The sequence below is a fragment of the Pseudophryne corroboree genome, chromosome 2, assembly GCF_028390025.1.
Source record: "Pseudophryne corroboree isolate aPseCor3 chromosome 2, aPseCor3.hap2, whole genome shotgun sequence".
Lineage (NCBI taxonomy): Eukaryota > Metazoa > Chordata > Amphibia > Anura > Myobatrachidae > Pseudophryne > Pseudophryne corroboree.
This window is the reverse complement of record NC_086445.1, coordinates 544,105,915-544,250,093: the sequence shown is the minus strand read 5'-3', so window position 1 is coordinate 544,250,093 and position 144,179 is coordinate 544,105,915. Positions and strand designations below refer to the sequence as shown.

Sequence of the window (144,179 nt, the reverse complement as noted above, 5' to 3'; positions counted from 1 at the left end):
AATACTGGTGTTATCGTGCTGTTGAGATATACTGGGTTTGGGCACAACTCTGAAGGACCAATTAGGCATATAGTGTTTGAACTGTAATCGGGTCCATGTATTGTACCACCCTGTGTGAACGCAAAAGATGAAGAGGAAACTGTAGAGAAACAGAAAAGAGGTTGGTGACAGATGAGTTTGTAGAGGTAGAGAAGATTTTATAAAAATTTGACAACTGGATTGGGCACTACGGGGAAGTGATTCTCTACTTGGTCTATACCCCTTAAAAAAAATTCTGTGTTTATCGTATCGCTATTGGGACTATCCCAGCCATCAATCCAGTGTCCTGTCCATCCTAAGTTCATAGGGAACCCGGTATCTGTGAGATAATTTCCTCTACCTGTGATGGACATGCATCTAGAACAGTGATATGTAACATTAGTCTCTGAGGGGTGTCTAACATACTTTGTACTTCCTGAGCGGGAGCACAGTATATGTATATCATATCTAACAAAATTAAGTTAATCAGGGGCCATTTCTGCTAGGAAAAAGAAGCAAAAGTTTAGAGGCCCCATCTAAACCCCAGCAAGTTTTGTCAAAGCGTAATGTTGCATTTATTTTATTCTTCCCATTAGCCGAATCTGTGTTTTCTATATGGCTTATGATTCCTTACTATATGTCCGTTGGACCCATCTGTGTGTTTAATAATGTGGCTTATGTTTTCTGTCTAGGGGGTCTTTATTGACTATGTGTTCTACTACTCCTACAATCTCAGGCAAAATGCCCTTCCTTCCTACAAGTGTAACATATTATTGATCATTAGGGATCTGGGGTTTGGACTGATGGGTCTTTCCTGTATGTGCCAGTATACTTACCGTCCTCAACCTCTCCACCTGTTGTTCTCTGCGCCTAGCACTATTCTTGTGATGTTCAATAGCACACTCTCTAAGATTAGCTACTGTGACTCCTATCCAATTTGGCAAAGAATTCTGCACCCTGACCCTCAATGCCTTATTGAGCCCATCCATTAGCACAGAGACAGCCACTTCCCATTTGCCGAATTAGTTTTTACCAGTGATCTTATCCAGATGGAGAGTTTTCTGTTACTGCAAAAGACAAAAAAAAAGTTTAGTTTAACAAGCTTCTAGGTCATGCAAAGTATTAATTCAATCCTTCTCATCCCGTATTAAGGGTCTGTACATGGTCCAACAAAAATTTCCGAGCTCATCTTGACTAGGGGCATTACTAGGAATGAATACTTCTTATATGGTAACTGAAAGAAATACTCGGGGGTTATCCTGTCTCTGTCCGATTTCCTACTGGCAAATACTAATGTGCGGACAGGTTTTTTCTCCATTTCTGACGTTACTTTCTTGATTTTTTGGGGGGGTTTTATTTTTGGGTTTTACTATATATGTACATGAATGATACCATACTTACCTGTTCCACTGGTCTCAGCCACTTCCCCCGCAGGCTACTGCTCTTCTTTTACCGGTTGGATACTCCTCTGGGTGCATGAGAAATGGCTGAAAACAATCAGGTCACCTTCTCCTCCTAAATAAACTTCAACATTCATTAGTACATATATAGGTTACAGTCATATTTTTCATATTTTTATTATTTTCTATAGTTTGTATGCTGGCCGTAACTACTTCCACATCTACATATGGCGGTGTACTTGCATTCTCTTTTTTTCTTCTTCCTACTTGTTTATTGTTGCTACAAGTTCAAACAGTTCTTATATTTCCATTCTTGTCTTATATGACTTTGGTTAGACATACCACCTGCAATACCTTAGGATCAAACTCACCAACCCCTCTTGCTGTCACAGGTTTAAACAATTTGTATGTCTGACCCTTTGTTTTCGGGATTTTATCAGACATATCCTTATCCTTAAGTTCTGCAATACCTCTGGTTCAAAGCTGCCCACCCTAGGGAATGGTACCCTATCTCCAGTCATACATACCCATTCATTGCATAAAACTTCTGTGTGTGAACCATATTTTTCACACATTATAAACCTTGCTGACCCTTTCGGCCGCAATTCTGACCTTCTCGGTCCCAACTCTTCTGCCTGAACCCTGGCTACCATACGTCCCTTAGTTGAGCAACTAGCTCCCATAATTTGTGGGTCTTACCTTCTCGGCCAAGCCCACAAATACTAAAATACTCAATATAAGGCGACGGTGAAAGTTCTCAGAGCGCTTCCACCCACTCTCGCCCACGTTGGCCGGTACTACCATACACTGTCGATAGCGAAGGCGATGTACCCAACTTAGGGCTCCTATCAGACCTTACAGTACCGTAATTTCTTTCAGTGGAAGTTCTGTTGGAATATTTTCCTGAGAGAGGCAGCGAAAAATTCCTTTTCGGTATCTTTCAACTGGAATTGTTTGTAGGGTGAAAAACAGAGAAATTAGATAACTATCCTTCACCCTTTCCAGTGAAGCCCACCAGGGAGATTTCCTGACGTTATCAAAGAAAAACCCCTTTGTCTATACAATCACGTCTGTGTATGCTTTTCCACAGCGCATATGACACAATGGTATCACGTTGTGCTGTGTAGAACACCCGGACATGCGATGCAATAGCACAGCCTATAGATACTAGTTATCTATATGCCCTACGATTGCTGTAGACCACTTAGCCTAGACCACTCCAGACCACTTAGTTGTATGGGATCACTAAGACCACTTAGACCACTAAGACCACTTAGTCACGCAAGGTAGCGAACCCTACACCACCGGGCCTCTACTAACCCAGTGTTACCACTTAGTTCCTGGGTTCAGCTCCACTCACTCCGCTTTCACTCACTCAAATACGCTTTGTTTTTCTGTACAGAAAATTTTCACTCATTCTGATTGGCAGCTTTACCCTCAGAGGCAATACAGTTTAAACAAAAGTTTTATACTAATCTGCTTTAGAAACCGGGTAGTTTTGTGCTATTGTAGCATGGCTACTATCCCACCTTAATTGAACAAATATCGTGTGGTTTTATTATGCACACACAACCCTACGCAAGCTTGCGTAATTACGCAACCGTGCGTACTCCTATGCCACGTGTTTGGCCTTACGCACTCCTACGCCACATTCACATTTTTGTACGCTGTCCTCACGTTCCGTACCACGTGTACCAATGTGCGTACGCAATTCAACAAACCACAGTCTCTATAAATGTGAGCAATACTAACTATAATCGCTCACTTAACACAACACCCAGTTTTTTCTTAACAACCATGCCAGAACTGCGTTTGTGTCTTTACACTTACTTCCTTAAATGCTGTTATTTCAAATTTACCTATATAGCAACAAATATATCCAGTTTCACACAGATCTATAATTACTGCAATAATCAATAATTTAAATGATATGATTCAGATTGGATAGCTATCTTGCAGAACATACACTGATATAAATATACACATAATTATAATAATATTATATATATGTACCATTCACTGGTCTCCTATGAGACACCTTACCTCTTATTTGCATATCAAAGCTATTTGCTTTTCACTGAGTTACAGTTACACAGGTTAATTTGCATTTCAATGGCTATCCTCCCTAGTAAGCAGATTCTACACGTCTTGGAAGGAAAAGAAAAAAACAAACAAACCTCTTTCTTTCCTTTTTCTATCTGTGTGTTACCTCTTACACCAAGCCAAGCATTTATCTCACCATTTACTCTCACTAGGCCCAATTGAAACTATTTGTAATTGACTATGGCATGGGTTAAATAAATGCATTGGTAACTCATAAATGGTTCTTGATGTGACAAGGGAAACTGATTGTTCTGAGCAGACTGAAAATCAGCTATTTAGAAAATGACCTTCCTAAAATGGCCACTGCTCCTCCCCTTTCCACATCCATGAGGTTTACACAAAATGGTGGACAGGCCATGTGGTTAGTCCAAAATGGAGGACAGACCATGCGGCTTCCTTTGTCACAAAGAAATCACACATTATACAAACACCAGAAGTTATTTTAGGCCTGAGTTAAAAAAAAAAAAAACTATATCAAGGCTATGCAGCAACTTTTAAGTGTACTTTTAAACCTACTTAACAGATAAACAATCCAATCTGAATCAAACACAATATGACTTATTTGAACTTTGTTTTGCAACAATAAAAATACATTTTAGCATCTTAAATATTATGAGAAAGACATTGTCCCTTGAATTTTCATATCATTGGCTTACTGATAACACAACAGAACACACGGATATGATTTTCTCAGCTTCACGATGCATCCACCACAAGCTGATCGACCACAGTGTTGCGTTTATAATGTACAGTGCATCATTAAGACCATGATATCCCGGACGAGCCCCCATCTGTAAATACCAAATTGCTTTCTAACAAATATTTAAATGCCCACTCTAATATATACTGCAGACGCCAGGCGCATCTTATTACTATATACGATAAAAGTGCGCTGTACATCGTAAAACACTGCATCCCATAAGAGAAAACATTACACCAACACATTATCTGAGTTCCAAAGCTCATTGATGTATATATTTGTTATTAAAAGGATATGGATTCAATATATTACAATGTACAGTATACATATAGTTTCATGGTTACAACTCATACAGTAAGCAGTTAATATATACAGGTACAGTTACAGTTACAGCATACAATACCATTCCTTTCTCATATAAATTCGTCTTTCCATATCACTCTCTCTCTCTCTGTAAAATCATGCAGGCACTCCATCATCGTCTGATACAAAACAGCAACTGAGAACTGTGTGTCTCTGCAATGTGTTATCTAGTTTTGGGGGAGGGAACTTTCTCATTCATGATGAGTCACTAGTCTATTTGTATGCTAAACAGGTTCAACCTTGAAGACATCAAAAGGGGCTGTCCTGAGCTTCCTGTCCACTACCTGTTTCTGTAAATGTCTATTGTTCTAATAAAAGTGATTTTAGCTTTCATACATTTAAACATAACTATTTGTTGCAGTGTCCTACAACTTAATAACAAGTATCAAATTAATCTACACATTAATCTGGTTGCTTTAATACCAAATATGACAGGTGTATCTGGCTTTGTTCAAATAATACACACACATGACATTTACTCCTTATATAATTTTAAATCATTATGATGTCTGGCGCTTGATATTATTATAATTATGTACTGTATGAAATAAGTGTTGAATCCATCTCTGTGGCATGTCTGTGTAAATGCGTGTGTTACCATATATTGCTGTGCTCGCTGCGCGTATTTGCAAGTGTAGCAACTTATATGTGTGTAGAGTTTGTATGTTCTTTCTATGTAATATTTTTGACTTCGACAGTACACTCCCTGAAAACGGTCAGTTGACACCCAGAAACGCCCACTTCATGTCAATCACTCTGCGGCCAGCAGTGCGACTGAAAAGCTTTGCTAGACCCTGTGTGAAACTACATCGTTCGTTGGAAAAGTATGTTGCGCATGCGCATTGCGCCGCATACGCATGCGCAGAAGTGCCGTTTTTTGTGCCTCATTACTGCACAGCGAACCAATGCAGCTTGCGATCAACTCGGAATGACCACCATAGTGCTGCAAAGTTCAGCACCCTTTTAGCGTATATGGTAATAAGATGCGCCTTGCGTCCGCAGTATATATTAACGCTGGCACTTAAATGTTTATTAGAAATAATGGAAATTCACAATAAAAATACATACATATAATATAACTATACACTGCTCAAAAAAATAAAGGGAACACTAAAATAACACATCCTAGATCTAAATGAATTAAATATTCTTATTAAATACTTTGTTCTTTACATAGTTGAATATGCTGACAACAAAATCACACAAAAATTATCAATGGAAATCAAATTTATTAACCCATGGAGGTCTGGATTTGGAGTCACCCTCAAAATTAAAGTGGAAAAACACACTACAGGCTGATCCAACTTTGATGTAATGTCTTTAAAACATGTCAAAATGAGGCTCAGTAGTGTCTGTGGCCTCCTCGTGCCAGTATGACCTCCCTACAATGCCTGGGCATGCTCCTGATGAGTTGGCGGATGGTCTCCTGAGGGATCTCTTCCCAAACCTGGACTAAAGCATCCGCCAACTCCTGGACAGTCTGTGATGCAACGTGGCATTGGTGGGTGGAGTTAGACATGATGTGCCAGATGTGCTCAATTGGATTCAGTTCTGGGGAACGGGCGGGCCAGTCCATAGCATCAATTCCTTCGTCTTGCAGGAACTGCTGACACACTCCTGCCACATGAGGTCTAGCATTGTCTTGCATTAGGAAGAACCTAGGGCCAACCGCACCAGCATATGGTCTCACAAGGGGTCTGAGGATCTCATCTCGGTACCTAATGGCAGTCAGGCTACCTCTGGCGAGCACATGGAGGGCTGTGCGGCCCCCCAAAGAAATGCCACCCTACACCATTACTGACCCACTGCCAAACCGGTCATGCTGGAGGATGTTGCAGGCAGCAGAACGTTCTCCTTGGCGTCTCCAGACTCTGTCACGTCTGTCACATGTGCTCAGTGAGAACCTGCTTTCATCTGTGAAGAGCACAGGGCGCCAGTGGCAAATTTGCCAATCTTGGTGTTCTCTGGCAAATGCCAAACATCCTGCACGGTGTTGGGCTGTAAGCCCAACCTTCACCTGTGGGCGTCGGGCCCTCATACCACCCTCATGGAGTCTGTTTCTGATCGTTTGAGTAGACACATGACAATTTGTGGCATGCTGGAGGTCATTTTGCAGGGCTCTGGCAGTGCTCCTCCTGTTCCTCCTTGCACAAAGGCAGAGGTAGCGGTCCTGCTGCTGAGTTGTTGCCCTCCTATGGCCTTCTCCACGTCTCCTGATGTACTGGCCTGTCTCCTGGTAGCGCCTCCATGCTCTGGACACTACGCTGACAGACACAGCAAACCTTCTTGCCACAGCTCGCATTGATGTGCCATCCTGGATGAGCTGCACTACCTGAGCCACTTGTGTGGGTTGTAGGGAGGTCATACAGGCACGTGGAGGCCACACACACTACTGAGTCTCATTTTGACTCGTTTTAAGGACATTACATCAAAGTTGGATCAGCCTGTAGTGTGTTTTTCCACTTTAATTTTGAGGGCGACTCCTAATGCAGACCTCCATGGGTTAATAAATTTGATTTCCATTGATAATTTTTGTGTGATTTTGTTTGTCAGCACATTCAATTATGTAAAGAACAAAGTATTTAATGAGAATATTTCATTCATTCAGATCTAAGATGTGTTATTTTAGTGTTCCCTTTATTTTTTTGAGCAGTGTATATATATATATATATATATATATATACACACACACAGTGGGGTAAATAAGTTTTTGGACAGCTACTGATTGTGCAAGTTGACCCACTTAAAAAGATGAGAGAGGTCTGTAATTTCCTTCATAGTTACACTTCAACTGTGAGAGACAGAATCTGGGGAAAAAAAACTAGGAAATCACATTGTATGATTTTTAAACAATTTATTTGTATATTCTTGCAGAAAATAAATATTGGACAATCAAAAAGTTTAACTCATTACTTTGTAATATAACCTTGGTTGGCAATTACAAAGGTCAAACGTTTCCTGTAGTTTTTGACCAGGTTTGCACACATTGTAGCAGGTATTTTGTCCCACTCTTCCATGCAGATCTTCTCTAGATCTGTCATGTTTTGGGGCTGTCGCCGGGCAACACGGACTTTCAACTCCCTCCACAGATTTTCTGTTGGGTTGAGATCTGGAGACTGGCTAGGCCACTCCAGGACCTTGAAATGCTTCTTATGGAGCCACTCCTTAGTTGCCCAGGCGATGTGTTTGGGGTCATTGCCATGCTGGAAGACCCAGCCACGTTCCATCTTCAATGCTCTTACAGAGGGAAGGAGAGTTTTGCCCAAAATCTCACGATACATGGCCACATTCATTCTCTCCTTAATAGGGATCAGTTGTCCTGTCCCCTTTTCAGAAAAGCAGCCCCAAAGCATGATGTTTCCACCCCCATGCTTCACAGTGGGTATGGTGTTCTTGGGATGCCATTCTCCCTCCAAAAACGGAGAGTGGAGTTTATACTAAAAAGTTCGATTTTGCTCTCATCTGACCACATTACATTCTCCCAATCCTACTCTGGATCATCCAGATGGTCACTGGCAAACTTTAGATGGGCCTGGACATGTGCTGGCTTAAGCAGGGGGATCTTTCGGGCACTGCAGGATTTCAATCCATGACGGCGTAGTGTGTTACTGATGGTAACCTTTGTGACTGTGGTCCTAGCTCTCTTGAGGTCATTGACCGGGTTCCCCCATGTAGTTCTGGGCTGATTCCTCACCATTCTCAAGATCATTGATACCCCACGAGGTGAGATCTTGCATGGAACCCCAGGTCGAGGGAGATTGTCAGTGATCTTGTATTTCTTCCATTTTTTAATAATTGCGCCAACAGTTGATCTCTTCTCACCAAGCTGCTTGCCTATTGTCGAGTAGCTCATCCCCAGCCTTGTGCAGCTCTACAATTTTGTCCCTGGTATCCTTAGACAGCTCTCTGGTCTTGGCCATGGTGGAGAGGTAGCAGTCTGACTGTTTGGGGGGTGTGGACAGGTGTCTTTTGTACAGATAACCAGTTCAAACAGGTACCATTAATACAGGTAACGCGTGGAAGATAGAAGAGCTTCTTAAATAAGAAGTAACAGGTCTGTGAGAGCCAGAAATCTTGCTGCTTGGTAGGTGTCCAAATATTTATTTTCCACAAGAATATACAAATAAATTGTTTAAAAATCATACAATGTGATTTCCTGTTTTTTTTTTTTCCAGATTCTGTCTCTCACAGTTGAAGTGTACCCATGATGGATAATTACAGACCTCTCTCATCTTTTTAAGTGGGTCAACTTGCACAATCGGTGGCTGTCCAAATACTTTTTTGCTCCACTGTATATATATAATAAGATTTTATTCACCGGTAAATCTATTTCTCGTAGTCCGTAGTGGATGCTGGGAACTCCGTAAGGACCATGGGGAATAGACAGGCTCCGCAGGAGACTGGGCACTCTAAAAGAAAGATTAGGTACTATCTGGTGTGCACTGGCTCCTCCCTCTATGCCCCTCCTCCAGACCTCAGTTAGGATACTGTGCCCGGAAGAGCTGACACAATAAGGAAGGATTTTGAATCCCGGGTAAGACTCATACCAGCCACACCAATCACACCGTATAACTCGTGATACTATACCCAGTTAACAGTATGAAATATAACTGAGCCTCTCAACAGATGGCTCAACAATAACCCTTTAGTTAGGCAATAACTATATACAAGTATTGCAGACAATCCGCACTTGGGATGGGCGCCCAGCATCCACTACGGACTACAAGAAATAGATTTACCGGTGAGTAAAATCTTATTTTCTCTGACGTCCTAGTGGATGCTGGGAACTCCGTAAGGACCATGGGGATTATACCAAAGCTCCCAAACGGGCGGGAGAGTGCGGATGACTCTGCAGCACCGAATGAGAGAACTCAAGGTCCTCCTCAGCCAGGGTATCAAATTTGTAGAATTTAGCAAACGTGTTTGCCAATGACCAAGTTGCAGCTCGGCAAAGTTGTAAAGCCGAGACCCCTCGGGCAGCCGCCCAAGATGAGCCCACTTTCCTCGTGGAATGGGCTGTTACTGATTTAGGATGCGGCAATCCAGCCGCAGAATGCTCCAGCGGAATTGTGCTACAAATTCAGCGAGCAATAGTCTGCTTAGAAGCAGGAGCACCTATTTTGTTGGGTGCCTACAGGATAAAAAACGAGTCAGTTTTCCTGACTCCAGCCGTCCTGGAAATATAAATTTTTAAGGCCCTGACTACGTCCAGTAACTTGGAATCTTCCAAGTCCCTAGTAGCCGCAGGCACTACAATAGGTTGGTTCAAGTGAAAAGCTGATACCACCTTAGGGAGAAACTGGGGACGAGTCCTCAATTCTGCCCTATCCATATGGAAAATCAGATAAGGGCTTTTACATGACAAAGCCGCCAATTCTGACACACGCCTGGCCGAAGCCAAGGCCAATAACATGACCACTTTCCACGTGAGATATTTCAAATCCACAGTTTTAAGTGGCTCAAACCAAAGAGATTTTAAGAAACTCAACACCACGTTGAGATCCCAAGGTGCCACAGAAGGCACAAAAAAGGGGCTGAATATGTAGCACTCCCTTTACAAATGTCTGAACTCCAGGCAGTGAAGCCAGTTCTTTCTGGAAGAAAATCGACAGAGCCGAAATCTGGACCTTAATGGAACCCAAATTTAGGCCCATAGTCACTCCTGACTGTAGGAAATGCAGAAAACGACCCAGCTGAAATTCCTCTGTTGGGGCCTTCCTGGCCTCACACCACGCAACATATTTTCGCCAAATACGGTGATAATGGTTTGCGGTTACTTCTTTCCTAGCTTTTATCAGCGTAGGAATGACTTCCTCCGGAATGCCCTTTTGCTTTAGGATCCGGAATTCAACCGCCATGCCGTCCAACGCAGCCGCGGTAAGTCTTGGAACAGACAGGGCCCCTGCTGTAGCAGATCCTGTCTGAGCGGTAGAGGCCATGGGTCGTCTGATATTATTTCTTGAAGTTCTGGGTACCAAGCTCTTCTTGGCCCATCCGGAACCACGAGTATCGTTCTTACTCCTCGTTTTCTTATTATTCTCAGTACCTTTGGTATGAGAGGCAGAGGAGGGAATACATAAACCGACTGGTACACCCACGGTGTCACTAGAGCGTCCACAGCTATTGCCTGAGGGTCCTTTGACCTGGCGCAATATCTAGTTTTTTGTTTAGGCGGGACGCCATCATGTCCACCTGTGGCCTTTCCCAACGGTTCACCAACAGTTGGAAGACTTCTGGATGAAGTCCCCACTCTCCCGGGTGTCGGTCGTGTCTGCTGAGGAAGTCTGCTTCCCAGTTGTCCACTCCCGGAATGAACACTGCTGACAGTGCTAAGACGTGATTTTCCGCCCATCGGAAAATCCTTGTGGCTTCTGCCATCGCCATCCTGCTTCTTGTGCCGCCCTGACGGTTTACATGGGCGACTGCCGCGATGTTGTCTGATTGGATCAGTACCGGCTGGTTTTGAAGCAGAGGCCTTGCCAGACTTAGGGCATTGTAAATGGCCCTCAGTTCCAGAATATTTATGTGTAGGGACGACTCGTGACTTGACCAAAGTCCTTGGAAATTTCTTCCCTGTGTGACTGCCCCCCAGCCTCGAAGGCTGGCATCCGTGGTTACCAGGACCCAGTCCTGTATGCCGAATCTGCGGCCCTCTTGAAGATGAGCACTCTGCAGCCACCACAGTAGAGATACCCTGGTCCTTGGAGACAGGGTTATCAGCCGATGCATCTGAAGATGTGATTCCGACCACTTGTCCAAGAGGTCCCACTGAAAGGTTCTTGCATGGAACCTGCCGAATGGAATTTTGCTTCGTAAGAAGCTACCATTTTTCCCAGGACTCGTGTGCAGTGATGCACCGATACCTGTTTTGGTTTCAGGAGGTCTCTGACTAGAGATGACAGCTCCTTGGCTTTCTCCTGCGTGAGAAACACTTTTTTCTGTTCTGTGTCCAGAACCATCCCCAGGAACAGCAGGCGTGTGGTAGGAACCAGCTGTGACTTTGGAATGTATAGAATCCATCCGTGCTGTTGTAGCACTTCCCGAGATAGTGCTACTCCGACCAACAACTGCTCCATGGACCTCGCCTTTCTAAGGAGATCGTCCAAGTATGGGATAATTAAAAACTCCCTTTTTTCGAAGGAGTATCATCATTTCTGCCATTACCTTGGTAAAGACCCTCGGTGCCGTGGACAGTCCAAACGGCAGTGTTTGGAATTGGTAATGGCAATCCTGTACCAGAAATCTGAGGTACTCCTGGTGAGGATGGTAAATGGGGACATGTAGGTAAGCATCCTTGATGTCCAGGAATACCATGTAATCCCCCTCCTCCAGGCTTGCAATAACCGCCCTGAGCGATTCCATCTTGAACTTGAATTTGAATTTTTTCATGTATGTGTTCAAGGACTTCAAATTTAAAATGGGTCTCGCCGAACCGTCCGGTTTCGGTACCACAAACAGTGTGGAATAGTAACCCCGTCCTTGTTGAAGTAGGGGCACCTTGACTATCACCTGCTGGGAATACAGCTTGTGAATTGCCTCTAGCACAGCCTCCCTGCCTGAGGGAGTTGTCGGCAAGGCAGATTTGAGGAAAACGGCGGGGGGGGGGACGCCTCGAATTCCAGCCTGTACCCCTGAGATACTACTTGAAGGATCCAGGGATCCACCTGTGAGCGAGCCCACTGATCGCTGAAATTTTTGAGGCGGCCCTCCACCGTACCTGGCTACGCCTGTGGAGCCCCCGCGTCATGCGGTGGACTCAGAGGAAGCGGGGGAAGAATTTTGATTCTGGGAACTGGCTGACTGGTGCAGCTTTTTCCCTCTTCCCTCGTCTCTGTGAAGAAAGGAAGCGCCTTTGACCCGCTTGCTTTTCTGAAGCCGAAAGGACTGTACCTGATAATGCAGTGCTTTCTTAGGCTGTGAGGAAACCTGAGGTAAAAATTTTTTCTTCCCAGCTGTTGCTGTGTACGAGGTCCCAGAGACCATCCCCAAACAATTCCTCACCCTTATAAGGCTCTATGTGCCTTTTAAAGTCAGCATCACCTGTCCAGTGTCGGGTCTCTAATACCCTCCTGACAGAATGGACATTGCATTAATTCTGGATGCCAGCCGGCAAAATATCCCTCTGTGCATCCCTCATATATAAGACAACGTCTTATGTTCGCAAAATAGTATCCCTGTTTGTAGGGATGAGCGGGTTCGGTTCCTCTGAATCCGAACCCGCCCGAATTTCAGCTTTTTTCCACGGGTCCGAGCAGGCTCGGATCCTCCCGCCTTGCTCGGTTAACCCGAGCACGCCCGAACGTCATCATCCCGCTGTCGGATTCTCGCGAGACTCGGATTCTATATAAGGAGCCGCGCGTCGCCGCCATTTTCACACGTGCATTGAGAGTCATAGGGAGAGGATGTGGCTGGCGTCCTCTCCGTTTAGAGAAGAGAGAGACACAGTATTTTGGGGAGCATTATTAGGAGGAGTACTACTATACTGTATACTACTATACTACTTGCTGAAGTGATATTTATAGAGTCATAGGGAGAGGACGTGGCTGGCGTCCTCTCCGTTTAGAGAAGAGAGAGACACAGTATTTTGGGGAGCATTATTAGGAGGAGTACTACTATACTGTATACTACTCAGACACAGTATTTTGGGGAGCATTATTAGGAGGAGTACTACTATACTGTATACTACTCTACTACTTGCTGAAGTGATATTTATAGAGTCATAGGGAGAGGACGTGGCTGGCGTCCTCTCCGTTTAGAGAAGAGAGAGACACAGTATTTTGGGGAGCATTATTAGGAGGAGTACTACTATACTGTATACTACTCAGACACAGTATTTTGGGGAGCATTATTAGGAGGAGTACTACTATACTGTATACTACTCTACTACTTGCTGAAGTGATATTTATAGAGTCATAGGGAGAGGACGTGGCTGGCGTCCTCTCCGTTTAGAGAAGAGAGAGACACAGTATTTTGGGGAGCATTATTAGGAGTACTACTATACTGTATACTACTCTACTACTTGCTGAAGTGATATTTATAGAGTCATAGGGAGAGGACGTGGCTGGCGTTCTCTCCGTTTAGAGAAGAGAGAGACACAGTATTTTGGGGAGCATTATTAGGAGGAGTACTACTATACTGTATACTACTCTACTACTTGCTGAAGTGATATTTATAGAGTCATAGGGAGAGGACGTGGCTGGCGTCCTCTCCGTTTAGAGAAGAGAGAGACACAGTATTTTGGGGAGCATTATTAGGAGGAGTACTACTATACTGTATACTACTCTACTACTTGCTGAAGTGATATTTATAGAGTCATAGGGAGAGGACGTGGCTGGCGTCCTCTCCGTTTAGAGAAGAGAGAGACACAGTATTTTGGGGAGCATTATTAGGAGGAGTACTACTATACTGTATACTACTATACTACTTGCTGAAGTGATATTTATAGAGTCATAGGGAGAGGACGTGGCTGGCGTCCTCTCCGTTTAGAGAAGAGAGAGACACAGTATACTATTTTGGGGAGCATTATTAGGAGGAGTACTACTATACTGTATACTACTATACTACTTGCTGAAGTGATATTTATAGAGTCATAGGGAGAGGACGTGGCTGGCGTCCTCTCCGTTTAGAGAAGAGAGAGACACAGTATTTTGGGGAGCATTATTAGGAGTAGTACTACTATACTGTATACTACTATACTACTTGCTGAAGTGATATTATAGAGTCATAGGGGGAGAGGACGTGGCTGGCGTCCTCTCCGTTTAGAGAAGAGAGAGACACAGTATTTTGGGGAGCATTATTAGGAGGAGTACTACTATACTGTATACTACTCAGACACAGTATTTTGGGGAGCATTATTAGGAGGAGTACTACTATACTGTATACTACTCTACTACTTGCTGAAGTGATATTTATAGAGTCATAGGGAGAGGACGTGGCTGGCGTCCTCTCCGTTTAGAGAAGAGAGAGAGACACAGTATTTTGGGGAGCATTATTAGGAGGAGTACTACTATACTGTATACTACTCTACTACTTGCTGAAGTGATATTTATAGAGTCATAGGGAGAGGACGTGGCTGGCGTCCTCTCCGTTTAGAGAAGAGAGAGACACAGTATTTTGGGGAGCATTATTAGGAGGAGTACTACTATACTGTATACTACTATACTACTTGCTGAAGTGATATTTATAGAGTCATAGGGAGAGGACGTGGCTGGCGTCCTCTCCGTTTAGAGAAGAGAGAGACACAGTATACTATTTTGGGGAGCATTATTAGGAGGAGTACTACTATACTGTATACTACTATACTACTTGCTGAAGTGATATTTATAGAGTCATAGGGAGAGGACGTGGCTGGCGTCCTCTCCGTTTAGAGAAGAGAGAGACACAGTATACTATTTTGGGGAGCATTATTAGGAGGAGTACTACTATACTGTATACTACTATACTACTTGCTGAAGTGATATTTATAGATTAGATAGTGTGACTAAGTGTATTATCTGACTTGTGGGGGAGACACTGACAGTGGGGAGCAGTTAGAGTCTGAGAGCAGGACTCAGGAGTACATATAACGTACAGTGCACACTTTTGCTGCCAGAGTCAGTGCCACACTGCCATTGTTGTGACCACACTGACCTCCAGTATAATAATATATTTTGTGATTGTCTGCTTAGGACTCGGAGTACTAGTTGCAAGTTGCAACGTGACCTGACCACCAGTTTAATAATCAATCACCACCAGTTTAATATATATATAATTGTATATAATATATATATATATATATATAATATTGTATACCACCTACCCGTGTTTTTTTTTTCTTCTTTCTTCTTTGTACATACTACTATAGTATAGTAGCTTACTGTAGCAGTCTGCGGTGCTGCTGAGCTGACAGTGTCCAGCAGGTCCGTCATCAGTCATCATTACCAATACCTAATAAATATATTATCTACCTGTCCGGCTGCAGTACTAGTGATATTATATATACATACATATATATATTGATTTCATCTCATTATCAATCATCCAGTCTATATTAGCAGCAGACACAGTACGGTAGTCCACGGCTGTAGCTACCTCTGTGTCGGCACTCGGCAGTCCATCCATAATTGTATACTAGTATCCATCCATCTCCATTGTTTACCTGAGGTGCCTTTTAGTTGTGCCTATTAAAATATGGAGAACAAAAATGTTGAGGTTCCAAAATTAGGGAAAGATCAAGATCCACTTCCACCTCGTGCTGAAGCTGCTGCCACTAGTCATGGCCGAGACGATGAAATGCCAGCAACGTCGTCTGCCAAGGCCGATGCCCAATGGCATAGTACAGAGCATGTCAAATCCAAAACACCAAATATCAGTAAAAAAAGGACTCCAAAACCTAAAATAAAATTGTCGGAGGAGAAGCGTAAACTTGCCAATATGCCATTTACCACACGGAGTGGCAAGGAACGGCTGAGGCCCTGGCCTATGTTCATGGCTAGTGGTTCAGCTTCACAGGAGGATGGAAGCACTCAGCCTCTCGCTAGAAAACTGAAAAGACTCAAGCTGGCAAAAGCACCGCAAAGAACTGTGCGTTCTTCGAAATCCCAAATCCACAAGGAGAGTCCAATTGTGTCGGTTGCGATGCCTGACCTTCCCAACACTGGACGTGAAGAGCATGCGCCTTCCACCATTTGCACGCCCCCTGCAAGTGCTGGAAGGAGCACCCGCAGTCCAGTTCCCGATAGTCAGATTGAAGATGTCAGTGTTGAAGTACACCAGGGTGAGGAGGATATGGGTGTTGCTGGCGCTGGGGAGGAAATTGACCAGGAGGATTCTGATGGTGAGGTGGTTTGTTTAAGTCAGGCACCCGGGGAGACACCTGTTGTCCGTGGGAGGAATATGGCCGTTGACATGCCTGGTGAAAATACCAAAAAAATCAGCTCTTCAGTGTGGAGGTATTTCATCAGAAATGCGGACAACAGGTGTCAAGCCGTGTGTTGCCTTTGTCAAGCTGTAATAAGTAGGGGTAAGGACGTTAACCACCTCGGAACATCCTCCCTTATACGTCACCTGCAGCGCATTCATAATAAGTCAGTGACAAGTTCAAAAACTTTGGGTGACAGCGGAAGCAGTCCACTGACCAGTAAATCCCTTCCTCTTGTAACCAAGCTCACGCAAACCACCCCACCACCAACTCCCTCAGTGTCAATTTCCTCCTTCCCCAGGAATGCCAATAGTCCTGCAGGCCATGTCACTGGCAATTCTGACGAGTCCTCTCCTGCCTGGGATTCCTCCGATGCATCCTTGCGTGTAATGCCTACTGCTGCTGGCGCTGCTGTTGTTGCTGCTGGGAGTCGATGGTCATCCCAGAGGGGAAGTCGGAAGACCACTTGTACTACTTCCAGTAAGCAATTGACTGTCCAACAGTCCTTTGCGAGGAAGATTAAATATCACAGCAGTCATCCTGCTGCAAAGCGGATAACTGAGGCCTTGACAACTATGTTGGTGTTAGACGTGCGTCCGGTATCCGCCGTTAGTTCACAGGGAACTAGACAATTTCTTGAGGTAGTGTGCCCCCGTTACCAAATACCATCTAGGTTCCACTTCTCTAGGCAGGCGATACCGAAAATGTACACAGACCTCAGAAAAAGACTCACCAGTGTCCTAAAAAATGCAGCTGTACCCAATGTCCACTTAACCACGGACATGTGGACAAGTGGAGCAGGGCAGGGTCAGGACTATATGACTGTGACAGCCCACTGGGTAGATGTATGGACTCCCGCCGCAAGAACAGCAGCGGCGGCACCAGTAGCAGCATCTCGCAAACGCCAACTCTTTCCTAGGCAGGCTACGCTTTGTATCACCGCTTTCCAGAATACGCACACAGCTGAAAACCTCTTACGGCAACTGAGGAAGATCATCGCGGAATGGCTTACCCCAATTGGACTCTCCTGTGGATTTGTGGCATCGGACAACGCCAGCAATATTGTGTGTGCATTAAATATGGGCAAATTCCAGCACGTCCCATGTTTTGCACATACCTTGAATTTGGTGGTGCAGAATTTTTTAAAAAACGACAGGGGCGTGCAAGAGATGCTGTCGGTGGCCAGAAGAATTGCGGGACACTTTCGGCGTACAGGCACCACGTACAGAAGACTGGAGCACCACCAAAAACTACTGAACCTGCCCTGCCATCATCTGAAGCAAGAAGTGGTAACGAGGTGGAATTCAACCCTCTATATGCTTCAGAGGTTGGAGGAGCAGCAAAAGGCCATTCAAGCCTATACAATTGAGCACGATATAGGAGGTGGAATGCACCTGTCTCAAGTGCAGTGGAGAATGATTTCAACGTTGTGCAAGGTTCTGATGCCCTTTGAACTTGCCACACGTGAAGTCAGTTCAGACACTGCCAGCCTGAGTCAGGTCATTCCCCTCATCAGGCTTTTGCAGAAGAAGCTGGAGACATTGAAGGAGGAGCTAACACGGAGCGATTCCGCTAGGCATGTGGGACTTGTGGATGGAGCCCTTAATTCGCTTAACAAGGATTCACGGGTGGTCAATCTGTTGAAATCAGAGCACTACATTTTGGCCACCGTGCTCGATCCTAGATTTAAAGCCTACCTTGGATCTCTCTTTCCGGCAGACACAAGTCTGCTGGGGTTGAAAGACCTGCTGGTGAGAAAATTGTCAAGTCAAGCGGAACGCGACCTGTCAACATCTCCTCCTTCACATTCTCCCGCAACTGGGGGTGCGAGGAAAAGGCTCAGAATTCCGAGCCCACCCGCTGGCGGTGATGCAGGGCAGTCTGGAGCGACTGCTGATGCTGACATCTGGTCCGGACTGAAGGACCTGACAACGATTACGGACATGTCGTCTACTGTCACTGCATATGATTCTCTCAACATTGAAAGAATGGTGGAGGATTATATGAGTGACCGCATCCAAGTAGGCACGTCACACAGTCCGTACTTATACTGGCAGGAAAAAGAGGCAATTTGGAGGCCCTTGCACAAACTGGCTTTATTCTACCTAAGTTGCCCTCCCACAAGTGTGTACTCCGAAAGAGTGTTTAGTGCCGCCGCTCACCTTGTCAGCAATCGGCGTACGAGGTTACATCCAGAAAATGTGGAGAAGATGATGTTCATTAAAATGAATTATAATCAATTCCTCCGTGGAGACATTGACCAGCAGCAATTGCCTCCACAAAGTACACAGGGAGCTGAGATGGTGGATTCCAGTGGGGACGAATTGATAATCTGTGAGGAAGGGGATGTACACGGTGATATATCGGAGGATGATGATGAGGTGGACATCTTGCCTCTGTAGAGCCAGTTTGTGCAAGGAGAGATTAATTGCTTCTTTTTTGGTGGGGGTCCAAACCAACCCGTCATTTCAGTCACAGTCGTGTGGCAGACCCTGTCACTGAAATGATGGGTTGGTTAAAGTGTGCATGTCCTGTTTATACAACATAAGGGTGGGTGGGAGGGCCCAAGGACAATTCCATCTTGCACCTCTTTTTTCTTTAATTTTTCTTTGCGTCATGTGCTGTTTGGGGAGGGTTTTTTGGAAGGGACATCCTGCGTGACACTGCAGTGCCACTCCTAGATGGGCCCGGTGTTTGTGTCGGCCACTAGGGTCGCTTATCTTACTCACACAGCTACCTCATTGCGCCTCTTTTTTTCTTTGCGTCATGTGCTGTTTGGGGAGGGTTTTTTGGAAGGGACATCCTGCGTGACACTGCAGTGACACTCCTAGATGGGCCCGGTGTTTGTGTCGGCCACTAGGGTCGCTTATCTTAGTCACACAGCTACCTCATTGCGCCTCTTTTTTTCTTTGCGTCATGTGCTGTTTGGGGAGGGTTTTTTGGAAGGGACATCCTGCGTGACACTGCAGTGACACTCCTAGATGGGCCCGGTGTTTGTGTCGGCCACTAGGGTCACTTATCTTACTCACACAGCTACCTCATTGCGCCTCTTTTTTTCTTTGCGTCATGTGCTGTTTGGGGAGGGTTTTTTGGAAGGGACATCCTGCGTGACACTGCAGTGACACTCCTAGATGGGCCCGGTGTTTGTGTCGGCCACTAGGGTCGCTTATCTTACTCACACAACTACCTCATTGCGCCTCTTTTTTTCTTTGCGTCATGTTCTGTTTGGGGAGGGTTTTTTGGAAGGGACATCCTGCGTGACACTGCAGTGACACTCCTAGATGGGCCCGGTGTTTGTGTCGGCCACTAGGGTCGCTTATCTTACTCACACAGCTACCTCATTGCGCCTCTTTTTTTCTTTGCGTCATGTGCTGTTTGGGGAGGGTTTTTTGGAAGGGACATCCTGCGTGACACTGCAGTGACACTCCTAGATGGGCCCGGTGTTTGTGTCGGCCACTAGGGTTGCTTATCTTACTCACACAGCTACCTCATTGCGCCTCTTTTTTTCTTTGCGTCATGTGCTGTTTGGGGAGGGTTTTTTGGAAGGGACATCCTGCGTGACACTGCAGTGACACTCCTAGATGGGCCCGGTGTTTGTGTCGGCCACTAGGGTCGCTTATCTTACTCACACAGCTACCTCATTGCACCTCTTTTTTTCTTTGCATCATGTGCTGTTTGGGGAGGGTTTTTTGGAAGGGACATCCTGCGTGACACTGCAGTGACACTCCTAGATGGGCCTGGTGTTTGTGTCGGCCACTAGGGTCGCTTATCTTACTCACACAGCTACCTGATTGCGCCTCTTTTTTTCTTTGCGTCATGTGCTGTTTGGGGAGGGTTTTTTGGAAGGGACATCCTGCGTGACACTGCAGTGACACTCCTAGATGGGCCCGGTGTTTGTGTCGGCCACTAGGGTCGCTTATCTTACTCACACAGCTACCTCATTGCGCCTCTTTTTTTCTTTGCATCATGTGCTGTTTGGGGAGGGTTTTTTGGAAGGGACATCCTGCGTGACACTGCAGTGACACTCCTAGATGGGGCCGGTGTTTGTGTCGGCCACTAGGGTCGCTTATCTTACTCACACAGCTACCTCATTGCGCCTCTTTTTTTCTTTGCGTCATGTGCTGTTTGGGGAGGGTTTTTTGGAAGGGACATCCAGCGTGACACTGCAGTGACACTCCTAGATGGGCCCGGTGTTTGAGTCGGCCACTAGGGTCGCTTATCTTACTCACACAGCTACCTCATTGCGCCTCTTTTTTTCTTTGCGTCATGTGCTGTTTGGGGAGTATTTTTTGGAAGGGCCATCCTGCGTGACACTGCAGTGACACTCCTAGATGGGCCCGGTGTTTGTGTCGGCCACTAGGGTCGCTTAGCGTAGTCATCCAGCGACCTAGGTGCAAATTTTAGGACTAAAAATAATATTGTGAGGTGTGAGGTATTCAGAATAGACTGAAAATGAGTGTAAATTATGGTTTTTGAGGTTAATAATACTTTGGGATCAAAATGACCCCCAAATTCTATGATTTAAGCTGTTTTTTAGTGTTTTTTGAAAAAAACACCCGAATCCAAAACACACCCGAATCCGACAAAAAAAATTCGGTGAGGTTTTGCCAAAACGCGGTCGAACCCAAAACACGGCCGCGGAACCGAACCCAAAACCAAAACACAAAACCCGAAAAATTTCCGGCGCTCATCTCTACCTGTTTGACAGGGTTACAGACCACGCTGCAGCAGCACTATCTGCAGGTCTCAGTCTAGTACCTGAGTGTGTAAATACAGACTTCAGGATAGCCTCCTGCTTTTTATCAGCAGGTACCTTCAAAGTGGCCGTATCCTAAGACGGCAGTGCCACCTTTTTTGACAAACGTGTGAGCGCCTTATCCACCCTAGGGGATATCTCCCAGCGTAACTTATCCTCTGGCGGGAAAAGGTACGCCATCAGTAACTTTTTAGAAATTACCAGTTTCTTATCGGGGGAACCCACGCTTTTTCACACTTCATTCACTCATTTGATGGGGGAACAAAACACTGCCTGCTTTTTCTCCCCAAACATAAAACCCTTTTTTAGTGGTACTTGGGTTAATGTCAGAAATGTGTAACACATTTTTCATTGCCGGGATCATGTAACGGATGTTCCTAGTGGATTGTGTATATGTCTCAACCTCGTCGACACTGGAGTCAGACTCCGTGTCGACATCTGTGTCTGCCATCTGAGGGAGCGGGCGTTTTTGAGCCCCTGATGGCCTTTGAGACGCCTGGGCAGGCGCGGGCTGAGAAGCCGGCTGTCCCATAGCTGTTACGTCATCCAGCCTTTTATGTAAGGAGTTGACACTGTCGGTTAATACCTTCCACCTATCCATCCACTCTGGTGTCGGCCCACAGGGGGCGACATCCCATTTATCGGCATCTGCTCCGCCTCCACATAAGCCTCCTCATCAAACATGTCGACACAGCCGTACCGACACACCGCACACACACAGGGAATGCTCTGACTGAGGACAGGACCCCACACAGCCCTTTGGGGAGACAGAGAGAGAGTATGCCAGCACACACCAGAGCGCTATATAATGTAGGGATAAACACTATCACTGAGTGAATTTTCCCCAATAGCTGCTTGTATAAACAATATTGCGCCTAAATTTAGTGCCCCCCCTCTCTTTTTAACCCTTTGAGCCTGAAAACTACAGGGGAGAGCCTGGGGAGCTGTCTTCCAGCTACACTGTGAAGAGAAAATGGCGCCAGTGTGCCGAGGGAGATAGCTCCGCCCCTTTTTCGCGGACTTTTCTCCCGCTTTTTTATGGATTCTGGCAGGGGTAATTATCACATATATAGCCTCTGGGGCTATATATTGTGATTATTTTGCCAGCCAAGGTGTTTTTATTGCTGCTCAGGGCGCCCCCCCCCCCCCCCCCCCAGCGCCCTGCACCCTCAGTGACCGGAGTGTGAAGTGTGTATGAGGAGCAATGGCGCACAGCTGCAGTGCTGTGCGCTACCTTGGTGAAGACTGAAGTCTTCTGCCGCCGATTTTCCGGACCATCTTCATGCTTCTGGCTCTGTAAGGGGGACGGCGGCGCGGCTCCGGGAACGAACACCAAGGACGGGTCCTGCGGTCGATCCCTCTGGAGCTAATGGTGTCCAGTAGCCTAAGAAGCCCAAGCTAGCTACAAGCAGGTAGGTTCGCTTCTTCTCCCCTTAGTCCCTCGTTGCAGTGAGCCTGTTGCCAGCAGGTCTCACTGTAAAATAAAAAACCTAACATATACTTTCTTTCTAGGAGCTCAGGAGAGCCCCTAGTGTGCATCCAGCTCGGCCGGCCACAGAAATCTAACTGAGGTCTGGAGGAGGGGCATAGAGGGGGGAGCCAGTGCACACCAGATAGTACCTAATCTTTCTTTTAGAGTGCCCAGTCTCCTGCGGAGCCCGTCTATTCCCCATGGTCCTTACGGAGTTCCCAGCATCCACTAGGACGTCAGAGAAATATATATATACACACATACATACATATACATATATATATATACACACACACACACACACACACACACACACACACTATATATCTATAACCTCTATAGTGGGTAAAATATTCAAAAGCCTTTTGAGGGATAGCATAGAGGAGCACCTACAGGCTACTAAGTTTATTAGCAAAAGTCAGCATGGGTTTGTAAGGGACAGATCATGTCAAACCAACTTAATTAGATTCTACGAGGAAGTGAGCGAGAATCTTGATCAGGGAAAAGCAGTGGACGTGGTGTATTTGGATTTTGCAAAAGCCTTCGATACAGTGCCTCACAGGAGACTGATCAGCAAATTAAGGGAACTTGGCATAGGAAATACCATTAGTACATGGATAGGCAATTGGCTGGATAACAGAGTACAATTGGTAGTGGTCAATGGGATGCTCTCCAGCTGGGCACAAGTAGTCAGCGGAAAACCACAAGGGTCTGTTCTTGGCCCATTGCTGTTCACTATATTTATCAATGATCTAGGAATAGGCCTGGAAAGCACAGTGTCAATATTTGCAGATGATACTAAACTATGTAAGGTAATTAATTCAGAAGGCGATGTGGAGTCTCTACAGAATGACTTATTTAAACTTTAGACCTGGGCGTCTAAATGTAGAATGAGGTTCAATATAGAAAAATGCAAAGTCATGCATTTTGGGACAAAAAACACACTTGCATCCTACACTCTAGATGGGGAAAATATAGGGGTAACTATGGTGGAAAAAGATTTGGGGGTGCTCATAGATAATAGGCTTAATAACAGTACACAATATCAAATTGCAGCAAAGAAGGCAAGTAAAGTCCTTGCGTGCATTAAACGGGGCTTTGAGACAAGGGACGAGGTTGTAATCATGCCGCTGTACAAATCATTGGTACAGTACATCCGCACCTGGAATATTGTGTTCAGTTCTGGGCACCGTATTATAAAAAAGATATCAGGGAACTAGAATGAGTTCAAGGAAGAGCTACTAAATTGAATAAAGGGTTAGAGACACTGGAGTATGAGGAGAGGCTTACTAGTTTAAATATGTACACACTAGAAAAGAGGAGACATTATTAACATCTTCAAATATGTAAAGGGTCATTACAAGGAGCTAGCAGCGGATTTGTTTATTAAAAGAACTCTGTATAGGACGCGGGGGCACTTGCTGAGGCTAGAAGAGAGAAAATTCTGTACACAACGTAGGAAAGGGTTCTTGATGGTAAGGACAATTAAGATTTGGAACTCCCTGCCGGAGAAGGTAATAATGGTGAACTCTGTAAATGCATTTAAAAATGGATTGGACACATTTCTAACTGGAAAATGTATCCAGGGCTATAGCATTTAACATATTGACATTAAATTATCTGGGAGTGGTAAGATTTATAGCTGTCAATTGGTACTAAACCATTACTTCAGCAGGCGCATTATAATATGAACAGATTAACACAGAATACAGGTTGAACCCAATGGGCATTTTGCCTCTTTTCAACCTCACTGACTATGTAAGTATGTAACCACCTAATTTTTATCATCACCAAATTGTACACCTTTCCCCATGCTCTACAGCAGGCCTGGCCAACCTGTGGCTCTCCAGCTGTTGTGAAACTAAACATCTCAGCATGCTGTGCCACAGTTTTAGCATTCCCTAATAGCAAAACTGTGGCAAAGCATGCTGGGATGTGTAGTTTCACAACAGCTGGAGAGCCACAGGTTGGCCTGGCCTGCTCTATAGTATATATAGCTTAGCTCAGTTTCCTAACTACTATATTATTTTCCATTACCCATTCTGGTCTCATTGACCCTGCTGGACCTCACAGACTGTTCACATTCTGAGAGACTCCACTCAAGAAACAAGGACAAAATCAAGCAAAATCTATATTCAAATAAATGTATTCAGAGTTTTTAAGTAAAATTAAACATTTTTACTCTGCATTATAAATTAGGAAATTATTTACCAAGATTGTCTGGCGGCACTTACAAACTTGTCCTATAAGAAGACCAAGCTGATGGTAGCCTCATGACTCACAGAGAGTTATCCTTCAGCACCCAGGACAGGAAAACCTACTGTGGGGGAAACCTCTGGGGACCTGTGGCTTGAAGGACTGCCCGTTCCTCTGAGCATTAGGAGGCTATGCAAAGTAACATTACCAAACTTAATGGAATATGAACATGGGAGATTGAAATATACATTACACTCCACTAATAGCTAACATTGGCTGATGTCATTAAATAGGCCCTGTGCACATCTCCTGAAAATATCTCGTACGCATATAACATGGCACCAACATCGCCGCTTCAGCACCCATTCTGGGTGCCCATGGAGGCACTCAGTGAGTCGATGCCGCTGTGTTGCAGTTGCAATGGAGTACGCAGTTGCTGAGAATGTTGTGATTGCCTCGATGGGCATCTCTGGTCACTTGTGGGCAGCTGCTGAACTTACTCACAGTTTTGTCACCGAAAAGGATCGCTATTGCGTCTGCATTGTGACCGCATCTGAATCAGGCCCCATGTTCCAAGCACTCACGTGTCCTAGGCTCCAACCATTTAACTAGCATTGCCAGGTAGCATACCTAGTTTAGCCTTGCATTATTCAGTCTCTTGCTCAGTGTTCAGGGTGCTAATGAGAAAAAACATCATACAACCACCTAGTTCCATTCATTCCAGTTCTGCCCAGTCCTGCCTTGTGGCCCCGACAAAGACAGTACAAGACAAACTAAACACCTGACAGTGGGATACTCAATGTACTGTATGACACTAATTGGGATGTTTAATGTTGTGTTATGACAGTTACTGGGATGCTCAATGTACTCACAGTGGCCCCTGGGATGCTCAATGTATTGTATGGTGGTCACCGGAACACTGTGTTTTATGGTGATCATTGTGATGCTAAATATTCTGCATAGCAATCAGAGATACTCAATGATGGTCACTGCAATAACTAAATATACTGTTATACTCTTGCCATTACAATCCATTATGAATGCAGCTGTGAGGCTAAGTTTCCTCGTTAGACATTCATCATCTGCAGACCCACTATGTCCCTCAAATTGGTTACCTGTATTCTACTGTATTCAATATAAAATACTGTTACAGGTTGAGTATACCTTATCCAAAATCACACATTTTTGGGTCCCCTACTGAGATAATGACACATATACAGTATATAGATATTATATATCGATGTAATATGTCTATATATACACGTAATATATAATATATAATATGCTATTATCTTAGTAGGGGACCCAAAACTGTGGGATTTTGAATTTAGAATAAGGGATACTCAACCTGTACTTACACAAAAGGCTATTAACCATAACCATTTCAAAATATCTCCCAACTTGGCCCCTTCGCTCTTCACAAGATCTAAGTCTTTTATCCACACTCATTACTTGCTCCCATGCACGATTACAGGACTTTCTTCGGGCTGCACCCACTCTGTGGAATGCCCTACCACGTACATTAAGACTCTCCTCTAGTCTTCAAACCTTCAAGCATTCCCTGAAAACTCACCTATTCAGACAAGCTTATAAAATTCCAGAACCGCTCACATTTCCTTCATAGCTTTCCTATGCACTTATATCCACACAGTACAGTCCACACATATCCCCCACATATTTTCTATCTTAACTCTCCGTTCCTGACCCTGCTGTGATGTGATATCATACAGCCCACCAAGAACCTTTGCAATCAGGTGGACAACTATGCAATAGATAGCACCTATCCTTGTGTATCGATGCCTATTTCCCCATAGATTGTAAGCTTGCGAGCAGGGCCCTCCTACCTCTATGACTGTTTGTCATTACCCAGTTTTGTCTTCTCATTGTGTCCAGTTGTAAAGCGCAACGGAATTTGCTGCGCTATATAAGAAACTGTTAATGAATAAAACAAATATATATATATATATATATATATGTATATGTATATATATATATATATATATATATATATATGTATATGTATATATATATATATATATATATATATATATATAAAAAAAACAGAATTGCAGCCGGCACTCACAGTACAAGATACAACAGGCCCAGGTGCCCGCCCCGATGTAGAGACACCACGGTATAGCGAAAGTAACGGGCGGCACTCCAAGGACTTCAAGGCGTAGAGAACATAATATCAACGTTTCGATTTTATTCAAATCGTCATCAGGATATGAAATGCAATAAGACAAACAAACATATATAGCTCACCATCACCCAAGACGCCAACCTCGCTTCCTCCCGCCCTTCCGCACACAGGGCGCTGGCGGCTAACAATGACATCACACGCTGGAACGCACGCATGATGCATGGCACCGCCGTACAACATCCTGTCGCATCATGCGTGCGTTCCAGCGTGTGATGTCATTGTTAGCCGCCAGCGCCCTGTGTGCGGAAGGGCGGGAGGAAGCGAGGTTGGCGTCTTGGGTGATGGTGAGCTATATATGTTTGTTTGTCTTATTGCATTTCATATCCTGATAACGATTTGAATAAAATCGAAACGTTGATATTATGTTCTCTACGCATTGAAGTCCTTGGAGTGCCGCCCGTTACTTTCGCTATATATATTTATATGTAATAAGAATTTACTCACCGGTAATTCTATTTCTCGTAGTCCGTAGTGGATGCTGGGAACTCCGTAAGGACCATGGGGAATAGACGGGCTCCGCAGGAGACTGGGCACTCTAAAGAAAAGATTAGGTACTATCTGGTGTGCACTGGCTCCTACCTCTATGCCCCTCCTCCAGACCTCAGTTAGGGAAACTGTGCCCGGAAGAGCTGACATTACAAGGAAAGGATTTTTGGAATCCAGGGTAAGACTCATACCAGCCACACCAATCACACCGTACAACTTGCGATAACCTTACCCAGTTAACAGTATGAACAACAACTGAGCCTCACTCAACGGATGGCTCATAACAATAACCCTTATTTAAGCAATAACTATATACACGTATTGCAGAAAGTCCGCACTTGGGACGGGCGCCCAGCATCCACTACGGACTACGAGAAATAGAATTACCGGTGAGTAAATTCTTATTTTCTCTGACGTCCTAGTGGATGCTGGGAACTCGGTAAGGACCATGGGGATTATACCAAAGATCCCAAACGGGCGGGAGAGTGCGGATGACTCTGCAGCACCGAATGAGCAAACACAAGGTCCTCCTCAGCCAGGGTATCAAACTTGTAGAACTTTGCAAATGTGTTTGAACCCGACCAGGTAGCCGCTCTGCAAAGCTGTAAAACCGAGACCCCTCGGGCAGCCGCCCAAGAAGAGCCCACCTTCCTTGTGGAATGGGTTTTTACTGATTTTGGATGCGGCAATCCAGCCGCAGAATGAGCTAGCTGAATCGTGCTACAGATCCAGCGCGCAATAGTTTGCTTTGAAGCAGGAGCACCCAGCTTGTTGGGTGCATGCAGGATAAACAGCAAGTCAGTCTTCCTGACTCCAGCCGTTCTGGAAACATTTATTTTCAAAGCCCTGACTACGTCCAGTAACTTGGAGTCCTCCAAGTCCCGAGTAGCCGCAGGCACCACGATAGGTTGGTTCAAATGAAACGATGATACCACCTTTGGGAGAAATTGGGGACGAGTCCTCAATTCTGCCCTGTCCATATGGAAGATCAGATATGGGCTTTTACATGACAAAGCCGCCAATTCCGACACACGCCTAGCCGAAGCTAAGGCCACTTTCCACGTGAGATACTTTAGTTCCACGGTCCTAAGTGGCTCAAACCAGTGGGATTTCAGGAAATCCAACACAACGTTAAGATCCCAGGGTGCCACTGGTGGCACAAAAGGGGGCTGAATATGCAGCACTCCCTTAACAAACGTCTGAACCTCAGGCAGTGAAGCCAGTTCTTTTTGGAAAAAAAATGGAGAGGGCCAAAATCTGGACCTTTATGGGCCCCAATTTCAGGCCCATAATCACCCCTGACTGTAGGAAGTGCAGGAAACGACCCAGCTGGAATTCCTCTGTAGGGGCATTCCTGGTCTCACACCAAGCAACATATTTTCGCCATATACGGTGATAATGCTTTGCTGTCACGTCTTTCCTAGCCTTTATCAGCGTAGGAATAACTTCATCCGGAATGCCTTTTTCCGCTAGGATCCGGCGTTCAACCACCATGCCATTAAACGCAGCCGCGGTAAGTCTTGGAACAGACAGGGCCCTTGTTGCAGCAGGTCCTGTCTGAGAGGCAGAGGCCATGGGTCCTCTGTGCGCATTTCTTGCAGTTCCGGGTACCAAGTCCTTCTTGGCCAATCCGGAACAATGAGTATTGTTCTTATTCCTCTCTTTCTTACTATTCTCAGTACCTTGGGTATGAGAGGAAGAGGAGGAAACACATATACCGACTGGTACACCCACAGTGTCACTAGGGCGTCCACAGCTATCGCCTGAGGGTCCCTTGACCTGGCGCAATATTTTTTTAGCTTTTTGTTGAGGCGGGACGCCATTATGTCCACCTGTGGCAGTTCCCATCGGTTTGCAATCAGTTGGAAGACTTCTTGATGAAGTCCCCACTCTCCCGGGTGGAGGTCGTGTCTGCTGAGGAAGTCTGCTTCCCAGTTGTCCACTCCCGGAATGAACACTGCTGACAGTGCTTGCACGTGATTCTCCGCCCATCGAAGAATCTTTGTGGCTTCCGCCATTGCCATCCTGCTTCTTGTGCCGCCCTGGCGGTTTACATGGGCGACCGCCGTGATGTTGTCTGACTGAATCAGCACTGGCCGGTTTCGAAGCAGGGGCTCTGCTTGACTCAGGGCGTTGTAAATGGCCCTTAGTTCCAGTATATTTATGTGTAGAGAAGTCTCCAGACTTGACCACAGCCCTTGGAAGTTTCTTCCCTGAGTGACTGCCCCCCACCCTCGGAGGCTTGCATCCTTGGTCACCAGGACCCAGTCCTGTATGCCGAACCTGCGGCCCTCGAGAAGGTGAGCACTCTGCAGCCACCACAGAAGAGACACCCTGGCCCTTGGCGACAGGGTGATCAGCCGATGCATCTGAAGATGCGATCCGGACCACTTGTCCAACAGATCCCACTGAAAGATCCTCGCATGGAACCTGCCGAAGGGAATGGCTTCGTATGAAGCCACCATCTTTCCCAGGACTCGCGTGCAGTGATGCACCGATACCTGTTTTGGTTTCAGGAGGTCCCTGACCAGAGATGCTAATTCATGAGCCTTCTCCACCGGGAGAAACACCTTCTTCTGTTCTGTGTCCAGAATCATACCCAGGAAAAGCAGACGCGTCGTAGGAATCAGCTGCGACTTTGGAACATTCAGAATCCAGACGTGCTGTTGCAACACTTCCTGAGAGAGTGCTACGCTGATCAACAACTGCTCCCTGGACCTCGCCTTTATGAGGAGATCGTCCAAGTACGGGATAATTATAACTCCCTTCTGCCAAAGGAGTATCATCATTTCGGCCATTACCTTGGTAAATATTCTCGGTGCCGTGGACAGGCCAAACGGCAACGTCTGGAATTGGTAATGACAGTCCTGTGCCACAAATCTGAGGTACTCCTGGTGAGGTGGATAAATGGGGACATGCAAGTAAGCATCTTTGATGTCCAGCGACACCATAAAATCCCCCTCTTCCAGGCTTGCAATAACCGCTCTGTGCGATTCCATTTTGAACTTGAATTTCTTTATATAAGTGTTCAAGGATTTTAAATTCAGAATGGGTCTCACCGAACCGTACGGTTTCGGTACCACAAACATTGTGGAATAGTAACCCCTTCCCTGTTGAAGGAGGGGAACCCTGACAATCACTTGCTGGAGGTACAGCTACAGCTTGTGAATTGCCGCCAGCACTACCTCCCTTTCCATGGGGGAAGCTGGCAAGGCTGATTTGAGGAAACGGCGGGGCGGGGGGGGGGGGGGGGGTCGCTTCGAATTCCAGCTTGTATCCCTGAGATACAATTTGTATAGCCCAGAGATCCACCTGTGAGCGAACCCACTGGCAGCTGAAGTTTCGGAGACGCGCCCCCACCGCACCTGGCTCCGCCTGTGGAGCCCCAACGTCATGCGGTGGACTTAGTGGAAGCAGGGGAGGACTTTTGTTCCTGGGAACTGGCTGCATGGTGCAGCTTCTTACCTCTAACCTTGCCTCTGGCAAGAAAGGATGTGCCCCTGACTATCTTGCCTTTCTGGGAACGAAAGGACTGCATTTGATAAAACGGTGCTTTCTTAGGCTGTGAGGAAACCTGAGGCAAGAAAGTCGACTTTCCAGCTGTCGCTGTAGACACGAGGTCCGACAGACCGTCCCCAAACAATTCCTCACCCTTATAAGGCAAAACTTCCATGTGTTTTTTAGAATCAGCATCTCCTGTCCATTACCGAGTCCATAAGACCCTCCTGGCAGAAATGGACATAGCATTAATTCTAGAGCCCAGCAGGCAAATGTCCCTCTGAGCATCCCGCATATATAAGACGACGTCTTTGATATGGCCCAGTGTTAGCAAAACAGTATCTCTGTCGAGGGAATCTATGTCGTCTAACAGAGAATCTGTCCACGCTGCTACAGCACTACACATCCAGGCTGAAGCAATAGCAGGTCTCAGTAGAGTACCAGAGTGTGTATACACCTTCAGGATAGCTTACTGCTTTCTATCCGCAGGCTCGATAGGGCGGCCGTATCCTGAGACGGCAGGGCCACCTTTTTAGATAAGCGTGTCAGCGCCTTGTCCACCCTAGGGGATGTTTCCCAACGTAACCTGTCCGTTGGCGGGAAAGGATACGCCATCAGTAACCTCTTAGAAATTACTAATTTCTTATCAGGGGAGCTCCACGCTTGTTCACACAATTCATTTAATTCATCAGATGGGGGAAAAGTCACTGGCTGCTTTTTCTCCCCAAACATATAAACCCTCTTGGTATTAACAGGGTTAATCTCAGAAATGTGTAATACATCTATCATTGCAACAATCATGTATCGGATGGCTTTGGTCATTTTAGACTGTAAATGTGCCTCATCATCGTCAACGCTGGAGTCGGACTCCGTGTCGACATCTGTGTCAACCATCTGAGATATAGGGCGTTTATGAGCCCCAGACGGTTTCTGAGTCCACATATCCATCCAATCAGGTGTCGGCCCCGACGGGGGCGACCCCACACTTATCTGCCCTTGCTCCGCCTCCACGTAACCCTCCTCATCAAACATGCCGACACAGCCGTACCGACACACCGCACACACACAGGGAATGCTCAGACTGAGGACAGGACCCCACAAAGTCCTTTGGGGAGACAGAGAGAGAGTATGCCAGCACACACCACAGCGCTATATAACACAGGGATTTTCACTGACAATAAGTGATTTATCCAATAGCTGCTTTATAAGTCTTATTTGCGCCTAAATTTATGTGCCCCCCCTCTCTTTTTAACCCGTCTTGTACCTGGATACTGCAGGGGAGAGCCTGGGGAGCTGCTTCCAGCGGAGCTGTGAAGAAAAAATGGCGCTGGTGTGCTGAGGAAGAAAGCCCCGCCCCCTCAGTGGCGGGCTTCTGTCCCGCTTTCTGTGTAAAAAAATGGCGGGTTTTTTTACATATATACAGTGCCAGACTGTATATATGTATTTTTATGCCAAAAGGTACCACAATTGCAGCCCAGGGCACCCCCCCCACCCAGCGCCCTGCACCCTACAGTGACCGGAGTGTGTAAGTGTGCTGGGAGCAATGGCGCACAGCTGCGGTGCTGTGCGCTACCTTAATGAAGACAGGAGTCTTCAGCCGCCGATTTCGTCGTCTTCAAGCTTCTGTTCTTCTGGCTCTGCGAGGGGGACGGCGGCGCGGCTCTGGGAACGGACGATCGAGGACAGGTGCCTGTGTTCGAACCCTCTGGAGCTAATGGTGTCCAGTAGCCTAAGAAGCACAAGCTAGCTGCAAGCAGGTAGGTTTGCTTCTCTCCCCTTAGTCCCACGTAGCAGTGAGTCTGTTGCCAGCAGAAGCTCACTGAAAATAAAAAACCTAACAAATACTTTCTTTACTAGCAAGCTCAGGAGAGCCCACTAGGAGCACCCAGCTCTGGCCGGGCACAGATTCTAACTGAGGTCTGGAGGAGGGGCATAGAGGGAGGAGCCAGTGCACACCAGATAGTACCTAATCTTTTCTTTAGAGTGCCCAGTCTCCTGCGGAGCCCGTCTATTCCCCATGGTCCTTACGGAGTTCCCAGCATCCACTAGGACGTCAGAGAAATATATATATATACACACTAATATTGCTGTAACGTTGACACTCAGTGTAATGAATGGCATTCACTATGATGCTCAGTGTACTGTATGGCGGTCACTGGGACGCTCAGTATATGTATGGAAGTATCTGGGATGACATTTATGGGATACTCAGTGTGCTGTATGGTGGTGACATAGATCATCTTTATATTGTAGGCCAGTCACTGGAGTGCTCAATGTTCTGTATGGAGATTATGTGAATAATCTCTGCATTACATGGCATATAACATTGATGTTGCTTTTTATGGTGGTAACGTGGAGGCTCTCTGCATTGTATTGGAGTTTGGGCTAACAGTTTGCTAACCCCAACTAAGTTTGCGCTGGCAGAATCTACATGTATATAGTTGACTCGCCCATATGAGACCTCTTTAAAAAAAGAAATCATTGGACACTTTAAGCTCCCATCCTACCCATGTGCACCAGTGTCAACAGGGGACTTAACCTTTCTGTTCCTTATAGTAGATTGCTATAGAAAATTGGTATCATTAACTGTACTATAGAAAAAATTTTCATCCAGTTTTGTTAAATAAAAAAATGAAATAAACTTTACTTGCATTATCTCAAATATATATTTCTAATAAGTTCCTTAATCTATTTCATATTTGTCAGACTTAGGAGCAGCTCCTTTAGCTATATGTTACTAGCTCCTGATTACTGTCAGTGGCTTATGTATATTGGGTGCAGTGTGTGCGGTGCACTCGGGCCACTGAGTCCATGCACCTGCCCCACCGCACACGCTACACCCATTTGCAGCGGCGCCTCCACCAATTACATAGCGCTGCTGCGGCTCCCTCCTCCCTCCTCCTCCTCCTCCCCTGCGGCTGCCCGGGATCTGCCAGCACGAGGAGCCTGACTTCCAGCGGGGAGAGATGGTAAGTATCTGTCTCTCTCTCTATCTATTCTGTCTGCCGCAATGTGTAAAAAGGGGGACTGGCTGCCGTAATGTGTGAAAAGGGGATGTTGGCTGCCGTAATGTGTAAAAAGGGGGACGCTGTCTGCCGTAATGTGTAAAAAGGGGGATGCTGTCTGCTGTAATGTGTAAAAAGGGGGGCGCTGTCTGCCGTAATGTGTAAAAAGGGAGACGCTGTCTGCCGTAATGTGTAAAAAGGGAGACGCTGTCTGCCGTAATGTGTAAAAGGGGCTCTACATGGTGTAGTGGCGCTATTGTGCAGCGTAATTTGAATAATGGAGACTACTGTGCACTGTAGTATGAATTGCTATTATTTTTTCCCCATGAAGCCACGCCCCTATATATTTTTTTGTGCGCCTATGAAGCACACTGCCCCTATCTTGCATATGGGGGGGGGGGGCGCCAACGCCGTTTCTTACACACAACACTAAAATGCCTAGTTACGGCACTGCTCAAGTGCATTGAAAAACTGGAACATCCTAGACATCACCAGCTTAATTTTCAATGACCGAAGTGCAACCTGCCTAAAAAAGTGCCTTGCCATAGTCAAGTAGGAAAACACAAACATCAAAATGCACCATGTTAAAAGTTATAACTATAGAATCACATGCCTTTTGCCAAATGTTAATGCTAATCAGTTGCTGGAAACTATATAAGTTTGATCTTACTTTGATTAGTAAAGAAATGAATGCAGTTAAGCAACACAAAAAAAAAATACACATTTTATTTAATGAGGTAGTAAGTGGGGGTAGCTTTAGGTTAATGGTGTCTATGAATACTAGAGGTTCGTAACTTGAAAGTGATAAATTAGTATTTAAAACAGACAGATAATAAGATAAGATTAACAACCTTATATAACACCAGCGGGATCCGGTCTGTAGGTTGACAGTAACTAGGTCGACACTATCTAGGTCGACCACTATTGGTCGACAGTAACTAGGTCGACAGGGTCTCTAGGTCGACATGTTCTAGGGCGACAGGTCTTTTAAAATAAAAATTCTTTTTTCATACTTAACGATCCACGTAGACTACGATTGGAACGGTAATCTGTGCCGAGTGAAGCGGCAGCGGAGTGAGGCACCTTGCCCGAAGCATGGCGAGCGAAGTGAGCCATGCGAGGGGACACGGTGCACTAATTGGGGTTCCCGGTCACCCTACTAAGAAAACGACACCAAAAAAAACATTAAAAAGCTCATGTCGACCTTTTGACCTGTCGACCTAGACCATGTCAACCTAAAGACCCTGTCGACCTAGACACTGTCGACCTAGTTACTATCTACCTTCCATACCACACCCAACACCAGCATACTCGGCAGCACTTTACGATTTGGAACCAACAGATTAATAAACATTACATTAATAAACATTAATAAAACAAGAGCCCTGCTCTCAAGCTTACACTCTACAGGCTAATAGGAGTTTGATACATGAGGTTAAGTGCTGCATATTGCATATTGGTCCATGCATAAAATGGGAAAAGTGCTCGGTGGGGCTATATAACCCAGTCACAGGCTTCTTGGATGCAAAAATAAGATTGTGTACAATAATGGGGGTCATTCCAAGTTGATCGCTCGCTGCCGATTTTCGCAGTGCAGCGATCAGGTAAAAAAAAACAGCAAAACTGCGCATGCATATGCACAACAATGCACACGCGCGTTGTACGGGTACAAAGAGCATCGCTGCTGTGCACTGGATCTAGCAAAGATTCCATTCGCACAGCCGATCGCAAGGAGATTGACAGGAAGAGGGCATTTATGGGTGTCAACTGACTGTTTTCTGGGAGTGATTGGGAAAACGCAGGCGTGGCCGGGCGTTTGCAGGGTGGGTATCTGACGTCAATTCCGGGACCTTCGTCGCTGCAATCATCACACAGAATAAGTAACTACGGGGCTGGTCTTGTTTTGCGGCTGCTAAAAGTAGCTAGCGAGCGATCAACTCGGAATGACCCCCAATGTTGGTGGTGTAGAAGGGTGACAATCGGGTAGAATACTCTAGGGAGGCATAATAAATATCTGTTATCCGCTGTACAATGTTAGCTCTTGCTGACTGGGAGTTGTCATGATTCTGACTATCAAAATGTATAATTCTGTGCAGAAAGGAAAGTGAATAATTACAGAAATGCTCTGCTCTGTACAATATGGTAGATGAAGTAAGTAAGAGTCTGCCAAGGCTTATGATGTCATTAACAGAATACCCCCCCAACTGTCTTGACTTTGGCAGGACTGTCCCACTTTTCAAGCACTGGGGTAGATGTATTAACCTGTAGAAGACATAAGAAAGTGATAAACCAGTGATAAAGCGTTAAGTGTAAGGTGATAATGTACCAGCCAATCAGCTCCTAACTGTTAATTTACATATGGGAGCTGATTGGCTGGTATGTTTATCACCTTGCACATATCACTGGTTTATCACTTCCTTATGCCTTCTCCAGGTTAATACATCTGCCCCACTGTTTTGCCATCATTGAAACAGTGTGGTAGGTTGAGCCCTGGAGGCAGCCTTCACACTCCCATATGGCGGGAGGTATGTAACAGCCATTTACTGTTTAAATCAAAATAGATGACTGTGAATTCATTTTTTTTTATAGCAGTGGCACTATGTACGTTTGAATAAAATAGTTTTCAGATGTTATATTCAATGGATGACAAAGCACAATTCATTATCTAAAACATAGCGGGCCAAACGGGTCAGCGAGATCTACCAACAGTTTGTTTTCCGGGTCTCCTTTATATCTGTAGAATAAATGAATGCATCTTTATTAGTAAAGACTACACTTGTGCACCAGCTAGGTGGTCTGGAAAACGTGAACTGTTAGTAGATCTCAAGGACCAGTTTGGCCAGCTCTGCTCTAGCTAGGTGGTCTGGAAAACGTGAACTGTTAGTAGATCTTAAGGACCAGTTTGGCCAGCTCTGCTCTAAAACATAACAAAATATTATTTCAGGAACAGTTCTACGTTAATTGTACACCAGCTGTTAAAACCACTGTTATTATAACATAAAATTATGTTTGTTTTATTACAAAGACACTGTCTTTATAGGAAGTCTGGGGTTTATGAATCAAATGTCACGTGATCACAGGTCCCCTACACCTGCATTATATTCAACTCTCAGAACACTTTATATCATACTTGCTGATTTTCTTGCTTCCTACTCCAGGATGGGTAGCCAGACCAGCACAGCGGGAGCCTTGGTGTGGCATAAGTTGGCGGTGCAGGGAAGGGTGATTTCATAAGCGTGTTATATTGGCCTCACACCTGCTATACAATGCCAAGATTACCAGCTTTGTAAAGAGAGGGGTGGGGCCACGATGAAGCAATTCTGCATGAAGTGGGTGGTGCTGAATGGACGCGGGCTGCTCCGGGAGACTTAAATACTCCTCCGAGTAGCTAAGATCGGCACTCAAAATTCGGAAGCCTCCCAGGCATTCTGGGAGAGTAGGCGAGTCTGCTTTAGGGGGATCATTCTGTCATGCTGCAGTTTATCACAGCGATGCGATCGGGTCAGAATTACCGCAATTACCGTCGCTGCGGTACGATCGCCTCTGCCAGATTGACAGGGGGGGAACGAAACGGCGGCGTTTGCCCGCCGTTTTGTGGGCGCGGTCCGGCCAATGCAGGCGTGGCCGGACCGTGCGGGGGGCGGGCCGCAGCAGTGACGTCACACGCAGCCGCTGCGGGCCGGGGAGCGATGAGTAGCTCCCGGCCAGCACACTAAAGCTGCGCTGGCCGGGAGCAACTCCTGAAGTGCAAAAGCATCGCCGCTGTGCGATGCTTTTGCACTTCTGCGGGAGAAGGGGGGGGGGGGGCGGCACTGACATGTGGGGCAGGATAGCCCTGTGCTGGGCATCCCCCCGCATGTCTATGGACATGATCGTAGCCCTGCATGCTATGATCAACTCAGAATGACCCCCCAGGCCTGTAAATTTGTAAACAATATTAGTAGCTCTTTTATATAATGTAAGCCATATTTGAAGTTTTTTAATTGGTTACTTGGTCCTTGTTAGGGGCATATTTATCACAATCCACATTTAGGGTAGAAAACATAAATAGTTTTCATGTAAATTTGCAAAGTGAAAATAAATATTTTCACGTACATTTACCAATAGTCTCTTACTAGGAGATAGCCTGTCCTGGCAAAGAGCTGGAAGCAGTGTGATTGCACAATGCGATCACACTAATTCCTGGTTAGGGTCCCTGACAGCCAATGCCCATGCACAGCTGTTGGGGTTATCCATTCGGGGCCAAGCTCCGGAATGTGCTTAGTAAATCTGATAGCATTGCAGACCCTATAGAAACCTATGAGGACTGTTGACCACAGCAGATACAGATGTGTCCTCATACATCATTGCTGCAGTCGCACCAAACAGACCCTCTCAGCACATGTAGTTGAGACCCAGGAATTTGCACAGTTTGCTGGACCCGGCAAATTCCCGGGTCACATGTGTGAAAGTGGTATAACAGGGGAAATCCAACCCCGCGGCTAATAAACATATCCAGGTAATTCAACTGCTAGGGATTACCCATCTTGTTAATCGCTGAGGGTGGACATTTCCTTACAGCCTCTAGAGCTGCAAAGAAAAGTCTGCATGAAAAAAGGACCATAAGGAGTTTAATGTGTGGGTGAACCCATTGATTCTGCATTTTATTCGGAATTAGAGGGTTAGCGAGCACTATCCACTAATTAACTGTGCGGGGAAAAGGCTATTTAATGAATAGCTGTTCACTGCGCAGCGTGATAATTAGTCGGCTAATTGAATTCCCCCCTAACCTCTCCAAACATGTGCATCATCTTCCGCCACAAACTGAAATACATACTCCCCCACCATTCTGATTTTGCTAGGTCTGAAAAGGGGTGTGGCATTTTGAGAATATGTGACTGTGCATTGATCGGGATTGGATGAAGTGTGGGGCTTATTTGTTCCAATTTTTGATTCTTTGAATTTTTTGGGTAAGGATATTAAGTTACTTTAAGGAAAAAAATACATATTTAACATCTCCTGGTCATATTACTCCTCTGTTCGTAACCCGAGTTGCAGTTCTTTTGCGGTTTTCCATATTTTACAGTTCTGTTAGAATGAGGTATGTCACAGTCTGTAACATCACTGCTTAGTTTCTCAATGGGATCTTCAGAGTCTGTAAGGAGCTGGTTAGAAGATTCATCATCTGAAGTTTCCTGCTGGTCACTGTCAGCTATACACAATGTATTAAAGTTCACATTGCTTAAGTCATTAGAGTCCAATAAACAAGGGCTATTAAACAGGTGGTGCTTACGACTGTTTGTAGGTGACAAAGTCTGAATTCCCTCAGAAACAGTTACATCTTGTTGGATATCATTGATTTGCATTTTATCCAGTGTCACTGATATTCCTGTGTTTGATCCTGATGTATTTTCACCGTTACAGTCCGAGGAAGACTTATCACTGTTGGAGGACGTATAATCACGGTGTGCAGAATTACCAGTCTTATTTATGTTATCTTGCATAGTACGTCGCTGCATGTAACTACTTATCGGATAATCTTTCTCAATGACACCTGTCTCACTATATTGCACAAGTAAAACCGATGACACTTGATCCATTTCATTATACTCTCTAGGTCCGTGTTCACTTTCTGTGAACCAAAGCATTATTGAATAATTGCTTTCTTTTACTGGAAAATCCTATTGAAAAAAAAAAATACATTTAGAAAATGAATGTTAGTTGTATAACAAAAATTGTATGATCATCATAAATGATTTGCTACTTTCTAATATTTGTGTTAATTTACACAAGTCTTAAGAGGTTTCCAGTTATAGGAAACTTGATTGGGAGGCAGCACGGATGGTGTAATGGTTAGAATTACTGCCTCGCAGCACTGAGGTCTTGGGTTCAATTCCCACCAGGGCCCTAACTGTGTGGAGTTTATATATTCTCCTTGTGCTTGCGTGGGTTTCCTCCAGGCACTCCTGCTTCCCCTCACATTCTGAAAGTATACTGATAGGCTCCCGACAAAAATGAACCCTAGAGTGTATGCGGTAGGGTACATAGAGTGTAAGCTCCACTGGGGCAGGGACTGATGTGAATGACAGGAATATTCTCTGTAAAGCGCTGTGGAATGTGTGTGCATTATATAAATAACTGGTTATAAATACAGTGGGTTTTACACACTGTATCTTCATGCAGTTTAAAACATTGTTTTTTTCTGTTTTTTCGAAAATGACACATAGCTATGTTTTTCATACTTTAGATACAATGGTATTACATGTGTTATAGCCACAGATAATGAAAATAGACAGCAATGAATGCGTTCGGAACAATGGGTTTCATTTAATGCTGGAGGCAAAAGAAATATGCAGAAAAGTGTATATACATGTGTATATTGCATCACACACTTCACGATGTATCCCACTCAAAACAATAGTAAGCCACACACATCAGTTTGTATATTTCCAGCTAATGATTGCATACAGATGTGGTCTGACAGTGTTAGTTGCCAACCCCCCAAAATAACAATGGGATCATGTATGACGTGGAAATTTTGTTTTGGAGGCATATTTAACAAAGTGATGTAGAGTTAGGGGCATATGTAAGATGGTAAGGACATAATGCTGTGTGGTAGGTGAAGGGGTGGGGTGGGGGAGGAGGGGGGTACTATGTGCATCAGAATCACCATAGTTTACACTGCATGCCAAATGTACATTATGGACCTGTTTCTAAGTTGGATGCAGCCATGTCTGAATTTGAGTCCAGCCACTGTATCCTACGGACTAAGGGGGTAATTCAAATCTGATCATAGATGTGCAAAATTTAGCACATCTACGATCATTTACTCTGACAGGCCCTACACCCCCCTTCCCCCAAACGGGTGCAAAAGCATTGCATGGCGACAATGCATTTGTACCCGCTGAGTAGCTAGCTGCGCTGGCAGGCGGCTACTCGCCGCAACCTGGGTCGCAGCAGCTCAGGCAGAGGTGATCGCAGCCCTGAGATGCTTTTAGCATCTCACTCCTCCTCCCAGGGTGCGTGAGTGCACTCCACAAAGGGCTTCAGACTGCTGTCGCTGCAGCAATCCACTCTGAATTACTCCCTGAGATATGCTAATTATGCTATTTGTCTGTCAATTTCATGTATCCTGGTTGTATTGCATACTGTCTTTCTGCATCCTTTCTTCAGCTGTTATCATTAGTATCTGATTTGCACTGGTTCCATGCTGGGTGCAAAAGATTTGCCTGAACACCAAGATCGGAAGTCCGGCTACATGCCCACAACACTCCCATGAAACACTCTATGCATTTGAATATTCTCCACACAGAAACGTCTTCTTGATGTTAGTCCCTGTACTCTTAAGATCTGATGCAGGTGCAACTACTTGCTACTGCAGACACATCACAATTGTGAAATCAGAAAATGCATCTGCTTCTTAAGATGTATCCGGCTCAAAATCATGCCCTATGTGAAGCATCAAACACCTGATACAGTCCAGGCCCTCCAGATCATCATAATTTACCACTGTGATTGCAGTTCATTCAGAGACTATCCAGTAGGGATGGTCATCAGTGCGGCTACCATCAATGGTTATCATTTGACGTGAAATGGCAAGTGACCATCAACAGTTGCATACTATGCAATGGATGACCATCAATGGTTTCATCAACCAATGATGATTCCTGTCTTTTCACTGAATTGTCTGTGGGCCAATCAGAACCTGGGTGCGCAGCTTCAAGGGTGTCAGGGGCGAAGCTATGCTGTGTCTCGACACCTTGTAGAAAAAAAAAAAATTGGGTGGTTCTGTACCATCAATGGCGGGAAACCATCTGTTCACCAGTGGCCATAAGCCATTGATGATTTGGAATCATCGATGGCCATCCCTACTATCCAGTAAAACTCCTACCCTGTCTAGTTTTCCTCACATTCTGGCCACTAACAACAGTACAATTTGTTAGTTTAGCGGGGCGCAATAGCATTGATAGATACAGGCACAATGGCTATTTGCTAGACCATTGAACACAGAAGACACCATGCTACAACGGAATACTTTTCTACATTATGTGGGAGAACCAAGCGGGTATAACGCTTCCTGCTTCACCTCTTTACTGCAGCGCCGAGATGTATTAACATAGTGGATGCTGAAGCAGAAGATTGAAATGCCCCCTTTGGCAATCATTGCCTGTGCCCCGCAGTGCATCAGCCTAGTGCTGATGTGCTGTGTCTCACCAAGGCCGGCTCTAGTGCGCATGTATGAGATCTCACTACTACTGCGAGATCTCACACGCAGCCTGTAGCCATCATCCGCCGCAGCCAGGGACAGCACTATTCCTGGCTTTGGTGTATGGGCAATGACACCTGCAGCTGTCGGAATCGCTAGCTGCAGATGTCAGAACGGTCAGTGCTACTGACCGACCATTCATTGCCAACAACATTGCTGTGCTATCTTGAAAATAGCAGCACCGATATAGATGGGCCGCCTACAGTAGCTCCCCTGTCTCTGGGCACACATCTCCTCCATACATGGGGGTGAAGAAATTATAGCACATATACATACATACACATATACACATACAGCGTCTCCCCCATAACGACATTTGTTACATCTACCCCCCAATCACACAACTCAATAAAACATAAAAAAGCCATTCAGCAAGCAACATCAACTGTCACATGCTTATGATTTTATGAGATTACTATACAGTAAATATGACATTCATTCTTCCTTGACTGTACTTGGGGAAAACCTCAGTAGAATATGATTTGTGATGTGAGCTGTGATAATTAGAGGGCAAGTCTATACTTCTGTGCACGCTGCAGTCAGTACATACATAGCTGTCTTAGCAGAATAGCAGTGGTTCCTGAGAATAAATATATACTGTATATACTCGAGTATAAGCCGACTTTTTCAGCACTTTTTTTTGTGCTGAAAAAGCCACTTTGGCTTATACTCGAGTCAGTATTTAGGAGGGACACGGAGGGCACAGCGTGCTCTACTGTGTTCCTCCTGCGTCTCCGGCGGCAGTGGCCGCTGCCACCGGAGACGCAGGAGGGACACAGGAGAGCCGCGCGCTGTGCCCTCCGTGTCCCTCCTTCAGAAGACAGCGCGGGAGCGACGGAGGGTAAGTAACTGGCACTGTGGGGCATATCTGGCACATCTGGCACTGTGGGGCATATCTGGCAGCATGAGGGCATATCTGGCACTGTGGGGCATATCTGGCAGATTGAGGGCATATCTGGCACATCTGGCACTGTGGGGGCATATCTGGCAGTATGAGGGCATATCTGGCACTATGAGGGCTGTGTACGGCTAGAGCTGCACTTCCCACCCTAGGCTTATACTCGAGTCAATAAGTTTTCCCAGGTTTTTGTGGTAAAATTAGGTGCCTCGGCTTATATTCGGGTCGAATTATACTCGAGTATATATATATACATACATATATATATATATATATACATATATACATACACACACACATATATATATATATTTTTTTTTACATCTTAGAACAGACCAAGTTAACCGAGAGCAGCAAGTTCAACAGATGTAGCATTTGTACTAATTGCTCTCATCTACCACTTATTTATTTTAATTATTATTATTCAGTACCACCATAAGTCCATTACCCAATTTGTTACAACCGTTATAAAGGTGTAAATTACCCAGACAAAACTGTACATTATGTACTAACTGCAGGGTTTTTTTTTTTTTTTAATTTAGTTGTTTTCGTCTTTAATGTCAATAAGTGTGCATTTTCCCATGTACTCTGGAGGCAGCTGGAAAAACCCCCCATTAATCTCACTTTGTAGTCATAACTTTTCATTAAAACTTTGTTCTCAGAACTCATGCCAAACTTACCAATACGTTGGGTGTCTTCACTTTTTTGGTTGCATTATACCAGAATGCTAAACATATAATGAAAAACAAGATAGTAGCCACTGGAACTGCAAATCCAATCAGTAACGGTCCTTTATGGCTGTCTTCTAAAAAGGAAAAATGTTACAATTAGACTGTTGCTAAAGACAAGATCTTTATGCACACTGTATAAAATGGACAGACATTTAAAAAAAAATATACATACTGAAAGCATTTTTATTCAACTTATTTCTTCCTAAAATCTTGATCAAATATTAAATGCAGAAATGTATAAATATATGATGATACCCCTCTGATTTTATATAGCATATTGGGGTGGTGGTCACAATAGATGCACAGTGACTGTAAAGGTGAATACACACTTAGCGATACAGTAAACGATTTCGCTAATTTTCCCCCTCCTGAGCGATATTGTTTACTATATCACCCAGTATGTATGCAGCTGACGACAGCCAATGCGCGGCCCCGTGGGTCGTTAACAACCCACGGTGTCGGTCGCACAAGCAGCTCAATTTGGACTCCAAAGCTGCATGTACAGCCCGGCCTCGGCATGACGTCACTGTGCGATATCGCTAGCGATATCTCACAGTGTGTATGCCCGGCTGGGAAGGGACACACTAGGCGATGTCGCTTGTGGAGCACATCGCCTAGTGTGTACCCACCTTTAGGCCACACAATCCTTAACCAGGATGCTGGTTTTATTGGTAACAGCAGGTAGGTACAGGGTTAAATGCAGGAACACAGTGGTAATGTTATGTTTCTCTTCTACTACATAAGTAGTCGTGAAGTGGAAGACGTTAGTCCCCATACCCAGTTAAAGCTAATAAATAATGTCCACCTATATTTGTGTATTAATAAAAATGTGATTTGTTTAGATTCACAATAGTACGCCCCTGGTTTTTACTAACCTAGGACAGTGCTGACATTAATAAAGGGATCACAAACCAAAACGTCACATTGACACTGGAAAAATTACAAAATAAGGGGGATAGAAAAATGTCACATTTTCAGGAGACTTAATCATTTTGTATCCAGCATTTCTTGCTATTATTGCTGTACTACATCTTCCATTCATTAGGTACTGTATGTCAGCATACCTACCACCTGTCCTCATATGTGACACTGACTACCACCAGCAAGGTTTGAACATGCACACAGGGGTGTATCTAAAGGTTCCCCCATCCCCTATTGCTCGGGGAGATAGAAGCGGTACTCCAGAAGAAGGGACATGCGAGCCCCGAAACGTCTGTGTATTTTTGGTGCATTGAACATAAATTTAACTTCTTCACTAAATCTCTGGAGTGTCGCTTCTGTCTCCCCCAGCAACGGGGGAACAATCATTGTATACACCTCACACTGAGGGCACCGGACCATCTATTTTGTTGAGTGTAGTTCCAGTCTGAATGTTTTTTGATATATATATACAGAGGTCGAAATGGAAATTTTGAAGTGGGGGTATGGAAAAGTGAAGGTTGCAATTATGCGCGCATCATTTCGGAAAAGGGGGCATGGCCATTAAATGGGGGGCGTGTCCTTCAGTGTAGTTTACCACACCATATACCCCTTATATGCATTATGCACCACAATAGTAGGACCCCTTATACTATCTAGTGCTGGTGACCCTTTCACATTATACAACATGGTATGAGCCAAAATTCACATTATACCACATGGTACGAGCTGAAATTCACATTATAGCACACAAAATGAGCCGAAATTCACATTATACCACACGGTATGAGCCAAAATTCACATTATAGCACACAGAATGAGCCGAAATTCACATTATACCACACGGTATGAGCCAAAATTCACATTATAGCACACAGTATGAGCCGAAATTCACATTATACCACACGGTATGAGCCAAAATTCACATTATAGCATACAGTATGAGCCGAAATTCACATTATACCACACGTATGAGCCAAAATTCACATTATAGCACGCAGAATGAGCTGAAATTCACACTATAGCACGCAGAATGAGCTGAAATTCACACTATAGCACGCAGAATGAGCCGAAATTCACATTATAGCACAAAGAATCAGCCAGAATTCCCATTATGCCACGTGGAATGAGACAAAAATTCAGGGAGAGTGACAGGAGGGACAGGGAGAGTGACAGAGGGACAGGGAAAGTGACGGCAGGGACATAGGGAGAGGGACAGGGAAAGTGACAGTAGGGAGAGGGAGAGAAAGGGACAGCAAGGACATACAGTAGGGACTAGGGAGAGAGAAAGGCAGCAGGGTAAGATTATCTATTTAGCAATGGCGGTGCTGATGATGCTGTGGTCTGCAGTGCGTTGGATGAGGAGGCTGTGGTTGGCATGGTGCAGAGGAGGCAGAGGTGCAGAGAAGGACTGAGGGCGGCAGCGGTGTAGCAGGGGAGGAGGCAGAGGGTGGCGGTGGCAGTGCAAGGTGGAGGCGGCTGTGGTCGGCGGCACTGCGGATCCTATGACCGCGGCGATACTATTTCTATATCTCCAGTGCTCGAAGTGGGCTGGTATACAATGGTGTGGCATACCAGCACTTCTTCGAGCACTGAGTCAGTCTGCCCCCACCGCCGCATCGAGCTCTTGCTCTTATGACCACGGCGCTACTATTTCAAATCTTTGAAATAGTATCGCCACGGTCATAGGATCCGCAGTGCCACCGACCACAGCCTCCTCCTCCTTGCACTGCCGCCACCGCCATCTGCCTCCTCCCCTGCTATATCTCCCCAAGCTCTGGCACGCCACGGGTACAACTTAACAAATGCATCTGGTGCCCTCCACATGTGAGCCTGCACGGCTCCACGAAATATACTGCTTCAACGGTGGCACTCAGGACTTTCATACAAAAATGACAAGACATGGCTCTTCATATGGCAACATTTCAGCACTGTCCAGTGCTGTGAGGCTTGATAAAAGCGCTGGACAGCGCTGAAACGTTGCCATTTGAAGAGCCATGTCTTGTAATTTTTGTATGAAAGTCCTGAGTGCCACCGTTGGAGCAGTAGATAGATAGATAGATAGATAGATAGATAGATAGATAGATAGATAGATAGATAGATAGATAGGATAACATCCAAGGAAAAGAAATATGAATAAAAAATAGCCTATTTGACTAGAATACCATAAAATACACACCCCAGCAACATTCGAGTGTCAGCCAACCCCTAAGAAGTACAGTACCGGTATAGTACTGTGATGTGTGTAGAAAAAAAGGGGGTAGGGGTGATGGCGACTAGTGTTATTTAGAAATATAAAGAAAATACACTATGCTATGGTAATATTTAAAAAAAATTGCATAACTTTAAGAGCCAATAAAAGTATATAAAACAAATTTAATACACAAGAGAGCAAAAAGTACAACAATAAAAATATGTAAAGAATTAAAAAAAAAAGAATTAAAAATAATAATAATAATTACAAATTCAGCATATTATATTACAGGAGATCAGACTTATCTTAGTATCAATGGAGATCAACAAGGAACTCAAGGCGTTTCGTCCTTTAGGACTTCATCAAGGGGTCTTGATGAAGTCCTAAAGGATGAAACGCATTAGATTCCCTTGTTGAACGGATTCAGCTGCTACCTACTGGACACGGCTGGCACCACTGGGCGGCACCCCATCTCTGCTGGTGCCCCTGGCGAGTGCCATCCTGGCCAATAGGTAGATACGTCCCTGCATGCACAATTTGAATTAAGGAACTTACCTAGTGTCACAACTGAGGGCCTGAGCTGACGGGAGGCAGCCTCAGTTGTAGGGGCTGAGGTGTAATGGAACCTGGCAGGTTGTATCAGACCCCTAGACATATAGAAGAATTGCCCGAAGGCGTGACCACGACAACCAGGAATAAAAGTCAATGATGTTTATTTATGACAAACTCCATGCATCACAGTAGCAGTAAAAGAACATAAAAATCAGCAGAGAAATAATAATACAGTTCCTGGGTACTACAGGGTGGCAGGGGCCACAGAGCTCTGGTGGTATGAGACAGTTCTTATTATCTGCAAGTTGGAAAGTCCTTACCAGGCTCAACTGTAGCAATGAGGAAAGCCCAGGGTCGTACCAGCTGGTGTTCCAGGGAAAGCTGGACTGCTGTAGATAAAATGCTGCTGTGGGTACTGGTTAGAACCAGACAGGTGTTGGCACGGAGTGGATACTGGCTGGAACCAGTTAAATAGTAAATAAAGCTTGAGAGCGATGCAATATAGATGAAATGTAGAATTTGAGAACGGAGAAATAATAAGACCGGTGGAGAGAGGTAAACTGCAGAAAGGACACCGGCCCTTTAAGAGAAGCTGTACACTGCTGGAAGCTGGGCTGGAAGCAGGTGATTGTTGTAGCTGGAAACAGGTGAGTCCAGAATGGATCGGAGAGTCAGGCTACACCGCAGATGGAATGCTGGTACACCGGCCCTTTAAGAGAAGCTGTACACTGCTGGAAGCTGGGCTGGAAGCAGGTGATTGTTGTAGCTGGAAACAGGTGAGTCCAGAATGGATCGGAGAGTCAGGCTACACCGCAGATGGAATGCTGGTGCGGGTCTCTGTAGTGGAAGGATTGACACAGGAGCTGGAACCTGGAAGACAATCACAGGAGAGAGACAAACTGGAACTAGGTTTGACAACCAAAGCACTGACGCCTTCCTTGCTCAGGCACAACCTATTTATACCTGCAGCAAGGAAGGCATTGGCTAGGCAATTATGCAAATTAATAATACTGACAACGGATTGGTAGGAAAGATCAGCTGACAGAATCCAAGATGACTGCGCCCATGCAGACACTTGGAGGGAAGTTTGGATTGTAATCCATGTGGTCTGGAAAACAGTAATGGCGGCGCCGGCCACCGGAGACAGGAGACGCCAGGCTGACAGATGCACATCCGACCACGCGGACACAGCGGAGGCCGCGGCTGACGTAATCGCCACTCTGAATGCAGAAGCTCAGGGACGGCGGCGGAGGCCGCGGGAGACGCCATGCCAGATGTATAAGGCGTTACTGTGACTGCGTCCAGAGAAACAGGAGAGGATGCGGGAATGTGCACATCAGGATAACAGATGGGATCCGGTCCTGGAGCGCTGAGCCAGCCTTAGGAGGCATCTGATAGGTAAGAAATGGCGTCCAGATACCCGGATTGTGACAGCACCCCCCCCTTTAGGAGTGGCCCCAGGACACTTCTTTGGCTTTTGAGGAAACTTGGAATGGAATCTCCGGACCAAGGCAGGAGCATGGACATCAGAAGCATTGGTCCATGAACGTTCCTCAGGGCCATAACCCTTCCAGTCAATAAGATACTGAAGTTGACCGTAACGGTGACGTGAGTCCAGGATCTTGGCTACTTCATACTCAACGCCTCGTTGAGTTTGGACTTTCGGAGTTGGAGGAAGTGAGGAATGAAACCGATTCAAGATTAGCGGTTTCAACAGGGAAACATGGAATGTCCTGGGTATTTTTAAGAAGGGAGGCAACTGGAGTCTGTAAGCAACAGGATTGATGACTTGTTCAATCTTGAAAGGACCGATATAGCGAGGTGCAAACTTCATACTGGGAACTCTTAACCTCAAATTCTTTGTGGATAACCATACCCGATCACCCACCTTGAGAGCAGGAACTGCTCGACGCTTCCTATCCGCAAACTTCTTGTACCTGAACGATGCCTTGAGCAGAGCTGATCGTACGCTCTTCCAGATATTGGCAAACTGATGCAAGGTGATATCCACTGCGGGAACAGAAGTTTCTGGAAGCGGTTGGAACTCAGGGACTTTAGGGTGGAATCCAAAGTTAGTAAAGAATGGTGTTGAAGCAGATGAAGAATGATACTGGTTGTTATGACAGAACTCGGCCCAGGGAAGTAATTGAACCCAGTCATCTTGAGAGGAGGACACATAGATGCGGAGGAAGGCCTCCAAGTCCTGATTCACCCTCTCGGTTTGACCATTGGTCTGAGGATGGTAAGCCGTGGAAAACTTTAGCTTGACTTGGAGGACTTGACATAAACTTCGCCAGAATTTGGCTGTGAATTGAACTCCTCGATCTGAGATAATTTCTTCAGGAAGACCGTGGAGTCGGAAGATCTCTTGTATGAATACTTGAGCCAACTTGGAAGCTGACGGAAGACCGGTGAGAGGAATGAAGTGTGCCATCTTGGTGAACCGGTCAACTACCACCCAGATGGTATTAAACTTGTTGCACATGGGCAAATCTGTAATAAAATCCATCGACAAATGGGTCCATGGTCGACGGGGAACAGATAGTGGAACCAGTTGCCCCGCAGGCGACTGGCGGGATACTTTATGTTGAGCACACTTTGGGCAAGATGCAATAAACTCCAAAACGTCCTTTTTCAGAGTTGGCCACCAATAGGACCTAGAGATAAACTCCAGGGTTTTTTGGATACCTGTATGTCCGGCAAAGCGGGAAGCATGGGCCCAATGCATGAGCTTCTTCCTTAGTGTCGGCTTCACAAAACTTTTCCCTGATGGGGGCGTAGAGTCCATCCCTACCGTGGAGAATGCCAACGGATTTATAATAGGATGCTTGTCTGAAGACTCTGACTCATTTTCTTGCTCCCATGAGCGGGAAAGGGACCCCATGCCAGAATTTGCGTAGTCGTCCAATCAATTGTAGGATTGTGAAGACGGAGCCATGGAAGGCCCAGGACCACAGGATGTGTGGCTCTTGGAATCACTAAAAGTGAAATAAGTTCGGAATGAAGAACTCCCACTCTCAGACGAACTGGTAGAGTCCTTAGAGCAATAACTGTATCAAAAATGTTACTGCCATCCACGGCAGTTAAGGAAAAGGAGGAAGGAAGTCTCTCGGTGGGTAGGGACCACCGTTTAACATAGGCTTCGGTAATAAAGTTCCCAGCTGCTCCGGAATCCAGGAGGGCAATGACGTTTTGATAACGTTGAGCAACTTGAAGCGAGACTGGGAGATTACAATCTTGAGGAGATGGAGAGGAGATCATTACTCCTAGCCGGCCCTCTCCTTGGCGAGCTAGGATTTGGAGTTTTCCCGGACGTTTGGGACAGGCATTAATAGTGTGAGACGGAGCTGCACAATACAGACAGAGAGACTCAGAGAGACGTCTTCGGCGCTCAGCAGGAGTTAAACGGGAACGGCCAATTTGCATGGGTTCATCTTTAGTTGGTGACAGTTGGCGAGGAGGAGGAGCAGAAGATTTTGGAGCAGATGATCTTCCACGCTCAGTTGCTCTCTCTCTGAAACGTAAGTCAACTTTCGTACAAAGTGAGATTAGCTCATCTAACTTGGAGGGTAAGTCTCTGGTAGCTAACTCATCTTTAATACGCTCGGATAAACCATGCCAGAATGCAGCATACAGGGCCTCGTCGTTCCATGCCAGTTCAGATGCCAGGATCTGGAACTGTATAAGATATTGTCCTACAGTACGTGATCCCTGGCGTAAACGGAGAATCTCAGACGAAGCTGAAGTTACCCGGCCTGGCTCGTCGAAGATGCGCCTGAATGTTGACACGAATGCAGTGTAAGAAGATAGCAGGGTGTCGGACCTCTCCCATAACGGTGATGCCCAGTCAAGGGCTGAGCCACTGAGAAGAGAGATGATGTAGGCAATTTTTATACGGTCACTGGGAAAATTGCCGGGTTGTAGCTCAAACTGAATCTCACACTGGTTGAGAAATCCCCTGCAGAATCTTGGAGATCCGTCAAATTTTGCTGGCGTTGGAAGATGAAGACGTGGAGCAGAAACGGGTAAGGTGGGTGGGGTTATAGTTGGAGTCACTGTGGTTGACGCACCGGACGCGTCTGATCCACGGAGGGTTGTCTGAATCCCATCCAGCCGAGTAGAGAGATCCTGGAGACAGCGGATGATGTGGCCCTGTGCAGCCTCCTGATGTTCAAGTTGGGCTGCCAGTTCTTGCATTGGCCTGGCCGCTTGATCCTGGTCCCCGGCTGGATTCATTAGGTCAGTGCTTACTGTCACAACTGAGGGCCTGAGCTGACGGGAGGCAGCCTCAGTTGTAGGGGCTGAGGTGTAATGGAACCTGGCAGGTTGTATCAGACCCCTAGACATATAGAAGAATTGCCCGAAGGCGTGACCACGACAACCAGGAATAAAAGTCAATGATGTTTATTTATGACAAACTCCATGCATCACAGTAGCAGTAAAAGAACATAAAAATCAGCAGAGAAATAATAATACAGTTCCTGGGTACTACAGGGTGGCAGGGGCCACAGAGCTCTGGTGGTATGAGACAGTTCTTATTATCTGCAAGTTGGAAAGTCCTTACCAGGCTCAACTGTAGCAATGAGGAAAGCCCAGGGTCGTACCAGCTGGTGTTCCAGGGAAAGCTGGACTGCTGTAGATAAAATGCTGCTGTGGGTACTGGTTAGAACCAGACAGGTGTTGGCACGGAGTAGATACTGGCTGGAACCAGTTAAATAGTAAATAAAGCTTGAGAGCGATGCAATATAGATGAAATGTAGAATTTGAGAACGGAGAAATAATAAGACCGGTGGAGAGAGGTAAACTGCAGAAAGGACACCGGCCCTTTAAGAGAAGCTGTACACTGCTGGAAGCTGGGCTGGAAGCAGGTGATTGTTGTAGCTGGAAACAGGTGAGTCCAGAATGGATCGGAGAGTCAGGCTACACCGCAGATGGAATGCTGGTACACCGGCCCTTTAAGAGAAGCTGTACACTGCTGGAAGCTGGGCTGGAAGCAGGTGATTGTTGTAGCTGGAAACAGGTGAGTCCAGAATGAATCGGAGAGTCAGGCTACACCGCAGATGGAATGCTGGTGCGGGTCTCTGTAGTGGAAGGATTGACACAGGAGCTGGAACCTGGAAGACAATCACAGGAGAGAGACAAACTGGAACTAGGTTTGACAACCAAAGCACTGACGCCTTCCTTGCACTGGCACAACCTATTTATACCTGCAGCAAGGAAGGCATTGGCTAGGCAATTATGCAAATTAATAATACTGACAACGGATTGGTAGGAAAGATCAGCTGACAGAATCCAAGATGACTGCGCCCATGCAGACACTTGGAGGGAAGTTTGGATTGTAATCCATGTGGTCTGGAAAACAGTAATGGCGGCGCCGGCCACCGGAGACAGGAGACGCCAGGCTGACAGATGCACATCCGACCACGCGGACACAGCGGAGGCCGCGGCTGACGTAATCGCCACTCTGAATGCAGAAGCTCAGGGACGGCGGCGGAGGCCGCGGGAGACACCATGCCAGATGTATAAGGCGTTACTGTGACTGCGTACAGAGAAACAGGAGAGGATGCAGGAATGTGCACATCAGGATAACAGATGGGATCCGGTCCTGGAGCGCTGAGCCAGCCTTAGGAGGCATCTGATAGGTAAGAAATGGCGTCCAGATACCCGGATTGTGACACCTAGAGAAGGACTGTATATGTTCCAAATGGATGTTGGGAAAACACATATGAGTAAAAAGTGTATTTACTTTCATGTTGAAAAACATCTATATGTTGATACACTATATTGTAGGAATGTGTCCTGTAGGAATGCGACCCTTGTATACCCGGCAATAACCTGGGTTATTGAGGTATAGAAATTACATAGAAATGTCAAGTGATGCATATTGAGGGCCGCCAGTGAGTTCAGTGGATCAATATGCAATCAGCTAGAGCAATGTAAGCAGTCAATCAATCAATCAATCAATCAAATCAGAAAAAGCTAGATATTACTGCTGATAGTAATTATCATTGCACATTACACACCTCCAGCACCTTAACAGGTACTTTTGCAGATGCATTCAAATCTTATTGTCTTGCAATTATGTGAACTCGGCTTTACTGTTCTCCACTAAACTCTCATTGCCCTTGTCTGCCCCTGTTTTGCACAAATATATATATACTATATATAGATATATATATGTTTTAACTGCACATGTGCAGCACAGAAATTAGTATCTAATGCAAAAAAAATGACATACGTCAACCCTCAATGGAACCCTAAATAATAATCAAAACATTTTGCCTACGGGTAAATAAAAAATAAAGATGGTGGATCACAACTGTATAGTCAATTACTCAAGCATTGCATATACAGTTTACAGAGGGCGAGATTCAATTCTTATCCCACCGGCAGCCACTAGATAGCGCCCAAATGGAACAATTCAATTGCAGCTCCATTCGGGCTCTATGGCTGCCGGTGCTTGCATTTCAGCTCACACCCTTTGGTGGTGGCAAGCTGAAATGCGCGAAAAGTGACCAGTTTGGGCGCCCAAACGGTACTTTTTGCGAGCACGCCAAAATCTTTGGTCGGATTTAGCTGCTTTCCACGGCTAAACCAACCTCTACTGGCGCCATCAGACCAAAATAGATGCAATTGAATATTGCCCCTGCGATCTCCCGTCATTTTAGACGGGTGATCAGGCACGATAATCAGTTGAATACCACCCAGAATGTCTGTTTAGAAAGTCAATATTGACAGCAGAAGGTTGACATTGATAATGGCAACATGTTTAAAATGTCAACATCATTAATGTCAACATCTGCAAACTGTTGACATTGTCATAATGTCAACATTTTAATTAGGCTTAGTGTAAAGGTTAGCTTTCAGGTTAGGTTTGCCATTCCGGTTAGCATTACGGCTACCTTTAGGGTTAGGATTACAGATAGAGCTTGGGTTAACATTAAGGTTACCATCAGGGTTAGTTTTGCAGTTACCATTAGGGTTAGTGATAATGTTTTAATCATGTTTAGGGACAGAAAAACAGTAAAAAAAATAAAATAAAAATAATGTAGACATGCTGAATGTCAATATGGTTAATGTCAACTTTATGAACATGTCCAATATTGACATTAAGACTATGTTGGCATGTCAACACAGTCAATGATTGCTGAAAAAATATACCACACCGCATATACTGTACAGTACGTTGATAGCTAAAAATTACAGCTAGAATTAACATTAATGGGCATATTTATCAGAATCTGCATCTAGGATGTAGATGAGATGTGATATATTTGCCCAAACCTGCAATGCGATATTTGAATAGCTTGTTTGTGTCAAATATCGCATGCAGTGAGAGAGCTTGCAAAAAAAGCTCTGTCCCTGCAAATCCTCTTCATACACTTCAGCGCACGCACAGGCAACGACAGCTACAACCACCGCACCCTGCGAACCCCCTAATCCGCTTACCGAGTACCACAGCGATCAGATGACCAGCTGCCTTCACCAGATCACTGGTCTCTGGGTCCAGGTAAGTATTACTTTATTTTTCAAATATTTTATTAGAGAACTGTACATCAGTGGCGTGCAGTGAGGTCAGTGGCTGGTGAGGCATGCCCATTACCACCACCACTATGGCCGCCGCCAGTGCCCGCTACTGTACTGCTGCCCATGCCAGCTGCCAGTGCCTGCTAAAGTCACCGCCCCCACAGCTAATTCCCCATCTGATACTGTCACCAATGCCTGAGAAGTCTGGGGAGTAATAGCAGCCAGGGCCTGGGCAGCAGAGGTGCCCGAAGTTAAAGAGAGCAGTGGAGGGTCTGCCTGGAAGCAGGATTACAGCGGCAGGTCAGTTGATTGAGACAGCGGTAGTAATCGTCCCCTGCTCTTATACCCAGGCACACACGCAGTAATCACCCCCCCCCTCTCCTTATACCCCAGCACGTATGCAGCAATCACCCCCCCTCCCCTTGTACCCCGGCAGACACACAGTAATCACCCCTTAAACCCCAGCCCATATGCAGTATTCACTCACTCTCCCCCCCCCCCCAGCAGACACACAGTAATCACCCCTTAAACCCCAGCCCATATGCAGTATTCACTCACTCTCCTCCCCCCCCCAGCAGACACACAGTAATCACCCCCTCCCCTTACACCCCAGCAAATATGCAGTAATCCCCCCACCCCTCCCCTCATACCCCAGCACACAAGTGCAGTAACCACCCCCCCTTCCTCCGGCAGACCTACAGTAATCACCCCCCCCCCCCCCCCCCCTTACACATATGCACTGCAGTAATCTCCCCTCCCCCCGGCAGACCTACAGTAATCACCTAATCACCCCCTCCCCTTATACCCTGGCACATATGCAGTAATCAGCAGCGCCCCCCCCCCCCCCCCCCCCTGTATACCTCGGCACATATGCACTGCAGTAATCACCACCCCCCTGCAGCCACACAGTAATCACCCCCCCCCCCCCTTATACCCCAGCACATATGCACTGCAGTAATCTCCCCTCCCCCCGGCAGACCTACAGTAATCACCCCCTCCCCTTATACCCTGGCACATATGCAGTAATCAGCAGCGCCCCCCCCCCCCGTGTACCTCGGCACATATGCACTGCAGTAATCACCACCCCCCTGCAGACACACAGTAATCACCCCCCCCCCCCCCTTATACCCCAGCACATATGCACTGCAGTAATCTCCCCTCCCCCCGGCAGACCTACAGTAATCACCTAATCGCCCCCTCCCCTTATACCCTGGCACATATGCAGTAATCAGCAGCGCCCCCCCCCCCCCCCCCCCCCCGTATACCTCGGCACATATGCACTGCAGTAATCACCACCCCCCTGCAGACACACAGTAATCACCCCCCCCCCCTCCTTTAACCCCTTATATCCCGGCACAGTGCGCAAATCTCAGTGCTGAGCGCTGCCGTGTACTGACCATGGGCTGCTCTGCTATCTGAAACACAGAGCGCACGGCAGCCCATGGTCAGTACACGGCAGCGCTCAGCACAGACTCTGGGAGATGGCGGGTTATACACACCATCCGGCTGGCAGCGCTGCTGACAGCGGGGACAGTCACTGACCTGTGGAGGGACGGAGCGCATAGTTCACAAGACGAGGATGGTGGAGGCTCGAGTATGTTGGGCTGCGGCGCCCCCCGTACCTGGAGTAATGTCAGTGAGAGCGGCTACCCCCGTTACCGGCAATCAGTGAGAGGTGAGCAGGGGAACAGGTGCACTGGAGCAGGGGCCTCTCTCGGGGAGGAGAGTGGGCTGGACCCCAGGGATAGCTGTGATTCTGGTGCCCAATCATATATGCATCGGTTACAGGGGCGTGCTTTCATATGGGCTGAAAGCACACCCCTGTCACTGAGGCACTTATACTAGTGCCGCTTACCCCGCTTTTTTAAATGGGCTTTTTTACTGCCCGTTCCTTGGCCCCGCCCCCCGCTTCCTACCCTTTATTATTGTCTGCGGGAGGCACCACTCTGGGTGCCTCCAAAAGTTATTTAAGCATGTTTTTAAATTGTAAAACTGATTATAATAATATAAAACATATACTTATGACACAGAATGTGTCTTAAGTATCTTTGTATTATTGTAATCATTAATGACAGGGGAGGCACTGCCTCCCCTGACTGCACGTCCCTGCTGTACATGTTATACAACAGAGTGCATGTCATGCAGAAAACATGAACAGTAGGAATGCAAGGTATAAAACAAAAGCAATATGCATTACAAACAGCATAACTCATTTCATGTAGAGCATAGTCAAAGGCTTACTTATGTGGAAGGATAAGAAGAAAAACAGAGACAAACAAGAGGAACAATAAACAATTGCATAATGGGCATTCAGTCAGAAAGGAGGGCTACCTGAGACAAGTATTTCCAAATTATACCAAGATGTTAATGAAATTGCCTTTCGCAATGAATCCTTGACAGGTAATGGCAGAGAACGAATATGAGGTAACCAGACACTAAAAAAAATTTCAGCTCGCTTCTCTTTATTGAGAGACATTTGTGCCAATCCATTGAGAAAAGGTAAGACACAATAGGCAGGAGTAGAGATAATGTCAGAGGGTCTGGTGAAATCCATTGAGACAATATTGTTTTCTTTACAGCTGCTGCCAATTTAGCTAAAAACAACCTTTGTCCCAATGTTGGTCTATTCCTAGCAGAGGACGTGTATATATCCCACATTGCCCACTCAGGAGTTAGTGTAATAATAATGTCATATGTGTCTTTGATATGTTGACCCACCAATACCCAGAATTTATGCACTTCTGGGCAACTCCACATGCAGTGAAATAAATCCGCATCTGGTGCCGCACATTTAAAGCAGTGCGAATCAGTGGAAACGCCCATTAATATGCGTAGTTTTGTGGTGTAGTACGCTCGGTGTAATAGTTTATATTGCATTTCCATGTAAGATGCAGATACTAAAGTCTTATTAAGACGTGTAAAAGCATCAAGAAGTATCACAATGGGAACATCAGGTACATCAACGACCCATTTAGCCATTCCCGTCTGTAAACTCTCCAGATTAATACATTGTTTAATGTGCATATATAACAAGGAGGTTGAGCACCCATTATCCGTAGCATTTCCAACCATAATATCAAACTCATTGGAGGCGTCTTTGTCTGTTAGTTTAGAGAGCATACTACGGGTAAGGCTGCGGAGTTGCTAGTAAACAAACAGCGGTATAGACAAATCTGGGTATTTATCACGTAGCAAAGGAAGTGGTAGTAATGTCAAACAATTCCTTTGCAAAGTATGGAAAATTAAACTAAGGCCCCTCTTATTCCAAGACCTTGATAATGAAGAACCCCACAACAAAGGAGTACACACATTGCCAGTGGGGAAAAGGGAGCAAAAAATTGTGTTGTAGGCTGATAGTTTTAGACCAGATCTAGCCAAACGCCAGGCGGTACAAGTAGTAGTAAGTAAAAGGTTATCAGATACAGTAGGGGGGTGGTTTGATGGTTTCATGTGTAACAAACTAGGCAAAGCTATATCCGGGCAAGAGGCTTGCTCCAGGGCAGTACAGGCATAGTTACTAGTGTTGTGAAGCCAATCCACTGCAAAATGATAGTTAGCCGCCAAGGTGTAGCTGCGTATACAAGGGAGATTTATACTCCCCAAAGAAGGGGGTTGGCTCAGTTTAAATAATGATATTCTTGTCTTTTTTCCTGACCAAATAAATGTACTAAATACTAATAGCCTTGTTTATAATTTTTAAATCTGAGTCTTTTCAGTTAAAATGGGGAGCATTTGTATGGCATATTACAGCTTAGGAAATGATACCATCTTAATTAAGTAACATCTACCTGTGTAAGACAATGGTAAATGACGCCAATGTTTAAAATCTAACATAACGTGCGCTATTAACCCAGGAAAGTTCGCCATATATAAATCAGCTGGTTTTATTGTTATGTTTAAACCAAGATATTTAATGGAGGAGTGTCTGCCCATAAAAATGGGAAGCCTTCTGACCAATGATCTTTCGCACCTGGCTGCAAGGCTAATGCGTGTGTTTTTGTTTTATTAATTATAAATCCAGAAATCTGCTCAAAATTATCCAATATGTGTAGGAAGCCTGGGAATGCTTCCTGGGGGTTCGTAAAGTATAAAAGAAGATCATCTGCATATGCTGAGACTTTTAATGTTTGTTGGCCCAACTCAATCCCACGCCAGGGAGTGTGCAAGTGAAACAATCTAATCAAGGGACCTAGCGCGAAGTTAAATAATAAAGGGGATAGTGGCCAACCCTGTCTGGTACCACGGGATAGAGAAAAGTTTGAAGTATTCAAGCCATTAACAGTCAGAAAAGCAGTAGGAGAGGAATATAGCTTACAGAATAAACTAATGCATCCCACCCCAAAATTTTGGAGATGCAACACTCGGAGTAGGTGTGCCCAGGACACCCTGTCAAAGGCTTTGTTCACGACACAACTAACCAATAAAGAATTGTGTCCCGAACCATGTAAAGATTGGGTTAATGCGTCCACCACCTGTCGAATATTATGCACTGATGAGCGGCCTTTAACAAAGCCATTTTGGGAGGGATGTAGTATGTTTGCCAATATAGCTTGTAATCTTTGAGCTATTATAGTTGTAAAGAGCTTAAGGTCCTGATTTAAGAGAGAAATGGGGCGATAGGACATGACCAGCGTGGGGTCTTTATCCGGTTTAGGTAATAAGATTATTCCGCTTGTGTGAAACCACAAGGGAGTTCCCTTTCTGAGAGGATTGAATTGAACAAATTTTGTAAGAATGGTAACAACTGCGGGGACAACAATTTATAATAATCAGCACTAAGGCCATCAGGACCCGGGGCTTTACCTTTAGACAGTCGACCAATAGCCAATCGAAGTTTCTGTTCTGAAATAGTGCTTACTAGCGCCTCACCCTCATCATCTGTCAAGGACGGGGCTCCGACCTTCTTAATAATGTCCATACCCAACAAAGGACTGTCAGTGGGAGCCGTATATAAACGTGCATAGTAATCTAAAAACGAAGCAGCAATATCAGGTGCAGACAACAAAGAGCCTGCATCTGTAAACTATTTTTGGTATGTGCGTTGGTTTTCGCTGGCTTCTTATCACAGATGCTAGTAATTTGCCGGCTTTATTACCCCATCTGAAGTAGCGATTTTTTTGATAATCTAATGAGTACTGCGCCTTTTCAGTGCATAAGGAGTCATACAGTGCCTTTGTGTCAGTATACAGTTGACGAGTGTCTGGAGTATTACTAGATAGCATTGCAGCATAAGAACTGGAGACTGCTAGACTAAGGTCCTGCAGCCTTTGGTTCAACAATTTACGTTTAGCTGCGACATATGCGATTATATGGCCCCTCATCACCGGTTTAGAAGCAGCCCGAAACAAATTGACATCTTCTATGTGTTTGGTTGTTATCATCTACATAATTTAAAAAAGAAGTTGTCCATGGAACAACAAAGTCTGGAGATTCTGATAAGTAGGAGGGGAACCTCCAATTAAAGGAGGATAATCTTGGGGAGGAGAGTGACAGAGTGAACCAAGTTGGAGCATGATCTGATATGGCAATATTTTCAATTCGGGAGCGATGAACTCTAACAAAGAAGTGGGGATGAGCCAGAGATCAATCCTAGAAGAGGTATGGTGTGGATGCGAGTAGAAGGTGTATTCCCTACCCACCGGATTTTGAAACCTCCATGGGTCAGTGAGATCTAAGGAGTCAATCAGTAAAGCAAGCGCAGTTGAAGGCGTATTGCGGGTGGCATTAGCGGATTTGTCTAAGGACTGATTAAGAGTGGTGTTGAAATCTCCACCTAGGATTATGTGTCCCATAGCTCAATCTTGCAATTTAACATAGACCAGTGAAAAAGGTGTTATTAGGACCGGTTGGGGCATATAACGTTGCTATGGTATAAATTTCATCTTCCAGTCGCATTTGTATGAATAGATAGTGCCCTTCCGGGTCACTCATTTTATCTAAAACCGTATATTGTAAAGATTAACTAATAAGGAGAACCACCCCGCATTGCTTAGTAGTATAAGAAGCTGAGATATAATCGGAAAACCAAGTATCTCTCATAGTATTAGGGTCCCCATCTCGCCAATGTGTTTCCTGTAACACCGCCACATCTGGTTTAAGCCGCTTCAGATGTTGCAGCACTTTTTCCATTTAAGTCGTCTGTTAAGGCCCTCTACATTCCAGGTCAAGAATTTTATATGCTCCCGTTTCATGAGCAGCGAAGTCTGTGTATGCGTCATATTAACCAATACCTAGCTTTTGGGAAGAAAAAAGATAACTCAAATAACGTGTAGGTGATCTCCCGTGTCCCAGCCAGCAGGGGTGCCACCAGTAGATGTCTCCTGCATAACACAGATAATAAAAACAATGTGTAACAAGAAAATACATGTCACAGTTCTAACTATTTTCTTAATTTTTTGAACCCAAACTGTGGGCCAGAGGAGCCCAACAGGAACATCTGTAACTCTATTGAAACGAAAAGGGAGGGGAGGGAACTGGGGACAGAAGATAGAACAATCGCCAGTCAGGCGATAAAAACAAGCAGTCCAAGTGGACCCATGTGACCATAACAACTTGCGCCTACAGCACAGCATTCGTGATCTCTTTGTCATAAACAGTAAATGAAAGGTAAACAACAAACCTAACCATAATGACATTACAATTCACAGAACAGGTGTTATACTTGCGAACCAGTCCTGGAATTAGTCCGCGTCATCAGACAGCGCATGTGGGTGTGTAGAAAGCAGTGGCGTCACAAGGCGGGTGCGGGGGGTGCGGCCCGCACCCGGGTGTGACGCCTGGAGGAGGGTGACACCAAATGTCAGCTCCTCCGCACTGACAGGAACCAGGTGCTGCAGTGAGAAAGTCTCCTACAGCTCCCGGCTCCTGTCACAGAAGAGGAGCCAACAGCGGACGGAGACTGGCTCTGGGGGAAGCCCAGCATCTCCGGAGATGCTGGGCACGCCCCCAGAGTGACGATTCCGGGATCCCGTGAAGTCACGCCCCCTTAGCGCAAGGTCACGCCCCTTTTTTGCCGCAATTGCGGCAGGAGATCAGGGGCGCGCACCGGGTGTCACCACACCCGGTGACGCCTCTGGTAGAAAGTGAAGCAAGAAATGACTTCACGGGCTGTACAGATTCAAAGAAATGATTGTTTCCATCCAGTTGCACCCTCAGCTTAGCCGGATATAGGAGTGCAAAACGAATACCAGCATCGAAGATGGATTTACAAACAGGCGCAAATTCTTTTCTTTTCATCGCAACTTGGTAGGAGAAATCCTGAAACAATAGAAGTCTGTCGCCATGGTAATTCAGATCACGAGATTTTCTATAAGCATCCAGCACACACAGTGGCGGATTTAGGGGGGGCACCAAGGCACGTGCCCCCCTGTCATTTTTAGTTGATTTTTGTATTTTTATTATATTTTGTGCACTGATTTAGTGCAGACTGACATGCGGACGAGCGTCCGCATGTCAGTATGCGGTCTCGTTTCCTCCCCTGCTGTTAGGAGGGACACGGAGGGCACAGTGCACGCCTCCCTGTGTCCCTCCTGGGTCTCCGGCGGCCGCGGGTCTCATAAAGGAAGTGCCGTTCATGAGCACTTCCTTTATTAGAGTGACCCGCGGCCGCCGGAGACACAGGAGGGACACAGGGAGGCGTGCACTGTGCCCTCCGTGTCCCTCCTAACAGCAGGGAAGCGGGGGGAGCGGCGGAGGAAGCATGGGGGACGCACTGAGGGGGCATATCTGGCACTGGGGGGGAATATCTGGCACTGGGGGCATATTTGGCAGGGAGGGGGGGGGGAATATCTGGCACTGGGGACATATATGGCACTGGGGGGAATATCTGGCACTGGGGGCATATATGGCACTGGGGGGGGGAATATCTGGCACTGGGGGCATATGTGGCACTGGGGGGGGATATCTGGCACTGGGGGCATATGTGGCACTGGGGGGAATATCTGGCACTGGGGCATATGTGGCACTGGGGGCATATATAGCACTGGGGGGGGATATCTGGCACTGGGGGCATATGTGGCACTGTCGGGGAATATCTGGCATTGGGGACATATGTGGCACTGGGAGCACAGCCCTAGCAACAAGGACTACCTCCTAGCAACGAGCATGACACCCAGTGCATGAAACCCCTGGCAACGAGCATGACACCCAGTGCATGAAACCCCTGACAACGAGCAGGTATTTGAAAAGTAATTAGAAGCCTTACTGTAGGACTTAATGTGTAATGGGCATTACGGTGTGTGGCATAATGTATCACGGACATTGCGGTGTGTGTCATAATGTGTCACATGCATTACGGTGTATGGTATACTATATCGTTGGCATTGTGATATGTGGTATAATGTCTCAGGGTCATTGCAGTGTGTGGCATAATGTATCACGGACATTGCGGTGTGTGTCATAATGTGTCAGGCATTACGGTGTGTGGTATACTATATCACGGGCATTGTGGTATGTGGTATAATGTCTCAGGGTCATTGCAGTGTGGCATAATATATAACGGGCATTGCGGTGTGTGGCATAGGGTATAACGGGCATTGCGGTATGTGTCACAGGCATTACGGTGTATGGTATACTATATCACGGGCATTGTGGTATAATGTCTCAAGGTCATTGCAGTGTGTGGCATAATGTGTCACAGGCATTGTATGTGCTATAATGTATCGGGCATTGCAGTGTGTGGTATAATGTATCACGGACATTGCAGTGTGTGTCATAATGTGTCACAGACATTGTATGTGCTATAATGTATCAGGGGCAGTGCAGTGTGTAGCATAATGTATAACGGGCATTGCAATTCCTGTCATAATGTGTCACAGGCATTATAGTGTGTGGCATAATGTGTCGGGGGCATTACGGTGTGTGGCATAATGTGTCGGGGGCATTACGGTGTGTGCATACTGTGTCATGTGCATTATTGTGTGTGGCATAATGTCTAAGGGCCATTGCAGTATGTGGCATAATGTATACTGGGCATTACTATAAGGAGGAAAAATGACAAATAATGTAAGGGGCATGAATCAGGATTATTTTTATTTCCTGTAGTGGCCAACGTCTGGGCGTACAGGTTGCAAAACTGGGGTATAAGGTAGTCTTTTCCTGCAATACCACGCCCATTCCAACGAAGCCACGCCCATTCCAACGAAGCCACGCCCCTTATGGTGCCCCCCCTGTAATTTTTTTCTGGATCCGCCCCTGAGCACACAGACTTTATCGACGTAGTTCAGAAACTTGAAAATAACCGTCCTGGGTCTACGACAATCATTCTGTCGGTCTGGACCGATGCGATGAACTCTCTCTATGAGCATGGCGCCTGATTTTGGTAAACACCTCAATTCTGTAGAAAGCCACACTGATACCAACTCCATCAGGTCTTTTTGCTTGACCGATTCAGGTAGACCTACAGATGGGTCCAGATTTATCTTGACCTTTAATAGGATTAACTGAGACTGGCCAGTCGGACTTAATCCCCTGCTGTAATGACTTAATCCCCTTCTGTATTGTTCTCTGTATTGTATTGCAGCTGAGAACAATAGATGAATGGTTTATGCTAATAAATCATGTTGTGCCTAGGCGCAGAAAACTAGTCAAGATAACCGTGGACCCATCTGTATCAGGGGATAGTTGTTCAGACGATTTCTATTTTCGAGATATTCTAATTTATCATGTATCGCAATTAAGGATGCTTCCTGGGAGGCGATAGTGGCTCTCTCAGTAAGCAGGCCATCTTATACATCAGAAAATCGCTGTTCAGCTTCGTCGAAGCGAGCACTGTGTTCTTTAAGTTGAGTGACGGTAGATTCAATAGCCGCCTGTAGGCCAGCAAGTTTTTTATCTAAGAAGGGACAATAAATCAGATTTCTGCTGCGGAGTACACTGGGCTCCACAAGGAATGGACAATGGGGTGTAGAGTAGGATCTTGATCCGAGGCACCAACAGGCTCAAAGCTTTGACTGTTCCCAGAATGCATAGTGCCGCCTCCTATATCACCCCGCCTCCCTGCACAGGAGCTCAGTTTTCTAAGTTGGTGCTGCAGTAGCAGGCACTTAACAGAGGGGCTGCTCCAAAGCAGCCCTAAGAAGAGCTTTTTTTCTGAGGAAAAAAGTGAAGACTTCAAGGGCAGCAGCAGTGTTACATGTCAGTGGACATTCACGGCTGCAGCTCCGGCTCTCCCCAGCGGCGCTGTACACTCCCGAGCCCTGGTTGCCTGGTAACTACAGCAGGAGGCTTCGGTTTTCTTCTTGTCAGGCACACATGATGGGGGCTCTCCGGGATGGCGTGGCCGCGCTTCGGGAGGTGGTAAGTGGGTCCCGCTTGCGGGACCCGGTCTTTATCGCGATCTGGCGCGGTCAGTGGGAGGCAGGCCGCGCGCGCTGGCGGTGGACACTGTGGCAGTACAGGCGATCCCACTAGATCACCAGGGCATGGGACAGGTCAGGTTTTCTCTATAAACCGTTTTATTAGAGCCCGCAGTACCCGGTGGTTTTGCCAGCAGGGGGATAAGGCTTGGACCTGAAGCCCCTCCCCCAGCCCCAGGGCGCCATTTTCTGCAAATGTTCCCACCCTGGAGTTGCACATCTGTCTCTCCCTCACTCCCTGGCAGTGTCTCCAGCTGCATTATCCCTCAGCTCACTGTTCCTGGGAATGCTTGGGCAAATCCTCCTATGTAAAGCCGCCTGGTTGTCAGTGCTGTGACTTTACAAGACACTTAAGTATTCTACCTTCCTTTTTTAGTCAGTGTTAGTAAGAGAGAGTGCACTTAGGGTTTCCTAGTACAATTACCCTGTGATATACATCCAGTTCTTACTGTGTACTGTTATATCTACTGTTATATAGCTGTGTAAGCTAGTCCAGTGCAGAATTATTGTTAGTAAGAACCTCTGCATTGTACAGATTGTGACTATTTGTGTGTGCATTTGATAGCTGAGTGGTGTCCATCTCGTGTCTTTCATTCAACTTGCTATCCCTATATTCTATAACCTGAGGGGGCTTGGTGCGTCAGGTTTTATCTAATATAGGATTTTTCACAAAGATATACTGTATTACGTATTTTTCTCTGTGATTTAGTCACCATATCTCTCCTTTATCTCTGCTGGTGCTGACAACACTGCGCAGGGGTTTGGGCTAGAGGTATTGTGCTGCTGACAAATTGTACTGTGTTACCTGATATTACAAGTTATATCATGTCTGCTTATAAGGGTAACGGTTCTGGGGCTGAACACACTGCCGGTGTTGCTGAAGCCGCAGATACCTATGAGGAGAAAATAGCAGCTTTGGGCTCTGGTTCTGGGGACTCCTTGCCCTTCAGTGGGAAAGTGGCGACAGGGGCAAATAATGACCCGCCGTGGGCCGCTTTTTCCACGCTTCTGCATACGCTAGTTCATAAACTAACACCCTCTATGGGACCCCCAATGCCGGTGCAACCGTTTGTGGTCCTTGCAGCTAACCCGCCGTGGGCGGACGATTTATCTGCTCAAATAAAGAAGTTGAACCAGTCCCCGACTACTAAAAAGTCTGACCATCGCTCGCCTACGTCCAAGGGCCCTCTAAGCGAGCGCTTATCTCCTCACAATCCACTGCTGTCACTGACACCTCGTCTGATGAAGACGGCACTTACACTGACCCCACAGGTTCTGACTCGGATACGGCTGATGGGGAGGGTGGTTCACATGTGGATGTTCCTGATCTTTTGGAGGCTATTAAATTAATCTTACAGATTACGGATGATCCCGAGCCATCCGTTCCTCCTAAGAAACCAGATAGGTTCAAGCGTCAGAAGGTGATTAAACAAGTTTTACCTCACTCTGACCACCTAATTGATATACGTCAGGAACCCTGGGAAAACCCGGGTACGAAGTTTGTGCCTCAAAAGAAGATGCTGGCTCGCTATCCCCTCGCGCCGGAGCTGTCTAAAAATTGGGAAACGCCTCCTCCAGTGGACTCACATGTGGCTAGGATGGTGGTTTCCTCAGCTCTACCGGTCACCACCGTCACGTCTCTAAAAGAGCATACGGATAAACGTGTGGAGGGTTGTCTGAAAGCGATTTACACCCTAATGGGTGCTGCACAAAGGCCCACTATTCCAGCTACTTGGGCTGCAGAGGCCATTGAAGCATGGGCCTTGGAGTTAGATGCTGAAATCTCCTCTGACCATGCTAGGCAATGCTTGTCTTATATTGTCACAGCTTCTCGTTATATTAAAGAGGTGGCTTCTGATACCGGTATCCTGGCAGTCAAGGCCTCTACTATGTCAGTCCTGGCTTGCCGGATATTGTGGCTGAGATCCTGGTCTGTGGATCTGGACTCTAGAAAAACCCTGCCAAGTACTGCTCCTTCTGTGTCGAAGGCTAAAGGTACTTCCTTTCGCCCCTTTCGTCCTTCAGGTAAAGCAAAAGGTCAGGCGTACAACAAGCAGGCCCGCACTTCCAAACCTGGTAAGCCTAAGCCCAAAAGAGCCTGGGTGGCCCATCAGCCAGCTTCCAAGACAGATAAGCCTGCCACATGATGGGGCGGGCCTCCCTCTGGGGGATCCCAGGGTGGGGGGCTGGCTTCTAGGGTATACCCAGGAATGGTTGAAGACCACTTCAGATGCCTGGGTACGGGAAGTCGTCACTCGAGGTTACGCCATAGCCTTCAAAAACAGACCCCCTCATCGATTTTGCCAGACAGATGTCCCGTTGGACAAGACAAAGGCAAACACTCTACATTTGGTGGTACAGACCCTCCTGGATACAGGAGTCGTAGTACAGGTGCCTCTTGCGCAGAGGTGCCGGGGGTACTATTCTTCGCTGTTTCTAGTCCCGAAACCGAATGGGTCCTCGCGGCCCATACTCAACCTCAAGGCATTGAACAAGTTTGTGAAGGTTTCCAAGTTCCGGATGGAAACTCTTCGCTCTATAGTTCTGGCCTTGGAACCTGGAGACTTCATGGTCTCCCTGCATATACAGGATGCTTACCTGCATATTCCTATAGCAGTGTCTCACCAGCAATACCTGAGATTTGCGATTGGCAACTGCCATTACCAGTTTCGGGCGTTACCTTTTGGTTTAACAATGGCTCTGCGAGTCTTTACAAAAGTCATGGCGGTGATGACGGTGGTACTCCGCCGTCAAGGGGTCAGGATACTGCTGTATTTGGATGACTTGTTAATCCTGGCAAATTCCCCAGAACTTCTCCTGCGTCATATAGATGCGACGGTCTGGTTTCTGCAAGCCCACGGGTGGCTCATCAACTGGAAGAAGTCATCCCTGATCCCTGTTCAGAGCATGGTGCATCTGGGAGCACTATTGGACACTCACAACCAGCGGTTGTTCCTGTCGCAGGAGAAAGTCCTGAAACTTCAGGACAGGATTCGTTGCTTCCTATCTCGTCCGCAAGTGTCGATACATTCGGCGATGCAGGTGCTGGGCCTCATGGTGTCAGCATTCGACATGGTGGAGTATGCTCAATTTCACTCTCGCCCTCTCCAGAGGCTGATTCTAGCCAAATGAGATGGCCTGCCTCACCGGATCAGGTTTCAAATGATCTAATTGACTCCGGAGGTCCGTCTGTCGCTGCTCTGGTGGCTCCGGGACCAACAACTGTGCAGGGGCCGTCCGTTCTGGATATCCAACTGGGTCCTGTTGACGACAGATGCCAGTCTAAGAGGTTGGGGCGCGGTGCTGGAGCAACACTCCCTTCAGGGGCGGTGGACCAAGGAGTAGTCCCTCCTCTTGATCAATATTCTGGAGTTGCGGGCGGTCTTCAATGCCTTGAACCTAGCCCAGCATTTAATTCGGAACCGTCCTGTTCAAGTACAGTCGGACAACGACACCACAGTGGCTTACATAAATCATCAAGGCGGCACTCAAAGCCGCCTAGCAATGAAGGAAGTCTCACGGATTCTACAGTGGGCAGAACGCCATCTACCAGCCATATCGGCAATATCCATTCCGGGAGTCCTGAATTGGGAAGCAGACTTTCTCAGTCGTCAGGACGGGCATGCCGGCGAGTGGGGCCTCCATCCAGAAGTGTTTCAACTCCTAGTGGAAAGGTGGGGCCTTCCAGACGTAAATCTGGTGGCGTCTCGACACAATCACAAGGTTCCGGTCTTTGGAGCAAGGACAAGGGATCCTCAAGCAGCATTCGTGGATGCGCTGGCAGTACCGTGGAGGTTTCGGCTGCCGTACGTGTTCCCTCCGGTGTCACTCCTGCCCAGGGTAATTCGGAAGTTCAAGCAAGAAAAAGGAATTCTGCTACTCATAGCTCCAGCGTGGCCCAGACGACACTGGTTCTCAGACCTGCAAGGCCTATCGTCAGAGCGTCCAATTCTACTTCCACAACGCCCAGACCTCCTCGTTCAGGGCCCCTGTGTCTACCAGGACCTAGCCCGGCTGTCTTTGGCTCTTGAAGCTTCCATCTTAAGGGCTAAAGGGTTTTCTAAGGCGGTCATTCAAACTATGTTGCGGGCCCGGAAACCGGCTTCGGCTCGGATTTACTATAGGGTCTGGCATTCTTACTTTGTTTGGTGCACATCTAACGATTATGACACTTCCAAGTTTAGTATAGCCAAGTTGTTGGCTTTTCTGTAGCAGGGCCTGGACTTAGGCCTGCGTCTAGCCTCCCTCAAGGTTCAAATATCTGCCTTGTCGGTGTGGTTTCAGAGAAAAATTGCGACCTTACCTGATGTGCATACCTTTACTCAGGGCGTGTTGCGTATCGAACCTCCTTATGTCCCGCCTGTGGCTCCTTGGGACTTGTCTGTGGTTTTGGAGGCGTTACAAGAGTCTGTTTGAACCTCTGGGTTCAGCTGACCTTAAGTGGCTTTCCATTAAGGTGGTGTTTCTGCTGGCTATTGCTTCAGCTAGAAGAGTGTCGGATTTGGGTGCCTTGTCCTGTAGTTCCCCATATCTGATATTTCACCGTGACCGGGTGGTTCTTAGGACTCGTCCCGGCTATCTGCCTAAGGTGGTTTCCTCGTTCCACCTTAATCAGATTATTGTAGTTCCGGCACTTGTTTCTCCTGATCTGTCTACCAAAGAGCGGTCTTTGGATGTGGTACGGGCTCTCCGTATCTATGTGAAGAGAACTGCTCCTATTAGGAAATCGGATTCTCTTTTTGTTGTGTTTGGGTTTCACAAACGGGGCTGGCCAGCTCACAAGCAAACTCTGGCCAGATGGATTAGAATGGTGATTGCACATGCTTATGTGAAGGCTGGTCTCTCTGCTCCTAATCACATTAAGGCCCATTCTACTTGGTCTGTTGGACCTTCTTGGGCGGCCCAACGTGGTGCGACCCTTGAACAATTGTGCAAGGCGGATACATGGTCGTCTGTGAACACGTTCATAAGGTTCTATGCCTTCGATACTGCCGCTTCCCAGGATGCTTTCTTTGGACGCTGGGTTCTTGTGCCAGCTATAGTGCATCCCCTCCCATAAGGAACTGCTTTAGGACATCCCCATTGTCCATTCCTTGTGGAGCCCAGTGTACCCCGCAGCAGAAAACGAGTTTTATGGTAAGAACTTACCTTTGTTAAAACTCTTTCTGCAAGGCACACTGGGCTCCACAAGGCGCCCACCCTGACGCACTTAGCTTCTTTGGGTTGATATGGCATTAGCCGCTGACACGTCTCCTGTCATGAGAATGCGGTGTTGTGGCTACTAACCGTTGTCGTCTCTTTTCCTGCTACTGCATTGGGCTGGTTAACTAAAAACTGAGCTCCTGTGCAGGGAGGCGGGGTGATATAGGAGGCGGCGCTATGCATTCTGGGAACAATCAAAGCTTTGAGCCTGTTGGTGCCTCGGATCAAGATCCTACTCTACACCCCATTGTCCATTCCTTGTGGAGCCCAGTGTACCTCGCAGAAAGAGTTTTAACAAAGGTAAGTTCTTACCATAAAACTCGTTATCTCCTGGGCTTTGGCTATAGACGCTGTGCTGAAAGCAGTGGGATCTGATACACCCTGTAGTACGTCATCGCCAGGCGGGGAGGACGGTGGGCTCTGTACCGGCGTGGCGTTGGCTCGTTTCCCGAACTTTGGCATTCGTGCCGCCCCTACCGCCTCTCTGAGGTTTAGCAACAAATTTATCCATAATTAGGATATATATATATATATATATATATATATATAAAACGGCACCAAATATTTTGAAAATATGTAGAGAAAATACAGGTCAGCTGGCAGGCGTGTAAGGACTTGGAACTTTAATAATAGCAGATGAGGGAAATCCGGCACTGCAGATCAAAGGATATTAACATGACTCCTCCTAAACACGTCACAGCAGCTCAGTGAGAAGGTGGAGGGATCCTCAGGGCGATACTCCAAGCTCAGGGGTAATGAAAGAATTTCCGCCCCTTAAGGTTCCTACTGAAGCAAGAGGGTGCAAAGCGGCTTGGCACACAAGGAAGAGGCAGGAGGACTATATGCAGGGGGGAGTAACAGGACAATGCCAGTGGTGTATAATATTCCTAGGTGGTGGGACTCCAGCCGGAGTGAAGCAGTCAATGATAGGAGATGGTGCAATGCCAGTGATATATCCAGTCACTCACCTCTAATACAATGTCCGCCCTCCAAAAGGGTGAGATTATCCAGTCACAGCTGTATCAGTGCAGGGGGGGAGGTATGGGTGCAGGGAGATGCGTCCCTCCTCAGGCACCGCAGCTCCGACACAGGCAGTGCAGGGGGGAGAGAGCGGCGAGTCAGAGCTGTAATTACGACCACACACCGCCTGTCTCTCGTACCCTGATAGGAGAACGGAGGATCTCAGCCACAGCAAAATCAGAGCAAGGTGGGAGCGTGTGCACGGGAAGATGGCGCCCGCCGAGCAGCGTCTTCTTAAATGCCTCGGTTCCGGTAACAGCAAACGGTGGGGAGCCGGGGATGGCAGCCTCTTTCCCACCACTATCTCCGGTGCCTGGCAGGAACGTCCTCGGGCACTAATCCCCGCCGTAAGTAGGTGTTTGTGGGCTGGGGAGCGGAGGGCTCTTTAAAATGCGGCCACAGTGATCAGCCTGTGTGACTTTCAAACACACATGGCCGATTACAGGGGCTGACTCCCTTCTGCACTTTTTTACAATTTAAATTTAGTACATTTCGGCAGATTGCATTTCCCATTATAAGTAAGGGAAATGCGATCTGGTTACTAAAAGAAATGCAAGTATAACCGCTTGGAGGAGAATTTTGCTAATTCTCCAGTTGCCCATAAGTACATTCAGGTGACACTAAATAATGTGAAATGGGAGTGAAAACACAATTTTTCATATTATTTTAGTAAAAGTAATTTTGATAAATAGTCAAGTTTTTGAAAACTGCATGCCAGCTATACTTTAAATGATTAACTGATTATTTAAGGCTTTCTGGAAATCTTTTCACATCTCCCCTTATTACCAGCAAGAATCATAGAAACATATCACCTATACATACAAAAAGCTGCACTCCCTGAAAACGTTTTTGATGCTACTCCCCATTACCTTCCACAAATGGTCCCATCCTGTTAATCACTCTGCAATAAGATCTCCGTGCATGCGTGATAACCAAAGCACCTTGACACATGCGCAGTGCGATCGCTATGCCTGCGCAAACTGCAGATAAATGCTCACTTTCGTGAACACCGGCGGTTACATACGATCATGAATTAGGTTATGTGGATTTGAGGGGTGCTGTTCTCATTAAAATGAGTGTTTTTAATGTATATTATAACTATATATTAATTTGCCTATTCTCCCGGGACTTTCAGGAAAGTAGCAAATCTCAGTTGGCCCTTCCTAACGTGGGGAAAAGCAGGCAAGCCTCCCCGAGGCCCCCTGCAGCTATCCACTTCCTGATATAAGTGGGCAATACGGGCAGCTTGAAGACGCAATTTGTGTTCATTTGCATTATTGTGGGTCCTTCCCTTACTTTACAATATTAGTAATTATGGCATTGTATAACAGGGGCATGGCCATGATGACGCAGTTGCAGCCACACCCAGCCGAGTATGTGAATATACTTTTTAATTTTAACCAGGATCACTATTCTTTGCACACAAAATCCTTTAATACTGTATGTATCAGTTTAAGCTTAAACAAGTTCAAGTTGCTTCTTAATTGTGCTAACTGGATCAAACATGGATGAACAGTCTTGAGAATATTCAATACTGTATCTCACAACATTAGCTTGATTTTTTTTTTTTTTATGAAGTCACAAACCTTTCAAATTGTTATACCATATGGACTGGATTTAACAATGATGCACACCCAGTTCAAACATCTATACATTTATATCAATGGCCTTTTGATGACTATGCTGTCAATCCATGGTACAGTATGAGAATGAGTGCAAGATGCCTTACTTCATTAACAGTTGCTGATGTATATAGAATAAAACTGCTTTCAATTCCCATTTATAAAAGGAGCAAGGAGGGCATTTGTCCATGGCCCATGGTATCAGGAAAGTCTACTACATGCTGGAAATGTCCAGACTAAATGATCCTGAATTCAGATCTCATTTGCTATGAAGGTTATTTGCCTGCTTAACTGAAATCAAACTATTAAATTAAATCATTTAAAATGTTACCTTTTGGAACAAAGAACTTGCACACTGGATTCGATAACGGGCTTACTTTAATTTTGTCTATAACATATTTTGTCTTGGCTGCAAAACAATATTCTCCTTTATATCCATGAGTTTTTATTGTTATTGAAGATCCATCCATTGCTTGTTCCTGTATGATCTAAGAAGGATAAAATATAATGCAGAAAGAGTTTAAGGTAATTAGGGAATAATTAATGTCAATTATGCCATTTTATTATGTTTCAAAATTCTGTGGGGAGAATTCAATTGTTTTAGAGTGGCAAGCTAAATTAATGGGCGGCTGATGTAGTAATTCAGTTTTGCTCTGATCGGGCGTGAATACCTAAGGCACCCTCATTCTACTCGCAACCTCCTGAAGTGGTGAGCAGAAATGTGCAAAAACTCCCTGGTTTTGGGCACGCAAACTGTAGTTTAGGTGACCAAACTACTGTTTTGGCGCTCTAATCAGGACTTTAGAAAGGTTTAACCGCTATATGTAGCTAAGACCGGTGCTTTTGGGCATGACCAGCACTGCAGTTAATGGGTGCCCAAAACTATTCAATTGTTTTGTTGGGCACCCATTATTTACTGCGACGTTCCCTCCTATATATGTTAAAGTAATAAATATGAACAGTTGCAGTGGTACATTATAGAACACTGGGACATAAGAGGGTTTGAAATGTTTCAAGAGAATAAATGGAACTGAGGTATTTTTATTTTTGCAGGGGTATTGCTAAGCCCAGGTCCTAAAGCCTATAGAGTGCCCTGGTTCATATCTGTAGTGAAAAACAAGCGTAATGTTGCTTAACTGCGCATAGCAGAAGGATGTACATACTTGTTGTGTTAAGTTATCCCTCTGCAGGCTATAAACAAAGTTAGGGTTGCATTTGTTCTCCTACATCTGATCTCTATAATATTTTTATCCTCTCTAGGACTAACCATGTGCACAATTATTATTATTATTATTATTATTATTATTATTAATTTTTATGGCGCCACAAGGATTCCACAGTGCCTAACAAAGTACATAAACAGTGACTTACAGTACAAGACAAAACAAGTACATGGTATATAAACATTTCTGCATCAGCGTTCATGACACTGAAATAAGCATCAGGGTGGTAGAAACCGAGGGTTAGGTGCCATTGTGGGGCGTATCGAGTAGATGATAGTCTAAGTATGAGAGAGGACCCTGCTCGTGAGAGGTTACCTTCTAAAGGGGAGGGGGTGGGCAGACAAACAGGATTGACATATCTAGGGTAGACAATGAACATGGAACAGAGGGTTAGTGTGAACAATGGCTGGGTTTGACAAAGAAGTGGGCCTTGAGCTTCCGTTTGAAGCTTTGTAGAGAAGTGGAAAGTTTGATAGGGAAATGAGAGGATGTGAGGTTAGGCAAAAAAGCAATGGACGTTCAAGTGTATAAAAGGCAAAATTACATTGGGCACACATGCACATTCAGATGTTTGTGAAAAACTGAAAGTACAAATACAAGTACAATAGTAACAGGTGAAGTGGAAAGTTATTGCAGCATCCAAAACAGGGAGTTCAGTGCACACCCACACAGCACTGATCACACTTCCCCCATTTCTCATAATAGGCCCTTGAATATTTTCAGCTCCAGGCCCATGTGGCCCTTATTCTGGCCCTGGGTAAGATGATAAACTATATGGAACTGTATGAAAAAATAGCTTTGCAAGATTACTAGCGGAGCATATTCTATAACAAGAAACTATGGGGTCTATTTAGCAATAATAGCGATATTGGCTATAATATATGTAACCAATATTGTAGCGATTATTACCATTTTTCACTTACAGTACTTTACACCATCATGCAGCAAAATCTTTACATGGTCAGCTGATGCATTAACACGCTTTCCTTGTGACATACTGGCTGGGTGACTGTTTTCATATGTCCGAAAAGATGGACATCCTGTATCTTGTATAGCGCATACCTCAACTTTAGGGTGGACATGCACATCCTAAGTGCTCAGCTCTTCAGCAGCATCGCATCATCACATGCGGAGCCAAGGAGAGCACATGGGTTAGTACTCTAATAGAAACAGTCTCTCTATGCATATAAAAACTGAAGTGTATAAATATGAATGCCACATCTTTCTCTCTCTCTATCTCTCTCTCTCTCTCTATACATACAGATGGAGCTACGGTTATCTTTGCTTCTCTGCTGCGCCTAGGCACACCATGGTTTATTAGCATAAACCCTTCATCTATTGTTCTCAGCTGCAATACAATACAGATAACAATACAGCAGGGGATTAAGTCATTACAGCAGGGAATTAAGTCCAACTGCCCTGGCTCAGTTATATATACACTGCTCAAAAAAAGTAAAGGGAACACTTAAACAACACAATGTAACTCTAAGTCAATCACACTTCTGTGAAATCAAACTGTCCACTTAGGAAGCAACACTGATTGACAATCAATTTCACATGCTGTTGTGCAAATGGAAAAGACAACAGGTGGGAATTATAGGCAATTAGCAAGACACCCCCAATAAAGGAGTTGTTCTGCAGGTGGTGACCACAGACCACTTCTCAGCTCCTATGCTTTCTGGCTGATGTTTTGGTCACTTTTGAAAGCTGGCGGTGCTTTCACTCTAGTGGTAGCATGAGACGGAGTCTACAACCCACACAAGTGGCTCAGGTAGTGAGCTATCCAGGATGGCACATCAATGCGAGCTGTGGCAAGAAGGTTTGCTGTGTCTGTCAGCATAGTGTCCAGAGCATGGAGGCGCTACCAGGAGTCAGGCCAGTACATCAGGAGACGTGGAGGAGTCCGTAGGAGGGCAACAACCCAGCAGCAGGACCGCTACCTCCGCCTTTGTGCAAGGAGGAACAGGAGGAGCACTGCCAGAGCCCTGCAAAATGACCTCCAGCAAGCCACAAATGTGCATGTGTCTACTCAAACGATCAGAAACAGACTCTATGAGGGTGGTATGAGGGTCCGACATCCAGAGGTGGGGGTTGTGCTTACAGCCCAACACCGTGCAGGACGTTTGGCATTTGCCAGAGAACACCAAGATTGGCAAATTCGCCACTGGTGCCCTGTGCTCTTCACAGATGAAAGCAGGTAATCACTGAGCACATGTGACAGACGTGACAGAGTCTGGAGACGCCAAGGAGAATGTTCTGCTGCCTGCAACATCCTCCAGCATGACCGGTTTGGCAGTGGGTCAGTAATGGTGTGGGGTGGCATTTCTTTGGGGGGCCGCACAGCCCTCCATGTGCTCGCCAGAGGTAGCCTGACTGCCATTAGGTACCGAGATGAGATCCTCAGACCCCTTGTGAGACCTCCTAATGCAAGACAATGCTAGACCTCATGTGGCTGGAGTGTGTCAGCAGTTTCTGTAAGACGAAGGCATTGATGCTATGGACTGGCCCGCCCGTTCCCCAGACCTGAATCCAATTGAGCACATCTGGGACATCATGTCTCGCTCCATCCACCAACACCACGTTGCACCACAGACTGTCCAGGAGTTGGCGGATGCTTTAGTCCAGGTCTGGGAGGAGATTCCTCAGGAGACCATCCGCCACCTCATCAGGAGCATGCCCAGGCATTGCAGGGAGGTCATACAGGCACGTGGAGGCCACACACACTACTGAGCCTCATTTTGACATGTTTAAAGGAAATTACATCAAAGTTGGATCAGCCTGTAGTGTGTTTTTCCACTTTAATTTTGAGTGTGACTCCAAATCCAGACCTCCATGGGTTAATAAATTTGATTTCCATTGATAATTTTTGTGTGATTTTGTTGTCAGCACATTCAACTATGTAAAGAACAAAGTATTTAATAAGAATATTTCATTCATTCAGATCTAGGATGTGTTGTTTAAGTGTTCCCTTTATTTTTTTGAGCAGTGTACATACATATACAATCATATTTCATATGTATGCACCTTAGCGTGTAGTATGTGTTGCCGGCGGTCGGGCTCCCGGCGAACAGCATACCGGTGCCGGAATCCCGGCCGCCGGCATACCGACAGCTGGGCGAGCGCAAATGAGCCCCTTACGGGCTCGCTGCGCTCGCCACTCTGCAGGCACGGTGGCGCGCTAATCGCACCACACTATCTATTCACCCTCCAGGGGGGTCGTAGGCCCCCAAGAGGGAGAAAAGTTGTCAGTATGCCGGCGGTCGGGATTCCGGTGCCGGTATGGTGGTCGTCGGGAGCCCGGCCGCCGGCAACCTGAAGACCACCCGTTTTCCATAGATCAAGATCAGGGATGCAATTAGTTAAGTTTTTTTTAAAAAGGACACTTTTCGCTGTTTTTACGGTAAATGGGGATTTGTCCTGTTCAATAGCAGGGCCATTTTTTCACCTAGGCGAATAATTCAGCAGAAACAAAAATAAGATTTTAAACCTACCGGTAAATCTTTTTCTCCTAGTCCGCAGAGGATACTGGGGACTCCGTAAGGACCATGGGGTATAGACAGGCTCCGCAGGAGACATGGGCACTATAAAGAACTTTAGATGGGTGTGCACTGGCTCCTCCCTCTATGCCCCTCCTCCAGACCTCAGTTAGAGAAACTGTGCCCAGAGGAGACTGACAGTATGAGGAAAGGATTTTGTTAATCTAAGGGCAAGATTCATACCAGCCCACACCATCCACACTGTCTAACATGGAATATACGCAACCAGTTAACAGTATGAACAAAACAGCATCAGCCAAAGACTGATCTTAACTGTAACATAACCCTTATGTAAGCAATAACTATATACAAGCCTTGCAGAAATATGTCCGCACTGGGACGGGCGCCCTGCATCTTCTACGGACTAGAAGAAAAAGATTTACCGGTAGGTTTAAAATCTTATTTTCTCTTACGTCCTAGAGGATGCTGGGGACTCCGTAAGGACCATGGGGATTATACCAAAGCTCCAGACCGGGCGGGAGAGTGCAGATGACTCTGCAGCACCGATTGAGCAAACATGAGGTCCTCCTCAGCCAAGGTATCAAACTTGTAGACTTTAGCAAAAGTGTTTGAACCCGACCAAGTCGCCACTCGGCAAAGCTGTAATGCCGAGACGCCTCGGGCAGCCGCCCTAGAAGAGCCCACCTTCCTAGTGGAATGGGCCTTTACCGAATCCGGTAACGGCAATCCAGCCGTAGAATGAGCCTGCTGGATCGTATTACAAATCCAGCGTGCAATAGTCTGCTTAGAAGCAGGAGCGCCAACCTTGTTGGCTGCCTACAGGACAAACAGAGCCTCTGCTTTCCTAACCCGAGCCGTCCTGGCAACATAAATTTTCAATGCCCTGACTACATCAAGGGACTTGGAATCCTCCAAGTCCCCTGTAGCCACAGGCACCACAATAGGTTGGTTCATATGAAACGATGAAACTACCTTAGGCAAAACTTGAGGACGAGTCCGCAATTCTGCTCTATCCACATGGAAAATCAGATAGGGGCTTTTGTGAGACAAAGCCGCCAATTCAGACACCCGCCTTGCAGATGCCAAGGCCAACAACATGACCACCTTCCAAGTGAGAAACTTTAATTCCACCGTTTGAAGAGGCTCAAACCAGTGAGATTTCAGGAACTGTAACACCACGTTAAGGTCCCATGGTGCCACTGGAGGCACAAAAGGAGGCTGGATGTGCAGCACTCCCTTTACAAAAGTCTGGACTTCTGGGAGAGAAGCCAATTCCTTCTGAAAGAAAATTGATAGGGCCGAAATCTGTACCTTAATGGAGCCTAATTTTAGGCCCATATCCACTCCTGTCTGTAGAAAGTGGAGAAAATGGCCCAGATGGAAATCTTCCGCAGGAGCATTCTTGGCTTCACACCAAGATACATACTTTCTCCAGATACGGTGATAATGCTTTGCCGTCACCTCCTTACTAACCCTTATCAGAGTAGGGATGACTTCTTCCGGAATGCCTTTTCCAGCTATGATTTGGTGTTCAACCGCCATGCCGTCAAATGTAACCGCTGTAAGTCTTGGAACAGACAGGGCCCCTGTTGCAACAGGTCCTCTCTGAGAGGAAGAGGCCACGGATCTTCTGTGAGCATTTCCTGAAGATCTGAATACCAGGCCCTGCGAGGCCAATCTGGAACAATGAGTATTGTTTGCACTCTTTGTCGTCTTATGATTCTCAATATTTTTGAGATGAGTGGAAGAGGAGGAAACACATAGACCGACTGAAACTACCACGGTGTCCCCAGGGCGTTCACTGCTACTGCCTGAAGGTCCCTTGACCTGGCACATTACCTCCGAAGCTTCTTGTTGAGGCGTGACGCCATCATGTCTATTTGAGGAAGTCCCCTGGATGGAGATCGTGTCTGCTGAGGAAGTCTGCTTCCGAGTTGTCTACTCCCGGAATGAAGACTGCTGTCAAAGCGCTTACATGATTTTCCGCCCAGCGAAGAATCCTGGTGGCTTCCGCCATCGCCACTCTGTTCCTTGTTCCGCCTTGGCGGTTTAGATGAGCCACGGCTGTGACGTTGTCTGACTGAATCAGAACCGGTAGGTCGCGAAGAAGATTCTCCGCTTGACGCAGGCCGTTGTATATGCCCTCAATTCCAGTACGTTGATGTGTAGACAAGCCTCCTGACTTGACCATTGTCCCTGGAAGTTTCTTCCTTGTGTGACTGCTCCCCATCCTCGTAGGCTTGCGTCCGTGGTCACCAAAACCCAGTCCTGAATGCGGAACCTGCGACCCTCTAGAAGGTGAGTACTCTGCAGCCACCACAGGAGAGACATCCTGGCCCTGGGGGACAGGCTGATTTTTTGATGAATGTGCAGATGGGACCCGCACCACTCTTCCAGAAGGTCCAACTGAAAAGTCCTTGCATGAAACCTGCCGAAGGGAATGGCCTCGTAGGACGCCACCATTTTTCCCAGTACTCGACTGCATTGATGGACCGACACACTTTTCGGTTTCAACCATGTTCTGGAGTTCCTGGGCTTTTTCTATCAGGAGAAAAACCCTCCTTTGTTCCGTGTCCAGAATCATGCCCAAGAAAGTCAACCGGGTCGTTGGAACCAACTGTGACTTTGGTAGATTGAGAATCCAGCCGTGTTGCTACAGCACTCTTAGGGAGAGTGACACGCTTTGTAGCAACTGTTCTCTCGATCTCGCTTTTATCAGGAGATCGTCCAAGTACGGGATAATTGTGACTCCCTGCCTGCGCAGGAGCACCATCATTTCCGCCATTACCTTGGTAAAAATCCTCGGGGCCGTGGAAAGCCCAAACGGCAACGTCTGAAACTGGTAATGACGGTCCTGTACAGCGAATCTCAGGTATGCCTGATGAGGAGGATATATGGGGACATGAAGGTATGCGTCCTTTATGTCTAGTGAGACCATAAAATCCCCCCCTTCCAGGCTGGAGATAACCGCCCTGAGTGATTCCATCTTGAATTTGAACTTTTTCAAGTACAGGTTTAGGGATTTTACATTTAGAATGGGTCTGACTGAGCCATCCGGTTTCGGGACCACAAATAGGGTTGAATAGTACCCCTTCCCCTGCTGAACTAGGGGAACCTCGACAACCACTTGTTGTTGACACAGTCTTTGAATTGCCACTAAAACTATCTCCCTTTCTGGGGAAGAAGCTGTTAAAGCCGATTTGAAAAACCGGCGAGGAGGCACGTCTTCGAATTCTAGCTTTTAACCCTGGGATACAATTTCCATTGCCCAGGGATCCACCTCTGATTGAGCCCAGACGTGGCTGAAGAGTCGAAGACGTGCCCCCACCGGAGCGGACTCCCTCCACGGAGCCCCAGCGTCATGCGGTGGATTTAGTAGAAGCCGGGGAGGACTTCTGCTCATGGGAACTAGCCGTAGCCGGCAGTTTTTTCCCTCTACCCTTACCTCTGGCGAGGAAGGAAGAGCCCCGACCTCTTCTGGACTTATGCAACCGAAAGGACTGCATCTGATATTGTGGTGTTTTCTTTTGCTGTGAGGAAACATAAGGCAAAAAAGTAGATTTACCTGCCGTAGCTGTGGAAACCAAGTCCGTGAGACCCTCCCCAAATAAGTCCTCACCCTTGTAAGGCAAAACCTCCATATGCCTCTTTGAGTCGGCATCACCCGTCCATTGGCGGGTCCACAGGGCTCGCCAAGCAGAAATCGCCATGGCGTTGGCTCTCGAACCCAGCGGGCCAACATCTCTCTGAGCATCTCTCATATATAGGACTGCGTCCTTAATGTGACCCAAGGTCAATAACATGGTATCCCTATCCAGGGTATCAATGTCAGCTGACAAAGTATCTGTCCAGGCCGCCACAGCGCTACAAACCCAAGCCGACGCTATTGCCGGTCTGAGCAAGGCACCCGTATGTGTATAAATTGACTTCAAGGTAGTTTCCTGCCTGCGATCAGCAGGATCCCTGAGGGCTGCCGTGTCTGGAGATGGCAGCGCCACCTTTTTGGACAAGCGCGTTAAAGCCTTGTCCACCCTGGGCGAGGATTCCCACCGTACCCTGTCCTTTGCCGGGAAAGGATACGCCATAAAAATTCTCTTGGGAATCTGCAGTTTCTTGTATGGAGTTTCCCAAGCTTTTTCAAATAACTCATTCAGCTCATGAGATGGGGGAAAAGTTTTCTCAGGTTTCTTTTCCTTAAACATGTGCACCCTCGTGTCAGGGACAGAGGGGTCATCTGTGATATGTAAAACATCTTTTATTGCAATAATCATATAATGAATACTTTTGGCCACCCTTGGGTGTAACCTCGCATCATCGTAGTCGACACTGGAGTCAGAATCCGTGTCGGTATCAGTGTCTGCTACTTGGGACAGTGGGCGTTTCTGAGACCCAGAAGGGCCCTGTGACACAGTCAAAGCCATGGATTGACTCCCTGCTTTATCCCTGGACTCTGCTTTGTCCAATCTCTTATGTAATAAAGCCACATTTGCATTTAAAACATTCAGCATATCCATCCAATCATGTGTCGGCGTTGCCGACGGAGACACCACAATCATCTGCTCCACCTCCTCCTTAGAAGAGCCTTCCGCTTCAGACACACGCGTACCGACACCCCCACACACTCAGGGATATATCTATATGGAGACCGTTCCCCAATAAGGCCCTTTGGAGAGACAGAGTATGCCAGCACACACCCAGCGCCAACTGACACTGGAAAATAAATTCCCAGACAAACAGCGCTTTTATATAAATATATAAATATACACTCACTGCGCCAATAAAAAGTACCCCCCCCCCCTCCTCTTTTTTGCCCTCTGTGACCGTGTTCAGCAGGGGAGAGTCAGGGGAGCCAGCTTCTCTGCATGTGCTGTGGAGAAAATGGTGCTGGTTAGTGCTGGAGGATCAAGCCCCGCCCCCTCAGTGGCGGGCTTCGGTCCCGCTCAAATAATAAAAAAACTGGCGGGGGTTAATAATATACTGCCTCCGCAGTATATTTACATCTGCCAGTGTCCCTTGAGGCTATTAATTGCTGCCCAGGGCGCCCCCCCTGTGCCCTGCACCCTTACAGTGCCCGCTGTTGTGTGTGTGTGTGGGAGCAATGGTTGCGCGTTACCTCACTGAAGAATTTAAGTCTTCTGCCGCCTTTGAAGTCTTCTTTCTTCTTCTACTCACCCGGCTTCTATCTTCCGGTCTGTGAGGAGGACGGCGGCGCGGCTCCGGGACGAACAGCGAGGGTGAGACCTGCGTTCCGACCCTCTGGAGCTAATGGTGTCCAGTAGTCTAAGAAGCAGAGCCCATCACTTAAGTAGGTCTGCTTCTCTCCCCTCAGTCCCACGATGCAGGGAGCCTGTTGCCAGCAGTGCTCCCTGAAAATAAAAAACCTAACAAAATTATTTTTACAGAGAAACTCAGGAGAGCTCCCCTGTAATGCACCCAGTCTCCTCTGGGCACAGGATCTAACAGAGGCTGGAGGAGGGGCATAGAGGGAGGAGCCAGTGCACACCCATTCTAAAGTTCTTTATAGTGCCCATGTCTCCTGCGGAGCCAGTCTATACCCCATGATCCTTACGAAGTCCCCAGCATCCACTAGGACGTAAGAGAAATTAGAATTAAAGGGTTTGGAGCAGTTTTTCAAAAAAAATAATACATTCAAGTGACACTAAAATAAACACACCCTTTTTCAGATTATTTTAGTAATAAAAAACATTTAGAAATATGCCCCATTGTCTGGTTAGGATGCATAAACTACAGTACATATCACAATTGGCAAATCCCGTTTGTAAATGCATACAGATGAGTACATGGATGGCACCTACATAAGTAACTTGAGGGCTTGTTTCCAACAAAGTAGGGTTTGGCAGCTCCACCTTTGTCTGGTACATTTTCTTGGCATGGTTTGAGAGCAGTAATTGTTTTTAGATTTTATTGTCAAGATTAAAGACAAACAATACATGGTGATCATCTTCATCCCATGATGAAGAGCATGTTTGATTGCTAATGGTCTCAGGAGCATTACTAAAGTTTAGGGAGGAGTTACCATTCAATAGTCTCAAAGTATAGCCATTTCTACATTTTATAGTTCTGCTGCTAGAGATTAAACACTAAAAGATATGTTGTATGTACCTGTTGCAGAGTTTTATCCCTTGTGACATCCACAAGGAACTTAAGAGATAGAGAAAGTATTCTTGGCATGCAAGATGGTGACGGCATGGAAGCATTAATAAATACATTGTTCTCCCCTTGTATTAGGTGTAGGATTGGTGGGTCTGGCTCCACTGCAAGACAGCAAAAAATGCATAGAGAGATAAAACTTGTCTCTTTCCTAAACTAATCTATTTTGTACTTTCCATTTACAACATGCACAGTCTTGAAAGTAAACAGTCATATAGTCAATTTATCATGTACATCTAGATCAGTTCAGCTTGTATTGAATACAGTATCTTAAGGGCCCCATACACTTATGCGACCACATGTCGCAGGCGACCACCCCGGCAGCTTCCCAGAGGGCAGGATCGCCCAAGATACATCGTATTCTGTCCTTTTGCATACGATGCATCTTGGGCGATCCTGGGCGATCCCAGCCATGCCGCCATGTAAATAATTCAATATAGATAAAAAAAGAAATCATATTTTGACACCACCCATAATCACACACTGCCCATAATAAAGCTTACTGGGGTATTTGCAGCATTTTGGACAGTATGTTGATAGACCAGACATTGGGGGTAATTCAGAGTTGATTGCAGCAACAAATTTGTTAGCAGTTGGGCAAAACCATGTGCACTGCAGGTGGGGCAGATATAACATTTGCAGCGAGAGTTAGATTTGGGTGTGGTGTGTTCAAACTGAAATCTAAATTGCAGTGTAAAAATAATAAGAATTTACTCACCGGTAATTCTATTTCTCGTAGTCCGTAGTGGATGCTGGGAACTCCGTAAGGACCATGGGGAATAGCGGGCTCCGAAGGAGGCTGGGCACTCTAGAAAGAATTATGACTACCTGGTGTGCACTGGCTCCTCCCACTATGACCCTCCTCCAAGCCTCAGTTAGGACACTGTGCCCGGACGAGCTGACATAATAAGGAAGGATTTTGAATCCCGGGTAAGACTCATACCAGCCACACCCATCACACCGTACAACTCATGATACTATATCCAGTTTTACAGCATGAAAACAACAGAGCCTCTCAACAGATGGCTCAACAATAACCCTTTAGTTAACAATAACTATTTACAAGTATTGCAGACAATCCGCACTTGGGATGGGCGCCCAGCATCCACTACGGACTACGAGAAATAGAATTACCGGTGAGTAAATTCTTATTTTCTCTGACGTCCTAGTGGATGCTGGGAACTCCGTAAGGACCATGGGGATTATACCAAAGCTCCCAAACGGGCGGGAGAGTGCGGATGACTCTGCAGCACCGAATGAGAAAACTCCAGGTCCTCCTCAGCCAGGGTATCAAATTTGTAGAATTTTGCAAACGTGTTTGCCCCTGACCAAGTAGCTGCTCGGCAAAGTTGTAAAGCCGAGACCCCTCGGGCAGCCGCCCAAGATGAGCCCACCTTCCTTGTGGAATGGGCATTTACAGAGTTTGGTTGTGGCAGGCCTGCCACAGAATGTGCAAGCTGAATTGTACTACAAATCCAGCGAGCAATAGTCTGCTTAGAAGCAGGAGCACCCAGCTTGTTGGGTGCATACAGGATAAACAGCGAGTCAGATTTTCTGACTCCAGCCGTCCTGGAAACATATATTTTCAGGGCCCTGACAACGTCTAGCAACTTGGAGTCCTCCAAGTCCCTAGTAGCCGCAGGCACCACAATAGGCTGGTTCAGGTGAAACGCTGACACCACCTTAGGGAGAAACTGGGGACGAGGCCTCAATTCTGCCCTATCCATATAGACAATCAGATAAGGGCTTTTACATGATAAAGCCGCCAATTCTGACACTCGCCTGGCTGAAGCCAAGGCCAATAACATGACCACTTTCCACGTGAGATATTTCAGATCCACGGTTTTTAGTGGCTCAAACCAATGTGATTTTAAGAAAATCAACACCACGTTGAGATCCCAAGGTGCCACAGGAGGCACAAACGGGGGCTGAATATGCAGCACTCCTTTCACAAATGTCTGAACTTCAGGTACTGAAGCTAGTTCTTTTTGAAAGAAAATCGACAGAGCCGAGATCTGTACTTTAATGGAGCCTAGTTTTAGGCCCATATTCACTCCTGCTTGCAGAAAATGCAGAAATCGACCTAGTTGAAATTCCTCTGTTGGGGCCTTTTCGGCCTTGCACCATGCAACATATTTCCGCCATATGCGGTGATAATGATTTGCCGTACCATCTTTCCTGGCTTTAATAAGCGTAGGAATGACTTCCTCCGGAATGCCCTTTTCCTTCAGGATCCGGCGTTCAACCGCCATGCCGTCAAACGCAGCCGCGGTAAGTCTTGGAACAGACAGGGCCCCTGCTGTAGCAGGTCTTGTCTGAGCGGCAGAGGCCACGGGTCCTCTGAGATCATCTCTTGAAGTTCCGGGTACCACGCTCGTCTTGGCCAATCCGGAACCACGAGAATTGTGTTTACTCCTCGCTTTCTTATTATTCTCAATACCTTTGGTATGAGAGGCAGAGGAGGGAACACATAAACCGACTGGTACACCCACGGTGTCACTAGAGCGTCCACAGCTATCGCCTGAGGGTCCCTTGACCTGGCGCAATATCTTTTTAACTTTTTGTTGAGGCGGGACGCCATCATGTCCACCTGTGGTTTTTCCCAACGGTTTACCAGCATCTGGAAGACTTCTGGATGAAGTCCCCACTCTCCCGGGTGGAGGTCGTGTCTGCTGAGGAAGTCTGCTTCCCAGTTGTCCACTCCCGGAATGAACACTGCTGACAGTGCTAGTACATGATTCTCTGGCCATCGGAGAATTCTTGTGGCTTCTGCCATTGCCATCCTGCTTCTTGTGCCGCCCTGTCGATTTACATGGGCGACTGCCGTGATGTTGTCTGACTGGATCAGCACCGGCTGGTGTAGGAGCAGGGATTTTGCTTGACTTAGGGCATTGTAAATGGCCCTTAGTTCCAGAATATTTATGTGAAGGGAAGTCTCCTGACTCGACCATAGTCCTTGGAAGTTTCTTCCCCGTGTGAGTGCCCCCCAGCCTCGAAGGCTGGCATCCGTGGTCACCAGGACCCAGTCCTGTATGCCGAACCTGCGGCCCTCTAGAAGATGGGCACTCTGCAGCCACCACAGTAGAGACACCCTGGTTCTTGGAGACAGGGTTATTAAGCAATGCATCTGAAGATGCGATCCGGACCATTTGTCCAACAGGTCCCACTGAAAGATTCTGGCATGGAACCTGCCGAAGGGAATTGCTTCGTAAGAAGCTACCATCTTTCCCAGGACCCGCGTGCAGTGATGCACCGATACCTGTTTTGGTTTCAGGAGGTCTCTGACTAGAGATGACAACTCCCTGGCTTTCTCCTCCGGGAGAAACACTTTTTTCTGGACTGTATCCAGAATCATACCCAGGAACAGTAGACGTGTCGTCGGAACCAGCTGTGACTTTGGGATATTCAGAATCCAGCCGTGCTGGTGCAGCACTTCCTGAGATAGTGCTACTCCCACCAACAACTGTTCCTTGGACCTCGCCTTTATTAGGAGATCGTCCAAGTACGGGATAATTAAAACACCCTTTTTTCGAAGGAGTATCATCATTTCCGCCATAACCTTGGTAAATACCCTCGGTGCCGTGGACAGTCCAAACGGCAGCGTCTGGAATTGGTAATGGCAATCCTGTACCACAAATCTGAGGTACTCCTGGTGAGGATGGTAAATGGGGACATGCAAGTAAGCATCCTTGATGTCCAGGGATACCAAGTAATCCCCCTCCTCCAGGCTTGCAATAACCGCCCTGAGCGATTCCATCTTGAACTTGAATTTTTTTATGTATGTGTTCAAGGATTTCAAATTTAGAATGGGTCTCACCGAACCGTCCGGTTTCGGCACCACAAATAGTGTAGAATAGTAACCCCGGCCTTGTTGAAGTAGGGGTACCTTGATTATCACCTGCTGGTAATACAGCTTGTGAATTGCCGCTATCACCGCCTCCCTGTCCGAGGGAGCAATCGGCAAGGCAGATTTTAGGAACCGGTGGGGTGGAGACGCCTCGAATTCCAGTTTGTACCCTTGAGATACTATTTGAAGGATCCAGGGATCCACCTGTGAGCGAGCCCACTGATCGCTGAAATTCTTGAGGCGGCCCCCCACCATACCTGGCTCCGCCTGTGGAGCCCCACCGTCATGCGGCGGACTTGGAAGAAGAAGCGGGGGAGGACTTTTGCTCCTGGGAACCTGCTGTTTGTTGCAGCCTTTTTCCCCTACCTCTGCCTCTGGACAGAAAAGACCCGCCTTTTCCACGCTTGTTTTTCTGGGTCTGAAAGGACTGAACCTGATAAAACGGCACCTTCTTAGGCTGTGAGGGGACATGGGGTAAAAATGCTGACTTCCCAGACGTTGCTGTGGAAACTAGGTCCGAGAGACCATCCCCAAATAATTCCTCACCCTTATAAGGCAAAACTTCCATGTGCCTTTTAGAATCTGCATCTCCTGTCCACTGGCGAGTCCATAAGCCTCTCCTAGCAGAAATGGACAATGCACTTACTTTTGATGCCAGCCGGCAGATTTCCCTCTGTGCATCTCTCATATATGACTGAGTCTTTGATATGGTCTATGGTTAACAGGATCGTGTCTCTGTCTAGTGTGTCAATATTCTCTGACAGTTTATCTGACCACGCAGCGGCAGCACTACACATCCATGCTGACGCAATAGCTGGCCTAAGTATAATGCCTGAGTGTGTGTATACAGACTTCAGGATCGCCTCCTGCTTTCTATCAGCAGGTTCCTTGAGGGCGGCCGTATCCGGAGACGGTAGTGCCACCTTTTTAGACAAACGTGTGAGCGCTTTGTCCACCCTAGGGGGTGTTTCCCAACGTGACCTATCCTCTGGCGGGAAAGGGAACGCCATTAGTACCTTTTTAGGAATTACCAATTTTTTATCAGGGAAAGCCCACGCTTCTTCACACACTTCATTTAATTCATCTGATGGGGGAAAAACTACGGGTAGTTTTTTCTCCCCAAACATAATACCCTTTTTAGTGGTACCTGTATTTATATCAGAAATGTGTAACACCTCTTTCATTGCCTCAATCATGCAGTGAATGGCCTTAGTGGGCATCAGGGTAGACTCATCGTCATCGACACTGGTGTCAGTATCAGTGTCGACATCTGCGTCTGCGGTCTGATGTAGTGGGCGTTTCAGAGCCCCTGATGACCTTTGAGACGCCTGGACAGGCACGAGCTGAGAAGTCGGCTGTCCCACATTTGGCATGTCGTCAAATTTCTTATGTAAAGAGTCTATACGTGCACTCATTTCTTTCCATAAGCACATCCACTCAGGTGTCTGCCCCGCAGGGGGTGACATCCCTCCTAAAGGCATCTGCTCCGTCTCCACCTCATTATCCTCATCAAAACATGTCGACACAGCCGTACCGACACACCGCACACACACAGGGAATGCTCTAACAGAGGACAGGACCCACAAAAGCCCTTTGGGGGGACAGAGTGAGAGTATGCCAGCACACACCAGAGCGCTATATAATGCAGGGACTAACTGAGTTATGTCCCCTATAGCTGCTTTTTCTATATAACTGTATACTGCGCCTTAAATTTAGTGCCCCCCCCTCTCTTTTTTACCCTTTTCTGTAGTGTAGACTGCAGGGGAGAGCCAGGGAGCTTCCTTCCAGCGGAGCTGTGAGGGAGAAATGGCGCCAGTGTGCTGAGGGAGATAGCTCCGCCCCTTTTCCGCGGACTATTCTCCCGCTTTTTTCTATATTCTGGCAGGGGTATTTTCCACATATATAGCCTCTGGGGCTATATATTGTGGTATTTTTGCCAGCCAAGGTGTATTTATTGCTTCTCAGGGCGCCCCCCCCCCCAGCGCCCTGCACCCTCAGTGACCTTGGTGAAGACTGATGTCTTCTGCCGCCGATTTTCCGGATCTCTTCTTGCTTCTGGCTCTGTAAGGGGGACGGCGGCGCGGCTCCGGGACCGAACACCAAGGACTGGGCCTGCGGTCGATCCCTCTGGAGCTAATGGTGTCCAGTAGCCTAAGAAGCCCAAGCTGGCTGCAAGCAGGCAGGTTCGCTTCTTCTCCCCTTAGTCCCTCGCTGCAGTGAGCCTGTTGCCAGCAGGTCTCACTGAAAATAAAAACCTAATTTCTATACTTTCTCTCTAAAGGCTCAGGAGAGCCCCTAGTGTGCATCCAACCTCGGCCGGGCACAAAATCTAACTGAGGCTTGGAGGAGGGCAGTGGCGTCACAAGGGGGGTGCGGGGGGTGCGGCCCGCTCCCGGGTGTCACCCGCCGAGGGGTGACACCAAAATGCCGGCTCCTGCAGAGTGACAGAAGCCGAGTGCTGCACTGTTATATTATGTGCAGCACTCGGCTCCTGTCACTTTGTAGGAGCCAGCACTGCAGGGACAGCACCTCCCGAGAGTCAGCCCTCACCTCCCACACCCCCCAGTGAAAAAAAAAAAACGGGTGTCGGGACGCTCCGCCCCGCCCCTCCGCAAAGCTCCGCCCCCTTTACGTGCCTGCAATGGTTTAAAAACGGGTTCCGCCCGTGAAGCCCCGCCCCTCTATTTAAGCCCCGCCCATTCCCTCGAAGCCCCGCCCCTTTTATCCTCGCTGCCGCACCGGGTGTCACAGAGGTGAGTGACGCCTCTGGAGGAGGGTCATAGTGGGAGGAGCCAGTGCACACCAGGTAGTCATAATTCTTTCTAGAGTGCCCAGCCTCCTTCGGAGCCCGCTATTCCCCATGGTCCTTACGGAGTTCCCAGCATCCACTAGGACGTCAGAGAAAAAGCAGCTAGTATTTACCCTGCACAAAAACAATATAACCCACCCAAATCTAACTATCTCTGCAAATGTTATATCTGCCCCCCCTGCAGTGCACATGGTTTTGCCCAACTGCTAACAAATTTGCTGCTGCGATCAACTTGGAATTACCCCCATTGCCTTGTGTGCTGTAAGCTATTTAGCAGGCTCTAAGCTGTATGCAAGAATGTTTCTGCTGCACGTAAAAGCCTAATAACTGGTACGGCAGCGTTTTATTACCAGAATATTAAATTGCTCACTTGTTGATTAGTAAAAAATTATTATCACTTGCTTTGATACACTAACACTCACCTGAAAACATGTATGATATATTTCCAAGTTCGACCCATGGAGAGCTTGGTCGCAAATAGACAGCCTTTACCCGCACCGTATGTTGCAAATAGCGTTCCGTCATTAGGACACATGTAAGATCACACTCTGGCACAGTGACATTTTTGCATGTTGGTACACTTTTCCAACTTAAAAAAAAACCAAAAAAAACAAAAAAGATGGAAAAAAAATTAATCCAAGACAAACAGCTAATGCCTACATATAATAAATATTCTGGAATGGACAAAATAGGCCATGGTTTGAACAAATAAACTTTGGAGAAATGAAGACCTTGTTGCATGGACCAGAATAAATGTGGTTTAAACACCCCATAATGTGCAAAAGATCAATTTATAATGGCATACAATATCATAGCACAGTTTGTATCTTACAAACAATCAGTAGCGGATCTTGCTACAGGCACACAGTACTTTTGCCAGTGGCACTGCCGCCGTGGCAAGATCCACTACTGGCGGTGTCCCCCCCCCCCGGTGCCGGTACTGCTGTGCGGTGCACGTGCATTGTGGGAGTGGCACTTAGACACTAGAGGTCATGACTGACCTCTAGTGTCTATGCGGTTCTATGGGAGAGACGTCATGACGTCTCCCATAGATCAGAGGGGCGGTCCAGCGGCCAGAGACGGAGGGCAGCAGCGGTCGGGAATCAGGAGCGGGGATGGCAAGTATTATTTTTTAGTTTATTTTAAAAGCGGCACAAACGGGGGCAATACTACTGGGGCCACAAATGGTTGCAATATTACTGGGGGCACAAACGGGGGCACATTGATCACACCCCTCTATGAAGCTATGCCCCTATTTTCGCCCGGGGCGCCACAAGGGCTAGAACCGGCCCTGCAAACAATACATTATGGTATAATGTGATATACTTGTACATACACATGTTTTGGATCCACAGAAACATTAGGCCCAGCAGCAAGAAGTGCTTTTGTCATGAGGTGAAGCGAGCCCCTTACCGCAGGTGCCTGAATTTAAGGGCAGAAGGTGCTAAGACATGAGGGTTTTGTATTTTTGTTTGAGTTATAGCCATGTGACCTAACCTTTAGCCAACCTCTAGTACCCTTTGGCATGTCACTAGAACTTTTTATAAGAAGGTTATCTTAGTAAGTAATAATTGTAGTTCCACTTCCCTTCAGTAAACTTGCTATGATCATCATTATCTTAGTAAAAACTCTGGGAGCTGTAGCCAGTCCAAAAGTAAGTGCTTGAATTTGTAAATTAGCATTTCCCACAGCATATCTGAGAAGGTAGCAATCTCTTATATCCAGTTATGCTAGAATCTCATTTTTTCCCATTCCATTTATTACAGAGCAAAGAGACTCCATTTTGAATCTTTTTACATTCCAGTGAAGATTTAGAACCTCAAAGTTGACAATTGGATAGGCTGAATGATCTGGCTTCAGAAAAAAAACAGATATTGGAATAGAAGCCCAGTTCTTCCTTTTCCTTTGAGACCAGTCCTAGTGCTCCTGAGCTTTGCAGGGCCTAAATTTCCCCAAGAAGACTGACAATTTTGAGGAATTGGTGTGGCAAAGAAACTTTTGGGTAGAGGACACAACATATTTATTATACTGTTTAACCTCCGCGGATTATGCTTCCTACCCATTGATCAGATGTGGATGCTATCCCCTGTTTCAGAAAGAACTGCAGAGCCCATCTTGCAGACTTCCCTTTAAACGTGCCACAAATCCCTTATTCGGTACTCCTCTATGACGACTAGAGCTTTGAAAGGAAGGAAGCATTGACATTGACTGACAGGTCTGGAATATCTAACAGGTAAAATGTACTTTTTCTTCCAGTAGCACCTGTAGTGTCCAAGCCTGGACCAAAAAGAACAGAGCCTGAAAACGGAACAGACTGCAGTGCTTTTTTATACTCTGCACCCACTTTAAGCCATAACATGCATCTAAAACAAGTGCGGAAAATCTAGAAGGCTAAGAGTAATATCCATTACTGGATCAACCAGATATGCTAATGTATCCCTAGTATCATGGCCAGCTCCAGGGTATTTTGGAGCACCTCACTTCTCCCATTTCAACTATACACACACGGGCAGATTCAATTAGCCACGGGACTTAACGCCCAGAGCCATTCATTACTTGCCAACTTCCATACAAGGTAAGCCTGTGTCTAACAATTGTTAATTCATAGCTCCCAGGTTAAGTGCCATGAGCTTTGGAATAACCGCATGGTAAGCCCCGGAGGGTGCATTTAACACAGATTTTAACTCACAGTTCCTGAAGCAGCAAGGGAAAATCTACATAAATAATTAATTACTTAGTGTATTATCCTTATAAGGACATTATTGCATTGAACTTGAAATTGTATTGTAAAATAAAAAGTTGCAGCATGTCTAGAATTACCGATTTTCGCCATCTGCTTTGTATCCAACTATGTAGCCAACTTTGTAGGTCACTGTAGGTCGATTTTCAGGATTTGGAAGCCACGTTAGGAAGAGACTGAAGTTCCTAGATTCCAATTTGAGATTTAAGGGTTTATGAAGTTTACCTAAAAACAATAGTAAACCATTATAACAATAGGAGTGTACTCTTATAACTGCAAAAAAATGCTATTTTTTGGTTTTGTTTTGCATTATTAACCAGCATTATCAAGTATATTGTTTTCCTGCAACTGTTACATAAATTATACTCGTTGGATAAAAAGAAAGCACTCTATGAAAAGAGGCTATGTTTTAATGGGAGGCATTTATTTTGCCGGCTGTTGGTATCCCAGCTGTCAGGATACAGATGCCGGAATCCCGACACCCGGTGAAAAATCACTCGGGTGGCGGTCCTCGCCACCACCCAAGGGGGAATTTAAACCTATGGTAACCGAAGGTGAGCCCCCGAGGGTACATGCTGCGCTCACCTCCCAGAATTCCTGCTGTTGGGATTCCGGCGTCGGTCTCCTGACCGCCAGGATCCCGACAGCCAGCATATCAGCATATCATACTGAATCCATTTTAATGATATTATTTATTTAATAAAAACAAGTTTCAAACTAATTGCAGAATATTTTATTGACTATCAAAACATATATCCTGCACAAATATTCTAACTGCACACCTTGGTTTAAAATTCAAGAAATTACAATAAGAATATTAGATATTCCAGTTGAAAAAAACCCAATTACATGGCATGGGTTTTATGTCTGTTGTGTGCCATTTTGTTTTCCTGGTAGCAGGGACAAACGGTGAGGTAAATGACTGAGGAGGCACTGGCCAGTATTCAGGGGACGATTTACACACAATATATGAGCCCAAGGCTACATGTAGGCATACACACAGGTGCAGCATACACTGCTGGAAATGTTGTGAGATTTGATCAGAGATGTGCGGATGAGATAGGCAGGGGAGGCACTGCCTCACCTACCATAAACTTAACTCCAGAGTTTGGGCTATAAAAATGATTAGACTATTACCAAGAAGCTATTTCTAATGTAGAGGGATATGTACTAAGCCTTGGAGAGGGATAAAAAGGAGAGAGATAAAGCACCAGCCAATCAGCTCCTAACTGTCATTGTTTGAAAAATGTTAGTTTGGAGGCTTAGTACATCTCGCCCATCTTCTTTGTATTTTTCATTTACTTTATAATATATCCAAATTCTGGCATATACGTTAGTATGACAGGAAAGGCTCTGCCTCAACTCATTGCACGTCGCTGTTTATAAATTTACATATAGTTGAACATGTTATAGTTCCAGGGAAAAGAATAGTAAAGTTTTTCAAACAGTATTTCAACCTATGTACAGTTCATACAGCAAATCTTAATCAGTAGAGATGGGGATATAGATCTGAAACTATTCTGAAGGGAGGCAAATGCTGGGCAGAGAGGGGGGGGGTGGGCATCTATATGCTGGGAAGAGAGAGAAAGGGAGGCAGATGCTGGGCAGAGGAGGGGAGGTGTTGGGCAGAGAGGGAGGGGAAGATAGGCAGCTACATTCTGGGTAGATGAGGGGGGGGGGGGGGGGGGGCAGGTGTTGGGCCGAGAGAGGGGGGATACAGATACTGGGAACAGGTTATAGAGAAACAGAATGAAACATGTAGAAGCCAGAGAGAGACAGAAGCTGCATAGAGAGGGTGCCTGAGATAGGAGCTATGGAGACAGGAGCAGGAAATGTGGAGACAGAGGAGGCAGTCTAAATACTTAGACAGGGGGCATACTGTGAGATCCTCAGTGCTCCAGGGGTCAGAGGAGCATGTGACAATCTCCTCCAATCAGCGGCTCTTATAATAAAATGTGCCGAGTTCCTCCAATCAAAGTTCATCACATGCTCCTCTGACCTTTTTGCTGAGATCAGGAAGGAGAGGCTCGGCACCGCAGTGAGTTGCAGGGACTTCCCCCTACCATCCCTCTGCTGCTGGCATCGCTGCCTGTCATACAGTGTGATAGGCGCAGTGGCAGTCGGCAGCATCAGCGGACAGCAGCAGAGTCTCCCGGCGCCTCACTGCTTTGCAGACTCTGCTGAGCGGGTTGTGCCGGCCCCTACCAAGGTGTCTTCTTACATATCTGTCCTCATAAACTGTTTCTCAAATCATAGCAAATAGACCCTCTTCGTGCATCAGTGCAGTGCAACTTGGCAGCACGAAGCATCTTCCTTGCTCAAAATTAGAAGCGACAAAACTACTTTGCTAGAATACACTGATCAGTTTGACGTGCAACATTTGTACATCTGTGTGCGACTGAGTCTAAATTTGTGCAACAAGTTTCAATGTGCTTCCTCTGCACCTTTGTACACATTTAAAAATAAAGTCGCAGCCAGCATCTGTAGTACACTGTGAGTGGTGTTTCACTGTGTCTGTGATGCAAATAATACACAAAATGTAAAACAATATATAGGGCCTAATTCCGACCTGATCGCTGTGCTGAAAATTTGCAGAGGTCTGCGATCAGATAGTTGCCGCCCAGGGAGAGTGAAAATCCAACTTGTGCAAGTGTGCGAATGCAAGTGGACATCTGCAAATCCGTTCACAAGTTATTCACCACCAAATGATTTTTCCATACTGTGCAGTCTGTGCGTAGCCCAGGACTTAGGGCCTAATTCAGACCTGATCGCAGCAGCAAAATTGTTCACTAATGGGCAAAACCATGGCCCTCATTCCGAGTTGTTCGCTCGCAAGCTGCTTTTGGCAGCATTGCACACGCTAAGCCGCCGCCTACTGGGAGTGAATCTTAGCTTCTTAAAATTGCAAACGAAAGATTCTCAAAATTGCGACTACACACCTCTTAGCAGTTTCTGAGTAGCTCCAGACTTACTCGGCATCTGCGATCAGTTCAGGGCTTGTCGTTCCTGGTTTGACGTCACAAACACACCCAGCGTTCGCCCAGACACTCCTCCGTTTCTCCAGCCACTCCCGCGTTTTTCCCAGAAACGGTAGCGTTTTTTCACACACACCCATAAAACGGCCAGTTTCCGCCCAGAAACACCCACTTCCTGTCAATCACATTACGATCACCAGAACGATAAAAAAGCTGTGAGTAAAATACCTAACTGCATAGCAAATTTACTTGACGCAGTCGCACTGCGGACATTGCGCATGCGCACTAAGCGGAAAATCGCTGCGATGCGAAAAAAATTACCGAGCGAACAACTCGGAATGACCCCCCATGTGCACTGCAGGGGGAGCAGATCATATATAACATGTGCAGAGAAATTTAGATTTGGGTGGGTTATTTTGCTTCTGTGCAGGGTAAATACTGGCTGATTTATTTTTAGACTGCAATTTAGATTTCAGTTTAAACACACCACACCCAAATCTAACTCTCCCTGCACATGTTTTTTTTTTGCCCATAAGAGATCAATTTTGCTGCTGCGATCAGGTCTCAATTAGGCCCTTACTTTTTGTCAGTAACTATCTGAGGATTCAGTATAAGGAGCATTAAAAAAGAATGTTTCTCTCACAAGTGGGGCAGATGTAAGTGGACATCTGTTTGCAACCCTCTTCAGGGGTATAGCATACCCTCCAACATTTTACACATAAAAAGCGGTTCAAATCAGGAAAGGGGGCATGGTCACTCCCCTTTTCCTATACTTTCAATGGGAGTTTGGGAGCCAAAAATTGGTAGAGAGGTACACTTGGAGGGTATGGTATCATACCTCCCAACTGTCCCGTTTTTCGCGGGACAGTCCCGTTTTTTGGGGACTGTCCCGCTGTCCCACCCGCGGGCCGCAGTGTCCCGCGGTGGGGGGAGGGGGGGCAGTTGGGAGTCTCTGTGTCTCGCTGCCCTGTTTAGCAGAGCAGCGGTGAATAGACGCTGTGCGCATGCGCACAGCGTCTATTCACTGGATTCAGAGGGAGAGGGGGAATGCCAGCGGCTCACAGAGCGCTGGGCATGCCCCCTCAGTGATGAAAACGGGGCGTGGCTCGCGATCGCGGGTCCTACCGCGAAGCCACGCCCCCTTTTCTTAGACCACGTCCCTTTTTCGGGAGCGCGTGCGCGGCTTAGCCGCGCGTGTGTCCCTCTTTAGGGAACTGTAAAGTTGGGAGGTATGTGGTATAGCCAGAAATTTGTGGGCCCAATAGGAATATTTGGAAAGAGCCCCTTCCTCCTTCTAGAGAGAGACTGTGCTGCATATGGATCGTTGTATATGCAGCATGTTTGGAAACAGGTGTAAGAAGGAACAGACACTTTCTTACAGTTCACAGTAAAGTCAGCATAATCATGGGCACCAGAGACTTGTGAGTAATCACAATCTCGTTACCCCTAGTAATATCCACCGAAGCAGCTTTCTCTCCTGAATTCCTACTCAAAGGTGCCTTTATGAAAAATCTAACCAGATTATAACTGTGTTACTGCAGATCCCTCATGCAGTAACACAGTTAGACTGGTTCACCAGGGCTCTGCTGCCAGACGCCAGTCCATGTATGCCAGGACAATGTTTAGAGGCACCTATCTGCACTTGCAACTATAATTTGCATAGCTGATTATGACATCAGTTATGCTGCCTGTGTATGGGAGCAGGTGCAGAGAGTCGGGTGTCTCTAAACATTGTACTGGCATACATGGTCTGGCAGCAGTACCCCAGTGAGCCAGTCCCACTTTGTGCAGTAATGTAGCCCTTAGGCAGGGCCACCATAAGAATAATGAACCCTGTCAAATTTTGATCCCTGGCTCCTCTCTCCTTGAAAATCTTTGCCCCTGAAACATTATCCCCATCCCCTGTTGCACTATCGTCTAGGGCAGCCATTCACAATCACGGTCCTCAAGGCACACCAACAGTGCAGGTTTTAGTGATATCCAGACTGCAGTACAGATGGTTAAATCAAAATAACTGAGCTACTAATTAAGTGACCTGTGCTGAAGCCTGGATATCACTAAAACCTGCAGTTAGTGTGCCTTGTGGACCGTGGTTGGGAATGCCTGATCTAGGGCACAGGTTCTCAAACTCGGTCCTCAGGACCCCACACAGTGCATGTTTTGCAGGTAACCCAGCAAGTGCACAGGTGTATTAATTACTCACTGAAACATTTTAAAAGGTCTACAGGTGGAGCTAATTATTTCACTTGCGATTCTGTGAGGAGACCTGCAAAACATGCACCGTGTGGGGTCCTGGGGACCGAGTTTGAGAACCTATGCCCTAGATCACAGGTTCTCAAACTCGGTCCTCAGGACCCCACACAGTGCATGTTTTGCAGGTCTCCTCACAAAATCACAAGTGAAATAATTAGCTCCACCTGTGGACCTTTTAAAATGTGTCAGTGAGTAATTAATACACCTGTGGACTTGCTGGGTTACCTGCAAAACATGCACTGTGTGGGGTCCTGAGGACCGAGTTTGAGAACCACTGCCCTAGATCATCCTGAGGACCGAGTTTGAGAACCTCTAATCTAGGGTGACCAGACTATCCCTTTAACCTGGGACACTCATGAATTACACAGGTTCTGTGGCTGCTTAAAACCAGGTGAAATGCAGGCTTGTTGTCAGCCAGCCACAGAACCTGTGTAATTCATGAGTGTCCCACGTTAAAGTGATAGTCTGGTCACCCTATCTCATCCCACCCCACTGCATTATCCTAATTTATTACCCCTGTAGCCATTGCCCCACCCCTTTAGCTTCACCCTCCTACCCTTGTGACTAAAGATCCCGAAGTAGCATTATCCAACCACGCCAGTATTCATAGATCCCCCTCTAGAATTAGCTTTCCCCTCCCATATTAAATAAATGTCTTCTCACCATATTCACCATATACTGCCTGTCCAATCTCTAGGTTTGAACTGCACAAAAGTAACATGCTACCACCTCAAAGTCCACATGTACAGCCTCTAAAAAATATGTTTCTTTGTGTTTTACTAACTTGCTACAACCACTGCAGGAGCTGTTTCTGCAATCATTTGTCAACAATGTGTATCTACTTACAGAACGGGATGCGGTTATGTGACCGGCATTCCGAACACTGCCTAGTCCGCTGGTTGGCATGCCAATCAACAGGGACTATACCCACTCCTAAGTGTCCATGACACACATAGAGAGGGAAAAGAACCTGTGGTGAGCGAAGTGAGCCACCGAGCCCGCAAGGGGCTTTGTTGCGCTTGGCCTTGCCGGCCATTTAACAAATGGGATTCCTGCATCGGTATGGTGGGGTCACCCGTTACCAACCCTGCAGAACATGTAACCTCTCAGCAGGAAGTAGCACTTGGAGGGGCTGATAATCATACATGAGGCTGCTCTGAGAATTCATGCACAGATCGGCATTGTTATAGTGCTGATGGAATCTTCAGTTCCCCCAATGCACTTGCAGTTTTGTATATGGCACCACTCACCACCAGCATCCCCCACGCTTGGGGCAAGAGTTACTGGGGCAGATGTATTAACCTGGAGAAGGCGTAAGGAAGTGATAAACCAGTGATATTGCAAGGTGATAAACGCACCAGCCAATCAGCTCCAATATGTAAATTAACAGTTAGGAGCTGATTGGCTGGTGCCGTTATCACCTTGCACATATCACTGGTTTATCACTTCCTTATGCCTTCTCCAGGTTAATACATCTGCCCCAATATTCCCAATCGTAGTCCACGTGGATAGTAAACCAAGCAAAACATGAAAAATACCCCATAAAACTTGTGTTAATCATTTGTGTGTCGACCATTGTCACATCTACTTTTTGTACCTGTTGACAATACGTACTGGCTACCTTTTATCTGTCACCCTTTTGACCATGTTAACCTAACGCATATCGACCATATGGGGTTGACCTGTTGACTGTCGACCTAGACATTGGAACCCAGCTTGCTTTAGCTTTTCCCGTGCCCTCTGACATTATTAAGAGAGAGGGAACACAGCAGATCTCTCAGATGCCAAGGTGTCCCCTTGTTAAATATGTTTCCTACTTTAAAGCAGGGGTGGGGAACCTGCGGCCCTCCAGCTGTTGTTGAGCTACACATGCCAGCATGCCCTGCAAAAGTTTTAGCATGGCTAAATAGGAAACCTGTAGCAAGGCATGCTGGTATGTGTAGTTCAACAACAGCTGGAGGGCCAAAGGTTCCCCACCCCTGCTCTAAAGGCTGATTTAGTGGTTTTGGGCTTGGCTCCCTATTGGTCACAGCATGATTGCTTATGTATTCAATGTCTCTGTAGCTTCTTGCAGCTTTGAAGTAAGCTCCCTTGAAACAGGATGCGGTCAGGATCCCAGCAGACTGGTATTACGATGGATCCCGAGAGTAAGTACTGGGGTTAGGGTTTAGGCACTAGGGTTAGGTTGTGTGTGTGTGTGTGTGTGTGTGTGTGTGTGTGTGTGTGTGTGTGTGTGGAGGGGGGTTAGGGTTAGGACGTGGAGGGGGCAGTTAGGGTTAGGCTGCGGGAGGGATTGGTTAGAGTTAGGGCTAAATAATTTACTATGATCCGTTGGGATTTTGACCACCTGAATGCCGCTGTCGGCATCCTTACTGACGGGATTGTGACTGCCAGGATTTTCATACCAAACTTTGTCTAGTGTATCCCCAGACTGCACTATGATCATGTGCTTTACACTCACACCAATCACAGGTTACTCCAATGTAGCTGTATGAAGCGGTGTTGGGGGACCTCTGGCACTTGGTAGGATCATATTTTCACACAGATTTAAACACATTTGTTCCAAATACATTTGGCTATTAGTGGTTGCTGCTTATTTGAATTATTGTCAGGGATAGCTCTGGTTTAAACTAGTGATGAGCGGGTTCGGTTTCCGAGAAACCGAACCCCCCCGAACTTCACCCTTTTTAGACGGGTCCGAGCCATACTCGGATTCTCCCGTATGGCTCTGTTAACCCGAGCGCGCCCGAACGTCATCATCCCGCTGTCGGATTCTCGCGAGATTCGGATTCTATATAAGCAGCCGCGCGTCGCCGCCATTTTCACACGTGCATGGAGATTGATAGGGAGAGGACGTGGCTGGTGTCCTCTCCGTTTATATAGTTACACAGTTGATCTGATTGCTTAGCTTATTGTGGGGAGGATTGGGGAGCAGCTGTTAGGAGGAGTACAGTGCAGAGTTTTGCTAATAGTGACCACCAGTTTTTTATCCGTTCTCTGCCTGAAAAAAACGCTCCATACCATATCTGTGCTCAGTGTGCTGCATGATATATCTGTGCTGAGTGCTCACACTGCTTAATTGTGGGGACTGGGGAGCAGCTATAGCAGGAGTACAGTGCACAGTTTTGCCGACAGTGACCACCAGTATACGTTTGTCTGCCTGAAAAACACTCCTGTGGTGTCTTTTTTTCTTTATACTATAAATGCAGTCTGCTGACAGTGTCCACCAGGTCCATTATACTGTATATAGCAGTACGGTAGGCCACTGCTGTACCTACCTCTGTGTCGTCACTCGTCGTCCATAAGTATACTATCCATCCATCTACATTGTATACCTGTGGTGTCTTTTTTTCTTTATACTATAAACGCAGTCTGCTGACAGTGTCCACCAGGTCCATTATATTGTATATAGCAGTACGGTAGGCCACTGCTGTACCTACCTCTGTGTCGTCACTCGTCGTCCATAAGTATACTAAGTATCCATCCATCTACATTGCATACCTGTGGTGTCTTTTTTTTTTATACTATAAACGCAGTCTGCTGACAGTGTCCACCAGGTCCATTATACTGTATATAGCAGTACGGTAGGCCACTGCTGTACCTACCTCTGTGTCGTTACTCGTCGTCCATAAGTATACTATCCATCCATCTACATTGTATACCTGTGGTGCCTTTTAGTTGTGCGCATTAAAATTTGGAGAACAAAAATGTGGAGGTTAAAAAAATAGGGAAAGATCAAGATCCACTTCCACCTCGTGCTGAAGCTGCTGCCACTAGTCATGGCCGAGACGATGAAATGCCATCAACGTCGTCTGCCAAGGCCGATGCCCAATGTCATAGTACAGAGCATGTAAAATCCAAAACACAAAAGATCAGTAAAATGACGCAAAAATCAAAATTAAAAGCGTCTGAGGAGAAGCGTAAACTTGCCAATATGCCATTTACGACACGGAGTGGCAAGGAACGGCTGAGGCCCTGGCCTATGTTCATGGCTAGTGGTTCAGCTTCACATGAGGATGGAAGCACTCATCCTCTCGCTAGAAAAAAGAAAAGACTTAAGCTGGCAAAAGCACAGCAAAGAACTGTGCGTTCTTCTAAATCACAAATCCCCAAGGAGAGTCCAATTGTGTCGGTTGCGATGCCTGACCTTCCCAACACTGGACGGGTAGAGCTTGCGCCTTCCACCATTTGCACGCCCCCTGCAAGTGCTGGAAGGAGCACCCGCAGTCCAGTTCCTGATAGTCAAATTGAAGATGTCAGTGTTGAAGTACACCAGGATGAGGATATGGGTGTTGCTGGCGCTGGGGAGGAAATTGAGAAGGAGGATTCTGATGGTGAGGTGGTTTGTTTAAGTCAGGCACCCGGGGAGACGCCTGTTGTCCGTGGGAGGAATATGGCCATTGACATGCCTGGTCAAAATACAAAAAAAAATCAGCTCTTCGGTGTGGAATTATTTCAACACAAATGCGGACAACAGGTGTCAAGCCGTGTGTTGCCTTTGTCAAGCTGTAATAAGTAGGGGTAAGGACGTTAATCACCTCGGAACATCCTCCCTTATACGTCACCTGCAGCGCATTCATCATAAGTCAGTGACAAGTTCAAAAACTTTGGGCGACAGCGGAAGCAGTCCACTGACCAGTAAATCCCTTCCTCTTGTAACCAAGCTCCTGCAAACCACACCACCAACTCCCTCAGTGTCAATTTCCTCCTTACCCAGGAAAGCCAATAGTCCTGCAGGCCATGTCACTGGCAAGTCTGACGAGTCCTCTCCTGCCTGGGATTCCTCCGATGCATCCTTGAGTGTAACGCCTACTGCTGCTGGCGCTGCTGTTGTTGCTGCTGGGAGTCGATCGTCATCCCAGAGGGGAAGTCGGAAGACCACTTGTGCTACTTCCAGTAAGCAATTGACTGTACAACAGTCCTTTGCGAGGAAGATGAAATATCACAGCAGTCATCCTGCTGCAAAGCGGATAAATGAGGCCTTGGCAGCCTGGGCGGTGAGAAACGTGGTTCCAGTATCCATCGTTAATTCAGAGCCAACTATAGACTTGATTGAGGTACTGTGTCCTGGTACCAAATACCATCTAGGTTCCATTTCTCTAGGCAGGCGATACCGAAAATGTACACAGACCTCAGAAAAAGACTCACCAGTGTCCTGAAAAATGCAGTTGTACCCAATGTCCACTTAACCACGGACATGTGGACAAGTGGAGCAGGGCAGACTCAGGACTATATGACTGTGACAGCCCACTGGGTAGATGTATTGCCTCCCGCTGCAAGAACAGCAGCGGCGGCACCAGTAGCAGCATCTCGCAAACGCCAACTCGTTCCTAGGCAGGCTACGCTTTGTATCACCGCTTTCCAGAATATGCACACAGCTGAAAACCTCTTACGGCAACTGAGGAAGATCATCGCAGAATGGCTTACCCCAATTGGACTCTCCTGGTGATTTGTGACATCGGACAATGCCAGCAATATTGTGCGTGCATTTCATCTGGGCAAATTCCAGCACGTCCCATGTTTTGCACATACCTTGAATTTGGTTGTGCAGAATTATTTAAAAAACGACAGGGGCGTGCAAGAGATGCTGTCGGTGGCCCGAAGAATTGCAGGCCACTTTCGGCGTTCAGGCACCGCGTACAGAAGACTGGAGCACCACCAAAAATACCTGAACCTGCCCTGCCATCATCTGAAGCAAGAGGTGGTAACGAGGTGGAATTCAACCCTCTATATGCTTCAGAGGATGGAGGAGCAGCAAAAGGCCATTCAAGCCTATACATCTGGCCACGATATAGGCAAAGGAGGTGGAATGCACCTGTCTCAAGCGCAGTGGAGAATGATTTCAACGTTGTGCAAGGTTCTGCAACCCTTTGAACTTGCCACACGTGAAGTCAGTTCAGACACTGCCAGCCTGAGTCAGGTCATTCCCCTCATCAGGCTTTTGCAGAAGAAGCTGGAGACATTGAAGGAGGAGCTAAAACAGAGCGATTCCGCTAGGCATGTGGGACTTGTGGATGGAGCCCTTCATTCGCTTAACCAGGATTCACGGGTGGTCAATCTGTTAAAATCAGAGCACTACATTTTGGCCACCGTGCTCGATCCTAGATTTAAAACCTACGTTGTATCTCTCTTTCTGGCAGACACAAGTCTGCAGGGGTTCAAAGACTTGCTGGTGAGAAAATTGTCAAGTCAAGCGGAACGTGACCCGTCAACAGCTCCTCCTTCACATTCTCCTGCAACTGGGGGTGCGAGGAAAAGGCTAAGAATTCCGAGCCCACCCGCTGGCGGTGATGCAGGGCAGTCTGGAGCGAGTGCTGACATCTGGTCCGGACTGAAGTACCTGCCAACGATTACTGACATGTCGTCTACTGTCACTGCATATGATTCTCTCACCATTGAAAGAATGGTGGAGGATTATATGAGTGACCGCATCCAAGTAGGCACGTCAGACAGTCCGTACGTATACTAGCAGGAAAAAGAGGCAATTTGGAGGCCCTTGCAGAAACTAGAGATGAGCGCCTGAAATTTTTCGGATTTTGTGTTTTGGTTTTGGGTTCGGTTCCGCGGCCGTGTTTTGGGTTCGACCGCGTTTTGGCAAAACCTCACCGAATTTTTTTTGTCGGATTCGGGTGTGTTTTGGATTCGGGTGTTTTTTTCAAAAAACACTAAAAAACAGCTTAAATCATAGAATTTGGGGGTCATTTTGATCCCAAAGTATTATTAACCTCAAAAACCATAATTTACACTCATTTTCAGTCTATTCTGAATACCTCACACCTCACAATATTATTTTTAGTCCTAAAATTTGCACCGAGGTCGCTGTGTGAGTAAGATAAGCGACCCTAGTGGCCGACACAAACACCGGGCCCATCTAGGAGTGGCACTGCAGTGTCACGCAGGATGTCCCTTCCAAAAAACCCTCCCCAAACAGCACATGACGCAAAGAAAAAAAGAGGCGCAATGAGGTAGCTGTGTGAGTAAGATTAGCGACCCTAGTGGCCGACACAAACACCGGGCCCATCTAGGAGTGGCACTGCAGTGTCACGCAGGATGTCCCTTCCAAAAAACCCTCCCCAAACAGCACATGACGCAAAGAAAAAAAGAGGCTTTTTACTGATATTTGGTGTTTTGGATTTGACATGCTCTGTACTATGACATTGGGCATCGGCCTTGGCAGACGACGTTGCTGGCATTTCATCGTCTCGGCCATGACTAGTGGCAGCAGCTTCAGCACGAGGTGGAAGTGGATCTTGATCTTTCCCTAATTTTGGAACCTCAACATTTTTGTTCTCCATATTTTAATAGGCACAACTAAAAGGCACCTCAGGTAAACAATGGAGATGGATGGATTGGATACTAGTATACAATTATGGACGGGCTGCCGAGTGCCGACACAGAGGTAGCCACAGCCGTGAACTACCGCACTGTACTGTGTCTGCTGCTAATATATAGACTGGTTGATAAAGAGATAGTATACTCGTAACTAGTATGTATGTATAAAGAAAGAAAAAAAAACCACGGTTAGGTGGTATATACAATTATGGACGGGCTGCCGAGTGCCGACACAGAGGTAGCCACAGCCGTGAACTACCGCACTGTACTGTGTCTGCTGCTAATATATAGACTGGTTGATAAAGAGATAGTATACTCGTAACTAGTATGTATGTATAAAGAAAGAAAAAAAAACCACGGTTAGGTGGTATATACAATTATGGACGGGCTGCCGAGTGCCGACACAGAGGTAGCCACAGCCGTGAACTACCGCACTGTACTGTGTCTGCTGCTAATATATAGACTGGTTGATAAAGAGATAGTATACTCGTAACTAGTATGACTATAAAGAAAGAAAAAAAAACCACGGTTAGGTGGTATATACAATTATGGACGGGCTGCCGAGTGCCGACACAGAGGTAGCCACAGCCGTGAACTACCGCACTGTACTGTGTCTGCTGCTAATATAGACTGGTTGATAAAGAGATAGTATACTACTAATATTATATATACTGGTGGTCAGGTCACTGGTCACTAGTCACACTGGCAGTGGCACTCCTGCAGCAAAAGTGTGCACTGTTTAATTTTAATATAATATTATGTACTCCTGGCTCCTGCTATAACCTATAACTGGCACTGCAGTGCTCCCCAGTCTCCCCCACAATTATAAGCTGTGTGAGCTGAGCACAGTCAGATATATATATATACATTGATGCAGCACACTGGGCTGAGCACAGAAACTGGCTTTATTCTACCTAAGTTGCCCTCCCTCCAGTGTGTACTCCGAAAGAGTGTTTAGTGCAGCCGCTCACCTTGTCAGCAATCGGCGTACGAGGTTACTTCCAGAAAATGTGGAGAAGATGATGTTCATTAAAATTAATTATAATCAATTCCTCCGTGGAGACATTCACCAGCAGCAATTGCCTCCAGAAAGTACACGGGGACCTGAGATGGTGGATTCCAGTGGGGACGAATTAATAATCTGTGAGGAGGGGGATGTACACAGTGAAAGGGGTGATGAATCGGACGATGAGGAGGAGGTGGACATCTTGCCTCTGTAGAGCCAGTTTGTGCAAGGAGAGATTGATTGCTTCTTTTTTGGTGGGGGCCCAAACCAACCAGTCATTTCAGTCACAGTCGTGTGGCAGACCCTGTCACTGAAATGATGGGTTCGTTAAAGTGTGCATGCCCTGTTTATACAACATAAGGGTGGGTGGGAGGGCCCAAGGACAATTCCATCTTGCACCTCTTTTTTCTTTCATTTTTCTTTGCATCATGTGCTGTTTGGGGAGTATTTTTTTGAAGGGCCATCCTGCGTGACACTGCAGTGCCACTCCTAGATGGGCCAGGTGTTTGTGTCGGCCCCTTGGGTCGCTTATCTTAGTCACACAGCTACCTCATTGCGCCTCTTTTTTTCTTTGCATCATGTGCTGTTTGGGGACTATTTTTTTGAAGGGCTATCCTGCGTGACACTGCAGTGCCACTCCTAGATGGGCCAGGTGTTTGTGTCGGCCACTAGGGTCACTTAGCTTAGTCACACAGCTACCTCATTGCGCCTCTTTTTTTCTTTGCATCATGTGCTGTTTGGGGAGTATTTTTTTGAAGGGCCATCCTGCGTGACACTGCAGTGCCACTCCTAGATGGGCCAGGTGTTTGTGTCGGCCACTTGGGTCGCTTAGCTTAGTCACACAACTACCTCATTGCGCCTCTTTTTTTCTTTGCATCATGTGCTGTTTGGGGACAATTTTTTTTAAGTGCCATCCTGTCTGACACTGCAGTGCCACTCCTAGATGGGCCAGGTGTTTGTGTCGGCCACTTGGGTCGCTTAGCTTAGCCATCCAGCGACCTCGGTGCAAATTTTAGGACTAAAAATAATATTGTGAGATGTGAGGTGTTCAGAATAGACTGAAAATGAGTGGAAATTATGGTTATTGAGGTTAATAATACTATGGGATCAAAATGACCCCCAAATTCTACGATTTAAGCTGTTTTTTAGGGTTTTTTGAAAAAAACACCCGAATCCAGAACACACCCGAATCAGACAAAAAAATTTCGGTGAGGTTTTGCCAAAACGCGTCCGAACCCAAAACACGGCCGCAGAACCGAACCCAAAACCAAAACACAAAACCCGAAAAATTTCCGGTGCACATCACTAGTTTAAACCAGCATCACCCACAAACTGTTAATGTGATTGATTACAAATAGTCACAGTTCTTTGACATTCCCTACATACAGTAACACTTATGCGTTAAACTTTTTTTTTTTTTTAAAGCTCAAGCAGTAAGCCTGTGTGTTGTATGCCACATGCTACAGTACACGTATTTTGCAATAAACAGAAATAACCAGGGACATAATTAGAATTTTATGGGCTCCATAGTAACATGGGGACCACATCTCTCTCTAGAGAGACACCTCTCTTTATGGTGGTTATTAATTTATACCCCTTAGTAGTGTCCTAAGTAATTTTATTTTCCATAGTAGGGTCCTATTCAATGGAATGCCCCATAGTAGTGCACTATTTAATCGTATGCCCCATAGTAGTGCCAGAGCCGCAACTAGAGGGGGGGCTAGGGGGTAACGTGCCCCGGGTGCTGGGCAGTAGGGGGGCGCTAAGAGACCACTTCTGGTGCAGCACTGGCCCCGCTAGCTCCCCCGACAGTAAGTTACCTGCTGTCGGGTGCCAGCAGCACTAGAGGGTCCCAGCGCTTCCGGGATGCGGACGCGGCACATGGGACGCGGCGGATGCGGTGCATCATGATGTCACATGAGCGATGAGAGAGGAAGGAGGCAGGATGCGGCCGTGCTAGGGAGAGAACGGAGGCGGGAGTCTGGTGGCCACGGACAGTAGTGAGTGAGCGTGTGTAAGTACAGGGATTGACCAAGTATGTGCTCTTTAGATCATGTATGCCGGATTGCGGCTGGAACCCTTACAGGGGTACCCGTCCCCTGTGTGCAATAGTATTATAGATAGGGTTGTGGGTTCTCGCGCTCTTCAAGAATATAATATGTAATGTATAAACATATCTGTTTATTATGACAAAATGTGCAAATTATATATATGAAACAAATTAACGGTGCAGTTAGCAATGGTTACTTGTATAGATAGTCACAGTTTATTCCTGTCACAGAGTGAGCCCATGATGCGCACCCAAAAGAAGATGCGTGCTGGCACTGGGGCAACAGGCTAAGCTTGGCTGCAGTGCACACTGCACTGTCTGCTGGATATGTGCTTATGTGTGTATGTATATATATATATATATATATATATATAATGTTATACACATAAATATAGATATATAAATATTTTGGCACTCAGTCAGGGTCTTTTGAAGTGTTACAAGTATATTGTAAAGTATTAAATAAGCCAATGTTCTGGCGCCCGTATCCCCTCCTTAGCCCCTTTGGGCTACGGGCCTCGTAACATTGGCTTATTTGATGCGACACCTGACAATATACTTGTAACACTTAAAAAAAACAAAAACCCCGAGTGCCATTGTCTTTTTTCAGTGGGTATCTATTCAGTACAAAGGGCACCTGGGCCATTGCTACTATTGTTTAGGACATTATATATATATATATATATATATATATATATATATATAAATTATTATCCTTTATTTATATGGCGCCACAAGGGAGCCACAGTGCCCATTACACAGTACATAATCAAGTGGGCAAGATGGGCAAACAAGAAAACAGCACTTACAAGACAATATAGAACAGGTGGAAAACCTTTTTTTTTTTTTTTTTTGGTGTGTGTGTGTGTGTGTGTGTGTGTGTGTGTGTGTGTGTGTGTGTGTGTGTGTGTGTGTGTGTGTGTGAGAATTTGTGCCTTGCCCCGGGTGACAGAAAGCCTAGTTTCGGCCCTGGTAGTGCACTATTCAATCGTATGCCCCATAAGAGGACAGTACGGATTGTGTAATGGTTAGCATTGCTGCCTCACAGCACTGAGGTTGTGGGTTTGATTCACACCACAGCCACTGGTGTTTCTATAATGGCTGCAGTGTGTGAAATGCACATGGGCCCTTGAGTCCAGAGGGGGCCCCACCGTACACACTGCACCCATTTTTCAAATACTCACCCCTCCATTTTCCCGGAGTTCTGCGCATGCGCAGTAGAGAAATCTCAGGGAAAGTGGCCGCCGCGCCATTTTTCCAGAGATCTGCGCATGCGCAGTAGAGTCTGAGCCCTCTAGTGCTCAGACTGTACAGCGCTCCGGGCAGAGAGGAGGGGGCCCGAATGGAGGAGGCTGAACACGGGCCTCCTCCTCTCATAAAACGCCCCTGACCACAGCACTAACTGTTTGGAGTTTGTTCATTCTCCCAGTACTTGCGTGAGTTTTCTCCGTGTGCTCTGGTTTCCTCCCACAATCCAAAAATATACTGGTCGGTTATATTGGCTCCGGACAAAATTAACCCGTGTGTGTGTGTGTACGTGTGGAAATGAACATGTAATAAAACTGTAAGCTCCACTGGGGCAGGGACTGATGTGAATGGGCAAATAATATCTGTAAAGCGCTGTGGAATATGTGTGCACTATATAAATAACTGGTAATAATAATAAGTGTACCATAGTTTATTTTATATCCAGTACTAGTGCCCTACTTCACATTATACCTCACAGTTTCCCAAGATCACATTGTGCCACATTGCAGAGTCCCCAGTTCATTATGTTACGGTGCAATGCCCTCACTCATATCATACCACATTACCGTGCATTGTAACATTCACTAGACAATTCAGGGACGTGCAGTCAGGGAAGGCAGAGCCTCCCCTGTCATTTTCTGATCTGATGATTAGAATAATATAAAGAAGAGATTTATAACATAGATTCTGTATTATATTAACTTTTTTGTATTAATCTATTAATTTGTTCAGTGAAACCCTAGCTAAATCTGGATGGGAGGCAGCGAGAGCGCTGCCTCCAGCTGACAATTATAAACTATCTGAAGCGGGGGGCGGGGCCAGGTCCGCGGGCAGGAAAAGCCCATTGAAAAAACATAGGAGTTGAGGCAGCTGTACATCTGCCTCATTCACAGGGCTGTGCCTTGAGTCCATATCAAGGCACGCCCCTCTCAGGCAGATGTGATAGCTGATAATTACAGAGACAGATCCGAGAGGAGGGAACGTAACCTACGGCTTCCTGACCGTGCTGATTGGATGACAAAGGAGTCCTGGCTACACTGGCTCTCACTATTCTACCCTCGTTCTTCGGCAGGACCAGCCCCTATGCATCTGCCCCATCATTAGAGCTCAGCTAATATATCCCCCTGGTGCAGCTCCAGGTCTTAACCGCACCCCTGTGGACCTGCCGGACTATGACACTACCTGTCCGACACTCGTGCGATTCTGGTGGCCTTCTGCACTGGGCGCTGGTGACTCGGCGACGGCGGCAATCTTCAGTGTTCTCTGTAAGTATCTGACCCTTACCCCCTCCACTCCCCACCTGCTGCTCCCAGGATTTGTATTGACGAGCGGCTCCATCGGCCGCAACTCACCCTAACATGAAGAGTTGGTGTCCAGACGGGGCGCTCCCACAGATCTCCTAAGCAGGTGTCCCAACAGTGTTTCAGAGCTGTGCAGAAAACTCACAGCTTGGAAGAGTTACAGCTCTCTATGCCATCTTCCCTCAGTGACTGTGAGGCTCGTGCACTCCATCTAAAGGGAGCTACTGTATTTACATTATACTGTATATATTTAGTATGCCTGTGTACAGGGGCGGATCCAGGAAAAAATGACAGGGGGGGCGTGCGGTCCCATGAAGGTGCGCGTGGCCTCACAACAAGGGCAGTAGGAGGAGGGAAGGGGGGATATGGAGGGTAGGGCAGCAGTGAGGGGGTCTCCTCCATATGGGAGGGCAGCAGTGGGAGGAGGGAAGGGGGATATGGAGGGTAGGGCAGCAGTGAGGGTGTCTCCTCCATATGGAAGGCCAATAGTGGGGGGGATGTTATTCTACAGAGGGGAGGGAAGCACCAACTGGCTATATATATACACACATTAATACAGTTACATACATACACATTGAATTAAGCATTTCCACCTGAACTGGAAGCCCTCTGACATCAGACCCACTTCTGCTGTGTAGCCAGGTGCCCAGGAGTACAGTCCAGTCGAGTACCCAGTGCTCCCGATAGGTACCTGCCAGTGCCGTAACTAGGCATTTTGGCGCTATGTGAAAGAAATGGCATTGGCGCTTCCCCCCTCCCCGTGCAAGACGGGGCAGTGCGCGCCGTAGGCGCGCAAAAAAAATATAGGGGCATGGCTTCATGGGGAAGGGGTGTGGCCACAAAATAATTCCAATTCATACTACGGTGCACAGTAGTCTCCATTATTCAAATTACGCCGCACAGTAGCGCCACTACACCAGGTAGAGCCCCCTTTTACACATTACGGCAGCCAGTCCCCCTTTTTACACATTACGGCAGACACCGTCCGCTTTTTACACATTGCGGCAGAGTCCCCTTTTTACACATTGCGGCAGGCAAATTCCCCCTTTTTACACATTACGGCAGACAGCATCCCCCTTTTAACACATTACGGCAGACTGAGTCCCCCCAGTCCACTTTTTACACATTGCGGCAGACAGAGTCCCCTTTTTACACATTACGACAGACAGCGTCCCCCTTTTTACACATTACGGCAAACTCAGGCACTCACCTAGGTCCTGAGAAGGTGCCAGGGCAGGCACAGGTGTGGAAATCCGAAATCTGAGATTCGTGCAGCGTACACTCTGCAGCATGGAGCTGAGCTCTGGGGAGAGCTGGTGGGGCTAAAGGACCAGCGTTGGAAGACACTACAGGTGTCTGGTTGCAGGGGAGCGGCGGGACCTATAAAAAGTCCAGGCCCCATAGCAGCCGCATCCTTTGTCAGGCTCAAATGAAAAGGACGGGTGGTCGGATCGGGCACTGTTGCCTGTGCCACGGCTCACCATGTGGGGGAGGAGGAAGGGGGTGATCAGGGCCGGCTGCGCAGCGCTGTGTGACTGGCTGGGTCACGGATGGTGTTGTCCCTCAGTAGCGGCGGCGGCGGGCTAAAGCTGGGACCTCCTCCTGCTCGGCTCCTCTGCACAGAAACGTGACATGCACTGACTGACTGCATGTCACGTTTCTCGAGGGAGCCAATCCTGGACCAGCAGCAGCTGCAGCAGCCTCATCATGTCGGAAGTGCGCGCCGTGCCCGCCGTGCGCACAAAAAAGAAAATGCAAAAATCTACTAAAAATGACAGGGGGGGGCACGTGCCTTGGTGCCCCCCCCCCTCCCCTAAATCCGCCACTGCATGTGTATGCATGTTTGTGCATGTACAGTACATGTTATTTGGTTTTACTCCATTTTATCAGTGCATGAAGGTCTGGCAATGTAAACTATTACTGTATTTAACATAAGTGCTAGTACTATTATATTACCATTACATACAATTAGTGCTTCCAACCCTTGCTTATATTTTATTATATAGTAGTCTATCAAATTAGATTGGAATTTGCTTGTTTAACTTAAGGGAGCGCTGGATGATCATTTACAGTATTTACCCAGAGCCCAGTATGCCACCTCTTACACTACAAAATTACTAGATTTGCTTAATACATACATAAATATATTCAGTTCTGACAATCGCTGATGCCTCCCCAGCCATTGAGGTCACCGCATGTCACTGCTAGACATGAACCCATTACTATTATAATATCCACTACACACATCACTCAGTGAAAGCAGAAAGTCATTTAGGCAGCCTGGTATATCTGGTAAGAGATTAAGGGGTCTATTTACTAAGCCTTGGATGGAGATAACGGGGGTCATTCTGACCCGTATGCACGCTGCGGTTCAAAAAGATTGACAGCGGGGAGGCGTTCCGGGGCGTCTACTCACCGTTTTCCGGGCATGGAGATCTGAACGCAGGCGTGTCCAGGTATTTGGAGGACAGATGTCCGACGTCAAATCTGGGACCTTCATCGCTGAATTGATTGCACTGGGTAAGTAACTGCAGGGCTGGTCTTGTTTTACACAAAACTATTTAGCATAGGGCTGCACAAGCAATCGTAGCCCTGCTATGCTAAAATACACTCCCCAATAGGTGGCGCCAGAGCCGGCCATAGCTATAGGCAAACTAGGCAATTGCCTAGGGCATTTGATATGCCCAGGGGCATCAGCAGCTTCTGCTGATTAAAATGATATGCGGCATGCCTATATTCTGTGTGTAGCAATTCATATGCAGATACAGCCACAGTCTCACACAGTATAAAGGCATGCTGTATATCATTTTAATCAGCAGAAGCTGCTTGTGCATCCTAGCCACATAACAATGCAAATAAGATGCATTTTCATTAAAAAAATTGCCCGACGTTAGCACTGAGGCAATATTTATGAGGACACATCTGTATCCAAGCAGAGGCAGAGGTCACAGTGTTAGCGGCAGTGTGAGTGCTGTGTGCATGTGAGTGGGTTGGTTGTGCAGTAGTGTTCGGAATATGTGTAAGGAGCATTATGTGTGTCATGTAAAAATGCATTAATATGTGTGTCATTATGTGTTTAAGGACATTAATAATGTGTGGCATACTGTATGTGTAACAGGGTACTACTGTATGTGTCATTATGTGTATAGAGGCACTAACAATGTGCAGCAAATGTGCAGGGGGCACTATGTGTGTCATTATGTGTATTAGGGCATTAATAATGTGCGGCATATGTGTAAGGGACATTATGTGTAAAAGGGCATTAATAAAGGTTGTCATCATAATGTGTAAGCACATTATGTTTAGATGGACATTAATAATGTGTCTCATATGTGTTAGGGGCATTACTGTGTGGAATTATGTGTTTAAGGTGCTCTTCTATGTGGTGTTGCGTATAGAAAGGGCACTACTGTGTCGTCTAATGTGAATAAAGAGCAATAGGGTGTAGTGTAATGTGAATAAGGAGCAATTCAGTGTGATGTAATGTGAATAAGGGGCTCTACTGTGAGGAGTAACGTTTATAAGGTAAAGTGATACTACTGTGGGATGTAATATGAATTATGGAAACTATCGCATGATCAAATGTGAATAAAGTGCAGTACTGTGTGGCGTATTTGGAATTGGGGTTACTATTGTGTGGCCATGCCCCTTGCCAGCAAAAACACACCCCTTTTTGGGCTGTGCGCCAAATGTGCGAACTGTTCCTATTTAAAATATAGGGGGTACAAACACCAAAATAAGGACTGCTATGGCTGAGGGGTGATGGTTCTGAGAAAGAAGTGCAAGGTCAGAGGCAGAACCAGCAGTGGTGCTAGGGGGCACTAGCCAAAATCTTGCCTAGGGCATCATATTGGTTAGGGCCGGCTCTGGGTGGCGCCTAGTTGATCGCACGAGCAGCAAAAAGTTGCTATGTGCGATCAACTTGGAATGACCCCCACAGTACATGGAGATAAAGCCCCAGCCAACCAGCTCCTAACTGTCATTTTTTAAACCCAGTCTGTGACATGCCAGGTAGTTGCTGATTGTCCGGTACTTTATCTCCATGCACTTTGGGGGTAATTCCAAGTTGATCGCAGCAGGAATTCTGTTAGCAATTGGGCAAAACCATGTGCACTGCAGGGGAGGCAGATGTAACATGTGCAGAGAGAGTTAGATTTGGGTGTGGTGTGTTCAATCTGCAATCTAATTTGCAGTGTAAAAATAAAGCAGCCAGTATTTACCCTGCACAGAAATAAAATAACCCACCCAAATCTAACTCTCTCTGCAAATGTTATATCTGCCCCCCCTGCAGTGCACATGGGGGGTCATTCCGAGTTGTTCGCTCGGTAAAAATCTTCGCATCGCAGCGATTTTCCGCTTAATGCGCATGCGCAATGTCCGCACTGCGACTGCGCCAAGTAAATTTGCTATGCACTTAGGAATTTTACTCACGGCATTTTCATCGTTCTGGCGATCGTAATGTGATTGACAGGAAATGGGTGTTACTGGGCGGAAACAGGCCGTTTTATGGGCATGTGGGAAAAAACGCTACCGTTTCCGGAAAAAACGCAGGAGTGGCCGGAGAAACGGGGGAGTGTCTGGGCGAACGCTGGGTGTGTTTGTGACGTCAAACCAGGAACGACAAGCAGTGAAATGATCGCAGATGCCGAGTAAGTCTGAAGCTACTCAGAAACTGCTACGAGGTGTGTAATCGCAATATTGCGAATACATCGTTCGCAATTTTAAGATGCTAAGATTCACTCCCAGTAGGCGGCGGCTTAGCATGAGCAAATCTGCTAAAATTCACTTGCGAGCAAACAACTCGGAATGACCCCCATGGTTTTGCCCAATTGCTAACAAACTTGCTGCTGCGATCAACTCAGAATTACCCCCTTTATCTCCATCCAAGGCTTAGTAAATAGACTCCTAAACCTGAAAACCGGCGTTTTGGGATTTTAACCACATTTTCCATGTGTACCAAGCTCGGAATGCTTTTGCTTGCATTACCCTATAGATGCCTATGGGTTTCTTTCTGCGTTCTGCTCTGAGAGGGATCCCTCCCAGCACCGCCAGCGGCCGCCACATGTGCAGAGCGACCCCCGTGTGCTACACCCGGAAGTCCTGACATCACAAAGGACAGCTCTTATAAAGGAGAACAGTCCATTGCGATACTAATCGCATATGTAAGTACATATGCGATTATTATATATGCAGTAAGTGGCGTAATGTACCACACCATGGATGCGATTCTTAGTACATCCCACCCTATGGGAGATTTATCAAACTTTGGAGAGCTGTAAAGTGGAGAAGTTGCCCGAAGCAATCAATGAGCTTCTGTAATTTTACAGACTGTCCAAGATAAAGGATACCTAGAAGCTTTCTCCAAGGCTTGATACATCCCCCCTATCTACTGATTCAAGTACTCCATTACTATTGACAGCTAATGAATCTTAAAAGGCAGTGAGTGTAATGACAGGGAAGGGTAAACCAACCAGCACCGTCCCTAGGTTGTATTTCTTAAGGCCAGTGGCGTAAGTTCGTCGCGGGTGCCCGGAGGCAAGATAAATGTTGGTGCCCCCCCTTAGAAAGATAGAGATTGACACACACACACACACACACACACACACACACACACACACACACACACACACACACAGTAACATGCAGCCTATGTCTGAAACAGCCCCCCCCCCCTCCCCACATACGCACACAGTAACACCCATCCTGTACTTTGGGGTCTGGGTGTCTGGGATGGGCAGGGTCTGAGGAGGGACAGGTGGCAGCAGAACACACAGAGGAGACTTAGGAGCCAGAAACCACCAGCAGAGACCCCCATCCTCCCTGCACAGCGACAGCCATCGGCCAGCAGCAGGTGACTGTAGTACTTGCCGGGGGAAGGGGGCAGATGTGCACAGAAGAGTGAGACAGCTTGCACCACTAAGGTATGTCAGTGGTTATATCTCTTCATGGCTACAAATGCCTGCTGGGACTCCTGTCCCCAACATCCCTGAGGAGTGGTGCCCCCTGCAGGGCAGGAGCCCGGCGGCAGCCGACTCCATTGCCTCCCAGAGTTACGCCTCTGCTTAAGGCCCATTCACACTGGGCGATTTTGAGCTAAAGTAGCTCACTTTTGGCATTTTGAGCTACTTTGAGCTCAAACTCGGCCAGTGTGTATGGGCGGGCAGCAGCGGTGCAAGTATGCGGGTACGGGTGGGTACGGCGTACCCTTAAGAATTTCACCATGGGTACGCCGTACCCACACCGACGGGCCGCCGCTTGCTACCGCTGATGTAAGGGGAGGAGAGCGCAGCCTGCGCCTCTCCTGCCCTCAGTGTCTTCGTTCAAATCAGCGCTGCCCGTGAGCCAATCAGAGCTCGCGGAGCTTTGATTGGCTCACGGATCGGCGCTGAATATTGAACTCACCCGCCGGAGATGAGGGGAAGGAGAGGCGCAGGCTGCGCTCTCCTTCCCTCACACACGGGAGACAACACAACAGCGGTGAGCTGGGGAGGGGGGGGGGGAGTCAGCACTGTGGGGGGCAATGTATACCTGGCACTGTTGTGGGCAATGTATACCTGGCACTGTGGGGGGCAATGTATACCTGGCACTGTGGGGGGCAATGTTTATCTGGCACTGCTGTGGGCAATGTTTATCTGGCACTGTGGGGGGCATTCGTGTATCTGGCACTGTGGGGGACATTCGTGTATCTGGCACTGTGGGGCATTCGTGTATCTGGCACTGTGGGGCATTCGTGTATCTGGCACTGTGGGGCATTCGTGTATCTGGCACTGTGGGGGTCATATGTGTATCTGCCCATCCCCCATATGTGTATCACGCCCACATTTTCATTGGTCACGCCCCATATGGCATTTGGCCACACCCATTTTTGGGGGCGCGCACACAGTACCTGTAAGACATTTTTTCTACTTGCACCACTGGCGGGCAGTGAGCGCTGATGCGCACTCCCGCATCATCGCTCGCCGCCACCATTCATTGGCTTGTTTTACAAGCCAAGTAAACCACTTTCCACAGTCTCCTACTGTAGAAAGTGGTTCACCCCAGTGAACATCGCTGGGCCAGGGTGAAAATCGCTCAGCATGTATGAACTGAGCGATTTTCCGCCCCAGCGATATTAACATCATTGCTGTGCATACACATTGGACAAAAACGCCCAGTGTGTATGCACCATGTGATAAATACCACTTTGAAAGAAGGGGTCCGTTGACGTAGCATAGTTAGAAAGACACTATTGTGAAAACGGACAGAAAGACACTGCTCATACACAGTAGTAGTCTTTAATGTACTGAGAAATAGCGTTACTTTTTCTGAAGCCCACATTGTCAAGGGATGAGAATATGCCACCCAACTGTCACTGAGGCTGCTGTGTTTTGCAACTGGTATAAAATGTAGTAGGATCACAGGTGACTATTCTAGTGGTGTAACACACAAGATGTTTCAGTCCGTGCCCCAGGAGCAGACCAAAGTGCTGCCTAATCAGTTGTTCCTGCTTCATGCTGTAGAAATATTTGTTCCACAGAGAGTGATAGAGGTGTATGTGTGGTGGAGGGGGGGGGGGGGGGGGGCTGTACAACAATCACTTTGTTCCATGTTAGAGGAAGGCCCAAGTCTGTGGTGCTTCCCAGCGAGGTGGGCTGGGTGCCCACCCAGCGATGGACTGGGGCCTTAATTCGGCCCTGGCATTCGTGAACGCGTGCGCATCATGGGGGGGCGCGCCGCACGGTGTATGGGGGTGTGCCGCGAGTCATGGGGGCGTGGACTCGTGGCACACCCCCATTACCATGGCGAAGGTTGCACGGGGGCAGGGGAGACCATGGAACCAGAGAGCCAGAGGCTGCGCGCGGCCTTCCGGGATCTCTGAATGACCAGTTCGGCCCACCTGCCAATCGGCCCTTCTGGCATGTGCCAGGTGGCCAGTCCGGCCATGGCTCCACTTGAACCTTATGTAGATATGCATCTGGAAATAACATTCCCCCATATTTAATAGGAAAAGACACAATCAATCATTCAGTTTTAATGGGAAAGTTCTAGACACCCTTATCACTCCCCAAACAGCTCTATTGTAAGAAAGCACTGATTACAGTTAGAGCATCACAGTGCGAGACAGACGTCTTCCATTTAGCTCCAGGATAGACCTACGATTGATGCATCCACACCACCAGAGAGTTGCTATACAGGGCCTTGTTCCACTTGCATCCACTTCTACCCAGTCAATAAACCTCCCCACTGGTTAAGTACTGGGCTGTTCGTTGACGCACATATTCCAAAACTTGTGAGAATTAATCACTGCCTGAAGTGATGTAAACTGAGGCTGACTTTAAAAAAAAAAAAAAACCTATGCACATTCCTCAGTAAAAGTCAACTTACATTGTTTGCTTGTACTACCTGGTTGCCTCATGGAACTATTAAACCTGCTCTTCCAGAAATGAGCAGGAGGTAAACCACTAACCATCAGTACACACTCACTTTAACCCTTTTTATACAATGGAAACCTAGAGGCGTAAACAGCAACTGCCTCTGTCACAGGAGTGGTAAGGGTGATGTTGGAAACGGGTTCACCAGTCAGAACTAAAACAGAATAGAAAACTAATAAAGGTTATTGATATAACAATAAGTAGAACCCACATTAGTGGATTCAAGGTTAAATTCCACTCTAATACACATGTAGATCAGTGGTTCTTAACTTTTATGCTGTCCGCCACCCCTTTGATTCTGTTGATATTTTTGTAGAAGGAAAACATACATTTATTGCAAAATTCTGTTACATACATTTCAAATGAAATGTAACTTAACATTTACACTTAATGACTATCTGCTTTGGCATATTAATAATAGTGCAGGATGCAATGTTGATTTGTGCGCATTTGAGCAATTATTTGCTACGGAACATGTGCAAATCCAGAAAACCCCTTTGCGCATTTGCTTGAGTGTACAACTCTGTACGCGCTGGCATAAGGAACAGCAAGGCAAAACCATGGGTGTTGCTGGGTAGTGACTGGGAGGTGGCCTGAAGTGAACGCAAAAAGAAAACATCTTATCGGTGTGCTATGGGAGTGTCGCAGGCATGTCAAGGCAAGTGGTTGCATTCTCAGATGCAGTACTGCAGCCACCGAGGCCATGTTGAGAAAGAGACACTGGGGGTCATTCCGACCTGATCGCACGCTAGCTATTTTTTTGCAGCGCTGCAATCAGGTCAAAACTTGGCAAAACTGTGCATGCGTATGCACCGCAATGTGCAGGCGCATCGTACGGGTGAAATGCGGATCGGTGCTCGGCGATGGATTTAACGAAGAATCCATTCACACAGCCGATCGCAAGGAGATTGACAGGAAGAGGGCGTTTATGGGTGCCAACTGACCGTTTTCAGGGGGTGGTTGGAAAAACGCAGGCGTGTCCAAGCGTTTGCAGGGCGGGTGTCTGACGTCAATTCCGGGACCAGACAGGCTGAAGTGATCGCAGCGGCTGAGTAACTTCAGGCCTACTCAGAAACTGCACAAAACTTTTTTGTACTGCTTGGCTGCACAAGCGTTCGCACACTTGCAAAGCGAAAATACACTCCCCTGTGGGCGGCGACTATCTGATTGCAGCACTGCAAAAAATAGCTAGCGAGCGGAATGACCCCCACTGTATCTGCCCAAGGCTGGTGCAAGTATCCATGGTGAGAGCGATGATGCTCTGATGGTAGAGTATTTACAACCACCGGAGATTTACACCTTCCATGGCCATTGAAAGTGGTCTTCTCAGGGCTTGCCTGTTCCATCACACACAAGTGCACAAGGGGAGGGCTGAAACTAGAATTTGCATATTTCAGCAGCCGCAAATCCAGAAAGTAGTGAATGCAACTATGTTGACCTCCGAATCAAGGATAATACCTTGTTTATAGTACGAACCACACCCATGTCATAACTCTTATGTAGGTCGTTTGTATTTATATGCAGGAGTTATGAAACTCATTTAGGTAGTCAATGTGAAACGGAATCGGTATCAGCAAATCCTTTTGTACAGTATGCATGATGACGTACATAAATATTGTCACGGACCTCAGGGTAAAACTACTGACCTAGGTACTATTTGTATTATGTATTGCATTTATCAGCGCAAGGCTTGTAACTGGTCTTGAGTTGACTCAGGTGGTTTTATATTATTAGTTTACTAGTACAAATACACGTACATCTATGTAATTAAACAGGTGAGTCTTCAGCTGTCTGTATGGGATACGGTCACGTGACCAGCGCTTGGGATTGTGGCGGTCACCATGCCGACGGCGGGATCCCAAGCGATCAAAAGCACTACAGTCATCATGCTGACTAACAGGGACTACTCCCACTCGTGGGCATCCACAACACCCATAGACTGGGAATAGAACCTGTAGGTTTTATTTCCTTATGAGAGGGCCCTCAATGCAGAGAACGGACTGGATTTTGTGTTTAAATCCTGAATGCCCGATTATAAGACGTGTGATGCCCGAGATGGCACAGGTCTGGCAGAGCAGCATCATTGGGTGCCATTCTGCCAAGCACAACACTGACACAAATGAATTGATGGACCTTAAGGGATGGTAGCCGTCAGGCGTAAGACTGAAGCATTATCCTGGTATACAGATGTATAGGATAAATAATACTTGGAATTATTATCCAAAATGGCGGCATCAACCATGTATTAAGATCATTGGTTTCTGTATTTCCTGCAAATCTAACCTCTGTATTATGTTCATGATTTCTGTAAAGCTTCTTGAGTCCTCCCGGAGAAAAGCATTATATGAATAAAATTATAATTATTGTTATACATAAAGAATACTGGGCAGATGTATTAAGAAGGCATAAGGAAGTGATAAACCAGTGATACTGTAAGTGCAAGGTGATAAACGTATCAGCTGATCAGCTCCTAACTGTTAATTTACATATTGGAGCCTATTGGCTGGTGCGTTTATCACCTTGCACTTATCGCTGGTCTATCACTTCCTTATGCCTTCTCCAGACTGTCACTAATAGCACAAAGTACTGATTCAAAGTAATATACATCCACATACAGATAAATGAATCTATGGGGTACATTATCTAAAGCTTCTAAAAATGAAAAAGTGGTCATGTTGCCCATAGGAACCAATTAGATTCTGTCTATCATTTCTCTCTTGCATCCTAGAAAATGATAGACAGAATTGGATTGGTTGCGACAGACTGTATGGGCAATATCACCACTTTTCAATTTTAGAAGCTTTAAGGGCCCTACACACTTAAAGATTATCTGTCCAATCTGTCTGATTGGAAAGAAAATCTGGCAATGTCTGGGAGCAAATGACAATCAACCATTTGCTCCCAATATCCAGAAAATGGACAGAAATGGTTGTTAAGATCAATTGTTGTAACAAAACAAACTTAACCAATTTGTTTGAAAGTTCATTTCTGTCTGTTGTCCAGTGTTTGAGAGCAAATGGTCAATTGTCATTTACTCCCATACATTACCAGACTTTTGTTCCAACCAGAAAGATTGGACAGATAATCTTTAAGTGTGTAGGGCACTTTAGTAAATATACTCCTGAGACTCCATTTTCAAACTTTGCTCTGTGCAGAGATTAATAGGCCCTACACACTTACAGATTTCACTGCACGATATGAACGTTCTCGTTCATTAATGAATGAGAACTTGTTCATATCATTCAGTGTATAGGCACCAACGATGAAAGATGCGCGGCCCTGCGCTCGTTCATCGTTGGTGCCGGGTCGCTTATACATGCAGGCCAATATGGGCAATCTCGTCCATATTAGCATACAGTGCTATGGAGCCGGGGGGAGTAAAGAAAGTTCACTCCCCCCCCTCACCTCCTGTTCCCCCCGTGCAGCAGATCGCTGAGTGTGTAGGGGGCATAAGAGAAGTGAATTCACCTGGTCAAAGGTTGCTTCACAAACATAACATGTTAGACGTTTAATAACTGAAGTGGCATTTGTGGGATTTTTCCAGATGTGCATATATAGATTGTAATTCAATTTTCCTTGTGTAATTTTTTAGTCAAAAGACCAAATAGAGGGCACTTTTTATTGTTTGGTATGTTAACACATACTTGCGAGCAGGGCCGTAACTAGGGCTGTGCAGAAGGTGCTTAGCCCACAGCGCATTTGCTATTTGAGCGCACCGCCAGCATCCACCTGTGATTGCCATGCCTATGGGAAGGTGAGAGAGCTCCTTGCGCGGGGAGGAGACACTGGACAGCAGGAGGAGAGCAGTGAGCTCGCTGGTCCGAGCTATAGACTTTCACTGACCTCATTTGTGTGGTCCGTCCATACCAGGAGGGCCAGGGAAAGCAATGGCTCCCAGTGAGTAGCGCTACAGGTTGATGGCTGGTACATGTGATGACCCACCTGAAACTTGTGCTTATTGTATAGGACAGCAGCACCTTCCCCAGAAGCTGGGTTGCTCCAGGCAGCATGGGGTCAGGGAGCTGATGGACACAGCACATTGCAGCTTTGTGGTGCAGTGGAGCTGCTGGGTGAAAAGTGCAAACTCTGTGCTTCATGTGATTTGGGCTGCTTTCCTGGTGCCATGGGGTGGTTTGCCCTGCAAGTGCATGGTGACCCTGAGTACATAACTAGGGGAGCTATTCTGTGGTCACGTCCCTTCCCCATGAAACCACACCCCTTCCCTATGAAGTCACACCCCTATATTTTTCGTATGCGCCTTCAGTGCACACCGCTTCTATTTTAAATATTGGAGGGGGGGGGGGGGGAACCAATTCTCTTTCTGATACACAAAAATGTCTAGTTACGGCTCTGCTTGCAAGTGGTAGGCCCAAGTGCAAAATAGGATTTGGACCCCTCCTTCGACATATCCGGTGTTCATAATATGCTACATACTGTAATATGCTGGTAGTGTACCATGTTAGTGTAAATGAGTGTCAAAACAGGGAAAGCAGTGAATGACAGGGGGAGGCAGAGGGTGATAGAGAGAGGTACATGGTGATGCTGCAACCATTTTTGTTCATTTTTCCAGTGTTTAGGAGCAAGCGGTTGATTGTTGTTTGTTCCCAAACATTACCAGATTTTCGATCCAACCAGCCTTTAAGTTGTCTTCTTAGAAAGATATATTTAGATGCGTTTGCAGCTTAAAGGTTCTAATTTAGAATCTGTGAAAAGTGGATGTCTTTTTCTATAACAGATGTACCCTCATGCCAGGCTCGGACTGGCCCATAGGGGTACAGGGGAAACCACTGGTGGGCCCCACCCTCTCAATTATACAGTATGAATATGTTACATTATACTGCACAGGACTATGGTGTATTTTCTACAGTGCATTGATGTTATTAATAGAGATGAGCGGGTTCGGTTTCTCTGAATCCGAACCCGCCAGAACTTCATGTTTTTTTTCACGGGTCCGAGCGACTCGGATCTTCCCGCCTTGCTCGGTTAACCCGAGCGCGCCCGAACGTCATCATGACGCTGTCGGATTCTCGCGAGGCTCGGATTCTATCGCGAGACTCGGATTCTATATAAGGAGCCGCGCGTCGCCGCCATTTTCACACGTGCATTGAGATTGATAGGGAGAGGACGTGGCTGGCGTCCTCTCCGTTTAGAATAGATTAGAGAGACACTTGATTTACTAATTTTGGGGAGCATTAGGAGTACTCAGTACAGTGCAGAGTTTTGCTGATAGTGACCAGTGTCCACCAGTTTTATTTATAATCCGTTCTCTGCCTGAAAAAAGCGATACACAGCACACAGTGACTCAGTCACATACCATATCTGTGTGCACTGCTCAGGCTCAGGCCAGTGTGCTGCATCATCTATTATCTATATATAATATTATATATATCTGTCTGACTGCTCAGCTCACACAGCTTATAATTGTGGGGGAGACTGGGGAGCACTACTGCAGTGCCAGTTATAGGTTATAGCAGGAGCCAGGAGTACATAATATATTATATAGTGAGTGACCACCAGACACACAGTGCAGTTTATTTAATATATCCGTTCTCTGCCTGAAAAAAGCGATACACACAGTGACTCAGTCAGTCACATACCATATCTGTGTGCACTGCTCAGGCTCAGGCCAGTGTGCTGCATCATCTATATATATTATATATCTGTCTGACTGCTCAGCTCACACAGCTTATAATTGTGGGGGAGACTGGGGAGCACTACTGCAGTGCCAGTTATAGGTTATAGCAGGAGCCAGGAGTACATAATATTATATTAAAATTAAACAGTGCACACTTTTGCTGCAGGAGTGCCACTGCCAGTGTGACTAGTGACCAGTGACCTGACCACCAGTATATATAATATTAGTAGTATACTATCTCTTTATCAACCAGTCTATATTAGCAGCAGACACAGTACAGTGCGGTAGTTCACGGCTGTGGCTACCTCTGTGTCGGCACTCGGCAGCCCGTCCATAATTGTATATACCACCTAACCGTGGTTTTTTTTTCTTTCTTTATACATACATACTAGTTACGAGTATACTATCTCTTTATCAACCAGTCTATATATTAGCAGCAGACACAGTACAGTGCGGTAGTTCACGGCTGTGGCTACCTCTGTGTCGGCACTCGGCAGCCCGTCCATAATTGTATATACCACCTAACCGTGGTTTTTTTTTCTTTCTTTATACATACATACTAGTTACGAGTATACTATCTCTTTATCAACCAGTCTATATATTAGCAGCAGACACAGTACAGTGCGGTAGTTCACGGCTGTGGCTACCTCTGTGTCGGCACTCGGCAGCCCGTCCATAATTGTATATACCACCTAACCGTGGTTTTTTTTTTCTTTCTTTATACATACATACTAGTTACGAGTATACTATCTCTTTATCAACCAGTCTATATATTAGCAGCAGACACAGTACAGTGCGGTAGTTCACGGCTGTGGCTACCTCTGTGTCGGCACTCGGCAGCCCGTCCATAATTGTATATACCACCTAACCGTGGTTTTTTTTTCTTTCTTTATACATACATACTAGTTACGAGTATACTATCTCTTTATCAACCAGTCTATATTAGCAGCAGACACAGTACAGTGCGGTAGTTCACGGCTGTGGCTACCTCTGTGTCGGCACTCGGCAGCCCGTCCATAATTGTATATACCACCTAACCGTGGTTTTTTTTTCTTTCTTTATACATACATACTAGTTACGAGTATACTATCTCTTTATCAACCAGTCTATATATTAGCAGCAGACACAGTACAGTGCGGTAGTTCACGGCTGTGGCTACCTCTGTGTCGGCACTCGGCAGCCCGTCCATAATTGTATATACCACCTAACCGTGGTTTTTTTTTCTTTCTTTATACATACATACTAGTTACGAGTATACTATCTCTTTATCAACCAGTCTATATATTAGCAGCAGACACAGTACAGTGCGGTAGTTCACGGCTGTGGCAACCTCTGTGTCGGCACTCGGCAGCCCGTCCATAATTGTATATACCACCTAACCGTGGTTTTTTTTTCTTTCTTTATACATACATACTAGTTACGAGTATACTATCTCTTTATCAACCAGTCTATATATTAGCAGCAGACACAGTACAGTGTGGTAGTTCACGGCTGTGGCTACCTCTGTGTCGGCACTCGGCAGCCCGTCCATAATTGTATATACCACCTAACCGTGGTTTTTTTTTCTTTCTTTATACATACATACTAGTTACGAGTATACTATCTCTTTATCAACCAGTCTATATATTAGCAGCAGACACAGTACAGTGCGGTAGTTCACGGCTGTGGCTACCTCTGTGTCGGCACTCGGCAGCCCGTCCATAATTGTATATACCACCTAACCGTGGTTTTTTTTTCTTTCTTTATACATACATACTAGTTACGAGTATACTATCTCTTTATCAACCAGTCTATATATTAGCAGCAGACACAGTACAGTGCGGTAGTTCACGGCTGTGGCTACCTCTGTGTCGGCACTCGGCAGCCCGTCCATAATTGTATATACCACCTAACCGTGGTTTTTTTTTCTTTCTTTATACATACATACTAGTTACGAGTATACTATCTCTTTATCAACCAGTCTATATATTAGCAGCAGACACAGTACAGTGCGGTAGTTCACGGCTGTGGCTACCTCTGTGTCGGCACTCGGCAGCCCGTCCATAATTGTATACTAGTATCCAATCCATCCATCTCCATTGTTTACCTGAGGTGCCTTTTAGTTGTGCCTATTAAAATATGGAGAACAAAAATGTTGAGGTTCCAAAATTAGGGAAAGATCAAGATCCACTTCCACCTCGTGCTGAAGCTGCTGCCACTAGTCATGGCCGAGACGATGAAATGCCAGCAACGTCGTCTGCCAAGGCCGATGCCCAATGTCATAGTACAGAGCATGTCAAATCCAAAACACCAAATATCAGTAAAAAAAGGACTCCAAAACCTAAAATAAAATTGTCGGAGGAGAAGCGTAAACTTGCCAATATGCCATTTACCACACGGAGTGGCAAGGAACGGCTGAGGCCCTGGCCTATGTTCATGGCTAGTGGTTCAGCTTCACATGAGGATGGAAGCACTCAGCCTCTCGCTAGAAAAATGAAAAGACTCAAGCTGGCAAAAGCAGCACAGCAAAGAACTGTGCATTCTTCGAAATCCCAAATCCACAAGGAGAGTCCAATTGTGTCGGTTGCGATGCCTGACCTTCCCAACACTGGACGTGAAGAGCATGCGCCTTCCACCATTTGCACGCCCCCTGCAAGTGCTGGAAGGAGCACCCGCAGTCCAGTTCCTGATAGTCAGATTGAAGATGTCAGTGTTGAAGTACACCAGGATGAGGAGGATATGGGTGTTGCTGGCGCTGGGGAGGAAATTGACCAGGAGGATTCTGATGGTGAGGTGGTTTGTTTAAGTCAGGCACCCGGGGAGACACCTGTTGTCCGTGGGAGGAATATTGCCGTTGACATGCCAGGTGAAAATACCAAAAAAATCAGCTCTTCGGTGTGGAGGTATTTCACCAGAAATGCGGACAACAGGTGTCAAGCCGTGTGTTCCCTTTGTCAAGCTGTAATAAGTAGGGGTAAGGACGTTAACCACCTCGGAACATCCTCCCTTATACGTCACCTGCAGCGCATTCATAATAAGTCAGTGACAAGTTCAAAAACTTTGGGTGACAGCGGAAGCAGTCCACTGACCAGTAAATCCCTTCCTCTTGTAACCAAGCTCACGCAAACCACCCCACCAACTCCCTCAGTGTCAATTTCCTCCTTCCCCAGGAATGCCAATAGTCCTGCAGGCCATGTCACTGGCAATTCTGACGAGTCCTCTCCTGCCTGGGATTCCTCCGATGCATCCTTGCGTGTAACGCCTACTGCTGCTGGCGCTGCTGTTGTTGCCGCTGGGAGTCGATGGTCATCCCAGAGGGGAAGTCGTAAGCCCACTTGTACTACTTCCAGTAAGCAATTGACTGTTCAACAGTCCTTTGCGAGGAAGATGAAATATCACAGCAGTCATCCTACTGCAAAGCGGATAACTGAGTCCTTGACAACTATGTTGGTGTTAGACGTGCGTCCGGTATCCGCCGTTAGTTCACAGGGAACTAGACAATTTATTGAGGCAGTGTGCCCCCGTTACCAAATACCATCTAGGTTCCACTTCTCTAGGCAGGCGATACCGAGAATGTACACGGACGTCAGAAAAAGACTCACCAGTGTCCTAAAAAATGCAGTTGTACCCAATGTCCACTTAACCACGGACATGTGGACAAGTGGAGCAGGGCAGGGTCAGGACTATATGACTGTGACAGCCCACTGGGTAGATGTATGGACTCCCGCCGCAAGAACAGCAGCGGCGGCACCAGTAGCAGCATCTCGCAAACGCCAACTCTTTCCTAGGCAGGCTACGCTTTGTATCACCGCTTTCCAGAATACGCACACAGCTGAAAACCTCTTACGGCAACTGAGGAAGATCATCGCGGAATGGCTTACCCCAATTGGACTCTCCTGTGGATTTGTGGCATCGGACAACGCCAGCAATATTGTGTGTGCATTAAATATGGGCAAATTCCAGCACGTCCCATGTTTTGCACATACCTTGAATTTGGTGGTGCAGAATTTTTTAAAAAACGACAGGGGCGTGCAAGAGATGCTGTCGGTGGCCAGAAAAATTGCGGGACACTTTCGGCGTACAGGCACCACGTACAGAAGACTGGAGCACCACCAAAAACTACTGAACCTGCCCTGCCATCATCTGAAGCAAGAAGTGGTAACGAGGTGGAATTCAACCCTCTATATGCTTCAGAGGTTGGAGGAGCAGCAAAAGGCCATTCAAGCCTATACAATTGAGCACGATATAGTAGGTGGAATGCACCTGTCTCAAGTGCAGTGGAGAATGATTTCAACGTTGTGCAAGGTTCTGATGCCCTTTGAACTTGCCACACGTGAAGTCAGTTCAGACACTGCCAGCCTGAGTCAGGTCATTCCCCTCATCAGGCTTTTGCAGAAGAAGCTGGAGGCATTGAAGAAGGAGCTAAAAGGGAGCGATTCCGCTAGGCATGTGGGACTTGTGGATGCAGCCCTTAATTCGCTTAACAAGGATTCACGGGTGGTCAATCTGTTGAAATCAGAGCACTACATTTTGGCCACCGTGCTCGATCCTAGATTTAAAGCCTACCTTGGATCTCTCTTTCCGGCAGACACAGGTCTGCTGGGGTTGAAAGACCTGCTGGTGACAAAATTGTCAAGTCAAGCGGAACGCGACCTGTCAACATCTCCTCCTTCACATTCTCCCGCAACTGGGGGTGCGAGGAAAAGGCTCAGAATTCCGAGCCCACCCGCTGGCGGTGATGCAGGGCAGTCTGGAGCGACAGCTGATGCTGACATCTGGTCCGGACTGAAGGACCTGACAACGATTACGGACATGTCGTCTACTGTCACTGCATATGATTCTCTCAACATTGATAGAATGGTGGAGGATTATATGAGTGACCGCATCCAAGTAGGCACGTCACACAGTCCGTACTTATACTGGCAGGAAAAAGAGGCAATTTGGAGGCCCTTGCACAAACTGGCTTTATTCTACCTAAGTTGCCCTCCCACAAGTGTGTACTCCGAAAGAGTGTTTAGTGCCGCCGCTCACCTTGTCAGCAATCGGCGTACGAGGTTACATCCAGAAAATGTGGAGAAGATGATGTTCATTAAAATGAATTATAATCAATTCCTCCGCGGAGACATTGACCAGCAGCAATTGCCTCCACAAAGTACACAGGGAGCTGAGATGGTGGATTCCAGTGGGGACGAATTGATAATCTGTGAGGAGGGGGATGTACACGGTGATATATCGGAGGGTGAAGATGAGGTGGACATCTTGCCTCTGTAGAGCCAGTTTGTGCAAGGAGAGATTAATTGCTTCTTTTTTGGGGGGGGTCCAAACCAACCCGTCATATCAGTCACAGTCGTGTGGCAGACCCTGTCACTGAAATGATGGGTTGGTTAAAGTGTGCATGTCCTGTTTTGTTTATACAACATAAGGGTGGGTGGGAGGGCCCAAGGACAATTCCATCTTGCACCTCTTTTTTCTTTTCTTTTTCTTTGCATCATGTGCTGATTGGGGAGGGTTTTTTGGAAGGGACATCCTGCGTGACACTGCAGTGCCACTCCTAGATGGGCCCGGTGTTTGTGTCGGCCACTAGGGTCGCTAATCTTACTCACACAGTCAGCTACCTCATTGCGCCTCTTTTTTTCTTTGCGTCATGTGCTGTTTGGGGAGGGTTTTTTGGAAGGGACATCCTGCGTGACACTGCAGTGCCACTCCTAGATGGGCCCGGTGTTTGTGTCGGCCACTAGGGTCGCTAATCTTACTCACACAGCTACCTCATTGCGCCTCTTTTTTTCTTTGCGTCATGTGCTGTTTGGGGAGGGTTTTTTGGAAGGGACATCCTGCGTGACACTGCAGTGCCACTCCTAGATGGGCCCGGTGTTTGTGTCGGCCACTAGGGTCGCTAATCTTACTCACACAGCTACCTCATTGCGCCTCTTTTTTTCTTTGCGTCATGTGCTGTTTGGGGAGGGTTTTTTGGAAGGGACATCCTGCGTGACACTGCAGTGCCACTCCTAGATGGGCCCGGTGTTTGTGTCGGCCACTAGGGTCGCTAATCTTACTCACACAGCTACCTCATTGCGCCTCTTTTTTTCTTTGCGTCATGTGCTGTTTGGGGAGGGTTTTTTGGAAGGGACATCCTGCGTGACACTGCAGTGCCACTCCTAGATGGGCCCGGTGTTTGTGTCGGCCACTAGGGTCGCTTATCTTACTCACACAGCGACCTCGGTGCAAATTTTAGGACTAAAAATAATATTGTGAGGTGTGAGGTATTCAGAATAGACTGAAAATGAGTGGAAATTATGGTTTTTGAGGTTAATAATACTTTGGGATCAAAATGACCCCCAAATTCTATGATTTAAGCTGTTTTTTAGTGTTTTTTGAAAAAAACACCCGAATCCAAAACACACCCGAATCCGACAAAAAAAATTCGGTGAGGTTTTGCCAAAACGCGTTCGAACCCAAAACACGGCCGCGGAACCGAACCCAAAACCAAAACACAAAACCCGAAAAATTTCAGGCGCTCATCTCTAGTTATTAATCTGGTACATTATCATGCATGCACTAGCAGTATTTACTATATATATTATTTATCAAGGGGCCCAGACCATGCACTAATGGTTTGCCAAGCCTCTAAGAATGGGCCCCTACCACTGCATTTCCCTGGTGGGCCCTTCATGCCCCAGTCCGACACTGCCTCATGCACCAAGCCTCAACAGACCAAACAGTGGGGCATATGTATTAACCTGTAGAAGGCATAAGGAAGTGATAAACCAGTGATATGTGCAAAGTGATAAATGCACCAGCCAATCAGCTCCTGTTAATTTACATATTGGAGCTGATTGGCTGGTACGTTTATCACCTTGCACATATCACTGGTTTATCACTTCCTTATGTCTTGTACAGGTTAATACATCTACCCCCATGTGAGACGACTGCGATGACTGAGCCGCGCTGAGCTGTATAGCGTAGTGACTGTTTCTTTCAATTTCATCTTATCCGGATTGCAGATGCTGCAAAATATCATTCACACTATTATACTGGGCTGCAAGTTTCACCACACAGGAATTAGTTATAAAAGCATACAAAGTTGTAAATGAAGCACAATGGAACTTGGTGTGAAAAAAAATAAAATTAAAATAATGTATGACCTTGCATCGTTGCACTTCGTATACAGATTCAGACTCAAAGGTATAAATGTCGTACATAAAATGAATCAGTGCGTTATGACTACATATTGTACTGTAGTTTTTATCACTTCCAGTTGTTTTTAATAGTGCGAAGATGCAGATTTTGAGCAAATAAGACCCTCAGCACGGCCGAGTCACATGGGACCTGGTGCACTGAGAGGGGCTGTTTGGTGTGACTGCAGCAATGGTGTATGAGGACACACCTGTATGACGGGGACTACTAATTACAACTCAATGGATACAAGATGGAGTCCAATGTGGACTCGTATTATGCAAATGTATACATGTTTTTTTGTTTAAAATAAAGAAATCTCTGTCAAATCTGAGTCAGTCAAATTCACTTACACGTGAATCAGGGAAGTAAAAAATCACCAAGGTGGGCACTGAGCTAGTTACAGTGTATCACGTCTTCAAGACTACAGAGAGACACAATCATATTATCATCAGGACATCATTCACAGACCCTCAAAGGGTTTGTCTGTTCTCAAGTGTTACATGCTGGGAAATCGTATGTATGTATGTATGTATGTATGTATGTATGTATGTATGTATGTATGTATGTATGTATATATATATATATATATATATATATACTGTATTTGAGGGGGGGGGGGGGCATAGCATATGCTGCCTTCATTGTGTTCCAATAGAAGTGGGTACTATTCTATATATTAAAAGGCTAACGTTACCGCTCACCTCTATGGGGGGAACTTCAAGTGTTTTGCGCGCCAGCAGCAACTAGATGGTGCCCGATGGAGCAATTCAAGTGTTGCTCAGTTTGGGTGTGCAGAGCCAAACTGAAAAACCTGCTCCAAACCCATTAATTGTAATTTTTTTTAGTAACATACATTGCATTTCCCATACTTATAATGGGAAATGCGATGTGGCCAAATTTTTTAAAAAAAAAGTAAAAAACAAACAAACCCTGCAGTGTGCCATGTGAAAATCACAGGGCAGCACTGTGATCTGCAGCCTATGCCCAGCATTCTCTGCCCCCTGGCAAAGAAAGCTGTGCGGGGACCGGGCTCCGGTGATCAGCTATGTGTGTCCAGTGGACACACAAGCTGATTACTGCTTAAAAAAATGAAAATAAAAAAATATAAAAAAAGTTTAAAAAAAAAACAAAAACCCATACTTACCAGTCCAGGGAGAGGGTGATCGGTGCTCCTGTGCGGTGCCGGGTCCTCCATGTGCTGCGCTGTGGCCCCAGTGCAGTAAAATGACGCTGCAAAGCGGCAGTGCACTCAACAGCACCGGGGGTCTCAGAAGCGCACAGGATTCGGCTCCATGGACTGGTGAGTATATTCATTATGCACAGGGAGGTACGCGGCACGTGGGGGGGGGGGAGGGGGGCGTAAGTTCAGTTGCAGTGTGAATATGAGCGATTTTATCACCTCATAGCCGCATCGTTGGATGCAGGTGGTGATAAATAGGTCCCTAAGACCGAGTTCAGTTTATTAATTCTGGCTTAGATACATGTGCTCAGCAGAGCCGGTAATAGCCCTTGTGACGCCCCGGGCGAATATAGGGGTGTGGCTTCATAATGGGGCATGGTCAGTTATGCCCCCCGTAGAGTTATGCCCCCGTTTGTACCCCCAGTAGAGGTGTGCCCCTTACAAAAAAAAAAGTTTAATTAAGACTCACCATCCCCGCTCCTGATTCCCGACCACTGCTGCCCTCCGTCTCTGGCCGCCGGCGCCGCTCCTCCTCTGATCTATGGGAGAGACGTCATGACGTCTCTCCCATAGCACAGTATAGACACTAGACATCAATCATGACCCCTAGTGTCTATGTGCCACTCCCACAATGCCGTGCGGTGCGCTATGACTTCATCGTGCACCACATAGCATCACCGCACTGCACAGCATCTACCGAGGACCGGGGGCACCAGTAGCGGATCTTGCTATGGCGGTGGCGCCCTCCGGAAGGTGGCACCCCGGGCAAAAATCCTGCGTGCCCGTAGCAAGATCCGCTACTGGTGCTCAGCAACTGTGTCCCTGAACACTTCTTAAAAATATCATCAAATAAATGTGTAAATACATTTTTATCACTCAAAGACCATTCACAAAGCTCATGAAGACGAACTTTTCAAACTTTAAATATATGTTTACTGAGGGCCTAATGTAGAGTCTGACACAATTCATCCGCACCATATACTGTATATGCGAAATATGTGCATCACAAAAATTATTTGCCAATTGATTTGACGTATCTTAATATACTGTATGCGCAACACAGCTTAACGTGTTAGATGTTTCTGCATGACGATACAGTCAAAGGATTTGGGTTGGGTATGCCGGCTGCCGGGATCCTGGCAGTCAGTATACCTGCGTCGGGATCAAGGCCGTCAGTATGCCAGCAGGGGGGAGCGCAACAAAGCCCCTTGCGGGCACCCATGAGTGGGAATAGCCCCTGTAAATCGGCATTCCTTCTGTTGCAAATTTCTAGCCGCTGGATTCTGGCGTCAGTCCCTGACTGCCGGCATCCTGACAGCTGGCAACGTGCCTTCATCCCATTTAAAGCATAGCAAACTTTAGCTTCATGCTAAATACAGTAGGCTGTGGTTGTGTCCCACTATATCAGGAAGACCCCATATTATCCCAATGTTACCAGTCTAGCCAGTCATAGTCCGATGTTGGTAGTGACTTTCTACAGAGCACCCATTGTTTATCCCCTTGCATTAGCAGCAACCTGGCTATAAGCTCTGGTGTTTAGTTCACTTTCTTTTAGGGGGGAATGATTAATTTATTTTACAACTTTCTTATACACCGCAAAGGTCCTTGCAGATAATGATCATCATCAATGAATCAATGCTTCCATCAAGCACTACTAACTAAAAGCCTAACCTGAAGGTAGTACAGTACCTTGTATTATATTTGTGGCAACACAAACCAATACTATATAACCACAATCAACAGTTATTTGAAACTACTGTAGGTTTCTGCTACAGCGTCATCTCCGTCAGGGCGAGGTGTGAGACAATTTTAGGTTTCCTATCAGTCATACAGATGGGCTTCTTATAGAACAACTGGCTGGAAAATGCACTTGTGGTTTTAGAATAGACAGCTGAATATTAATACTACAATAAAGTTTTAAAATGTTATTAAAACACACAAAACTACCTGAAATACTGTATATTAAAAACGTAGTAACAGTTACTGCAAAAAAAGACATTAAGGTTCATTAATAAACCATTAAAAAAATGCAAAGCAATTTATACACGTGTTCCTACTTGTCTGTGTAGGGGTTCAGGTTGCATGCCTGCTGTACTTGTCTGTAATTCATTCTGTGCCTGTGCTTCCTGTCTGAATGCTGGCATGCCAGGTGAAAGTCTAATCTTCCACCATGTTAGAAACTATCTTTATCAATTTAAACTTTTCTAATTTTCTCCTGAAGTATTGCTTGATTTACCGTAGCATCATGGATTAAATTGATCCTGACTGCGTGGGGAAAAAAAATATTCTTATTACAGTACATTTGGCACTTTTGTGTGTTTGAGCCTTTTGATTGCATTAGTTAAATGTGCTTAGACTGACATGTCATTTTCTGCAAAAGTATGGGGACATGGCTGGGTGTATGTTATCTGGCTCCTAGGGAAATCTCTGATAGGGAGGAAAAGGGCCTATTTCTAAGCCTGATTTAGGCAGGGATTTACTTTTTCATATGTACTATAGCCAGACCGCCGGGTATTCGGTGTGAAGGGTAATGCCAGCAGTTTGCCCTGTCTGGTGCATGTACACATGCACAGGTCCCATCCTGCGTGTGCGCAGCCAATGTATTCGCATTGGCTGCGAACACCTCTTCCTGATTGACAGTGGGTGGGGGCGGCCACAGACCATTTTGGGGTGGCTGCTCAGGAAAAAAGGGGAGAGGGGGCGTCTGTGTGACATCACATGCAGCTGTTCCGATGGAAAAAATGGCAGCGGGCCGCCTGCCTTCACAGCCGGGCAGCGGAGGCAAGGGTCAGCCAAAGTGGGTGCCCTGTGATGGGCGGCCCCTAGCATGCGAAAGAAAGGATTGCAGATTTTGCGTTTTAGCATTATCTGCAATTCAACCTGAATGAGCCCTGTGATTATGCCAGCCCTGTGAACGCCCTTTTTCACAGTATTTTAGTTAAAAAAAAAGGCGGTAAGAAATATGCCCCATAGTCTGAATACATTTTTAAGCAGACGGCTGAATGCTTACCCCGTCCTCTGTTAGGAGACAGGTAAGCATCCTTATGTCAGATTAAATGCTGTATTTACCAATTTCCTGCCCAGGTAACTGCAGTCTCCTGCTGACTAGATTCCATAATTGAATGCACATTTTAATAAAACTACACTGGAGAACCCTTCTGGTTTCCCGAGTAGAGTTAACAGTCTGCTGATCTTTGTAGGTCAGACTGCTGATCTTTGTAGGGCAGACTTATAACCGATAATCAAAAGAAAACATCACTTGCAATATGTCCTAATATACCCAGAACATTACAGAACCCATAACAGGTTTCACTGCGAACAAGTAGCAACGTGATTTCCTATGTACAGGTTCTCAGGGGCTGCAGTAGTTACTTGCTTGCCAGTAGAAAGTCTCTTGCAATATGTAAACACAATGGCCCTCATTCCGAGTCGTTCGCTCGGTAATTTTCTTCGCATCGCAGCGTTTTTCTGCTTAGTACGCATGCGCAATGTTCGCACTGCGACTGCGCCAAGTAATTTTGCTATGAAGATAGTTTTTTTACTCACGGCTTTTTCTTCGCTCCGGTGATCGTAATGTGATTGACAGGAAATGGGTGTTACTGGGCGGAAACACAGCGTTTTATGGGCGTGTGGATGAAAACGCTACCGTTTCCGGTAAAAACGCAGGAGTGGCTGGAGAAACGGAGGAGTGTCTGGGCGAACGCTGGGTGTGTTTGTGACGTCAAACCAGGAACGACAAGCACTGAACTGATCGCAGATGCCGAGTAAGTCTGAAGCTACTCTGAAACTGCTAAGTAGTTTGTAATCGCAATATTGCGAATACATCGTTCGCAATTTTAAGAAGCTAAGATTCACTCCCAGTAGGCGGCGGCTTAGCGTGTGTAACTCTGCTAAAATCGCCTTGCGAGCGAACAACTCGGAATGAGGGCCAATGAGCCTGATGCAAAGTTACAAGTTAGTTGGGAGAACATACTGTAGCTGAAAGAATTGTGCATGGAAGAAGTGTTGCCTGGCTTACTATAGTCATCATTATCACTGCAGACTACACTCTACTAATAGCAGTATCTATGGGGTCGATTCTATTCGGCAACTAATGAATAGCGCCGGGAATTAGCTCCCGACGCTATTCAATTCAGCAACTAGTTACGTCGGCGATGGCCCGTTCTCGCCGACAAAACAGGTTGAATTGTCGGGAGAACGGGCATTCTCCGACTTAACTCTACGGCGCGAGGCAGATTCCCGACAGAATCAGCCTCGCGCCGGCCGCGAGGCAGCACTTTTGTCGGGTTTTTTCTCTCATCCCCCGGGGATGAGAGAAGAATTCCCGACAATTGCAGGTAATTAGTTGCTGAATTGAATAGCGTCGGGAGCTAATTCCCGGCGCTATTCATTAGTTGCCGAATAGAATCGACCCCTATGCCTCCAAACAGGGGTATTACATCCAGCTCTGCATACCCACATATACTGTAGGCTCAACAGTGTTAACTAACTTTGCCAACATAAGAATGCTCAGATATTACTCAGTTCAACATCTTGGGTCGCAGGCGTAGATGTGTTAGCAATGCATACAACTCTGCATTTGCCTGCACTTGCCAATTTCTGAGCATGCGCAGAGCGAAATCACACATGATACACTGCGCAATAGGGCATGCATTTAATTCTGTATCAGTCCAAATAGCCTATATGCAGCAATTAATGTCTATGTGTTTGTAAAGTAACATTAAGAATACATTAAGGGTCTGATTCTGAGTTGGATGCAAGTGCAAAAAAACAGTCGCATCGAGGATACCCCACTGACTGCACATTGGGACTGCAAATGCAGCGGAAGCATCCCAACATAAAATTAACTTATCTAGGCAGATTCGCGGAACAGATGCATCTCCTTGGAATGTCACGGTTATGTAGCCAAACTGCCGTACTTGTTTGAGGCATCCAGATGTAGATGGGATACATGATGGATTTTTTGCACTCAACATGGGTTGGGTACACTTACTGATGGAAAAACAGTGGGTGAACCAACTCGTATGGATGCTCAGAGTGATACACGCATGAGCATGAATCAGTAAGTAGGCTGGCATGACTATATGTAAAAGCAAATGCAAATGACTCCAACACATTATCAGACCCTAAATGTGTAGTTGTGATGCTCATAATGAAGCAACTTTGATACAGTAACGGGTTGTTGTAGCAAGAGGTGAAGACGTGGACCAATGGAGAAGTTGCCCTTAACAACCAATCAGCTTTGACAAAGCATTTATCAAATACAGTCTATGAAATAATAGGTAGATGCTGATTGGTTGCCTTGGGCAACTTCTCCACAGGTCCACTTCTTCACTTCTTTCACTGTTTGATACATAAACCTTAGTATTTTTGGTTAAAGAAGAAAATAATGTAGCTTATTAAGAGGGTAAATTAAATTAAAATGGGTAGAAAGAAGGTTTATTATATATTAGACAGCTACTGTATGAAAACACAGAATAAGGATAGGCATCATTATATACTGTAAGTATCCAAATAGGCTGGTCAGACATATAAATATGAGTATGAGTCCTGCATTTCATCCCAAGACCCAAGTATCAGGGTCACTGTCAAATATGATCAAACACTTGTTCCCTCAGGTCAAATTTGCATACACTATATAGCTTCACTGGGGCCTGGTAGTGTGATGAGAAGACGATCGCACACAAACAAGCCTGTAGCAATCATCTTCCAACTGTATACTGTATGAGGATAATATTTATACTATTTTGAACATTATTGGGAGGCATTTTGGAGCCACACATTTTTCCGGGATGTAGTTATGTGACCGGCGGTCAGGAGACCGACAGTCATATTACCTCCCACTATATCCAGCCCCCACACAGTCCCAACAGTCAGCATGCCGACCAACAGGGACTTTCCCCACTCGTGGGTATCAACGTCACCCATAGAGTGGGAATAGAACCTGTGGCAACCCCAGATCACCACAGAGCCCGCAGTGTGGCGAGCGCAGTGATCCCGCAATATATACCCATTTTTCTAATACCCAAGAATGCTGCTGATATTAGAGCATGTACAGCCGTTCTTATGTACCCCAGTAATTAAGTTTATATATCATTCCAAGCTGCCACTGTTAGGTAAAAATCTGATTGACAATGTGCCTCCATTAACAACCAAAAGCATTTGGTTTGGGCCTTTTAAATATATTATAGTAATGTATTATAGTAATTGAAGGTCTATGTTTTTTTTTTACTGCTCTGAGGTTTTGAAGCTGTGTATACTGTAGGTATATACACGCACCCCTTTTGCACTTCAAAAAAGGTTTATGCTTTCAGTTTCGCAACATGTTACTTTCACTAATTTCTTCAGAAACACTGAATAGCAATGAAGATACGGATGGTGTAATGGTTAGCATTACTGCCTCACAGCACTGAGATCATGTTCGATTCCCACCATGGCCCAACTGTGTGGAGTTTGTATATTCTCCCCGTACTTGCGTGGGTTTCCTACGGGTACTCCGGTTTCCTCCCACAATCCAAAAATATACTGGTAGGTTAATTGGATCCCAACAAAAAATTAACCCTAGCATGAATGTGTGTGCATGTACATGTGGTAGGGAATATAGATTGTAAGCTCCACTGGGGCCAGGGACTGATGTGAATGGCCAAATATTCTCTGGAAAGCGCTGTGCGCTATATAAATAACTGGTATTAAATAATAATAATAATAATAATAATAATAATTAGTATTATCTCTACAGCTCTTTCTCACTCCCTTGTTACTTTCTTGTGTATTTTTTAATCTCATCTTTTTTATTTTGTCTATTATATACTTCTCTTTCTTCTATTTTGCTCTCTGCTACTCTAAAATAGTTTATTTTATTGCAGCATTTTAGTTACGTTTCCTGTAACTTGTCATAAAAGGTCCTGCAAAACGTACTTATGTCTGTACAGTTATACACACTATACAAATGTAATCCTTAAATAACATACCTGGTACAAGTCCGACAACGCAACCAATAAGCAGAAGTGTCCATATAAGCTGGGCAGACATTGCTACGTTACAATCGCCGTGAACAAAACCATGTTTTTCTGTCAGGTTTTCCTGACTGACTAAGTAACCAGGCAGCACCTGTATCACCCACGTATTCCAAACCCGCCCATCGGGGAAGTCCATCTGGGAGTGTACTATACTCTGCATATAACCCTTTCCTCTCAGGATCTTACACCCAGCAATGCTATGATGTCTGGTTATTAAAACAGACTATACAAGTTAATGTTGTCAAAATAATTTTGCAGGTAATACCTGTATGCCCTGAAATAAGCAATAGAAGCACTACACTATTCAGAAAAAACAACTATTATTTATTAGATCCTGAGATACAAATGTTTTACATGTTTTATCTATGCTTTGTTTCTGTGCGAACAGTCCCCACTTGAAATATGTACTTTGCCCACCTCTAATTCCAGGAGAGATTTGGGGGGTGGGTTCAAGTAGCCAGGATAAATTACTGTGTGCTAATTGATCTGGCAGGGCTATTCAATTATAACCTGCAATCACCCCTACAGGCTGCAGTTAACATTTATTTCTGTTGGAGCCTTTTCAGGTAAATTACTGCACAAGGAAAAGGAGCTGTAATTGAATATTCCCAGGCAATAAAGCCAGCCTTTTCTTGGTGCGGGAATTTACCACATGTAATTGAATTCGGCCTTTGGCCATTTTAAAACTCCTACTACCCCCTTTGTCTCTCCCCCTCTAATTTTAAGGGATGGACACCCCAGATTATATATATATATATATATATATATATATATATGTAGACGATAAACTCCGGCACTCCAGTCCTCCCCCTCAGGGTGTACCTCGCTCCGGTGTCTTCCCCAGGGAACCTATCCCTGACATGTACCAATAGCAAAAATCAGAGGCGGCACTCAGAGACTTTGTAATCAGTGAAAAGCTGTATTAGTGAGGTCAACGTTTCGGGGACCACCTCCCCGTCTTCAGGACAAACACACAGTGACAATAGTGAACAATAAATACACACTTACCCCCCTCCTCTTTCTGATCTCCCCGCCAGCGTCCGCCGCAGCCACGCCAGCCGCACTTCCTGTCCGGTATTCTGTGTATGACGTCTAGGGCAGAAGTGACGCATCGTTATTCCGTGGGCCGCGTGACCATGGCAACGCTGGGGGGGAAAGAGAAAAAGTGAACACTTAAACATCCACTTTACATGATCACAATAAAATCGTGCTTCTTATACATAGTTAAAACTATGGCAGTTAACAGCTAGCTGCCTTGTTGTGTTGAATTGAACTATAATATATATTCAAAAAAATACATTTAAAACTTACATTTGGTAAAAAATACAATTCATCTAAATGTTGATCGATGTGTTCACATTAACCCATTTACTACCTCCTGTGACTAAACTCCTAGTAATTAAGACCCATACATCAAAAAATAATTAATTGATGACAGGATGAATGTTAGCTCATATATAATATTGTGCAAAAACCCACATCTAAATTACCATGTCTTTAACTATAATACATTTGACTTTTAGCTACTTGTAAGATGTTCTTTTTGGCCTTGCCTTGCTCTCCTTTTGTCACTCCACTCTCTCCATTTGTGAATACAATTTTTACATATGCTACCTTGTATATATTTGGGACCTTTTCACAAGGAAATAGCGGTCCCCTCAATTTAATTTCCTACTAGAGATGAGCGCCGGAAATTTTTCGGGTTTTGTGTTTTGGTTTTGGGTTCGGTTCCGCGGCCGTGTTTTGGGTTCGACCGCGTTTTGGCAAAACCTCACCGAATTTTTTTTGTCGGATTCGGGTGTGTTTTGGATTCGGGTGTTTTTTTCAAAAAACCCTAAAAAACAGCTTAAATCATAGAATTTGGGGGTCATTTTGATCCCAAAGTATTATTAACCACAAAAACCATAATTTCCACTCATTTTCAGTCTATTCTGAATACCTCACACCTCACAATATTATTTTTAGTCCTAAAATTTGCACCGAGGTCGCTGTGTGAGTAAGATAAGCGACCCTAGTGGCCGACACAAACACCGGGCCCATCTAGGAGTGGCACTGCAGTGTCACGCAGGATGTCCCTTCCAAAAAACCCTCCCCAAACAGCACATGACGCAAAGAAAAAAAGAGGCGCAATGAGGTAGCTGACTGTGTGAGTAAGATAAGCGACCCTAGTGGCCGACACAAACACCGGGCCCATCTAGGAGTGGCACTGCAGTGTCACGCAGGATGGCCCTTCCAAAAAACCCTACCCAAACAGCACATGATGCAAAGAAAAAAAGAGGCGCAATGAGGTAGCTGACTGTGTGAGTAAGATAAGCGACCCTAGTGGCCGACACAAACACCGGGCCCATCTAGGAGTGGCACTGCAGTGTCACGCAGGATGTCCCTTCCAAAAAACCCTCCCCAAACAGCACATGACGCAAAGAAAAAAAGAGGCGCAATGAGGTAGCTGACTGTGTGAGTAAGATAAGCGACCCTAGTGGCCGACACAAACACCGGGCCCATCTAGGAGTGGCACTGCAGTGTCACGCAGGATGTCCCTTCCAAAAAACCCTCCCCAAACAGCACATGACGCAAAGAAAAAAAGAGGCGCAATGAGGTAGCTGACTGTGTGAGTAAGATAAGCGACCCTAGTGGCCGACACAAACACCGGGCCCATCTAGGAGTGGCACTGCAGTGTCACGCAGGATGTCCCTTCCAAAAAACCCTCCCCAAACAGCACATGACGCAAAGAAAAAAAGAGGCGCAATGAGGTAGCTGAATGTGTGAGTAAGATAAGCGACCCTAGTGGCCGACACAAACACCGGGCCCATCTAGGAGTGGCACTGCAGTGTCACGCAGGATGGCCCTTCCAAAAAACCCTCCCCAAACAGCACATGACGCAAAGAAAAAAAGAGGCGCAATGAGGTAGCTGACTGTGTGAGTAAGATAAGCGACCCTAGTGGCCGACACAAACACCGGGCCCATC

The 144,179-nt window shown here is 46.3% G+C and overlaps 1 protein-coding gene across 1 annotated transcript; it reads right to left on the bottom strand.

Moving 5' to 3' along the window:
* Window positions 1–37,880: 37,880 nt before the first annotated feature.
* Window positions 37,881–141,310, bottom strand: IFNLR1 (interferon lambda receptor 1). Its single transcript, XM_063957185.1, has 7 exons — window positions 141,167–141,310; window positions 93,730–93,874; window positions 91,332–91,498; window positions 84,206–84,357; window positions 73,694–73,850; window positions 43,922–44,046; window positions 37,881–39,758 (listed from the first exon to the last, which is right to left on the bottom strand). The coding sequence occupies exons 1-7, from the start codon at window positions 141,225–141,227 to the stop codon at window positions 39,087–39,089; spliced, it is 1,479 nt and encodes a 492-aa protein (XP_063813255.1). The 5' UTR covers window positions 141,228–141,310; the 3' UTR covers window positions 37,881–39,086.
* Window positions 141,311–144,179: the final 2,869 nt, after the last annotated feature.

Bases quoted from the DNA above. Each gene is read 5' to 3' on its own strand.
- IFNLR1 (XM_063957185.1), bottom strand. From the start codon at position 141,227: ATGTCTGCCCAGCTTATATGGACACTTCTGCTTATTGGTTGCGTTGTC. The intron at 44,047-73,693 runs GTAACATTTTAA...TTTCCTTTTTAG, and splicing joins CAAGTTCTTTGTTCCAAAAG to AAGACAGCCATAAAGGACCG. The intron at 39,759-43,921 runs GTAAGTTTGGCA...TTTTTTCAATAG, and splicing joins TGAAGACACCCAACGTATTG to GATTTTCCAGTAAAAGAAAG.